Below are 125000 nucleotides of genomic sequence, written 5' to 3' on the forward strand. Positions count from 1 at the left end.
CAAGCACCAATTTTTAAATAAATTGTTTTACTATTATAGTATTTTAAATAAGTTTGATACTATTATGATTTTTACAAATATTCAAAATATATACATCGTGTATTGTATTTTATTGTTGTTATTGTTTCTGAAGAGCTTTTCACTTTGAAGTCCCATAATAATTTTAGTATATTTAATATATATATATAATTTTAGTTATTATTAGAATTTTAAGTTATTTATGATATATTTGACTGAAAAATCATATCTAATGCTTATATTATATTATGTTCATATAAATTTTTTATGTCAAATGTTTTATTTATTTTGTTGTATTTATTTATTTGTATTTATTTATTCATTTAAATGATTTTTTTTATTGTATTATCTCTTATTAAAGTTAGGGTTAGGGACGTTGTTGTTAATATGCAAAATGTTTTAATCCATTTTAATATTGCTATAAGTATTTATTGTGGCAACAAACAAGCAAAGAACATTATGTAACGTTTAGCTAGTGATAAAGTCTCCTGTGTTTTATTTCTCATATGTCTGTGTAATTGTCTAGGTGGCACCAGCCGAAGGTTTCTCAGACCTTGCTGTTCAGGTCATGACGTCTCCATCCAAGAATTACATCCTGTTGATGATTGCGCTGGCGATCTCCGTCCTCTTCCTCATTGGGCTTCTGTGCGGCCGAATCACCAAAAGAGTGACCAGAGAGCTGAAGGACAGGTAGAGCCCATAGAGAATCCACACCTCAGTTCCTGTCCTCTATTACCCGTAAGACTCTGGGATCCGTCAGTGGCGCTGTGGACCCTCTGAATCCCACATTAATCCAAACGGAAAACTCTATACGTTTCCTCGGACAGGTTCAAGATTGTTTTTGGGATATTATGCCTTGATTAATATGTTCTTTTTGTTTTGAGAGGGACAGCCTCACTTCTCAACTGTAAAACGGTAACGTGTCAATGCAGTATTTTTGTTGTTGGATCATTTTTTGCTGTCATTTTTATAAATGAGTGGTCATTGATGAAGATTTAAAGGGGTAGTTCACACAAAATGTACATTTTTACACTGTTTACTCACCCTCGAGATATTTTGCTTATGTTGAACATGATAGAAGACATTTTCACTCAATTACCTGTCAATGTTTCCAACATTCTTCAAAATATCTTCCTTTTTGTTTGTCAGAGAAAAGTAGGATTGTAAATGATGCATTTTTTGTGAACTATCCCCTTTATCGTTCACAATAATTTTTTTATTAGTTTTTTGAGTCATCAGTAGTATTTTTTATCTTAAATCACAAGGTGGAATCCACTTTGAATGAGATTTTTTTTTTCATGTGTCTTTGTGAATGTTTTGGCACTGGAAAGGTAAGATGGTTTTTCTAGTCCAGTCGGAGAGATCCTGACACATGAAATACATTTATCAGTCAGGTCAAAGACGTTTATCACGTCGAAAAACTTGCGAAGATTATGATTATTTAAAGACCTTTACCTGTGCTAAAAGGTTAAAGTTCAGGATGGTTTGATTACCAAACTTCTTTGAAGAAATGTTATAATAGTGTACACATCTTCAAGTCAATCTCATGAAAATCTGTCATGCACAAATATACACAATGTGTAGCTGTAATCCAGCAGAAAGTTGATTTATTTGCGTATATAACTAAAGTCTTGTCATGTTATTGTAATGGCAAATAAGATTTTCTGAGATTCACTTATTGATCCGTATTCTAAAATTGGTTTTGCACATTGAATAATTAAGCGATTAAAATAGAAAATTTGATCAGATGAGTTTTGATTGTCCAGGGCCAAGTTTCCAGCGGACCAATGTGTTTTTTGGAGGTACTTTGAATGTTCACAGGACGTTTGCACTTTTTTTGATGCTTTGATCTGTTTGGCTGAAGCCTTATTTATTGTTTACAACAAATGTGCTGATCTTGGGTTCATATTTGCGTGCCTGTGTATGTGTGTGTACAGAGATATAAATATGTTTCAGAACTTATTCATAGCTCGGATCTAATGTTGCCTTTTCTCTTTCTCTGTCATAGCAGTGACAGGAAACCTACAAACGTCCCCATCAAAGTGGCTCTCTAGGTTTTCAAAGCTGTTCCCACACTGTAAGAAGCGATTAGTTACTTTACTTTTAAAAATGGGTAAATCTGTTGTGGTGGCTCAGTGGTCGCCTCACAGCAAGAAGGTCACTGTTAAGCATTTTCTGCCTGTGTCGCATGGGTTTCCTCCGGGTGCTCCGGTGTCCCCCACAGTCCAAACACATGCGCTATGTGAAGTTTAACAAACTAATTTCGAGAGGAGCACGTGATATGACTGCAGCTGGTATCTCATCTACAATCACTAGTTAGCCAATCAGATTAATCCAAAGTCACTATAAGTAGCCCAGCTAAAAATTACTCCCTCATCTTCGTTTGCCAAAGGAACCCCCATCCACTCCTTCTCCCCCTTTCTTCCCTTACCTCAGGGAGCTCTCGAAAACTACCTGATCTCGTACTTCCCTTACATGCTCAATCAACCAGGCGGGAGCCCTGGGCTCAATTATCTCCAAGCTCAGGGTTCTCTCCTGGGACAGCATGCCACACCTGCTATAATTTGTCAAACAATATCTAAGTGTGAACTCTTGAAAGGTGAATTGGATGAACTAAATCGGCCATAGTGAATAAGTGTGTGAATGTGAAAGTGTATGGATGTTTCCCATTCCTGGATTGCGGCTGGAAGGGCTTCCGCTGCATAAAACATAAGTTGAAATAGTTGGCGGTTCATTCCGCTGTGGCGACCCCTGATAAATAAGCCAAAGCAAAATTAATGAGTGATTAAATCTGTTGCCTTAAAAGCAACAAGTTGACTTTACTTTAAACAGTGAGTAAATCTATAGTAACTTGGAACGGTTAAATTGACTTAAACTTCCGCTGTCGCCACTGCCTCGCATGGTTCAGGATTGGTAGAGCTACGCATCGATGAATTTGCTCTTCAGTGTTTAAACTCTCAGTAATGAATAAATCACACTGAACTGAGCTAAACTGAACTGAACTGAACTTAAACACTAAAACCTGAACCACACTGTTCCAGTTACTATGACCATTTATGTGAAGCTGCTTTGACACAATCTACATTGTAAAAGCGCTATACAAATAAAGCTGAATTGAATTGAATTTAATTAATTTTTTTAATTATGCACATAATTCATTTACTTAATAATTTTAAGACAAACAGGTTTACTCATGTTTTTATGTAAAGTCAACTTACCACTTTAAATCAATGGGTTTACTCAGATTTTCTTTTTAAGTAAACAAACCAAACGCTTTTTACAGTGCTCAAACATCTCAAGTATGAACAGGAGTGACACTTGTCTTAATTCATTACTAAGTTACTCTGACTAAAACTGTGACGATTGATTATATGCAGAACATTTACTGAACATGTTTTTTTCTAAAATATTCATGCATGCTCCTCTTAATACTCATTCTGTATATATACAGTGGGGAAATCATGTATTGAACATGTGACTCATTTTTCTCTAAAGGTTCTGTTGACTTGACATGAAGGCAGACAAAGCAAAACGAATCAGTTTACAGATTAAGTTATGCCTAATAAAATGAAATCAAGCAAAAGAAAAAGTATTGAACACATGAAGAAAGGGAGGTGTAGTTTGGCAGTGAAATCCCAGACAGCAGCTGAAATCTCTCAGCAGTTCTTCAGCAACCGTCTGTCCTTCATCAGTGTCAATTATTATCAGCTGTTTCAGTCCAACATCTACATTAGCAGGATGATGAAGATGAAACCAGAGTGGACTTTTCAGCAAGACAATGATCCAAAACACAGCCAAGGAAACTCTTAAATGGTTTCAGAGACAGAAAATCAAGCTGTAGAATCACCTGACTTTAATTCAATAGAAAACACAAAATAAAGCTCAGATTTGATAAACGAGACCCACAGAACCATCAAGATTTGTACACTCTGTTGACGTCTATGGAAAAACCCAGACCTGAGCAGTGCATGTGCCTTCATTCTTCATATGAGAGGCTCTAAGCTGCCAGCACCAATAAAGCCTTTTATATAAAGTTTTAAATACATTTCAGTAGTTGAGCACTTTCTCCTTCTGTCATTTTATTGTTATCACACACAACTCATTTTCAGATTTGTTGTATTTTTATGTTTGTATTGTTTGGGTCTTTTACCAAAATCTGATTCAATTCCATGTCAACAGCTCCTTTACAAATAATATTCCCAGGAAAAAACACAACGTGTTCAATACTTATTTTCCCCACTGTATATATGAAGAGTTCTGATGCACAAAGCTCTACATGCCATTTAAAAATCTCTTCAAAAATGAGCTTTTTTTCTCAGGCTGCTGTGTGTAAGTTCAGTAATTACCTTTTCATAGGTTATTTTCATTGCTTTGACATAACTGAACATTTGGATGGAAGGTTGAGAAAAATGATCATTTTTAGAAGGAATTGTCAGCATTTAGAGGCTTTACCATCTGAACTGTTCATTTATATGGCAAACATATAAATATATATATATTGTTTGTCATATAAATGAACATATATATATATATATATATATATATATATATATATATATATATATATATATATATATATATATATATATATATATACACACACAAACAAACACACACACACACACACACACACAATGATTGTGCTAAATTGCTCATTTCTACCAACTTCGGAGTAGATAATGTTGCCTATTTGCATGTAAACAGTATTTAATAGTGCAAATATTCACTTTTGTGCTATTACTTAAATGAATTTTCTGAGATTCACACTTTCATGTTTTAACAGGAGCTTTGTGTTTTTAGAGGTTTTTAACCTTTAATGGATAAAACAGTGTAGAGAATTAACAACTTCAAAGCTTCATGAAATAATTTTCATATTGTCCTGCATTAAAGGCATAGTTCATCCAAAAAGATTTAATGTTCAAACCTTTCCCTTATTTTGCAAACCAACAATCTAACCACTTTGCTTCTGCTGAAGAGCGTGGATAACTAGACACTTTTGATTTCCATTGACTTCAATTTAATTCACTTTTATTTCTATAACACTTTTACAATGTAGATTGTGTCAAAGCAGCTTAACATAGAAGTTCAAGTAATATAAAAACTGTGTCCGTCCAGTTTTCAGAGTTGAAGTCCAGTTCAGTGTGGGTTAATTTTCACAGCTGAGAATTCAAACATTGAAGACCAAATCCATCGATGCGCAGCTCCACATGTCCCAAACCAAGCAAGCCATTAGTGACAGTGGCGAGGACCAAACTTTTTTAATTGACGAAAGTCATAGAAAAAACTTTTAGAGAAACCAGGCTCGGTTGGGCACACCCATTACTCCTCTGGCCAAACTTCTTGTGCAGAGCTGCAGTCCAGGCAGCGTAGACTGGAGAACGCTGGACGTCCATTGTGGAGATGCTGCAGGTGTAAGAGGCCTTTGGCAAGTCTCCAGGCTGAACCAAGAGATCAATGCAGAGACTCTTCTTTCACTGGAGTCTTTCAGGAATCAGTCTCGTCCTCTCCACTCCTGCTCAGCATACGGCGTGGTCTAGGATTATGGAGACCTCAGGATAATGAAAAAGCAGACTAACTTAAGCTCAGATGCCGTTCAAATAATAACGTCTTTTGGGAAGTGTTCCCGAAAATGAATATACTTCTATTGTATGTTTTTGTCTATACAACTACAGTCGATGGAAAGCAAAAAGGTTTGGTTACCAGCATTCTTCTAAGTATTACAAACATACAAATATATATTAAAAATAGGTCTTGAACTGCATGAGGATGAGTATGATAAGGACTTTTGCCCCTTTAACACGTTCAACAATATCCTAGACTCCAAAATGTGGGAACAGATTTGTACATCAGACTTTTTTTCAAGCATTTCAGTGTTACTCTGTAAATAACAGATCTAATCTGCAAATCACACACACACTGTTCGAAATTTCTGGATGACTATAATTTGAACTGTAAAGTACTACTGATCATTTGATCATCATTGATTATATATTGTAGATAGGTAAATGTTCAGATTTATGTTATTTCAGATATATTTCATGTTTTTTAGACATCATGATTGGCCATTTGTTTCAATATATACTCTCTTGAGTTGTGGAGGTTGAGTTAATTTGGTTCTTGATCATTTCACAAACAACTGGATGCTTTTCTGTTTCATATTTTCTTTACTTTGGACACCACTGGACTGTAAAAACTCAGAAAGCCGACTGTGATGGGTCATCATTCACCCTTTTAAAACGTTCATCTCAATCTGGACCGTGTGGGAATCAAGTGATCCTTACATCGGAAAGTGCATGAAATAAGGAGTCCTTCCAACTCTTCAAACTTTTATGCTCGTTTCTCTTTGAGGAAAACTACAGTATATGTTTTTTAATGCATTTAATTGCATTGTGCGCACAAATCATATTGCCTGAGCAAATGTAGGACGTCCGGTTTATCCCTGCTGTTGAAACATCATCAAGGAGTCTCGTTTTGGAGACATTTCTGAAGCCAAAAGCACTAAATGAAAGGCGTTACTCTGAAAAGTGAGCGACTGCTATCAGTCATATACAGTGCAGAGCCAAAGATGATCCTGCATTGTTTGAAATGGCCTTTCTCTGCTCTTCTAGAAAACAAAACTACTTCTGCTGGACGCCTGTTTTCATCTTTCATCTTAACACTAATACTGACTAAACATTAGAAGACATTTTCTGTTTCTACATTTTTGCCTTGCATCATTAATGTGACAAATCAGACATGTTTTGTTCTCTAATTCTGTACAGATGATGAATTATCAGTTTAATAAAATGCTGTAGATTTTCGTACTCAGCTTTGTTTGCAGTTTTGTTGAAGTGTGTGATGCAGAAAACATGAATATATTGTTACTTTCAGACAAACTGAATATGGTAACATTTTCTGTGTGGAGTTTGCATGTTCTCCCCGTGTTGGTGTGGGTTTCCTCCGGGTGCTCCTGTTTCCCCCACAGTCCAAATACGTGCGCTATAGGTGAATTGGATTAACTAAATTGGCTGTAGTGTATGTGGGTGTGTGAATGTGAGAGTGTATGGGTGTTTCCCAGTACTGGATTGCGGCTGAAAGGGCATCTGCTGCATAAAACATATGCTTGAATAGTTTGTGGTTCATTCGACTGTGGCGACCCCTGATAAATAAGGGACTGAGCCAAAGGAGAATGAATGAATTTTACAAAAAGATTTCATGAATATTTAATAAATTTGTTTGTCTAATGAATAGTGTTTAGAGGTGGATCATTTATTTATTTTTTAAAGGATTTATTTATGCATACTAAAATGAACTTAAGCTGATATTCATGTGTGATGTCGTTACCTAAAACTTACAGCTAGCTCTCTACAAATCTGGCATGGTCACCCCCACTGAAGCTAAGCAGAGTTGCGCCTGGTCAGAACCTTGATTGGAGACCACAACTGAAAGCTAAGTTGCTGCTGGAATTGGTGTCAGTGTGACCAGCAGGGGGCGCTCAACCTGCGGTCTGTGTCGATCTTCATGCCGCAGTATATTGATGTCCAGTGTCGTCTTTTGGATGAGACGTAAAGAGTCGGGTGACTCTTATTTTTATTTTTTACTAGGGTAAACCGTGGAATGCTGGCTAAATTTGCCCACTGGCCTCTGTCCATCATGAGCCCCTTTCACACATACAGACCTTTCCGGAAAATTGCCGTCAATTTTCCGTAAAGGTTGTATGTGTGAACAGGTCCTTTTTGAAAATACCGGTAAATTCGTTCTGGCTATTTTCCGGAAAGAGAAGTTGTAACATTACCGGCAATTTGCCGGAATGCTTCGCTGTGTGAATGCAGAAGGAAGATTGCCGTAATAAGCGCGTGCACGTCTAGAACGTGCTGACGTGAGACGTCTGCTTTAGCCAATCACAACAGTCAGACGCATTCACGTCCGCGCGGTTTATGAGAATAAAAGCCTTTGAATATTTTTCCAGATACATTTAGCTGCTAGAAGTTAGTCAGATCACGTTTATATGTTCTTCTTAATGCTAACTGTGTAAATAATAATCGATGAGATGCTTATGATAAGCCGTTGTTTGTTTACCTTCAAGCTTTGCGTGTGCCTGTGAAACAGCCTGTGAGCGCCAGCACATGCACATATTATGAACATCTCGACATGCGAAAGTGATCCTGCGAAAGTTGTTCACAATAATGATCATCCACAGAGTTTGTAATTTAGTCAAATGTTTACAAACACAAGCGCAGCCGTTTAAAGCTCATTTGTGGTGAATGATGTCAGAATTTACCGGTATTTTGGAATGGATGTGTGAATGCTCTTTTCCGGAAAATTTCCGTAACGTCCTCGCCTGCGTGAACAGCGCTTTTTTGAATATACCGGTAAAGTCATTCCGGAAATTTTCCAGATATTTACCGGTATCACTGTGTGAAAAGGGCTATGGTCTCTTAACCATCCCCTTATCATTGGCTTACTCACCCAGCTTCAGCTGATGTGCGATCAGGCACAATATGGCTGCCGTCACGTCATCCAGGTTAATGCTGCACACTGGTGTTGAATGATGAGATTCCTTCCAATGTGTAAAGTGCTTTGAGTGTCCAGAAAAGCACTATATAAATGTAAGGAATTATTATTATTAAAACTAAAACCAGGGCTTAATTTGTGCCAGACCAAGCCAGACCCAGATCCGGCACGTCTGAAATCTGATCCAGCACCTCATTTTACCTATGTCCCTTCTTACACGGCTCTTTACTTTCCTCTGCAACTCCTCAACCGTCTTTAGTATTGTCTGCAAGATTCCTTTTAGACTAGTGATTTTCTCAGTATTTTGATATATTATTCATTTATTTTACCCTCAAATACAATTAAAAATATTTGAATTTGTTCAAACTACTTATTTAAAATGAGCTGATTGATTCTGACATTGATTTTGATTTTTGACCTATGATAGGTCTTGTAGTCCATGGTATAGACAATATTTCTCTTTTCCCCTAATTTTGATGTCACACCCAGTCTCCCTTGTGTGTTTGTTTTCGTCATGTGATCTCCACCATGTGTTCCTTTGTTCCCGCCATATCATTATGTTCATCACTTCCACCTGTGTCTCACCCCTGTATGTAATCAGTTCATCATCCTCTGTGTATTTACATCAGGGGTGGCCAACCCTGTTCCTGGAGAGCCACCTTCCTGCAGATTTCAGTTGCTGCCCATATCAAACACACCTAAACCAATTAATTAGGACCTGAACACCACGTGATAATAACAGGCAGGTGTGTTTGATATGGGTTGCAACTGAAATCTGCAGGAAGGTGGCTCTCCAGGAACAGGGTTGGCCACCCCTGATTTACATCATCATCCAGCCGGGACTCGAACCAGCGACCTTGCTGTTAGGCGACAGTGCTAACCGCTGAGCCACCATGCTGCCTTCATGTTAACATATGCAGCAAAAGACACATGAACACTATGAAAACATTTGCATGACCTTAAAAAAAGAAAAGATGAATCTCAGGGCGTCTCAGGGGAAGACACTTGCAGAGATGTTCAGTTAGTCCTGGAGGATCTTAAAAACACAACCTGCAGAAAGCCAAAACCATCTCATTTTAGTACTTAAACATGACCTGTTTCAGCTTCTTATTTTAAAAATAAAAGCTTCTATAGGACAATAATTAAGCACGTGATATGATCCTAAAACAACTGTTCAAGGCCTGAGGATTGCTGTCACTTGGGTCGCTGCCATCAGTAAAGATGATAATGAAATACTCTATGCATAAAATAATGAGGCACTTGTCTTAGTCAAAGCCAGTCTTCCTCTGCATTAAGAGGCTTATGTAACCCAGGAGGATCTGGATAATGAGAGTCCCGCTACTGAAAATGGCATAACATGAATATCAGAATGTTTCAGTGTGTGATTTGTCTTCTTCAGGTTTTGTTCACGAGGCTCCAGAAGATCACATTTACAAAATAATCTAATGTTCTGTCCATTTTTCCAACCTTGTCAGATTGTCCTACCTCCCATTCAAAAAGTAGTTCACACATTTTGAGGATGCAATATGCTACCTATCAGGTTTTGCTACTAGGGGAAATTTTAATGTGGAGTAGTGTGATGTGAAGCTGTAATATCGCCCTAACCTACCTAATCCATAACCCCAACCTCAGAACCATTCCAATACAGTGTTGGTAGCATAATCTGATGGGTAGAAGAAAATGTCAGGACATGTCACAAGTTGTACTTGAACGTTTGTGTCAATATCAAACCAACTTTACCCCAATTTAGTTCACCCAGAAATGAAAAAATCTGTTATTATTTACTCGTCCTTGCATCATTTCAGTCTCCTGAGACGTTTGTTCATCATCGGAACACAATTTCAGGTATTTTTAGAAGAAATCTGAGAGCTCTCCCACCCCCCAGACAGCAACAACTCCAATATGCTTTAAAGGTTCAATTTAATTGAGTTCAATTCAATTTATAGCGCTGAGAGAGTGTGTCTGAGCCTCGGACATTATCAAAAAGGGTTTTCCAGAGTTTAAGAGCCATAAATGAGAAGGCTCGACCTCCTTTACCTAACTTTGCTATTTTAGGTACTACCAGAGGCTCTGAGTTTTGAGATCTTAAAGAGCGCATTGGATTGTAGTAAGACAGAAAGTTGGTTAGATAAAAAGGAGCTAGATTATTTAAAGATTAATCGGTTATTGTTCAAATCAGTATGGTTTTGAGAAATATGGTAGAATAAGCTTAATTGTCAATTAGTAGGCTAACTGTATGTCTTTGTGATGCTGATTTAATGTATGTACCCATGTAGCAAAATCTCTCTGGCCCAGATCTAGCCCTGATATTCAGCTTTTGCTTGGCCCACATGTCACAATGAATTACGGTACATGATTGGACCAAGTCTGGCTTCCAGAGAAGGGCCAAACACAGACCATATCTGGACCAAGTCTCAGCTAAGTTAATAACCCATTACTGAAACTGAACTTGGCCAAATATATTGGTGTGTCACGACTGCAATTAAAATGAATAATCCCATGAATCATTGCGCTTTAGGCACGCTATGGGTGTGCTTTTTCTTGAAGTGTTTAGTAGATTTTATTTATTTATTTTTGACAATAATAACAAGGTATTTTAATTTTGGGTTAAGATGGGCTAAACTTACATGGTCCACATATCAATTACTAACATCTGGGCCAAATACTACAATAGGTTAATAGGTTAATCTAGTTTACGAATGGCTTGAATGAGCAGATTTTATGCTGTTGGCTGTGCACCTTACTGGAACCTGACGTTGCAAACGCTGCGTGTAAGACACGTTTTCTGCACAAACTCTGCAAATCGGTATCATCTTTTAAATGCTGTTTTATTAAGGCAGTTTTACACATTCACCGAACAACATCTTCCTGTCCAAATTATGGCAAAGTTGTCCGTGAGAAAGTCATCCGCTGTCCCGAGGCTGTCATGTCTCTGCGACTCCTAGCGAACCCGGAAATATCGATACACTGCTTCGAAGGGCGCTTCCGGTGTTCAATTCCGCTGTGAAAAAGGTCTATTTATCTCTGGCCCAAGTATCGAGAGTATCATGTGCCACCTTAAAGATGGTGTCACCTCTGCCAACCAGGGCCATGTTTGGCCCACCTGCAGTATGCCAGTGCCGGATGATTTATGCCAAATCTGGGCCAGAATTCTTTGCTACCTGGCTATGTTGTTTAAACGTCACTGCTGAAAAAAATGTATAAAAAACAGTATCTTTTGATATTGGTTTATGCTAGTTTTTTTGCTGGTTCTCCAGCATAAACAAGCATTAAAACAAACCTTTTCAGCCAATAATTAAGCTTTTATTATATTATTATTCACTCTTTATATTCTTAAATTTCAGCTAATAATTAAGCTTTTATTATATTATTATTCACTCTTTATATTCCTAAACACGTTTTTACATGCACAAGACGAATGTTTGAAATCTTTCATCAAGTGTTGCGTTTACTGCCACCTAGTGGACTTTGTAATGAAATGCGTTTATAAATGTGGTCAAGGATTGTGTGATGGACCAGCGGCCAAAGATTAATGACATCAATCCAGAAAGGCTTAGACATAAATAACTACAGGACAGCCATAAATGTCAACTAATTTATTACCTACTAGTCATCGGTCATCCATCCATCCAGAATTACCAGGAGGTCAATAATACTGTCTCTCCTGCTGGCATTCTGTACGCTGTTCAACATTTTTAAAAACATCTTCACAGCCAAACTAACATCATGAATCACAAATGTGTTTTTAGCTACAGAATAAATTAAGAAATTTAGTACACCGTCTATTTTTAAGGGGGTATTAAAAAAAGTCATTGTTTTGATATGGTTTAAGACTAAATAAGTTTTATTATTATTATTATTATTATTGTTGTTGTTGTTGTTATTTTTATTATTATTATTATCATCATTATAATTATTATGATTATCATCATCATCATCATCATTATCATAATAATAATAATAATTATTATTATTATTATAATTATTATCATTTTATCATTATTATTATTATTATCATTATTATCATTAGTTATTATTATCATTATTATTATCACTCTTAAGCTTAACTTATCCAGAATTATTTTATGAATATGTACAAACATTAGACTCTATCAATGCTTTATTAGAAACCATATACAGACAATTTAACACTATAATCTAATATACAGGTCCAAGTTTAATATACAAGTTTATGTTCAGCTAAACTTACAAAATTATGTTACTACGTTTCTATATCCTTCCAAATTATGTCGAGTAAAGCCTCTCCACATACATTTGTTTACAAGCGATAACCTTTCCTCTCTGAAGCCCCGCCTTCCTAGTCACGTAAGCCAATCAGATATCAGCACACCTGACTGTGTGACATGATTGACCATTAACAGACTGACTCCTTGTATTATTTTGGTCTGTTAGAGACAGTTGACATTTCTTAAAACAGCTTTTTTAGTGCTATGAGTCAGATAATATGTGTATTTTTTATGTAGTGTTAAAAAAATGAATTTAAGATACTGTTTTAAAATCTGGATTGATACATGAAGCAAGGCAGGTGTGTAGAGCTTTCTCTACACCTTGCATGGTGTCAGTTTAGCCAGTCAGTCAGTCTATCAAAATAAAGATTTGTCATTTACTGGTATTTGTGGTTAGCAGTTAGCCTGATAGCTCAACATGCTGTCAAATGATTACCTTCATAACTTGAGAGACTGCAGTATTTTGAGGAATACAGCACACCAGTCGTGTTTATTAGTTTTTTTTATTGCCCTTTTTTGGAGTTTCACATTCTTCATATTCCAATTCCTCATTGATTTTTGTTGTGCCTGTTGGAGGAAAGTAAAGACATGATGTGGTTGGAACAAAATGAGGGTGAGTAAATCAGTATAATCAGTATAATTCATGTTAAAAGTTTGCACTGGTTTATTTAAATGCTTTGTTTTGTGTTGATGTCTGCTTGTGGTAACATGATTGTGACATTTTGAGTAAATACTGTAAAAATATTGTATATAATTAACTTACAATTTACATTTGCTCAAATAATTGACTAAATATTATTATTGTTTTTATCATTTGTGTGAATTTGTGGTTAGCAGTTAGCCTGATAGCTCAACATGCTGTGAAATGATGACCTTTATAACTTGAGAGACGGAAGTGTTTTGAGGAATACAGCACACAGTCATGTATTTTAGTTTTTTTATTGACAATTTTGGAGTTTTACTGTCTTCATATTCCAATTCCTCATTGATTTTTGTTGAGCCTAGTGGAGAAAAGAAAAGACAGTATGTGGTTGAAACAAAATAAGGGTGAGTAAATCAGTATAATTCATGTTAAAGGTTTGCATTGGTTTATTTGAGTATTTTGTTTTATGTTGACAACAGTATGTTGCTTGTGGTAACACGATTGCGACATTTTTAGTAAAGATGTTACCTTAAAGAGGTATTTCTAAACATTTACATAAACATTCACAGTCACTGAAATATCTCTCTTTTTACCATATATGATCTACTTGCAAATGCTCATTTGATTCATTTTTCACTCAAACAGTTGATTGAAATTGATCATTTGTGGTCTATTTTCTTAATTCTGAGTATGTGTACATGTCTAAAGTAGCACCAAATTGAGCAACACCATTACATTTACAATCTAGATTGAGGTAAAGGTGGTTTTATATTCAAACATTTGTGCATTTTTTAAGATTGACAACATTGACAATGTCCCTATATTGGTTACCAAGCTACTTTGAGTATTCGGTCTAAAATAGCATGCAGGTATGACTTCAGAACAACATTAGCACTATTTAATTGACTGTGAACAATGTTGTACTTTGATAATCATTGGCTGCTAATGTGATTCCCCTATTTAGAATTTGCAATGGATGCTTTTCTGAAATTATATTAGTGAGGAGAAAGTCTGAATGTGCGAAATATAAAACCACCTTTACCTCAATTTTATAGCAGCTTTAAAATATTCAACAAAACAGTGAGTGGCAATGAAAAAATCTATTAAACATAGCAGAAGAATTGACATTGCAAAAAATATTATTAAATCCAGTCAATCTTTTTATTTTTAACATGAATGCTATAAGAAAGATACAGTTGAAACCAGAAGTTTACATACACTAAAAAAGGAGCATAACCATTTAAATAAAAAAAATGTCTGATGGTAAATCAAACTAAACGTTTGCTATTTTAGGTCCGTTAGGATTACCTAAATGATTTACATTTGCTAAATACCAGAATAGTTACAATTTTTTTTATTAATTTCTAGACAGTCAAAAGTGTACACACATTTCCTAGGTATTTTTTAACTTTGCTTTTAAACTGTATAACTTTGGTCAAGTGTTTTGAGTATCCTTCCACAAGCTTCTCACAATAGTTTGAAGGAATTTTGGCCCATTCCTTCTGACAGAATTGGTGTAACTAAGTCAGATTTGCAGATTTGTCTTACTCGCACAAGCTTTTTCAACTCTGCCCACAAATTGTTTATAGGATTGAGATCAGGGCTTTGTGATGGCCGCTTTTGAACATTCACTCTGTTGTCCTTAAAGCACATTTTAACTAATTTGGAAGACCCATTTGTGGCCAAGTTTTAATTTCCTGGCTGATGTCTTGAGATGTTACTTCAGTAATTCTACATAATGTTCTTTTTTCATGATGCCATCTGTGCTGTAAAGTGGACCAGTCCCTTCTGCAGCAAAACAGCCCCACAACATATTGCTGCCGCCCCCATACTTCACAGTTGGCATGGTGTTCCTAGGCTTGGCTTTCCCCTTTGTCCTCCAAATGTAACACTGGTCATTATAGCCAAACAGTTCAATCTTAGTTCAATCAGACCACAGGACATGTCTCCAAAAATGATTCTTTTCCCCAGTGTAATTCAGCAAATTTTAATCTGGCTCTTTTGTTGATTCTGGATCCTTGGTTTTCCCATGTTGTCACACAAGAAAGCAATGTGTTTGAGGTTTTCCTTAAAGACTATTCTACAGTCACGCCTCCATTAAAATCAAATGTTGTCAATTAGCCAATCAGAAACTTCCAAAATCTTGACATCATAATCTGAGCTTTTTCAGAGACATAATAATCGTATTGTATGTAAACTTGACTTTCAAGAGAAGTTATAACAGTTTCTAAACAAATATGCCTCTTATTATTCTGCTAAGCAGAACAGAAACAAATTTGATAATCATAACTTACCTTAACTGTCCCTTTTTATACAGTGTATGTAAACTTCTGGTTTCAACTGTATATATGCTTAGGTTTACAGTCTAAGACAAAACATCCCATTTTATTGTTTGCATTAAATGAAATTTACAGAAGTTAATTTAAATACTTGGAAAGCATATAAGCTCAATTTAAATCAGTATGTTTTTGCTCCGGCCACTTTAGTAGGTACACCTTACTAGTACCGGGTTGGAACCCCTTTTTGCCTTCAGAACTGCCTTAATCTTTCATGGCATAGATTCAACAAGATACTGGAAATATTCTTCAGAGATTTTGCTCCATATTGACATGATAGCATTACACAGTTGCTGCAGATTTGTCGGCTGCACATCCATGTTGCGAATCTCCCGTTCTACCACATCCAAAAGTTGCTCTATTGGATTGAGTCTGGTGACTGTGGAGGCCATTTGCGTACAGTGAACTCATTGACATGTTCAGGAAACCAGTCTGAGATGATTCACGCTTTATATGTGCAGTATCCTACTGGAAGTAGCCATCAGAAGATGGGTAGACTGTGGTTATAAAGTGATGAACATAGTCATTTATACATGCATGCATATTTTTTGTTTTTATCTAGCAGCTTTAAAATATTCAACAAAACATTGAGTGACAAAGGAAACCTACTAAACCTAGAAGAATGGTTTGACAATGCAGAAATTATTTTTATTAAATCCAGACAATATTTAAATTTTTACATTCATGTTTTCAGAAAATTTTATGAAGAGCCAAAAACCAAACTTTATTGAGGATAGAGGGCTGAAGGTAAATATAGCTGCCATGAATGATTTCCTAATTTATTTAATACTATTTAAAAATAACTAGAAAACAGTGCTTTATATGAATTAATACAGAGATATATTTTTATTATTCTAAAAATTATTATTATTATTATTATTATTATTATTACACTAGTTTTTGCCTTGATTTGTTGCTGATGTCTTCTGTACAGTCCTCTATCTGTCGTCACACTATTTACATTTTAAAAACTGAGGTTCATTTACAACATTTATTGAAACATTTAATTTCAGTTTGCTTTTTTGTAGCTTTGCAATAAAACAAACAAACAAACAAAAAGTTTACATCAAATTAGGAAAGTCGATGTTAAAGTCATTCACCCTAACCCTCTCCATCATTCTCACTCTTTTCTCAGATAGTGGGCCAAATCAAAGATGACAATGGGCCAACTCTTGCCCTAAGGCCATTTGGGCTTCTCTGGACTATGTGATTAGCCATATGCAGTATTCAACATTTAAAGTGGTTCACTTTTCATCAAAGTTGTCCTACAACTATTGAAAACACACCTTCAAAAACCTTTTTGATTCTCTTCAAATTTTGACTACTGTATGTATGGTCAAAGACAAAACTCCCTTTTAAGGGTTTGCATCAAATGAAATTTACAAAAGTTAATTAATAATTTATTTTATTTTATTTAGTATTATTAACGAAGTATACAGGCTGAAAAACAATATAATTAAATATGTTAATTTGTGTTTTTATTTAATTAAATTCAACTACCTTTTCCGTGCAATCTCTTTAAACCCGGCCATTCATTCGATAGACGTTAACAGAAAAACAAAAAATAAAAACAAAGTACAGTATCAAGTATCAATTATACAAAATAAAGCTATAATTCTGGATCCTGATTATTGTTTTATGCAATAAACATGGATATTTTGTCAGCATCTAAAGTGCAGATTTTTATTGTGTGCACATTTAAGTTCACACAAAAGTTAATTTATATAAGTACATTAAAAGCATATAAAATGCAAATAAAGTGTTTAATGTTGCAAATACTAGTGTGATCGAAATTTAAATCGGCATTACACTGGTCTTTTTGCTCCATGTATCTGTGATTAGGTTTTGATCCTCCTGCTGTTCTTCTGTGCTCCAGCAGATGGCGGTCTGTGTACAGATTTATTTCTGTCAGCTGGTATTTTAATATCAGTATTTTGATATGAAATAACGGCTCATGTGATTTCTCACTCGGTCCGCGAGCTTAAAAGACAAAATAATAAAAACCCAAATCCTAAAACAACACAGTCCGTGTTCAGAATTCAACATTACGAAGACTCAATTAATTCCAGAATAAATGGCTCCAATTTAAAAATCCCCGTCTGTGAATCGTATTTTGCGTCTGGTATTTCGTTTTTTTGGATTCGGATGAGTTTTTTTCTTTCCATTAAATAATATTATTATTATTTTATAGTTCTGGAGGGCTAAATGTAAACTAAACGTGTAGTTATCCGCCTGCATTAGAAATGTCAGCCTAAAATGAACACAATGCCTTTCTTTTAATATTTTTCGTTTGTTTCTTTTCATTTATGTTCTTTATTTCTTTATTAATTAAATAATTTGCTGTAAAATATTTTATTTATTCCTTCTTTCCCCTTTTGATATTATTTTTATTATTTTGGGCATGCATATCTTGTAGACGTTACTCACAGAACGTAACATTATTTAACAACAAACAATAATGTGCTTTTAAATATACTTCACGAAAACATTTAACTAATATTAAAACTGTGCATGATATTTGTGTGTGAGACAATAAATTATGCATGATTTCATGCGTAACGTTGACATGTTATGCTGTATAAAATGAAGGCAAAAATATAGCCAATGCAGGGGAACAGATTTGTGTGTGTGTGTGTGTGTCTGTCTCTGCGTGTGTGTGTGCGTGTACGTGTGATGGGCAGATAAACACACTGGGCTGCACTGGGCTTTTGTCCCGAGGTCATGCACTTGACCTTCCGTCTGAACCGGAGAACAGCTGCTGCATCACGGTCTCTTCAGCGTCTGCGCGAGAAATCACGGCCATTTACACAAATCACTGACCACGGCCTCTCACATGGCTAAAGTTCACACACTGTACACTTCATTACAAACTCGTTCAGATTAAATCGAATGGCACAGACACACTTCAATATTTTTATGTGACTCATGTTTTAAGGCTCCGTTTGTTTATCAAATAATGCCAGATTTTTAAATTGAGATTTTCTTTATTTCGTTGTAACGAAATTATTTTCTAATGATTATTTTGTAACGAATTTTTCGTGATAGAAATATAATATAATTTCTGTGTTAGTCCAATTGCGTGGACGCGGTGGATTAATCTGAGACGATGAAAATGTGAATTAATAAAATCATTTAGTTTAACTTGATTCGTCTGCATTTATAGCCTACGAATAATTAAATAGCATTTATTTCATCTAAATGGACATTGGCAAATTGTATTTTATTGTGGAGAATATGATGGCAAAAATTATTTAAAATCAAGCTACTAAAATATTGTTCAGCCTTTTTTTTCCAGAACTGGATTTCCGACATGATCTCTGTTATTCTGGAGAGACTCCGATTTTAAGCTCCTTAAAAACATTTTTGGCTACTTGCTGTCAATTTCTTGATTTATTTGATAAATATTAAACTCAAAAGCAATCCAATAACACCTCTGAGGTTTAAGTTTGATAACTTATATAGTTTTGATTGTATGTTCTGTGACTAAGATGTTGTTTTTTTCCCTTTTATATCGTTCTTTTTGTGTCTTCAGTACGAGCCAATGTTCTGGTTTGTGTATATAATCTATAGGCTATATAACTCGTATATAATGATAATTTATTATGACAATATATAATAGCTTATATATAATAATAACTTTAATGTGATAATAATAGCTTATATATAATGATAACTTAAAGTTTTAAGAGCTACTTAGCAGAGATCTTATGAAAAATGCAAAATTTCGGTTCGGTAAAGGTTTCTTATTTTATATTTGTATTTTGATTATAATTTTATTGTAATTTCATTTTAGATTATATTATTCTTATTATTTGTGAAAGAGAATGAAGTCTGATATGTGTTTTAAGAACGAATAGGTTTGTGTTAAACACAATAGGCTATTTACATTAAGGCGTATTTTCTCTGCTAAATTTGTAGCTGTAATAATATTAATATGCTAACATATAACTTATAGTTATAGCCAATAACAAATGTTGATAATATTTTGATTAATATTCGAAGCAAGAACAGCATCACGTGTTAAATATTTACTCAGGGATTTGCCTACTATTTGAATGCTAAAATGTTAATTGCTGAATCAAAGGCCCGATATTAAATTATAATATGGTATGAATCGTAATTATACGCTCTATTTTAATTCAGAAGAGTCTATATTATACTTCAGCTCGTGGCACAGAGGTTAAACAGCACGAACGTTTTTAAGAGATGAAATTTTCCAGGTAGAAAAAGATAAATCCCAGAGCCTGGCATTTAGGCTTTTCCTCATTCAGCGGTGTTTCCCGTTAATTAGAAATTAAAATACCAAGCAATTTTCTCAATGCTGATTTCCTAATTTATAATGAATGTGTACTATAATTAGATTTTGTATTTAAACAAACCAACAAAATGAACGCATTGCAGATGTATCTGTCGTCTTTTTTAAACACCGACAGGTAAACCAAACAACAAAAATCTGACATTTTGAATTGCGTAAAATATCGCGAAAGGTGTATGACATAAAATCTATCTATCTATCTATCTATCTATCTATCTATCTATCTATCTATCTATCTATCTATCTATCTATCTGTCTATCTGTCTATCTGTCTATCTGTCTGTCTGTCTGTCTGTCTGTCTGAAGATTATATTAAAGCTCCATGATTGACCTTTCTGATCTTCTCCGATCAATGCAACGTGATTTTAGGCCGGTGATTTCCAGTCAAGTTCATGTTCATCTTATCTTAGCATCTCATAAACATTTTACAGGCAAAAACGTAACAAATAACTAACAAAATTGACACAATAAATAGTATACTGTCATTAAAATGTTGAATTTGACAAATGCTTATGTTTTAGGCTACCATTTTAATATACAATTCCAAACGAATACAGGTCAGTGTATCCACTAAAGCAAGACATAAGGCCTTGACAAAAATATGAATTAATATAACATGATGCCAATCAGTAGTCTATAACACAAATCATATTAAGAAACAACAACACAGAGTCAAAGTGTATTTAGCTGTGCACAGCAAGCAACAAATGCACATATTAATAGAACAGAAGTATATTTGCGATGTGGACTCACCTACAGAAAGGCAGTGGAGAGAGCAGGGCTTGTGTTGGTGTTGTGTGCAGATTTTGGTGAGGTTTGAGCAGCAGACGCTGTGTGTGAGACGTGTGTGTGTGTGTGTGTAGCTGCTGGAGGTGAAGGTCACAGGTCAGCAGACAGACAGCAGTCACAGGCTTTAAACCGCAGAGCACATTGGTTGTCATATGGAGGGCAGAAATTGGGTGGGTTAAATAAGGATTTACAATTCCATGAATAGCATCAAGATGCCCCAATCTCTATTTGACATTTTGCACAGAGTCGTGAAGAGATTTTCATTCTAATACTTAAAAATTAAGATGTATTTTCTATATGTGTGCGTCTGGCAGCATTTCTGTCTTTATTTTTGCTACCTGCATTTATATGCAGAGATCAGTTAAATAATTTTGTTTTTGGCTGATACTTTTCATGTTATTCTTCATCATGACCTTTTGAAAAATAAACAGTAAAAATACAGTTCCTCAAAATCCATTTATATTGTCCCAACACAAATCAATTAAGTAAACAAATTTAAGTAGATTGAACATAAAACAATTAAGTTTTCCAAACAAATTTCAAGAATTGTCATTATTTGTTGTAAAGAAATGTGTAATTTAGAAACTAATAAACAGCAGAAGTCAATTATGTATTTGAATTATTTAGCTGGACATGTTTACTGTTTCAATATTTTATAAATGTTTCCTAAAATATAAGATATTGTGTTCAGTGGGGGTGAGAAAGTTGTTGTTTTTATCCAGACATTTAAAAAAAATTGATTGCTGTTTGTTCAAGCTACTTATTTAAAATGAGATGAAACGACACAATTCTTGAGTTTTTTTTGGGGGGACAACCTAATTGTTTTACGTTCAATCCACTTAAATTGAGTAAAAACGAATAAGTTAACTTAATTCCTTCATGTTGTTCCAACGCAAATCGAATCCAGCATTTTTACAGTGAGTATATTAATCACATTATCTGAGAAACTGTGGTATTATTTTTTCCAAGGTTATCATATCGTAAAAATGCATGGTTTCATAAGATTCATTTATGTTGTCTGAACTCTAATAAATTAAGTTAACTTAAAAAAGAAACATAAAACAATTAAGTTTTATTTTTACTTAAGCATTGTGTCGTTTTAAGTTCATTTTAAATAAGTGGTTTCAACAAGCAACTTAATTTATTTTTTTGAGTGCTCTTTCAAGCTTATAGAAAATAAATATTTTAATGCATGCAGGAAAAACCTTTCCTAAAACATGCCAAAAAGCATCTGTTAATAAGCAAAAACTGATAATTTTAAGATTAATTTGTAATCTGGTAAATTTTATATGCAGTCACAAGAAACTGTGTTTGTAATACATTCAATTTAAAAGTGATATAAATAAAAACTTAAAGAATAGTACATGGCATGCATATGCATAGGGATGCACAATATATCGTTTCAGCATCGATATCGCAATGTGACCATTCTCATTCCATTTTCTTTTGAATGAAGACAATCTAACATTATAAATTCTTTCCAAATAGAAATATTAAGTCATCTGGTGAAATTGCATTCATATCGCAATATATATATCGCAAAATAAAAATTCATGGATTTTTCCAATATCGTGCAGCCCTAGCACACACACACACACACACACACACACACACACACACACACACACACACACACACACACACACACACACACACACACACACACACACACACACACACACACACACACACACACACACACACACACACACACACGCACGCACGCAGCTCTATCAAATGTAACCTTTTTTAATGAAAAATATTTTAGGTTGAATAAAAATTCATATAATCAATTCACAAATGTTTTATTAAAGAAATCTTCATTTGCATGTGCGTTCTAGGTATGGGACGATAACAGGTTTTAAGGTATACTGTCGTTTGGAAAAATGTTCTGTTATACCATTCCTAAGGTATGTATAAGTTTTGTGTTGGTTTATTTTTTACTTGTTTTTCACAACTTATTTAGTTTTTTGGGGCAACAGTACAGAAAAAGAACAGAAAAGGAACCTCCAAATCAAAAGCTACTGGTCCAAAATATTGTAAATGTTTCTTAATATAGAATATTTTGTGTTCAATGTTGGAAAACAAGTTGTTGTTTTATACCCAGACGTTTTAAAAGAACCTATTTTGGAGCAGTAATCACAATACCGTGAAACCGTGATATTTTTATCCAAGGTTATTATATATGTCACAATCTCATACCGGCCCATGCCTAGTGCATACACTTAAAAATTCTCAGTTTCTCTGAAATTTTTTGTAAGTATTTGTTTGAGTGAAGCATAATTTAGTTTTATTGCGTAAACTAATGATGATATTTCCTGCTAATTAAAATTTTAATTGTTGCTATTTGTTTTAACCTCAGAAGAGTTAAGAAATCAGTGTTTGGTGCAGTAATGTTCATTTTAAATCACAACAAATGAAAACTTTTGTTATTCTGGCAACAGTGGAATGAATCTCCAACTATTCCAGCATATGTTTTACGCAGCGGATGCCCTTCTAGCTGCAACCCAGTATTGGGAAACACTCATACACTCTCACATTCACACTCATACATTACGGCCAATGTAGTTTATTCAATTCACCTATAGCGCATGTCTTGAGACTGTGGGGGAAACCGGAGCACCCAGAGGAAACCCACTTGAACACAGGGAGAACATGCAAACTTCACACAAAAATGTTAGCTGGCCTAGCCAGGACTCAAACCAGCAACCATCTTGCTGTGAGACGACAGTGCTAACCATGGTGCCACCATGTCGCCCTCATTCTGGTCAATTATCATTTTAAACGATGAAAAGATATAGATACAAATACTATAGATACAGTGCTCAGCATAATTAAGTACACTTTATTTTAAAAATGAACATTTTGATAAATTTCTCAGTGAATATGGGCAATGTATTGTGGTGCATTTAACCAAAACAGATTTATTTATTAATATAATATTTTATTTACAGAATATCTTTAGAAATTGAAAGATAATGCAACTAAATTCAAGCAAAATATTGCACAAATCAATTACAACCGGTGGTTCATTCCGCTGTGGCGACCCCAGATTAATAAAGGGACTGAGCCAATAAGAAAATGAATGAATGAATAAATAACAACCTGCAAAATTACAACTCTTTTAAATTTGGATTTAATATTTTTTTATAATTATTTTTTTTTCTAAAATAATATATTATTATTTTGTTAGATAAACTCTAGATTTGGCTTCAGTACTGACTAATCTAATTCATACGCACAAATATAATATTGTAAAGCTTCCTATTAAAAAATATGAATTTAAAAGATAGATTTGTGGGTGGTGTACTCATATATGCTGAGCACTGTATATGACACACAATCGTAAACTAAATAACTATATTGTGATGACAATTTTTGTTGTTATCCTTTCATATTCAGTCAAACCCCAGTCGTCCTCTCCCAAAACTCAAATAGAGGAGCATGGTTGCCATACCAACCGGCCACCTGACGTGTTACTGTGGCAACAGCAGTATTAGACAGAAAGCTCTTATTAGCGTCCCGTCTGAGGGTGAAGGTGGAGGGTGGAGGGACATCTAGATTAAAAAAGATGAAAACAAGGAATAATGCGGCCTACTAGTCAAGAGCAAAGGCTGATAACGGATGGTTTAAAAATTTGTGGTGGATATTCATCCCCTGTAAGACTGTTAACCCTTTCAGGGCAGTATACTGGAGTCAAGTACACTGAAAAAAATTGGATTTGCTCTTTTTTTTTAAGGGAAGTGATTGCAAACTATTTATATGGGCTGAAAGCCAACCAAACAAACCAATTAAGTTGAACTTTGCTAAATTTAATTTGTTTGTTTAAATTCAGCCCACATAAATTGTTTGCAAACACTTACCCTAAAAAAAAAAAAAAAAAAAAAAAAAAAAAAGTAAATCCAATGAATCAGTTTTTTTTTTTTTTTCGGTGGACAGACACATGACTGTGACGCTTGTGTTTATCGACAAGTGATAATGGCAGATGACCTACATGGCTCAAACAAAGACCTGTGTATTGGCTAATAGCATGTTGTCTTTCTAATACAAACAAATGTTTATAATCATTACAGTTTTTCTCAGTCGCTTTGGTGCAGTTCTCCCAACACTAGTGCATTTCTGCACAACAGATAATGCATTTCTCAAAACAATTAGTACAAACTGCAAAACCTAGTGGATAACCTGCAAAAGTGTGTCAAATGCTCAGAATGGATAGTTCATTCCTCAAAAGCAAGTATTGATGTCAATCAAAGTGTCAGTGTCATCGAGATGAAAAGTCCTGACAGCATTGTTTATGAACAAGATACTCATATGGCTTTGTCCTGTTTTCATTATGACAGTTTACTCTCTACATTTATTTCACTGCAAAAAAAAAAAGTCAGATTTTGGTCACACTTCCTGAAAATGCTCAAGAAAGCACTATATTTGCACAGCCAATTGAAAACTACAGTAAAGTTGGACATCACTGCATTTAGTAAGGTATCTGAGTACAAGACACTGAATATGTATGTTTCACATTTTGCATTTGCTCTTTACAATCCTAATTTATTCACAGCATTGTGCAAAAGACTACACCCTTATTTACAAAACACATATACTTTCTTTGGCTAGAGCTGTGCACAACTGTAAACAATATTGCAGTACATCTTGAAACTGAGCCTACAACACACAGGTCTGTAAATCATTCATCAAATTGTTCAATTTAAAAGACATTTTCAGAAAATAAAGATTTTTTTAATATAAAATTACAGATTTTGACAGTTACTTCAACTTTTTTGTATGTAAAGACTCAAGTAATGAAATGAGGACTATTAGTTTTATGGAATGACTATTCAGCATTCACAAGTTTAGTTCATTTTGACTGACATGACATAAGCAGATGATAATATAAATCAGCACAGAGTTGTATGAAAGCAATTGCTGCATGTCCAAAAGCATTTGAAATTTGTTGGAAGGAATGAGAAACTGCTATGATGTGCACAAATGACTAATTGTTTTGGAGAAATGCATTACCTGTTGTGCAAATGTAAATAGTGTTGTGAGAAATGCACCGAAGCCACTAAAAAACTGTAATATTAGTGAATAAAAACAGTCAAAATATGCACAGGATAACGATATTATGCACTGAAAAAATGATTCATTGGATTTACTAATTGTTTTATGGTAAGTGGCTGCAAACAGTTTATATGGGCTGAATTTAAACAAATTAAATTCATGGATGTTCAACTTAAGTTGTTTGTTTAAATTCAGCCCATATGAATTGTTTGCAACCACTTAGCCTAAATAAATTGAGTAAATTCAATGATTTATTTTAAGCGTACAGTGTCTTAAGACAGACAGAGGACTGTGATGTAGATAGGCATGAGATGATAACTAGTTTCAAGGTTTGCCGTGGTTTGGAAAAGTCAAGGTTTTAAAACCACAAAGATTTTCTGTTATACTGTTCGTACTGTTTATGTAAGATTTTTTTCATGTGCTTGTAAAGAAATCTGTGCTATTAAAACTAATGAAGACAGCAGAAGTCAATGATTTATTTGAATTATTTACCCGGACATGTTTACTGATCCAAAGTTACTGTTACTGTTACTGTTTCCTAAAATATATTGTGTTCAAAGGGGGAAACAATGTTTTTTTTTTACCCAGACATTTAAATAGAATATATTAATCACAATACCATGATACTATGGTATTTATTTTTATCCAAGGTTATCATACTGTCAGAAACTTATACCGTCCCATGGCTAGACGTGGAGAAGGTGATGATTATGTCCATATACACAAATGAAGTCAAGCAAAGACCTGTGTATTAATAGCACTTTGTCTTTCTCACACTAACAAATACTTATAATTATTAATAAGTCAAAATATGCACAGGGGAACAGTATTATGCACTGAAAAAAAAAGATTAATTAAATTTGCTAAATTCTTTTTGGGTAAGTGTTTGAAAACTATTTATATGAGCTGAATTTAAACAAATTAAATGTAGTGATGTTCAACTTAAGTTGTTTGTTTAAATTCAGCCCATATAAATTGTTTGCAACCACTTACCTTAAAAACATTAGTTCAATGATTTTTTTCACAATGTATGTCTTAAGACAGACAGAGAGCTGTGACTATTGGCTGTGACATATAGACCAATGATGATGGCAGATGACAGACGTGGCTCAAACAAAAACCTGTGTATTGGCTAATAGCATATTGTCTTTCTCACACTAACAAATGATTATAAATATTAATATTAGTAAACACAAACAGTCAAAATGGTCACAGGAGAACAGTATTATGCACTGAAAAAAAAGATTAATTGGATTTACAGTTTTTTTTTTAAGGTAAACTGTTGTAAACAATTTATATGGGTTGAATTAAAACAAACAAATCAAGTTGAACATCACTAAATTGAATTTGTTTTTTTATATATTCAGCCCATATAAGTTTGCAACCACTTACCTTAAAAATATTTTGTAAATTCAATGAATCTTTTTTTCAGTGTGGTTTGTTGTATTGCTCAGACATTGAGGTGAATGATCATCTTCTCTGATCTTCAACGTAAATGATTGAATTACTGATTTAAAAAAAAGACTAGATTAAGAAAAAAAAAATAAATGTCAAAAAATACAAGTGAAAAAGGTTTATACAGAGAAAAATTTAATTTAGTTTTTATAAAAGCAAATTAATCTTTGATAAAGTAAAAAACAATCATTTTATTAATTAGTTAAATAAATTAGTTAATGCATTGATATCTAGGATGGGTAGAAAGTATAATCCTTTAGAGCATTTTGAGGAATGTAAACAAAAACATTGGACCCAACGTATTTCCTGTTTTATGTTTTTAATTCCATTGGCTTACGAGAATCCAAAAAGAGCCACATATTGATAAGTAATGTTATGATGGCTGTTTTAACATGAAGTTATAGTCTCTTGTTACAGTTATGAAATAGTTTGATTACGAGCAGGAAATGTTCATGGGCCTTGACCACATTGAAAAGGGCCTATATGCTTATGAATATATAAAATAATAAATGAAAAATCTGTCTGTCGATCTGTCTACCTGTCTGTCTGTCAAAAATGCTAGGTTCCACACAGTGTTAAGACAGCATAAAGATATTAAATTACTGATCGGTTTTTACAAATTGAAGTGAATTGAACATAAAACAATTAAGTTGTCCCCCTAAAACAACTCAAAAATTGTGTTGTTTCAGCTCATTTTAAATGAGTACTTTGAACAAACAGCAAATGTCATTTTTTAATTGTATCTATGTGCTTTATAACATTGATAAAACAATGCATTAGAAAAGAAAATAAGCTGAAAACAAAATGATACACAAAAATATCATTTTAATAAACCCATAAAGGCAAGTTCATTTTTAGCAAGTTGCCAAAATAGCTCTTGATGTTTATATACAGGGGCTCTAGTAAGTATCAATTAGTATAGTTTTAGTCAGTAAAATCAAACACAGCTGGACTCAAATAAAGGTGCAGAACCATCTCAACGGGGAACAGAAGAAAATGAAAAAATAATAATGAGTAAAATATATGAGTGTCAGAACAGTGTCTAAATACTTAGAACCATTTGATATTTCAGTTTTGTTTTATTAATTAATTAATACATTTTATTTATTAATTAAGTTTATTAAAAATTTCAATAATTTTGTGTTTTTCCGTCAATATGGGGTACAATAATGAGTAGGCCCACCTGGAATATGCGCGCGCAGAATTCCGCAGATTTTAAGACCGTCATTAATTCTGTTTATTTACTTGAGTAAATGTGTGTAAATCTATATTTATTCAGTTTTTTAATTAATTTCAGTAACATTATTGACTAATGTAAAAATATTCATTTGATTTATGTGCAATGCAGTGTGTACAGTATTATTTTCTGTCTTTTACTAGATATATTATATGACAAAATTGCTTTATTTACCAAATAAAGTGAATCTAATTGGATTTGCATTTTAACATTAAATAGAAGTTAAAAATAGATTATTTTTTTATTTAATATATTAAGGTTTTAGTTATGATACTCTCAAAATAAATCCGCAGACTTTTACCAAAATTCTCTGCAGAAATAGCAAAAAGCGTTCGCAGATTCTGTCTGGCCCTAATGAGGAAAAAATGAGCTTAAATGATTTTAGCAAATGGCTGCAATGTAACAAAAAGTGAAAAATTTTAGGTTGTCTGAATACTTTCCATACTCACTGTATCTATCTAGTTTATCCAGTCGGACATTTTTATAAATATACATGCAGTTTCTGTCATTCATTAAATATGCATTGTGAAATCAAATGTAAATAGACTAATGCACATAAATAATGCTGCTAAAAAGCCAAGTAAAGAATTAACATCCAGCGCCCTGTGTGTATGTGTGTGTGTGTGTGTGTTTAGCATGTTGGGGTAATTAACCCACATTAGATTAATCTATGAGGGTGGCATTTGTATCACAATGAAAACAGTGACCCCCAGCATTGCCGAGGGGCACACAGACATATAGAGGTCTGGCAGCGGGCCAAAAACACACACATACACGCGCGCATAAATAAACACACACACACACACACACACATTGACACAAGCACACCAGATCCATGCGCTCATGCATGCTGATCCATCCATTAATGAAGCGAAGTCAGTGCAGGGTGATTTCAGCTCAAAAAATGTATGATTTTATTTATACACCCCTCACAAATCTCTCTTTTAAGTTTATATTTGTAATAGGAAGCTATACAATATTATATTTGTGCATATACAGTACATTAGATTAACCAGCATTAAAAAGGAAAAATCCAGAGAAGCAAAACAATAAAAAATGTTGTTGAAATAGTGTAGGTTGTAGTTTATCTTTGCAATATTTTGCTTGAATTTAATTAAATTATCTTTCAATTTCTAATTCTGTTTGGTGGCTAAAATATTACTTTAATTAATGTATCTGTTTAATAAATCTGTTTTGTGTAAATGCACCAAAATACATTATCTAATGTCTCTGAGAAATGGATAAAAATATTCATTTTTTCAAAATGGGGTGTACAAAGTGTATAATGTTAATCTCCTATACACAAATATTAATTAATTAATTCATTCATTTATTCGTTCAATTTCCTTCGGCTTAGTCAATTTATTCATCTGGGGTTGCCACAACAGAATGAACCACCAACTTATCCAGCATATATTTTACACAGGGGATGCCCTTCCAGCAGCAACCCAGTATTGGGAAACACCCATACACTCTCACATACAAACTCTCATACACTACTGCCAATTGAATTCACCTATACCATATGTTTTTGGTCCATAAACTCACACAGAAATGCCAACTGACCCAGCTGGGACTCGAACCAGAGACCTTCTTGTTGTGAGGCGACAGTGCTATCCACTGAAACACCATGCAGCCCACTATTTATCACCATAATCACCCCATTTATATTAAATGAAATTGTACTACAGCACTGTAAAAAATGCTGGGTTCCACACAATCGATTTGGGCTGGTGCAACATAAAGAATTTAAGTTGGCTTATTAGTGTTTTACGAATTTAAGTGGACATAAAACAATTAAGTTGTCCCCCTAAAAAAACAAGAATTGTTATGTTTCAACTCATTTTAAATAAGTTGGTGGAACAAACAGTAAATGTCCTTTTTGAGTGAGGTTTTCAAAAATTAACAATTGTTTATTTAAAATTGCTCTAATTTATGGCACAAAACATTGAACACTAGATTAAAGCGGGTCTAAAATTAATTTTCATTTCTTTTTTAATAGATACGAGTCAAATATTTCCATAATTCAGAAAATTCTATAATAATAATAAAATATCTATCTATCTATCTATCTATCTATCTATCTATCTATCTATCTATCTATCTATCTATCTATCTATCTATCTATCTATCTATCTATCTATCTATCTATCTATCTATCTATCTAACTGTCTGTCTGTCTGTCTGTCTGTCTGTCTGTCTACACACTGAAAAAAATTATATCTGCAAAACTGTTGCAAACAATTTATTTGGGTTGAATTTAAACAAACAAATTAAATTTTGTAAAGTTTACCTTAATTTGTTTATATAATTCAGTCCAAATAAATTGTTTACAACTGCTTAACTTAAAAAAAATTAGTAAATCCAAGGAATCATCTTTGAATCCTTTTTTTCAGTTCACTGTAAAAAAATCCACAGTCGATTTGTGTTGACACAACATGAAGATATTAAGTTACTTGTCAGTTTTTACAAATTTAAATGGATTGAAGTTTAACATAAAACAATTAAGTTGTCCCCCCCCAAAAAACGTGTTATCTATCTGGGATTGGTCTGCTTTATTATACGAGTTATAACATTGATAAAACAATGCATTAAAATAGAAAATAAGCTGTAAACAGAATGATATTAAAATATCAGTTTAATGAACTCATAAAGGCAAGTTCATTTTTAGAAAGTTGAAAAACCTTGCAACCTTTTATTTTGAGTGAGGTTTCCAAAAATAAACAATTGTTTATTCAAATATGCACTAATTTATGGCACATAAAAAACTAAACACTGATAAAATCCAATTTTATTTAGATATTAGAGTCAAAGATTCTTACATAATTATATAATTCAGAAAATATTGCAAACAGTAAAAAAACAATAATAAATTGTTGCAATTAGATATTAATAAAATGAATAAATAGGCTAATTGTGTATGAACAAATCTCTCTGTAACCTTCAGAATATTGAAATACATAAAACCTTTACATCTGGTGTATGTTAGAGATGCTGAATGTAGATTTGTGGCGAGTGCAGGAGAAAAAAAGGCAGCCTTTAAAATATATTGTAATTGTAAGTATAGTAATTGAAATACAAACACAAATTGATAACGTGCACTAAAAGAAACACTTGAGGTTTAATTTCCATTACACTGAAACAAACACTTTGACTCTGACTGTTTTTCCCAGCAGTGTATTGCCTTATGCCTTAAGTTGTCCCACCAAGAATTTTTCTTAACTCCTTAACTCTTGATGTCGCTAGTTAACACACTCAATGCAGTTTTTTTCTTTAACACATTCCATAATTTCTAAAATATCAGCCTCTACCAAATGGTAGATATGTCGGTTTATGGTAAGTAATACATATACTATGAAAAAATATGAAGTATAAGACCAATTTATTTAAAAACATCAAATCAAAAAATCTAAATGAAACATTTTTGAGTGCTAAATCATCTTTACTTTTTGATGTATGCCATGAAATATTTCAGATTCTTATTAAATTTTAAGTGTAGTAGTGCAACAGAATGAGGGCATATGTTTGTTTGATTATTTTTTTGTAAACCAACAATGCTGAGTGTGTAAATCATTATTTAAAACTTTACATTCTTTACATTTCTTCAACAGTCATATTTTAAAGCAGTCAAAATATGGTCAATCATTTGGTAGAGCAGGCAGTTAACGGAATAAAAATAAAGAAGCACCACTCGATGTTGTGCTGACTCCCAGGGCATCGTTCTGTAAGACAGAATCTGGCAAATCTGGGGTAAAGATCCCCAGTTTCCCACTTGAATTATCCTAATAATTTCCTTGCAAAAGATTCAAATGCACAGAAGGATTTAGCAGCTGTTGAAACTTTGCCCTGGATCAATAGCGACTGGATTTAGGGCTCTCGTGCTCTGTTATCCTCTTCTGAAGATCCTCCACACAGGTATCACGTAAATAGGATCTCCCAGCAGACTGTGTATTATTCCAATTCCTCTTTTTCTCCAGCTGAGAAATATGTGTTTATGCAAAGTGTCTCTCTCCATGTTGCTGAAAAATGCCTCCCAGAAATGCTGGATTGTTTTGCAAATAAATAAATATGTATACATATATATACCTAAAGTGAGTCGTGAGATTACACACATTTTTTTTTTCAACAAGAATAAGCCTTGCCGCAGCCACCCACGTTTATGGAAACCACCTTTGGCTTAACCATATAAATTTACACATCTCACAGACTAGCCGGTATGAATAATTTAGCTGAATTTTTGATTTACCTGTTCCATATAAAAGATTTACGCTAAGATGATTATTATACGACAGATCTCAGCATGTTGAACTCGAAGTCTAGGAGATCAATGATAAATAATAATTACATATACTTAAATTATGATTTTTTGCAGGTACATTTATATTATAATAAATAAGCTGAATATACATTGTTTTAATATGCATTACAATATTGCATTATTTAACAATCTGTGATTTGTAATATTTAAACAATGCTTCACTTGTCATATACAGAAGGACCATATAATAATAAACAAACTAAATGTGCGTTATTAGAATTTGCATTGTCATTCTAGCATATCTCTTACATATTTTTTGTTATATTTTAATAATACTTTATTTTGCAAGTACATTTATATAGTAATAAATAAGCTGAATATACAGTACATGGTTTTAATATGCATTAAAATATTGCATTATTTAACAATCTGTGATATGCAATATTTTAATAATGCTTCCTCTGGCATATACAGTGGGCCTAAATAATGATAAACAGACTATCTGCATTTGAATTTGCATTGTCATTCTAACAGATTTCTTACATATTTTTGTGTATATTTTAATAATGTTTTTTTTTGCAAGTACATTATATAATAATAAATAAGTTGAACATACATTGTTTTAATATTCATTCAAATATTGCAATATTATTAACAATCTGTGTAATATCTTAATAATGCATCTTTGGCATATACAGTAAGATTATATCAATATAATGATAAACAGACTAAATGAGCACAAATTTAATTTGCAATGTGATTCTAACAGATCTCTTATATATTTTTCATCATTCATTCATTCTTTTTCTTTTTCTTTTTGTTTGGGTCACCACAGTGGAATGAACCGCCACATTTTTTTTGTATATATTTTAATAATGCTTTATTTTGTAAATACATTTATATAATAGTAAAGCTGAAAATCCATTGTTTTAATATGCATTAAAATATTGCATTATTAACAATCTGTGCTATGCAATATTTTAATAATGCCTTCGGATTGTACATTACTATATCAATATAATAATAAACCGACTAAATGTGCATTATTTGAGTTGGCATTAAATTTGCATTGTCATTGTAATATATCTCTTACATATTTAACAGATAGATAGATAGATAGATAGATAGATAGATAGATAGATAGATAGATAGATAGATAGATAGATAGATAGATAGATAGATAGATAGATAGATAGATAGATAGATAGATAGATAGATAGATAGATAGATAGATATTTTAATAGTGGAATCCACTGTGTAAAACATATGCTGGATAAGTTGGTGGTTCATTACGCTGTGGCGACTCCTGATGAAGGGACAAAGGAAAATGAATGAATAAATATTTTAATTATGCTTCTACTTTTACACATGTGTTTGGCTTAAATCATCTGTATATATTGTTATATTGTCTGTATATTGTACATTTTTAACATTATGGATCAATAAAACTCTGTAAGAATATGAGAATCACAGAGATTGTTCATACACTGTTGTGTTCATATGGTTAATTATGATTCATTAATATGTTTGTTGTTTATTTTTAGACTATGTTTAAATGTTGGTCTTTAACAAGCCATTAATGTCATTACTTTGATATGTATGTAATTATAAGAGACTCATTTTAATACTTTTATTATTCAGGCTTTGTTTTAAACTTAGTAGGACTATATACTGATAAAAAGACTAAATGTCCATGATTTGAATTTGCATTGTCATTCCAACATATTTTTGTATATATTTTAATAATGCTTTTTTGCATGTACATTTATATAAATATAAATAAGCTGAACATACATTGTTTTAATTTGCATTAAAATATAGCAATCTGTGATATGCAATATTTTAATAATGCTTCCTTCGGCATATGCATTAGGACTATATAATGATAAACAGACTAAATATGTATTATTTGAGTTTGCATTAAATTTGCCACGTCATTCTATTATATCTATAACATATTATATATAATATATATATATATATATATATATATATATATATATATATATATATATATTAATAATGGCATCTGCTGTGTAAAACATATGCTGGATAAGTTAGTGTGGCGACCTTTGATAAATAAAGGGACTAAGCAAAAGGAAAATGAATGAAAAAATATCAATAAAGTCAACAAAACACTTACAATAGGAGAATCGCATAGATTGATCATACACTGTTGTGTTCATATGATTAATTATGATTTATTTACATGTTTGTTGTTTATTTTTAGACTATGTTTGAATGTTGGCCTTTAACAAGGCAATAATGTCATTACTTTTGTCACTACTATATACTTGCCCAATATATACTATTGTATTTATAAAAGACTCATTTTAATACTGTTATTATTCGGGCTTTGTTTTAAACTCTCTTAGATCACAATGCTGGTTTTGCGATTGACATTAAACGCTTTGTTTTTGAAAAATAAGAAATGATACCTAATCATTATTTTAATAGTGCTTCCTTTCGGCATATAAAGTACTATACAAATATAATGATAAACAGGCTAAATGTGCATTATTTCAATTTGCGTTGTCTAAAATATCTCCTACATATTTTTATATATATTTTAATAATGTTTTTTGCAAGAACATTAATATAAAAATAAATAGGATGAACACATTGTTTTAATATTTATTAAAATATTTCATTATTTAACAATCTGTGATATGCCATATTTTAATGATGCTTACTTCAGCATATACAGTAGGACTATATAATATCAAGACTAAATGTGCATTTTTTGAGTTTACTTTCAATTTGCATTGTCATTCTAACATATCTCTAACACACACACACACACACACACATATATATAACATATATATATATATATATATATATATATATATATATATATATATATATATATATATATATATATATATATATATATATATATAACACTGGTTTTGCTTGATAAGTTGTTGGTTTTAATCCGCTGTTACGACCCCTGATTAATAAAGTGACTAAGCCAAAAAGAAAATGAATGAATGAATTCTATCTCTAACACACACACACACACATATATATATATATATATATATATATATATATATATATATATATATATATATATATATATATATATATATATATTTTTTTTTTTTTTTTTTTTTTTTTTTTTAATGGCATCCGCTGTGTAAAACATATGCTGAATAAGTTGGCGGTTCATTCCTTTGTGGTGACCCCTGTTGAGTGGACTAAGCCGAAGAAAAATGAATGAATAAATGAATGAATGAATATTTTAATAATGCTTCCATTTTGCAGGACACATTTATTTGGCCTAAATCATCTGTGTATATTGTTAAATCGTCTGTATATTACATTTTTGACATAAGTCAAAAAACACTGTAAAAATAGGCGAATTGCCTAGATTGATTGCACTGTTCTATTCATATGATTCATTATGATTCATTAATATGTTTTGTTGTTTATTTTTAGACTATGTTTGAATTTTGGTCTCTTACAAGCCATTAATGTCATTACTTTGATATTCATGCATTTATAAAAGATTCATTTGAATACTTTTATTAATCAGGCTTTGCTTTAAACTCTTTTAGATCACAACACTGGTTTTGTGATTGACATTAAATGTGTTGTTTTATTAAAAGACAAACAAATTCAATTCATGTTTATTAGCGCTTTTTTACAGTGTAGATTGTACACTTGATAGATCAAAGCAGCTTAACATAGCAGTTATAGTGAAGTCCAGATTTCAGAGTTAAAGTTCTCCTGAAATAAAAGGCATGAAAAATACAAATAAGAGATTATACGTTTTATATATGCGCCTAAAAAATGAAAGCAGCCATAAGGAGGCGCTGCAGAAACACCTGCCTCTGTCATTACTTCACACACCGCTCATCTGGCCGTGCATCCAGCACGTTTGATTTAGATAAAGTGCTAGTAAAAAGTTACATTTGGACTGCATGACAAGTACAAAAGGGCGACCATTTAATTATATTTAGTATCGGCGAACACAATGCAAAAAAACATTTAGTTAATTGTTCTAAAGACAACGTTTCTTTTTGTAAAATCTACAAAATGCATTTGCTTATTTAAATAAGATGAATGTGTATTTGTTTTACAGGATGCATGCTAAATTTGCATCTTCATATTATTGATTAAAAAATTACGAATAAACAAAAAGAGGGCACAAAGCTAAAATCTGTGAGTGTGTTTCTGCAGATGGGTGCATGAATCAGAAGTTGTATTCAGCTGTTGGTCCATCTGTGACTGATGAATTCTGCTCTTTTGTTCCTATAAAGGCTTTTCAAAGAAACGTCATTATATATGGGCTTGAAAATGACCATGATTCTGCAGCCCTGTTGACGCACGCGTTTAAATAATCTGTCGTTTTTAAGACGCATAAATTGCACTGATATTTTGTGATGCACAAACACAAAGCTTATGTTGCATACAGATGTTTTTTGTCATGCAAATACAATGTTCACGCATTTGTGGCTATTTATATAACCATAACAAACTTAGCATTCGTCGAAGTGAAATCCATTTTTGGCTCTTCGTGAAAAACAATGCTAATAAATATATTCATTATCTTAATAAAATTTGTGAATATATATGTATATCAAAATGCATTTTCGTATTTACTCGATTGCTCAAGTTTTAAGAAGATTTTGCACATTTCGTAAAATCCCACACACTGTTTTTCGTGCACATGCATCGAGGTTGGATCAATTCTTCGGTTTTATGACAAAACGGAAACATTGACCATAACAGCTCAACAACCATTCAAGCACGCGCGTGCACGGACACACACACACACACATTTGCACACACACATTCACGAAGAACACAAAAGAATTATCATGACAAAAGGCACAAGTAGAGTGAAAAACACTTCAGCACTCGCTCCTTTCATGTAGAAGTTTTAATGGAAACAATTTTCTTCCAGCTCGTGCACAGATGAAACATATGCCATGTGCTACTGGTAAAATATTGATGCGATTATTATAGAGATGTCGTTGTGTGTGTGTGTGTGTGTGTGTGTGTGTGTGTGTGTGTGTGTGTGTGTGTGTGTGTGTGTGTGTGTGTGTGTGTGTGCTATTCTCCTTTAACTCTGCCTTTAAGAAGTTTTTTTTTTTATACATGTATAATTTAATATTTTGTGTTTTATGTTGCATTTGAACTCCTGGCTGGTTATTTACTTTTTAAAATGTAGTCAGTAATTTATGTTGTCATCATCATCATCATCATCATTATTACATTTTAGAATTGTTATTTTTATTAGTAATCATAATAATAATAATAGTAATAATAGTAATAGTTGTTTTAATTTAATAAATCTCGAATTAGCTACAATTTAAAACAGGATTAGATGTTTGTAATATTTGTATTTTTCAACGCAGCGGTTTGATGGAGATACGTAAAGTCAACAATAGCCTTTTTATTCATTATACCGTTTCATCATAAAAATATGAAATCTCATAAATGTAGGTCTGTTTATTTATCTATGTAATATTTATTAACAATTTATATATCTTTCTCCTAACAGCGAGAAGTGGTGGAATAGCCTAAACCGCTCGGTTGTGATGCTCAAATATTTCATGTTATTTACTATTTTGAATATCGCATCCAGCTGCAACATTATTCAATATTCAAGCAATAAATAGATGTATTTTAAGAGTAAATGCACTTATTAAATAGCGTTTCAAACTTTCCATCGGGCTCTATTGATTGACATTGTTTGTAAATCTGATTTTTAGAGCATGCGTTATTACACGAGTATAACAAAACAATGCGATCCTAATTCATTGGTGCGTACTTAACATAGGGGGTATCTATTGAATATTTCCATAAATATGATACACACACATATACATACACACAATCAACTGCCTTCTAATTTCATGCCAACTTTGTTATTTACCCCCCTCCTGTTTATTGTTTGTTGTTTATGTGCAAATGTAAAATAGTCCTATAGTCTAATTCCATCACTTCCCCCCCTTCTCTCCTCCCTGAATCTCCCTCCTCTCTCTCTCTCCCATCCTGGAATCTTATTGATCCAGGAGGAGCTAATTATCTCTTCCCCTCGTGACTGTGTAATCAGCACATGCGCAGTGTGTTAATTCCAGCCATTTTTTGCACGAAAGTAATTAGCAGGAATAAAGACCGGACTGATTTTTTTTCACTCTCTCCTCCTTCCTCGAACCGAAGCCAGGGCGCGTCTGTCGTCTGCAGTACAACCAAAAAACAAACCCTTTTAAATGCTTTAAGAAACACTGAAATACCTCGTTTAACTTCAGCGGCATGATGTGTGAACGCATGCATCTGCGCGAATGGGATCTATAAACGTGTTTACTGGAATACAAAGCGACGCGTCCAAATGTAAGTTTGTCTCCGATGACTGTTCTTCTCTAAAGCTCATTGTCTCCTCAGGATTGAAGTACGCGGCGTATTTACGTAGGTGTAAACAGTGTGAAGTACATAGCGCGTGCTTATGTGGCAGTCGTCGCTTGTTTTTGTTGTGTTTCTTATTAGTAAATCCTGTCGTGACATGTTTATGACACATTCGCGAATGTGTAGCGCTTCCTATTCACTTTCTTTGGTGTCTTTCTCGAGTTCGGGTTGAAGTTAGAAAAGCTCTTCAGTTCTCCTACCTGTTTTTTTCCCCAAGAGTTGTCGCCCTCTCGATAGTTGCGTAAGGAAAAGAGAGAAAAGCGTAAAGAAACGTCCTTTGTGCGCGTGCTTTTGCTTTGACGAGTGCTCATGTTGCTGTTGTTCATGTCAACACTAGTGCATCAGGCTCATTTTCAGCGAATGCATCTGTTTGTACTCGCAGATCCGTCCGTACAAACGATTTAAAGTATCCAAATCCTCAGCGCGTCCTCCGCGTCGCGGCACGCGTGCGCGCGCATTAGCTTAGTTTATTTATAAAGCTAAGCTTTCTTCTGTGTGTAACTTCTGCGTTTGCTTCTTAAGTGAAGCGTGGATGGCATAAGAAGAAGAATTAGGGTGGCCCTGATGTCCTGAGCATGCTTGGTCAAGCTTGGACTTATTCCTGTGTGTGTGTGTGTGTGTGTGTGTGTGTGTATGAGCGTGGGTGTGCTGTTACCTAGAAGTGACTATAAATGTTTAATCGCCTTCTAAAATGCAATCATATTACACTTTTATTTAATAACGTGTATTAATTGAGTATTTACAAACTAAAATTGTTGATAAATCACAAATGTGTTGATAAATTCTTTTTAAATACTTCCATATTGCTCAATATGTAGTCATTTTAATTGCTATTATCTATATAATACAATGCCACGTTCATCTTTTGATAGATTAAGGTGTTATTTGAGTGTGTGCGTGTATGTATGTGTGTAGATGTGCTTGTGTGTGACCGACTGACCGTGTGTTTGGGTATTGTTTTTCGGTCCTTTTGTGAATCTGTCACGCTGTGACAAATAGTTTCTTTTTTTATACTTTGTACAATAGTTTTCCACTCAATAGTTTGTTTTTGACCAGCTGGCCTCACAAAAGAAAGGACTGATTTTATACTTGATCAAAAAAAGTACAATTTCAGCTGTTAATTTAGCTAATTTACTGGTAAAATATTTAAGTCTGCAAATAAAATGCATACAACTCCACAGTTCTAGATATAAAGTCAACGTTTGACCCTTAATATAGTAATGATTACACTGAAGTACCCAGATCTGCAAAAATAAACACTGTGTACTTGAGCAGCAGATACAAATGAAGCAAACACTCTTTCTTCTGCGAATCCACACACACACACATGAGCACACAGGAGACGATGGTGTGGGGTGAAAGAGGATTGGCTCACAGGTCAGAGTTCACGGAGTTAGAGAACAGGGTGAAAGGAAGAAGATGGGATGAAAGGGCACAGCGAGAGAAGAGAAAAGTGGACTCTGCGGGCTAGCGGTGTCAAACAGATAGTGCTGAGCCAATGAGAGAGTCTGAGGGGAATTGTTCGCCACAGGGTTTCGTGGAGGCATCCATTTCTTTCGGTGCAATAACATAAATTTGTGCATGCGCTTTAAATATATGTGGAAAACGTTGTGTTGTGTAGGGATTGTATGTGTATGTAGGCCATTTTGTTTATTGCATGTGTTATTTTATTATAGAGTCCCAAAACCTCACAGGACAGAACTGTGCAGATGTTGTTTGATTTGTAAGTAGCGTTATAAATGTATTATTAGACAACTAGCTCAGTTTATAGCATGTATGTGGGTCTGTTTGTTTTAAATTTAGGGTTAGCATATTCTCCAAGCCTTTAGGACTTGGTAAGGATGTTGTGTAGTGTAATCAATGTTGCCTTTTATCATTCATATGCAAAGAAAATATTAGAGAAATTCACAAATAGCTCATTTTTGGGTGTGTATGTTGGCATTTTGGTTTATTTTAGTATTAATGTAGTCTCAAAGATTGCAAGGCAAGGCGAAATTATAGTAAATGTAGATGTTGTTGATATAATTAATTGCATAATAATACGATATTAATTAATTGCATAATTAAAATTGATTTTTGTTACTGATGTGCAATGAAAGAATGAGAAAAATACACTCATTCATGGTGTGTCTGTGTTTATTTGTAACCGTATTAAGGTAAAGGTTGTGTAGACGCAATTGTGTTTGTAAATAAGGTGTTGCAACGTCTGAATAATGAATTGTGTGCGTTGGTTTGTGAGTCTGTGTGCACACACTGCCTTCAGGGTTTGACTTTTTCTGTTTATCATAATAATAGCTGGGGTTGTGGAGAAGTGAGGCACATCGGCAGATCAGTCACTAAGGCCTCTTGAACACACACACATGGACACACACACATGGACACACACACACACACACACACTCAGCCAGAGAACAATGCATGGGGGCCCAGCCTGTCAGTTCAAATTCTGCTCTCCATCCACGCCTTAAACAGACTGTGTGTGTGTGTGTGTGTGTGTGTGTGTGTGTGTGTGCACGCAGAACGAGCGTGATCTGTGATTCTGCCTCACCTCCGCAATACTGTCAACTCTCACCAGAATTCACTGCAAATATTGAACTATATTACACCGGCTGCTGTAGCCCGGGCAGATTGTGAGGTGTGTGTGTGATGTTTGCCGTGGCCGTTGAATATATAGAATGAAGCTGTAGTTTATAAAAGGTGCATAAACCGCAGTCATGCAAAGGTCAGTGGGATTGTTGAACACCTTGGCTTGGAAATAGAGTGGGAATGGAGACGGACAGCGCCTGTAGTGAGCAGCAGTGATTTCGCCGAGTGTTTTGAAATATGGTGAAATGTGTTTCTGTAGGGGTCGGTGTTTGATTAGCATTTTTCTTGCATTTGTGGAAGAAGGATGGCATTTTATGAAAGAGACGAGGAAAACAGCTCTGCATGACAATTTTGGAGCCTTTACACACATTCTTAAACGGTAAAAACATGAGTGTTGTTACTGTTGTATTGTGTTTTCTGTAGTCATTTTATTTAATACACCCCATTTTGAAAATGAATATTTTAATCCATTTCTCAGTGAATTATATTTTGGTGCCTTTAAATGAAACAGATTTATTAAACAGATACATTTATTTAAATCATATTTTAGTCACAGAACATCTTTAGAAATGGAAAGATAATACATCTAAATTCATGCAAAATATTTATATTTCATATACAATATTTCAACTAAATTGTAGGTATTTTTTGTTTCTCTTGATTTTTCCTCTTTTTAAATTTAATTGAATATTTTCTCTAACATATGAATTTGGCCTACTAATTTTTGAAGCATTATTCTAAGTTGTTTTGTCTGATAAGCTCCAGATTTGCTTCAGTACTGACTAATATAATGTATATGCACAAATATAATATTTTAAAGTGTCCTATACAAGATATTAATCTAAATGAGAGATTTGTGGGGGGTGTATTGTATATGCTGAGTAGGCATGGGACGATAACCGTTTTCAAGGTATACCGCGGTTTGGAAAAGTCAAGGTGTTAAAACCACCCAGTTTTTTCTGCTATACTGTTTCTACTGTGTTTGTAAGATTTTTTTATTTACATTTTTTTGTTTTTGTTTTTTTAGGACAACAGTATCACCAGCAGAAAAGATGTCCAAAGATACTGTTTTATATTGTAAAGAAATCAGTGTTTTTGAAACAAATAAAGACAGCAGAAGTCGATGCTTCATTTGAATTATTTAGACTGACATGTTTACTGTCCCAAAATACTTTAAATGTTTCTCAAAGTGAAATATATTGTGTTCAAAGGAGGGAAATTTTGTTGTTGTCTACCCAGACAATTAAAAACAACTTATTTTAGAGCAGTAATCACAACACCAAGAAACCGTGATATTCTTACGTTAGGTTATCATACCGTCAGAATCATAGGCCCATGCCTAATGCTGAGCACTGTATCTATAGCATATATAGTTCACCCCTCACAGTCCAAAATCAGTACACACTCAAATTAATATGTTGGGGGGGAAATATTAAATACAATTTTATTAAGCATGAAAAATAAAGAGAAAAAAATATATATAATTTAGTTGAAAATTTGTAGTTTGTCATTTGTTTTACAATAATTTGAATTCAAATATATTATATTTTTATTGCTAAAGATATTAGATGACCTAGTTTCTATTTTAATGGGTACATGTCATGTGATTTTCCCAGTGATGGGTTGCGGCTGGAAGGGCATCCGCTGCATAAAACTTATGCTGGATAAGTTGGCGGTTCATTCCGCTGTGGTGACCCCAGATTAATTAAGGGACTAAGCCGAAAAGAAAATGAATGAATGCCATGTGATGGATGCTGACAACGGAGTGCGAATCCATATGCAGGTTTTATTTCCAGAATGGTCACGCAAATCCTTTAGATAGTATTTGGTTCCTCTCTAAATTGATTTAAAGTTCTTCAAGTTAATGAAGCAATGAAAGGATGAATTAGGTGATGATTGATCATAATATATAGAAACACAAAACTATAACTGACTTCAGTCACAACCTTGAAATCAGCTGAAATATAAGACATTCAATCTCTTAAAATCTTAGCGCCAGGATCTTTAAGCAACTCTGCAAACAGCAGCTTACTTGTTACCAACCTGTTTGGTAATAGGCACCAAATAATCTCTGAACTGTGAAATTTTTACTCTGAGGATTTTGCTGTGTGTATACAAACAAATCCAGAGTCATGGTCATAAACAGGCGGATGGTCAAAGGCAGGCAGCGGACAGGAATAAACAATAAAACAAAGCAAGGGTCAAACACAGCAAGACAAGGCAAAAGAATGTCCACAGTACAGTTTACAAGACTCAGCACTGAAGTGTGTGCGGTTTCTAAAGTCTATGTAATCAGTTCATGAGCGGCTCTCAGTCGTGAGTGTGTGAAATCAACAGAATCCGGAACAGGTGCATGTGAGCAGTGCATGACTGGATCTGTAGTCCATCTAATGCCATCTTTGTAGTCCTTAAGTGATCTGTGTTTACCAGTGATCTGCCAGGATTAGATCACTGGTGATTGTGACAGTAAACATGTTAAAACATGTTTATCAATGTTTTGTTTAAATGCACCAAACATTATTGTCTATTTTCACTGAGAAGTGAATAATAGAATAATAATATTAAATATTCATTTTAAATTGGGAGTACTTCTTTATGCTTAGTTCTATCTATCTATCTATCTATCTATCTATCTATCTATCTATCTATCTATCTATCTATCTATCTATCTATCTATCTATCTATCTATCTATCTATCTATCTATCTATCTATCTATCTATCTATCTATCTATCTATCTATCTATCTACCTATCTATCTATATGTGTGTGTGTGTGTATATATATATATATATATATATATATATATATATATATATATATACAGAGCAAGGAATTTTTCACAGTATGTCTGAAGATATTTTTTCTTCTGGAGAAAGTCTTATTTGTTTTATTTCAGCTAGAATAAAATCAGTTTTTAATAATAATAAAAAACATTCAAAGTGAATATTATTAGCCCCTTTAAGCACATTTTTTTTCCGATTGTCTACAGAACAAACCATCGTTATACAATAACTTGCCTAATTACCCTAACCTGCCTAGTTAATCTAATTAACCTAGTTAAGCCTTTAAATGTCACTTTAAGCTGTAAAGAAGTGTCTTGAAAAACATCTAGTCAAATATTATTTACTGTCATCATGGCAAGATAAAATAAATACATTTTTAGAAATGACTTATTAAAACTTTTATGCTTAGAAATGTGTTGAAAAAATCTTCTCCCTGTTAAACAGAAATTGGGTGACAAAATAAACAGTTGGGCTTAAACTGTAATTCTGGCTTAAACTGTATGTGTGTATGTGTGTGTGTGTGTGTGTGTGTGTGTATATATATAAAACAAAGTAACAAAGTATACAACAAAGGAAGCTTATTTATTCAATTTTCAGATATAAATCTTGCATACATGTCAATTTTTAAAAACATATATAATAAATTACACTTATGTCACACGTCACATAAAAGATTAAGTAATCAATTAATAATATTTTATTTATTTATTTTTTATAGTTTTTATATATTGTACAGTATAGATGTGAACATACAAAGTATGCCCCATTTACTTAACGGAAAGCCTAATAAATTTGTTTCTGTCTTAGCAAACATACAATTCAGCCGTCTTTTAACAATCCATTCGATTCCTAATAGATAAACTAATGTTATTAGTGAACTACCCATTCATTCATTCATTCATTCATTCATTCATTCATTCATTCATTCATTCATTCTTTCTTTCTTTCTTTCTTTGTTTCATTCATTTATTTATTTTTTTTTGGCTTAGTCTTTCTATTCATCAGGGTCACCCCAGTGGAATGAACCACCAACATATACAGCATGTTTTACACAGCGGATACCCTTCCAGCTGTAACCCAGTACTGGGATACACCCATACACACTCATTCACACACATACAATATGGCCAATTTAGTTTATTCAACTCACCTACATTACATCTTTAGACTGTGGGGGGAAACTGAAGCACCTGGACGAAACCCATGCGAACACTTGGAGAACATGCAAACTTCACACAGAAACGCTAACTGGTCCAGCAGTGACTTGAACCAGCAACCTTCTTGCTGTGAGGCGAAAGTGCTAACCACTAAGCCACCATGTCGCCTCATTTACCCCTTTTTCAACAGAATATATATATATATATAGTTTTGTGAGGTTGAATAAATCATTTAAAAATACCAATAATTCAAAACAACCTAGCAGTACCCCTGCTTTTCCAGTTAATCAATTTCATTGTTTTGTTTTGCATGTGTGGTTATAGATTTTGGATTATGATCTAGCTGCTAAAAGGTGTTAATCTTGCACAAATGCTTTCTTATGGTTCTCATTTCACACATACTTCGGTAATGAATGCAGAATGTTTACATGAATAGTCCTTACAGATAAATGCTTCAGTGCTGTATGTGTGTAACAAGTGCTGCAGTTCGACTGTGGCAGAGCAGTGTGTGCAAGCGTTTCCCATGCCTTGTCAGAAGCATAAGATCAAGTCAAATGAATAAGAACTCTTTCAGTGTTGCATTGATTTCATAATCCCGCCGGATCTTGCTGCAGTTTAGATCAATACGTTTACATCACACTCAGACTTTCGCACTAGAAACTGAAGCATGTGTGACTTACTGTAAGCACGCTGACGGAATGCATCACTGTAAAATATGCAATATTGTTGTTGAGTATTGCATATTTTCCCAGTATCATGAAGCACTAACTGTAAATTAAAATGCTATTTTTTATTAGCTATGTTTTAAATCATTTGTTTATCTGATTATATTAAAATAAGCAGATCTAATAAATTCTAATTCAGACACAAAAAAAACTGTGTCAAGGTGCAAACATTTAGTCTTTAAAACACTATGAATGAGGGTAAACCTAAGCAGATATTTTGACTCTGATTGGCTGTTGTTCCTTCATTTCTGTTAGTATTTATTTTCAGCTCTTGGTTTGGACTGCTATATCCAATAGCAGAACAGCAACTATACTGGGGAGGTGGCTATTGAGATTGTAAGGCCCCATTTGATTGGTCAAATGTAGATAAACAACCAATGCATAAAACAAATGTTATTTAAAATGTTTATTTATCATACAATAATGCTAAAATAAACATGCAATAGATATTTACCAATCTACAAAATGCTATTTTATTAGCATTTATTAGCATGTTATTTATGCTATTATGATTTTTAACATTGTTTATTTTTTAGCATATTATTTGGAGTTTATAAAAGCCCCATCTGAATCATCAAATTTAAACAAACAACCAATGCATTAAATAAATGTCATTTAAAATGTAATTGCATACACTATTATCACAATACTGGTAATTTTGCAATATATCGTGCAACCCTAATTGTGTTAACAACATTTCTTATGACCTAGCCAACATGCAAAATGCTATTTTATTAGCATATTATTTATTTATCTTACAAGAATACTAAAATAAACAGATAATAGATATCCTCTAACTTGCAAAATGCTATTTTATTAGCCTTTATTAGCATATTATTTATGCTATTATTATTATTAAAATTTTATTTGTTAGCATACTATTTGAGGGTTGCAAAGCCCCACCTGATTAGTCATATTTAGATAAACAACCAATGCATACAATAAATGTAATTTAAAATGTAATTGCTTATACTGTTATTGCAATACTTGTGATTTCGCAGTATATCATGCATCCCTAGTTGCAAGAATGGTATTTCTTACAATCGAAGGAACTTGCAAAAGGCTATTTTATTAGCATATTATTTATCTCTCGATCATGCAAAATTAAACTGGTAATAGATATTCACTAACTTGCAAAATTCTATTTTGTTAGCATTTATTAGGAAATTATTCATGCTATTATCATTATTAACATATTCTTTGTTTATTGGCTTATTATTATTATCATTATTATTATCATTATTATTATTATTATTATTAACATATTATTTATTTATTAGCATATTATTATTATTATTATTATCTTTATTATGATTATTTTCAACATATTCTTTATTAGCATATTATGATGAAGATGATGATGATGATTATTATTATTATTATTATTATTATCATTATTATTATTATTATTAACATATTATTTATTTATTAGCATATTATTATTATTATTATTATTATTATTATCTTTATTATGATTATTTTCAACATATTCTTTATTAGCATATTATGATGATGATTATTATTATTATTATTATTATTATTATCATTATCATTATTATTATTATTATTATTATTAACATATTTATTTATTATCATATTATTAATATTATTATTACTAGTATCATTATTATTAACATATTATTTATTTATTAGCATATTGTTATGATGATGATGATGATGATTATTATTATTATTATCATCATTATTATTATTAATATATTTATTTATTTATTAATAATATATTTATTTATAATAATATTATTATTACTATTATCCTTATTATTAACATATTATTTATTAATTAGCATATTTTTTGGAGGTTATAAATCCCCATCTGATTGGTCAAATGGTCAACAACCAATGCTTAAAATAAATGTCATTTAAACTGTAATTGCATATGCTTTTATCACAATACCGGTAATTTTATGATATATAATAAATATAATAACGATATTTCCTACGATCTAACAAACTTGCAAAATGCTATTTTATTAGCATTTATTAGCATATTATATATATTATTTCACAATCAGGCTAAAATAAACAGATAATAGATATTTTTTTAAGCTAATTAAATCTACAAAACAATGACTTTTGGCCAGCGGAGAAATTAAAATGGTCGTGCCCAACTGAGTCTGGTTCTCTCAAGGTTTTTTTTCTTCAGTCCCATCAGGTGAAGTTTTATTTCCCTGTCCGCTGTCGCCACTGCCTCGCATGGTTCTGGATTGGTAGAGCTACGCATCGATGAATTGGCTCTTCAGTGTTTGAACTCTCAGTAATGATTAAATCACACTGAACTGAGCTAAACTGAACTGAACTTAAACACTAAAACCTGAACCACACTGTTGCAGTTACTATGACCATTTATGTGAAGCTGCTTTGACACAATCTACATTGTAAAAGCGCTATACAAATAAAGCTGAATTGAATTGAATTGAATTGTCACGGTGCAAACATTTGCACTTTAAAACACCACGAATGACTGAAAATCAAAGCAGACCAAAACAAAGCTTCTCTGCCATATGGATATTACATATACTATTATCACAATAGCGATAATTTTCCAATATATTGTGCCGCCCTAATCACTGTGCATTTGTGAAACATATTTTCCTGCCTGCTGGAAACGGATAAATCTGTGTGTGTGCATGTGTGTGTGATATAAAGCTAATTTCAAAGAGGCAGCTGTCACAACACTACCATAGCCCTGTCACAACATCAGCTTTACCTTTTGACCTTTGACCCTTACATTTTAGCTCTGTCACTTCCTTTTTGCATGTCATACAGGAAGCTCATCAGCATTTTACTTCCTGCGAATGTATTTTGCTCTAACAGACTAAACCAAAGCAAACCTCGCTTTTCTAAATGATATAAGTCATGCATTTCCTCCCAGCGCTCTCTTTCGTCCACTCTTTCTTTTGCTCCGTCTTTTGAAGTTTGGCTCCTGAATGGACTAGTGTCTCTAATGGAAATGGGGCATTAAATCAAAGATCAAAGACAAGCACACAGCAGAGAGGACAGCTGTCTAAATACAGTGGGAGAAAATGTGTATGTGTTTGCGTGCCTGTGAAGAGGGAATGGGAGAGGCTGAGGGGTTAGCAGGTTTAACATTGGTTTGATACTGTCGTTATTCTGTTCAGCCCTCGCTACAGTTTTCATTTTTGTGCGCTCGTGCATTCATGCATGTAGCAAGAGCTTAAAAAGAGAAAAATCAGGCAAACGTTTGATCTGCACGGGTGTTTTTAAGGATAACTCGGCTACTCTGAAGTTTGTGTCATGTTGTTGAGAGTCATATCTGTGCAATAATATGTTTGATACCAAGCCGATGTTAGATTAGTGTTAAAACAAGAAGCCGAGTCCCTGAATCAGCAATCTGTGATGTGAATGTGAAATCACTCCTTTCAACAAAACAGTGGGGCTTTCCACATAGTATCACCTTGTTTTGCCAGGTTAAGCACTTTCTTTGAGTGGCCAGAAAATGTTAAGAGTCAGTCTAAGTAGATTAAACTTAAAGCTAAAGATATCATTTGGAGATTTATGTAACAGGAATTGTTTACAACACATTGGTCAGTTTTTATGTTAGAAAATAATTAATGAGATGTTGAAAAATTTACGTATAATGTCAGTTTTCAATAAAAGTAAATGTTTTTCCTTGTGTATATATGGTTTTTATTTATTTAGTGATTTTTATAATATGTTGTAGGGCTGCACGATTAATCTGAATAAGATCGAAATCTCGATTCGACCCCTCACATGATCAAAATCCAGCATTTCTACAATTCAGCCAATTAGATTTTCAAGTTCGGGAAAAGCATAAAGGGGGTTGTACAAGTCTTTACATTAGGGCTGTAACAACGAATCGATTAAATCGATAAAAGTTGAATTACTAAAAGCGTCGGCAACGACACGGAGACGTTTGATTATTAAAAAACACTTTAATTCAGCGCGGAGCGGAGTGAACACGGTCTCTCTTGCGCACTGTTACAGAGTTTGGCACCTCATAGACAGGGATGAGCAGAAAGAGAGTTCAACAACAGGGTAAAACCCCACAGAATTCTACTTTTGTTCCGTTCTGAAGTGAGGACCGTAAAGTCCCTGGTGATGATGTGATTTCTGCCGCTGAGCCGGAGAGAGCTCGCGCTGAGCAGAGCTCTCAATAAGGGACCGTCGGAAAAGTGCTTATTTTTTATTTTTTTTCGAAAACAAAGCCAACTTAACCCAGCTGAGAAAGACGTGTCATATTATCACAATTATGCAGCATTTTAACCGCATAATGCTTAATTTATGTTTTAGACATGAATATACACACAAGTACTAGTAAAACAAAACATTTCTAAGAGTTTGTAAAACACAAGGACTTCTAACAATCCATTCAAATTTAATTTGCTGATGTGTTTTATTCATATCAGATACACATACACATAGTTAAAGTAACTATAAAGTTGAATCTAATCTTTTCTAATTTCACAGAGTAACTGGTGAATTTACGTGTTGAGTTTCTGCATGTTCTGCTTTTTATGAATGAGGCAAACGTGCGGCCGCAAGTAAACATGGCGATGGCATCTCACGTTATAGATCACGATCACTTGCACGTTTATGTGAACTGGTAAAACATCTATTCGAGATTGTATCTCATTAAGATAATTTTTCTTGGCCAATTTGCAAATAATTAAACTTGTTTTAAGCAATTACTTAATTTTGAGGTGTTTTTTTTTTCAGAAAACAAGACATTATTTCTTATGCTATTTCATGTGTCTAGTATGTATCTTGATTTAAAAATATTTAGACATTTGGATTGAAAACAGGACAAAAATTCTTAGTTTTTAAACATTTTATTATTATTATTAATATTATTATTATTATTATTAATATTATTATTATAACAGCTCAGGGATGAGCTTTTTTGAATAAACAGTTGGAAATTTGTGCTTTTTTATTCGATTCATCAATTAACCGAAAAAATAATGGACAGATTAATCGATTATTAAAATAATCGTTAGTTGTAGCCCTACTTTACATTGTTTTATATACATTGCTCAGCAACATGATAACATCCAAGTAGTGATAAAAGTGTCACATAATGTATTTACAAGGTATATTTTACCTAAAAATGTCTTCTCTATCTTAACGTAGTGATGTATTCACGGCCGCGAAATCATACGTGAGCTGACGCACTGCTTGTTTAATACAGAGAGAACGTGCACACGCAAATGATGTCTACATTAGTGAACAGAAGCTGCATAGGCTCTGAATAGCAGGTAATAAGGTTGTAAATAACGTTCAGTTTGTGAAACAGAGTGACCGTTTGGAAGCTGTGCGGACAGTATGATTTGCATCTATGTTTTTTTTTTCTCAGAGTGACGGCAGCCATGACATGAGCACACATGACATCGGCAGTGAAAGTGAAACCAAAACCGCACACGTTTACATGTTCATATCGCACTGAGTTACGATTACGACAAGCATTTGATAGGTTTTTTTTTTTATAAAGAACACAAAGTGTTGTGCATGAAAACAAATGTTTATGGGGTCAGTATAACTACTCTAGCCTATATAATGTTCATTATAATGCAAGAGGGAATCTGATAGTGATAAATGTCTCATTTTACCATTGAAAAAATGGTCTAATAATGTTGTCAAAGACAATTGAGAAGCAAATATCTCAAACCTAATAATTCAATTTCAGAATTATGAATAGTTGTATTCTGATGTCGTCACTTTATTGGCATTAATGACCAGGATAAATTTAAAGTCTGTTCAAGTCCACCATTCCAAGTCTACAAAATTTAGCATTTTAACCAACAGTAGACCTACATATAGGAGGCCTGATATTATTATTATTATCATTATTATTATTTACCTTATGTTTTAGAAATAACAATAATAATAACCTACTCAAATGAACATTAATTTTACATCTATACATCTACAAAATCGTGAAAATCTTGATTTTTAGGAAAAAAAAAAATTGTGATTCTCATTTTTGCTAGAATCGTGCAGCTCTATTGTTGCCAGCATTACTATAAGAGTTAATATTAGCTATTTTGTGTAATTCTCATTCGACATCTTGGTCTTAATCCACACACACACTTGCATAGAGTAATTGGTTTAAGATGTGTCTTGATTCCAGCTGTGTGCCCCCTATCAGGTATCCCAGAGAGATGGGTAATTAACCTAGCAGCTAATGATATACTTCACTAATTACACCACACACACATGCACACACGGAGCAAATAAGACTGGATATTCATCGATCTGTACAGGAAGTCTAGTTTGTGTCAGCATGGCGGTCTGTTTATGAATATGTATCTCCGGCGCTCCATAAGCATTTGTGTTCATATAAATAAGTGGACTCCAACGTAGAAGAGCTGTTCATCATTGCTGAAACGTTGCATTTGACCATTTAAGCCTGTTGTTTTCGGTCAGGTTTGAGCTTAAATCAGTGAACACATCCTTTAGCCTTGTGTGCTAGCATCCTGCTCTTGCTTCCAGTAAGATGCTTAGCATTCATGCTATTGATTTTCCCATTAGCACTTTAGCCCCCTCCAGTAGAGAGGATCAGAGAGAGCTCAATATAACAGCTTGAATCTGAGTTCAAGAATCTGCACTCTTCAACCTAGAAACAGAGCAATTAGCCCCCCAACTGCAATCCACACACCATATACTCCCTTTAGACTCTTTCTCTGCATATACATATTGTTTTTTGACTATTTGTGTGGCTTAACTGTAGATAAATCTTGTAATAACTGTAAGTACATTTTAATTATTTAACTATAGCCCACGGTGTAACCACAAGGCAAGCTTAAGTGGCAACATCATTTATTTGCATTTGTAAAATGTGTACTGTAGGTACAATAAAAACGCCTATCCAGATGTTAACCTGCTTCTACTTGGCATTAATGCAAATTGCAATTATTATAGACAGCTAATATAAGGTGAACCCTGTTGTGAAAGGCTGCTTTAATATAATTTAATTTAATTCACTTCAGCTGCTTTACTGATCAAGGCCTGTGGGGGCTGAGTCTCTGGAGAAACCTGGGACTAGAGTCAATAGGGAACTTATTCCGGAGGCTCTGTCACGGGGCAATCCCCCGTAGACACGGCCCTATGTTCTGCTCAGTTGCCTAAAGGGAAATATAATGCAGATGGAGGGGGATGGGGGAGGCCGAGACAGACAGAGACATTTAATTGAGCAGATCTTGGTGATTCCTGGAATTGTCTCTCATGTAATATTCAGCTCTCAGTGATACAGCTTGGCAAAGAGCTATTGATCACAGTCTAGACCTCTTTCTGCCATGCTTCACCGTTGTTTCTCTATGAATAGCAGCACATAAGTTCGTTAGGTTGCTTAATTTTAAAATGGTGTATGGTGCAAAGCTATTTAGAAACGTTTAAAGTTTAAGTTCAAGTGGTTTGGATTTAAAATGTCACCCCTTTTCTTTCTCTCTTTTTCTAGGCCAGGGTGGGATGAATGTGCTCAGTAGCTCAGAGGATGGAGTGTTGTGACTCTGTCTCCAACAATGGAGCCGCTGGCCCCCACACACAACAGCCTCCTGGGCTCTGCAGATCACTGGCACCCAGTGCACTCCTACTGGCCAGAGATCAAGCCATTCATCGGAGCACAGCAACGCCGTCCAAGCAGGGTGGACAAGCAGAGGTGGCTGAGGTGGAGGGATTTGCAGGGAGGTATGAAGAAAAATTAAGGAAAAAACAGGTCAATGAATGTTCAACCGGAGAAGTGTTAAAAGATGCAGTGGAGAGGGAGACGGCTGATGAAGAGGAAGAAGGTGAGGATGTGGAGAGGCCTATTGGAGAGATATTGTACCAGCCTGATGGGTCCGCCTATGTGATGGACAGTAAACTTACAAGTGGTGCACCCTCCTCCTCATTAGGTGCCCCTACCTCCATTATAAGAACCTGTTTCATTTCTTTGTCTCAAAGCCCTACTCCACAGATTTTTCGTGTCTTCCAATTGCATAACCTTGGTGACAGTGATAGTCTAGCTCTGATGACCTGCCAATCCAAAGATAGTACTCCTGACGTGGCTGGATCATCAGAGACAGGGGTGATGTGGTCTGGTCCACCCAAACCCATCCTGATGTGCTTTTTGTGTCGGCTGTCTTTTGGCCGTTCACACTCATTTAGGGCTCATGCTTCTGTACAACACAACATCACCTTCAGTGATGAAGAACAACATCTGCTCTTGTTTAAGCACGCCTCTGCCATCTTACAGCCTGCCGGCCCAGGCAACCTCCCACTCCTCTGTTTCCTAAAACCAAAAAGGAATTGTGAGTCTGTGGTACCACTTAACCTGGCATCTTCAAACTCTGTGAACAGCACGGAGAACACAGCAAGACGGAAAGAGAACACAGAGCCTCTGACCTCTAAGCCAGGACTTTCTCTCCTGCCCTCTCCACCCAGAACCTCCCCTGCTACCTCAGTACCAAGCCCTGCCAAAGACCCTTCAACCCTGGGAAGAGAGGGCACTCAAAGAGGCAAGGTGGAAGAAATAAGGAAGGACGGAGAAAGTAGTGAGGAAGGAGAGAGGAGATTGTGTTTAGAGGTAGGCAGCACTGTAGATTGTAACAGTGCTCACAGTATTAGCAGCAGTAGCGGACAAGAGCACATTACTGAAGCTGCTCTGTCAAACCAAAGCATTTCAAAACCTCCAAACTCTGTAACAATAGCAACCAGCTTTATGAACAACACCAAAACCCTTACAGACTCTGAGTCAGAGTGTGGAACAAGCTTTAACTGCCACGACCCTGCACCTGCTTCCCTTGTTGTGGTAAACCCGTCCACTGTCACTACTACAGAACAACTTGCCAACCAAGAGAGTGCCACAGCGACCAAACCAAATGACCAGTTAGAGAATGGTAGCGCCATAGCAATTGAACCAACTGCTAGTTTGTCTGAAGATGACAGACGTGCTGTCACTCATTCTGACCTGCCCAATAATCATAGCCATTCCATGTCCCCTACACTTAGTCCTACCTTACCCCAGACTACTCAGCCTATTCTTGAAGAAGGGCACTCGGACACAGCATCCAGAGGAAGGTTGGTGGTGGCTAGTGATGGAGGCTTCGTTGCAGCTGGAGATGATGCCCAAGGATCGTCTTACTCTTTTAGTATTCAGGCCTCTTTGGCACACACCAGAAACTCCTGCAAGACATTGAAGTGTCCAAAATGCAACTGGCACTACAAGTACCAGCAAACTCTCGAGGCCCATATGAAGGAGAAGCACCCGGAGTCGGAGACTGAACAGTGCCCATACTGCAGCAGTGGGCAGAGTCACCCACGCCTAGCAAGGGGTGAGACTTATTCTTGTGGATACAAGCCGTTCCGCTGCCAGGTCTGCCAATATTCCACCACTACTAAGGGCAACTTGAGCATCCACATGCAGTCTGACAAACACCTCAACAACATGCAGAGCCTGCAGTCACAGCCACAGCCCCATGCACACAGCCCAGCACCCCAGCCCAATCCTTTAACTCATTCCCTTCCTACTCTCACTCACCCGACTCGAGCCAACTCCCCATCTCCATCTAAGCTCCGGGGACGTGCTTCGTGGCGGTGTGAAGTCTGCGACTATGAAACCAATGTGGCACGCAACCTCCGAATCCACATGACCAGTGAAAAGCACACACACAACGTGCTTCTACTGCAGCAGAACCTGGCACACATGCAACGTCAACGAAAGCACAATGCCTCCGAGCTTTTCCGCCACTGCCAACCTCAATCCCAACTTCCCGACGCCATCACTTCTCTGTCTTGCCATGAAACGTCTTCACAGAAACTCTTTGAATGCATACTATGTGGCCGCTTTTCCTGTGACACCCTGGAGGAACTTAGTCAACACCTGACCATGCAGAGGTCATTACCCAGTTCCTATTGGAGGAGTACAACCGGAGACACCCATCACTGTCGGCTTTGTCATTACGCCACGCCATTGCGAGCTAATTTCCAACTGCACTGCCAGACAGACAAACATGTTCAGCGTTACCAGCTAGCTGCACATCTTCGAGAGGCCAGCAGTCAACAAGGAAACATCGAGGAAGAGGAAGAAGAGTGGCGCCTCAGGTGTGTTGCTGCTGGAAGCCAGGTGCAGCTCAGGTGCAATGCTTGTGACTACAAGGCCAGCAGTTTGGAGAAGCTGAAGTTACACACCATGAACACCAGACATGAGACCAGCCTGAGACTATACAAGGTAAATCTTACAAAACCATAAAGTCAATGCACACAAAGTCTGGCGCCTAATATTCCTGTCAGTAAAATCCACAAAAGCCCAAGATGCCCTGACTGACGCCATTATTCCCAAGGCCTGCAAGGCCTCTTTGGTAATTGAGATGGATTGTATGTTATTTTTTCCCTCTTGCTAATGTGGTCCATTAACTCAGCACATCTCTAATCAGTTTAGAGTTCTGTAAAACAAGTGGACTGTTTTTTCTCACTGTGGTCGTGAGTATGTGTGTTTTTTGTCTCTGGGTGTGTTTTGTCAGATTAATTTACTTTAAATCTGTCAGCTCAGCTTTCACCAGACCACAGACAGATGGAGAGATTTGGTGTTTATTTAAGCAAACCATGATAAGTAACATCTACACAGTTGTTTTTACAGGGTTGTATTGATCCTGCATTGATCTATATTGTGCTGTCCACATTAGAGGAAGCCACATATTGATCATTTATGACTATATGGTCAATATAGGGCTTCCGCTAAACAACTTAAGTATGTTATTTACTGGTGTTGAAATGCAAGCTGGATGAGTGTTTTATTCATTTATGTAACTAATTTTACTTGTTCTATCTTTGCACTGTCCCGGATGTATTTAAGATTGATGTTTATCTCCACTTTCTCCCAGTATTTGCAGCAGCTGGATGGACTGGAGTCTGAAGATGTCTGGCTGCACTGCGTGCTGTGTGATTTCTCCACTCAGAGCAGCCTTTCTTTAGTGCAGCACTCCCATTCATTGAGCCACCAGCGCGGGGAGGGGCTCCTCAGACTACAGCGAATCCAGAAGGGCCTGCAGGATGAGGAGGAGCTTGGTGCCATCTTTACAATCCGAAAAAGCCCTGCTCAAGAAAATGGTATGAGGCACACATGCATGGTCTGTTCATAAATTGCAGATGACTTGGTTTGTGTAAAATGGTGGTTTTGCAATGCACCAAATTAGTGTTTTCAAAGCAGATAAAAGTCCGATTTCAGGAATAAGAGGATGCTCACGAGCAGAAAACCAGCGTTTGATGCCAGATTAACCTTAGAGAGAACGTCAGGGAGGATTCCTTAAAACCCAAATCAAAAGACTAACTGTCCCTTGTGTGTTGTGCTCATGACGCTGAAGGCTCTATAACACACAACAGAACAACAGAGGGGGAGGGGCTGACAGACATCCCGAAAAACCGAGAGAAAAGAGAAGGGAAGAGGGCAGATATTTACACTGGGGTAATTGAGAAAACCAGGTGGTGGAGGCAATTAGCATTGAGTTCTAACACAGAATAAGCTCAGCTAATGAGTTGAACAATAGCCGACCTTGGCACCCAGCCTGTTTTTTATGTGCATTTGCATCTACATATGCATTTGTGAGGAAGAATGAAGAAAGAAAAGAGGAAAGAGACAGAGAGTGTGCTTTCTGTACAGAATGGTAGCGATTGATTTTGTTAATTGACTTGCCAATAATCACATTTGTAACATCTTCACTAGCCAGAAAGGGGCTAAACTAGAGGGTTAGCCAGTCAATGCAGCCAATAAAGGCGTAACCCACTAATGAGGCATGAGTTAATTAACATGCTCAAATTAACATTTTAAAGCGAAGGCTTCTGAAAGACATTCCTAAAGACTGACAGGTGTTTGTTAATGTTGTTAGTGTTGTTTTTGTGTTGAGAAATGTTATGTATTAAAGGGATAGTTCACCCAAAACCCATTTACTCACTCAACATACAATACAATAATAATTTATAAAGCACATTTAAAAACAGGTATCACAGTGGCGCAGTGGGTAGCACGATCTCCTCACAGAAAGAAAGTCTCTGGTTTGAGCCTCGACTGGGTCTGTTGGCATTTCTGTGCGGAGTTTGCATGTTCTCCCCGAGTTCGCATTGGTTTCCTGCGTGTGCTCCAGTTAAGTTGTCCTTAGTGTGTATGTGTGGATGAGTGTGTATGGGTGTTTCCCAGTGATGGGTTGCAGCTGGAAGGGCATCCGCTGCGTAAAACATATGCTGAGTAAGTTAGCGGTTCGTTCCACTGTGGCGACTTCATATTAATAAAGGGATTAAGCCAAAAAAAAATGAATAAAAATAACAAAAATAGCTTCCAATTCATTTTACTTTACTTAAAAGGAGATGAGATGGTCAACAAGTAGCTCCAAAAACAGGTTGGAATCCAGCATGTCGTGTTCAATCAATGCTAAAGTCAGCGAGTGAGAGTGAGTAGCTATTTTAGTGTGAATTTGAACCTGTAGAAACATCGGATCAGCGCTGCTTCTGACCTGCTGGAGCGCCGCAGCTGAATGGCTGGTTATTGATCTCTTTAGGAACACCAGGGCATTGCCTAATTTATAATCAATACTGGATCAATGCTGCTGAGCATTTGTATATCGATCCCCGGGACGAGGAGGAAGTGCTGATGAAGTGTGTGTTGAGTGTGCGCCTGGAGTGTGTTAGCATGTGTGGGTGCATCTGATCACTTCATTACTGGCCGAAATGACCTCACCACGCTGAACCACGGCCATCTGTTTTGTTCAAGACGTGCATTGAGAGCGAAGCGCAGACTGAAGCGTCATGCCCATTCAGAGTGAATGCACATGCTTTATTCCATTTTTAAACTGGATTTTGAATGTGCTTTTGATAATTAGGATAAATGTAGGTAGAAGAGTCTTATGCGAGTCTTAAATTTGACTTATTATTACATAAAAAATGAACGGTGCATTTGGTAAATCAATCTTCATCGTCACAGTTTAAACATACATCACATTATGGTTTCATTGCCATTGATAATTAAGGTTATTGTAGGTAAAAGAGTCTAAAATGGTTAATTTTAGCTTATTTTGCTTTTATTTATTTTTTAAGAGCGTCTAATTTAGAGTAGTACAATTAAAGAGTTCATTAAAATTTGCATTAAAGTAAATCATCTGCCTTTTTGTCACAATGCTTTTTGTCTTTGATTATTTACATTATTTTATCTAAAATGGTGAAATTTGGCAATACATAACCATTTGCATTAAGTAAATCATTCGGCATTGTCACAGTTTGAACATACATCACTTTATGGTTTCATTGCCATTGATAATTAAGGTTATTGTAGGTAAAAGAGTCTAAAATGGTTCAATTTAGCTTATTTTGCTTTTAAAAAAATGTAGAACTGAAAACAGTGAGAAGTACAATTAAGCATTAAATATTTGCATAAAGTAAATCAGCCGTTTTGTCACATGTAACATTTTTGCCTTTGATAATATACTTTATTGTTTGTAAAAGTGTCTAAAATGGTGAAATTTGGCTTATTTTGCTTAAAAAATTAAACAGTACATTAACATTTGCATTAAGAAAATCATTCGCCATTGTCACAGTTTGAACATGCATCACATTATGATTTCATTGCCTTTGATAATTTAGGTGATTGTAGGTAAAAGCGTTTAAAATGGTTACGCTTAGCTTATTTTGGTGTTAATTTTTTAGAGCTACTAATTTAAAGTGCAATTAAAGTGCATTAAAACTTGCATAAAGTAAATCATCTGCCATTTTGTCACCATTTGAGCATGCCTTTGATAATATACATTATTATATGAAAAGGTGTCTAAGATGGTGAAATTTGGCTTGTTTTGCTTCAAAAATTTAACAGTACTTTAACATTTGCATTAACTCATTCGCCATTGTCACAGTTTGAATGTACATCACATTATGATTTCATTGCCTTCAATAATAGGTTATTGTAGGTAAAGGTGTTTCAAATGGTTAATTTTTTATATTTTTACTTTTACATTATTATATGTAAAAGTGTCTAAAATGGTGAAATTTGGCTTATTTTGCTTTAAAAATGAAACATTTGCTTTAACTCATTCGCCACTGTCACAGTTTGAACATGCATGACATTTTGATTGTATTGCCATTATTGCATGTTAAAGTGTCAATTTAAAACAGTGGGAAATAAAACTAAACCATACATTAACATTTACATAAAGTAAATCATCTGGCATTGTCACAATTTGAGCATGCAACACATGATTTTTTCCCTTTGATAATTTGTATTATTACGTAAAGGTATCTAAAACGGTTAAATTTAGCTTTATTTTGCTTTCAAAAAAATGTATAATTGAAAACAGTGAAAGTTTTGATAATGCATTAAATATTTGCTTAAAGTAAATCTGCCATTTTGTCACAATTTAAACATGGAAAATGCTTTTTTCCCTTTGATAATATACATTATTGTATTTAAAAGTGTCTAAAATAGTGACTTTTGCCAAAAGTAAATCATCTGCCATTTTCACAGTTTGAACATGCATCAGATTTTGATTTTATTGCTATTGTATGTTAAAGTGCCTAAATGTTTACATTTGACTTATTTTGCTTTAAAGATTCTTAGAATTGAAAACAGTGGGAAATAAAACTAAACCATACATTAACATTTACATAAAGTAACTCATCTGCTATTGTCATAATTTGAGAATAGAGTGCATTATGATTGTCTTTCATTGATAATTTGTATTATTGTAGGTAAATGTTTCTAAAAATGTCTAAATGTATAATTATAAATGCATAAAATTACTCTACCATTTTTTTCACAGGTTGAACATGCTTTTTGCCTTTGATAATATACATTATTGTATGTAAAAGTTGTAATGGTGGCCCTACCTTAAACCCCAAGTAGGTCATATTTTACTTTTGCTCGAGTGCCAGACGGAATACATCCGTCAATTTAACAAATTTAACCTTAGCCCAGATAGCTGTAAGCCACCGACTACAAACCCTTACTAAACATAACAAACAAAATAGACAAAAAATTGACACAAATTCATCAAATGAGTATGTATTGAAATTTTTATATTTTCCATCACTGAAATATCACCACCAATAGATGGCTCAAAACCAAAATTGAAAATAAACAGTTTTATAAAAATATCATGATCAATTTATACCGCACTCACAGAAAAATAAATCCACTGAAATAATAATCATAATCAGTATCTACTACATGAAAGACAGCAGAGAGCATTTCATCAAGATACAAAATCTAAAATGCCGATTTTGGCTTATTTTGCTTTAAAAATAAACAGTACATTAACATTGCATAAGGTAAATCGTTCACCATTGTCGCAGTTTGAACATGCATCACATTATGATTTTATTGCCTTTGATAATTTGGATTTATTGTGTGTAAAATGTCTAAAATTGTTACGTTTGGCTCATTTTGCTTTTAAAAAAAGTAGTAAATTAAACCATACATTACCATTTGCATACAGTAAATCATCTACTTTTTCTTTTGATAATTTGGATTATTGCAGGTTAACGTGTATAAAATGGTTCAATTTAGCATTATTTTGCCTCCAAAAAATATATAATTGAAAACATTTAGTAGTACATTGCATTAATATTTGCATAAAGATAATCATCTACCTTTTTTTTCATAATTCAAACATGCAACACATTATTTTTGCTGTTGATGATTAAAATAATTGTATGTAAAGTGTCTAAAATTGTCTAAAAAATTGCTTTAAAAATGATAATAACTACAAACAGTTAGCAGTAAAACTCAACAGTGCATAACGTAGATTATCTGCCATTTTGTAACAGTTTGAGCGTGCATTTTCCCAATTAATGAAAGTTTTTAATTGCTGTTGTGCAGTTTATTTATTAATTGTACTCCTCCAAGCTGTAATTTTTTTTTATCCCCCGTGAGAGCTGCTCAACAATAGACTCAGGTTTTTCGGTCAGGTTTAGTGCGGTGTGTGTGACTTTGAGAGAATGACTGAGCGAGAGGGCTCAATGGGGCGGTCGTAACTAGAGCGGATTTGACAGTTTCAGGTTATGTGTTCTGTGTTTATGGGTGTGTTGGTTTGATAGGAAATCAATAGCGTGTCTGTCAGGATAATTGGTGTTCAGATGGCCTTTCTCGCTCTCTCTCTCACCCTCTGTCATAATCACCTTCTCAAAGAACCACCAGAAGATACCTCGGCCTGCCTTTGATTGGTCTGTTATGACAAGCCTCATGCATTTCTTTTTTTGTTTCCACTTGCCCCCCTCTAATACCCCAACCACCCCCCTTCCCAAAACCCACCCAAATCAACTCTGTTCTTCTTTCCCTTCCCCCAACGTAGCAGAACAATTACTCTGCTAAGAAAGCAGAAAGGCAGAAAGCAAGAGAGAAGAGGATGAGGAGAGGGAGGGTGTTGAATGGGGGGGGGATATCTGGTTTAGTGTGTCCCGAGGCTGTGTGTTTTGTACCTACGGAGCTCAGCCGAAGCTTACAGACGCTGCAAAAGAACAACAGTGCATCACTGCGCTTTTTTGAATCAGTGCACGCTCTCTTTTTTTGATTTCAGAGTGTCTGCGCTCATCAGGAAGATTAAAAAACACATGTCAAAATATTGTCAGCCCACATGGTTTGGATTTGCACAGTCAGGGAGTGAGTGCATTTAAAAATGTCTCTTTTAACCAAAAAAACAAGTACAACGCGCTCAAAGCGAGCACAATACGCAGAGCTATTGTATAAAGATAATTTTTAAAGGCTGTCATGGCGGCATTGTTCCCCAATTTGTGCTTTGAAATGGACTCTTTGTGCGCGACCCTCCTGACCTCTGCTGCATTATCTTCCTCCTGTGACTTTTCAAATCCCCACAGGTCAAATGAAGCTCTGCTGACGCCGCTTGCTGATTTTCTTCCCTCATATCTCTCTGTGTATGTTAAACTATAGAGGATCGATATATATATTTCACTTCTGCGTGAATGTGTACATTACTAGCTACTGTTTTGTGTGGGTTTGTCTTTGTGTTTAGCGTTTGAGCAGGTTAGATAGGTGTAGTGTAGGAGCTAGTGTAGACTGACCCCTATAGGTTTGAATGTGATCCTGCCTTCAGGATTGTTTTGCTAAGGTACATTTATTCTGCAGTCAAATAACTGGAGTGCTGATTGAAATATCAATATGTTTAGGAAACAAATAAGATTCAGTGGCATACATGAAAACTGAGAAATTGTTGTTGTTTTTTTTCTCTTCAAGGAGATATGAATGGGATGGACTCTCCCACTGAGGTTTCGGCTAACCAAGAAGATGGAAACAAACATGGAGAATTAATGGGGAAAAAATCAGGTCTTGTATTAAATCTGTTTTACATTTAGTTTTATTGCTAAATTAACCCTTTAACTGCACTACCAAAATTTATATATATTTTTTGATTAACGTTAACATTTGCATGAAAACATCATTTGCCATTGTCACTTTTTAACATGCATCGCATTATGATTTTTTTCTTTGATAATTAGAATTATTGTATGTAAACGTGTAAAATTGTTAAATTTAACATATTTTTAATCAATTTCAGCTTTATTTTGCTTTGAAAAAAATGTATAATTGAAAACAGTTAGTAGTATGCTTACACAGCATTAATATTTGCATAAAGTAAATCATAAACTGGACTCTCCCACTGAGGTTTCAGCTAACCAAGAAGATGGAAACAAATATGGAGAATTTATGGGGATAAAAATCAGGTCTTGTATTAAATCCATTTTACAAAAACTGTTTTATTACAAAAATGAACCTTTTAACTGCACCACCAGTTGGATAAACATTACCATTTGCATAAAATAAATCATTTGGCATGGCCAAAATTTGAGCATGCAATGCATTATGATTTTTTTTCTTTGATAATTAGGAATATTGCATGTAAACGTGTCTAAAATAGTTAAATTTAACATATGTTAAAATGAATTTTAGCTTTATTTTGCTCCAAAAAAAATGTATAATTGAAAACAGCTAGTAGTATGTTTAAACAATGCATTAATATTTGCATAAAGTAAATCATACACTGGACCCTCCCACTGAGGTTTTAGTTAACCAAGAAGATGGAAACAACCATGGAGAATTAATGGGGAAAAATCAGGTCTTGTATTAAATCTATTTTACATTTATTTTTATAAATAAAATTAACATTTTAGCTGTCCCACTAAGAGTTTTTATTAATTGGATTAACATTAACATTTGCATAAAGTAAATCATTTGCCATTGTCAAAATTCGAGCATGCAACGCATTGATTTTTTTTCTTTGATCATTTTGAATATTGTATGTAAACATCACTAAAATTGTTCAATTTGGCATTCTTTTTAATCAATTTTTGCTTTATTTTGTTTACATTCTTGAAAAAAATGTTGGATTGCATTTCTTTATTCCTGATGTCACTAGTTAACACACTCAATGCATTTTTTTCAACACATCCCATTGTTTCTAAAATATCAACCTCAACCAAATGGTTTATATGTCGGTTTAAAAGGTAAAAGTTCTGGTAATAATACATATACTATAAAAATAATCTGAAAATATGAAGTGCAAGACCAATTTATTTAAAAACATAATGAAAATAAAACATTTTGAATACTAAATCATCTTGATTTTTGAAGTGTCCTATAAAATATTTCAGATTTTCATTTAACAAGTTTTCTTGTTCGTTTTTTTTTTTTTTTTTTTTACAATAAAACCAAAATCAAGTGTAGTGGTGCAACATGATGTTTTTTTTTATTTATTTATTTTATGTAAACCAAAAATGCTGTGTGTGCAAGCCATTATTTAAGACAGTCATTCTTTAAATTAATTTAACAGTCATTGTTTAAAACAGTCAACATATGGTCAACCGTTTAGTTGAGCAGGCAGTTAAAGGGTTAAAATTACTGAAACAGATAACCAACAGCTTCCTTGGTTGATTACAATAAATACGTATCCATTTAATTCCCTAAAAAACTGTGCTGAACAAAAACACTTGCTAGAGACCAACCATTTATATGGACCATTTCTTTTGGCTTAAAAATAACTATACATAACACAATGCATAATTTCCAAGGGCAGATAATTTCCTTAAAACAAGCAGAAAAACTCTTAATTTTCACTCATTTCTTCTGATGGTGAAAATTAAACAATATTTGTACTCGGTCTGAGAATTTTTTTTAGATATTTGAACTAAAAAAAAAGTAAAAAAAGCATTGTTTGCCTTGTGATTATTCAGTTAATATCTCTATTTATCAATCTCTATTTATCGCAGAAAAATAAATTATCACAATATCAGATTTTACCAATATCGTTCAGCCCTAGAACCACTGTTTTCAAAGTTTTCCTCACTTAAAAAAATAATCTTTCCTTTTCATATTTTGCTTGTAGAAGGAATTATTGAAACGGAGGCGGAGCAAAACGAATCATCTTCAAGTCCTAAACGTCCCTCATCTGGATCCGAGGAGTCAGATGAAGCTTCTCCCTGCAAACAGCCACGAATGCAAGAAGAGGTCTGTTGCGATATATTTTGCACACACACACATACACACAAACAGTGCAATGTTTGGACTAACTCTTAAAATAAACATGGCAATAGCAAAGGTGTGCAATAATAATATGTACATGAGATAAACAACATTGTCCTGTATAAAAACTCATGTACATCCGGCAGAAAAAAATAAAATGGATTGTTCATACATTCTTTAAAAAATGTGAAAGTGGTATGATGATGATATCAGATATGCATTAGTATTAAATTCATACCATTCATGCACTCTTAAAAATAAAGGTTCATTATTGGTATTGATGGTTGCATGAAGAAACTTCAACACCCACTGCACAGACAGGATCTCTACAGTGAAAAGGTTTCTTTAGATCTTTACAAATGTTCATATTAAAAAAAAAAAAAAAGGTTCTCTTAGAGCTTTTCACTAAATCATTAGATTGTCTTTGAGGATCCCAAAATGCTTCTTAAATGGCATGAAAGCCTCTTTTGGAAGCTTTTTTCACTGTAGAGAACCTGTCTGTGCTGTGGGTGTTAAAGTTTCTTCGTGGAAACAGCTATACCAATACATTCATTTATTTATTTTCTTTTTGGCTTAGTCCCTTTATAATTTGGGGTCGCCACAGCAGAATGAATCACTAACTTTTCCTGCTTATTTTTTACGCAGCGGATGCCCATCCAGCTGCAACCCATAACTGGGAAACATCCATACACTTCCATTCACACAAATACACTAAAGACAATTTAGCTTACCCAATTCGCCTATAGCGCATGTCTTTGGTCTTGTGGGGGAAACCGGAGCACCTTGAGGAAACCCACGCAAACACGGAGAGAACATGCAAACTCCACACAGAAATGCCAACTGACCCAGCTGATGCTTGAACCAAGCGACCTTCTTGCTGGGAGGCTGGATCGGTACCCACTTAAAAATGATTTAATACCACTGCATATCTGATATCATCATCATACCACTTTTACAATAAGAATCCAAACAAAGCCTGAAAAAGCATAACTACTGTACCTATATACAGTATTCACCCCTATAGGACACTTTTCAATAATATATATGTGCATATACATTAGATTAGTCAGTACCAAAGCCAAAACTGGAACTAATCTAACAAAAAACTTAACACCCAAATTAATATGTTGGTGAAAGATATTAAATGATAATAAGTTTAATAAACAGAAAAAAATCAAGAGAAACTATAAAAATATCAAATTAAGTTGCAATTTTGTATTTTGTAATTTATTAAAAAAACTTTATTTATCGATTTCGGGCGAAGCAGTGATGCAGTAGATAGTGCTGTCGCCTCACAGCAAGAAGGTCGCTGGTTTGAACCTCGGCTTAGTTGGCGTTTCTGTGTGGAGTTTGCATGTTCTCCCTGCGTTCGCGTGGGTTTCCTCCGGGTACTCCGGTTTCCCCCACAGTCCAAAGACATGCGGTGCAGATGAATAGGGTAGGCTGAATTGTCCGTAGTGTATGAGTGTGTGTGAATGAGTGTGTGGATGTTTCCCGGAGATGGGTTGCGGCTGGAAGGGCATCCGCTGCGTCAAAACTTGCTGGACAAGTTGGTGGTTCATTCTGCTGTGGCGGCCTCGGATTAATAAAAAGCTGACAAGAAAATGAATGAATAAATCTTATCGATTTCCTGACATGTCACTCTTATTTTAATTGATATAACTGTTTTGTTTAACCTCCTAAACTCTGTGACCTTCTTTAAATTTTAAAGGTTCTCTCATTAGTTGGAATAGAATAACTTTTGCAAAGATTATGATAGAGACACTTTTCCTTTTTCCTATAATTACTGACATGTGCAGGAACCACCAAAATTAATTACAGCAACCTAGACCACTTTTGAGTTTACAAAAGAAAAAGTGCCTTTTTTTTGGGTGTTTATTATAACACAGACCACATATGCAATTATTTTAATCACTTTTAACAGTGCTTTATGAAACTTCAAAGGGTTTTCTTTAAAATGATAACAAACGTTTGTATTTACACCTCTGCATGTGGATTTGGGAAGCTTTTTAATTTGGGTAAAATCCAGGCGGAAACCTCAAAATAGCACTTGACTTACTATATTGTCTATATTCACTGAGAAATGAATACAAATATTCATTTTTAAAAGCGGGTGTCCTCATTTATGCTGAGCACTGTATTTCTGTCTGTTTCTTCTCATTCAGATGCGGCAGTGCCCGTTCTGTAGGTTCCGTCATAATGATATTGAGCGTCTAAGGAGTCATGTGATGAACCAGCATGCTGTTCAGCCTTCTCTGCGCTGCCCACTGTGCCAGGACACACTGCACAGTATTGCCCTCTTGCGTACCCACCTCACACACCTGCACAGTGTCACAGCAGACTGCACTCAGAAGCTCATCAACACGGTGAGCAGACAAAAGACAGAGGACGTGTGTATGGTGCAGATTTAGTGTTTGTGTTGATGTAGTTTAGTACTTTTAAATAATAACATACAGTTGAAGTCAATTTTTTCTTTTTAAATTATTTCCCAAATGATGTTTAACAGAACAAGGAAATGTTCACAGTATGTCTGATAATATTTTTTCTTCTGGAGAAAGTCTTAATTGTTTTATTTTGGCTAGAATAAAAGCAGTTTTTAATTTTTTTAAACCATTTTAAGGTCAATATATATATATAGTGATTAAAAATCAGTAAAGTCATTAAAATAATCAATAAATTAATTAATAAATAAAACACAATGTATGTATATATATATATATATATATATATATATATATATATATATATATATATATATATATATATATATAGTAATTAAAAATCAGTAAAGTCATTAAAAAATTAATGAATTAATTAATAAATAAAATACAATATATATATATATATATATATATATATATATATATATATATATATATATATATATATATATATATATATAGTAATTAAAAATCAGTAAAAGTCATTAAAATAATTAATGAATTAATTAATAAATAAAATACAATGTATGTATATATATATATATATACATATATATATATATATATATATATATATATATAGTCATTAAAAATCAGTAAAGTCATTTAAAAATAATTAATGAATTAATTAATAAATAAAATACAAACAAGATACAAAAATCAAAATAATGAAATAAAGTTCTGCCGTGATTGAGTAAAGTCACACTTATTATGAAAATACATCTGTCGTGGTCAGAGAGTCAGAGGTTTATTAAAGGCATCCATATTTTTGGAAAGACATCCCCTTTGTTTCTTAAGTAGTTTGTATATTGTTACAAGAGCATTGTTTCATTCAAGAATTGTATGAACATTTTAAATGTTGAAGGTTGGTTCCAGTTAAGCAAATACATTTTTGCTAGATAGGAAATGATGCCAAGTCTCTTTGTAGAAATAGGATGAAGTGTCTTGTTCAGTACTGTACCAAAGAGGTATAGTGTTGGTGTGCTGTCCAATGGAGTTTGCAAAGCTTTGGCTGTGAAGTCCTGTGTTGCTTTCCAGAAAAATTTTAGCTTTTTGCATTGCCAAAAAATCTGCCTGATTGATCATGAATAGGTTTTACATCTGTGACACCTGGATGATTTTGCTTAAATGAAGTGGGGTCACATACAATCCTATGCATACGTTTATAATTTTGTTAAACTATTTTGTTATTGGAAAGGAGAATGAGAGTATTCTGGCATATAGTCTCCTATTGATCCTCATCAAAATTATATTCCAAATCTCTTAGCCAATGATTACAGGTTGCCATGTTTTCTTTAAAAATATCTTCATTTAAATATCTGCAAATTCGCCATTTGATAACTAGCCATGAAAAGAGAGGCCAACTATCCCTAGAGCTCTCCAATATAGAGGAAATTTTGGTGAATTCCGGGTCTTCAAAGAAATATTCTGCACTATTAGACTACTACAACTTTACTGGGATCACTTAAAACTATGTGGCAAAGTATTTTTTTGTCTACTATGGAATTCAACGGTAACAGGTTTTCAGCTTTATTCAAGATATTTTTTAGTGCTCGACAGGCGAAAGAAACTCATAAATATTTGTAACCACTTGGGAAATTTTTGGGTAAACTATTCCTTTAAAAACGAAACCGTATTGTCCCTTAAATAATGAGTAGGGCCAGACGGAATCTGCGGACATTTTTTGCTATTTTTGCACAGAATTTTATAAAAAATCTGCAGATTTATGTGGAATGATTTGTGGGAGTATCATAACTAAATCCTTAATATATGAAATAAAAAGTAGCACCTTTTTTCCATTTATTTAATGTTTACAATGCAAATCGAATTAGATCCAATTTATTCGGTAAACAAAGCAAGTCTCTCATATAATATATTAACTAAAAGACAGAAAAGATTACTTTACAAACTGTATTGTAAATAAATCATATGCATATTTCCATATTAGTCAATAATATTACTGAAATCAATTTAAAAACTGAATAAATATAAATTTACACACATTTACACCAGTAAATAAACTGTATCAATGATGGGCTAAAATCGCACACGCAGATTCTGTGTGAGCCTACTTATAAGTACAAAACAATCATACAAAATAGTTTGTAAATGTATGTTGTTTTAAGGATTTTTATAATTACGAATAAAATATTTGTGCTAGTAAATATTGCACAGTGCTCATTTAAATTCTGCCATTTTGTGTAGCGACATCTTAATTTCAGCAATTACTTTTGCCATTTTAACTGTCAGTCCTGCTCTTATTCTAGATATAATTAAAAAAGAGCAATCCGCCGCTATATATATGTGGTGTAAAATTGTATTCATGCAATGTGCGTGTGTGGAGGGGTGTTTAGACCCTCGGTGACTCCAGCGCGAGCGAGCGGAGACAAGTAACGACATTGAGTGGGGGGAGGGGAGAGGTAGCTGCCTCAGATCCAATGAATATTAAAATGAGCTTTTTTATCTGCAGAATATAAATTGATACTAATGCACCCAGAGCTTGTCTGAACCCCAAGCAGACATGCCTCAGTGTTTCTGAAAGGTTGGACATTTTTTGCCAATTCAGTCAGCTAGTGCTTTTTCTTGCGTAAAAGCCTTTTCTTTCCATTCATGTGTTCTCTCCTCTGCTATCTTTCTCGGTCTTCCTTGCCCTCTGTTCTCTCATCTCTCTTGATTTCTCTCCTCGGCACTTTGCGTTGCTCGTCTCCTCCCTTTCCCCCCCCCAGCCGAACTGAAATACAGTAATGAAAATAATTGTGCTTCATTAGTTCTGAGCCAGTGCTAGGTGATTTTCGTTATGAACCGTGCCTGGTAATTATGTTCTAAATTAAATGTGACCTTGAAGAGGACTTGTGTGCCTGCCTCGTGTCCCTTTAATACAGCACTTTCCTGAAATGATGTTCTTTGTGATGGAAATAGCAGCCATTTTGTTTGGTTGCTCTCCCTCCCTCTCCCCCCTTTAAAGTTGCATTGATTTACACATTTTAAACTTGAGTGGGTACAGAAGGAGAGAAGATAAATAAAGTGGCTTTTTTTTACATCCAAAGTTGGCTAATTGTGTTGTCATGGACCAAAGAGGGCTTCCATTCAAACTTAACCTTTGAACTGCTTTAAGTGTTGGCTCATGACTGCGATTCCATTTTGCCATCTGAAGTTAAGGGTCTATTCTCTCGCACAATGCGTCGTTAATGCATGCATGTAGCAGGAGCACAGCATAATGACCAATCATTTTCAGAGATAACAATCAAATGACTTAATAATGAGATTTGGTGGATTAATTAATCCACAAAATGGATTTATCAAACCTATTATGATTTCTTTTCTCCCTTGTGATCAGGTGATTGCTTCAGACGTGCTGCCGGAGAAGATGTTTCTGCCAGTGCATAACTCGGATACCCAGCCAATAAATGCTAATGAAGCAAAAAGACTGGATGATGGTTAGTATAAATATCACTCTTTTATTTGTTTATTTTTAGCCTAAGTCGAGTAATTGTCATAGTTTTAAATAAGGAAACATCTGACTCAATTAGTCTGAAGGTGATTTATGAATATTTGTGCTTGGTTTAATTACCAAATTAATTATTTAATTAATGGCTTCATTATACATGCACAACAACAGTGTGGAACCACTGGTGTCTTAAGGCTGATTTATACTTCTGCGTCAAACTTCGCCGTGGCCATCGGCGTCACTGACGTGCACCTCTCAAAAATTGTAACTACACGTCGCAACAACGTCTAGCGCAAGCTCTGTGATTGGTCGGCTTGGTATCGCTGACGAGTCTGGGGAGGACCGAGAGCCGCGCGAATGGCGTGAGCCCGACGTAGCGATTGTTTACAAGTGTGGAGTCCCGTGAAGGAGCTCCGGATGGAAATTTTTGTTTTGTGTTTATCTCATATTTAAAGTTGTTGCACGTCCGCCGGTTCCTGCCTCAAAATGAGCGAGTTTGAGCCACTTGTACATCCAGGAAGTGTTCAGGTAAAGCAAAACAGCAGAGAAGAAACTGGACACAGAGGAACATTAACACCTCACTGCCAACTAGCGTTTCGGAAGTGTTAATGCAGACCAACAGAGACAGCGCACAGAAGTATAAATGCACAGCTTAGCGCGTTGCATGCGCCGTGGGTCACGCCGGTCACTTGACGCAGAAGTATAAACCAGGCTTTAGTCTTCATGTAAATATGTGGAATTATTCATTTTGTTTTGTCTTTTTATTGTTTGTGTGTGTCCATAATAAAGTAATTAAACAATGTTTTTTTTCTGTCGATTCTTTAGAAATTACAGCTGATGCTGAACCTGAAAGAGGAACTACACCTCACTTGGAGGCATCGAAAATTTATAAGCAACCATCAGAAGATGCAGAATCCACAAAAGAGAACAACGCGGCTTTTCCATGTTGGCATAAAGGCTGTAACAAAGTCTTTACATCCTCAAGTGCACTCCAGACACACTTCAACCAGATCCACAGCCAGAAATCTCAAACCGCAATATCTGATCGCCACATTTACAAGTACCGCTGCAATCAGTGCAGTCTGGCGTTCAAAACCCCCGAGAAGTTACAGCTCCATTCTCAGTACCACGCTATAAGAGCGGCGACCATGTGCTGCCTCTGTCAACGCAGTTTTCGGACAATGCAGGCCCTTCGAAAACACCTGGAAACAAGCCACCTGGAGCTAAGCGAAGCCCAGATACAACAGCTGTATGGTGGTTTAATGATGAATGGTGAGAGCCTCATCTCTGGAGATCAAACTTTTGGTGAAGAGGAGGGATCTTCAGAAGAAGGCGGGTTGAAAGATGAGGAAGAATGTGATTTAGAGGAAAAACTAAGTCCTACAGACAATGATTCAATTGTGGTTAAAGATAACGTTGAATGTGACTCCAAACAGCCCGTTTTGCCACTTCGAAAGGGCCCAAATATAACCATGGAGAAATTTCTGGACCCATCCAGGCCTTTCAAATGCACCGTTTGCAAGGAATCTTTCACACAGAAGAACATTCTCTTGGTTCACTACAACTCAGTATCACACTTGCACAAACTTAAACGGTCTCTGCAGGACACTCCAACTGGCTTGCAGGAGCCTGTAACCAATACAGATAACAAACCGTTTAAATGTAGCATTTGCAATGTAGCATATAGTCAAAGTTCAACCTTAGAGATTCACATGCGCTCTGTCTTGCACCAGACAAAAGCCCGGGCATCCAAGGTCGATTCATCCACTAGCTCTGAATCTGTTGGCCCTCCCCCAGGCAAAGCATTGTCCAGCACCCCTGTGTCCATGAAGTCTGCTACTCCCATGAACAATGGTGGACTAAGCCACCAACAAAACACGGATCTCAATGGCACACCTGCAAACCCAGACACAAGCCATCCTTCGACATCTGATGTGAGAAAGAAGTTGGTAACCATGATTGATTCAGCTAGCAAGCAGCAACAGGTGTCATTACAACAACAACAACAACAATCATTACAACAGCAACAGCAGCAGTTAGCCCAGGCTCAAGCCCATCTCCAGCAAGAGCTCCAAAAGAAGGCTGCTCTTCTTCAGTCTCATTTATTCAATCCCGCACTCCTACACCCTTTTCCTATGGCAACAGAGGCTCTTCTTCCAGTCCAACAGCAGCAACAATTGCTTCTTCCTTTTCTTATTCCAGGAGGAGAGTTCCGCATGAATCCAGAGGTAAGCCTTAAAGGCTCTGGGCTAAACTTAAGCACAATAATGCCTACTGTTAATCAGGATATTACTGAGGCTTCCAAAAACGATGGCGCAAAATATACTTCTAAACAGAAACAAAACGAAGATCTTGCTATTCATCCTGAAATTACTGAACAGAAACTGAGAAGTGATTCCCAGTGTGAAAATGACAAAGATGGACAAAAAAGTAACGAACGATCAACAGAAATTGACAATGTGGGCGCAAATGAAAAGCCCCCTCCCAAAACGAATGAAAATGAAGACCTAAATAAAAACAAGTCAACCAGTTCTGATGAGTTTCTTCCACCCAGAATCTCTCACGATGCACCTGGCAATGCTTCAAAGGCTTTGCTTGAAAATTTTGGTTTTGAAATAGTCATGCAGTTCAATGAAAATAGGCAGCGATATCAGAAGAATCTTACTGAGCCAATACCAAATGTTGGGGATGTGCCCGACACCAAAGAAGTGGATCATTCAGAAGACGTGGAGAAGCTAGAGTGTAAATCTTGCAGGAAGCTTTTCTCAAATGCACTGATATTGAAGAGTCATAAAGAGCAGATCCATCATTCCATATTCCCTATTAAGTCATTGGAGAAATTTGCCAAAGACTACAGGGAGCAATATGACAAACTCTTTCCACTGAGACCTACAACTCCAGAGGATTCTCCTGTCACGTCTCCTTCCCCTTCCCCTCCTGTGATTCCTAACCCTTCAGTACAGCAGCCACAGCAACCAGTGCAACCAATTATTGCTCCCTCTACACTCAGTGCTACTCCAACTACTGTCTCCATTCCTCAAGTTAAAACACCATTAGCTCAAATTTCCATACCCATGGAACTGCCCCTTTTCCCCCCACTGCTAATGCCTCCCATACCTTTGCAAGCTTTAACTCCTCCGGTACCTGTGCATTTGCCCCCAGTGGATGCTGGATTAACTCCTGATTTGACACAGCTTTATCAACAACAGTTAACTCCAGCCATGTTACAGCAACAAAGTAAGAGACCTCGAACCAGAATCACAGATGACCAACTGAGAGTCCTCCGTCAATATTTTGATATCAACAATTCTCCAAATGAGGACCAAATTCATGAGATGGCCAACAAATCTGGTTTGCCACATAAGGTCATTAAGCACTGGTTTCGGAACACTCTATTCAAAGAACGCCAGCGCAACAAGGATTCTCCGTATAACTTTAGTAATCCTCCTATCACAACATTGGATGATGTAAAGGTGGATTCTAGACCACCTTCTCCTGAACTACCAAGACAAGAGTTTTATGGGGGTAAAAGGTCCTCAAGAACCAGGTTTAATGACTACCAGTTAAGAGTGCTGCAGGATTTTTTTGATGCCAATGCATACCCCAAAGATGATGAGTTTGAGCAACTGTCCAACCTTCTTAATCTTTCTACTCGTGTGATTGTGGTATGGTTTCAAAATGCCCGGCAAAAAGCTCGAAAAAACTATGAAAACCAAGGAGAGGGAGGGAAGGAAAGTGAACGCAGAGACCTTTCCAATGACCGCTACTTTCGTACTTCCAACAACAATTTCCAGTGTAAGAAATGCAACATTGTCTTTCAACGCATTTTTGATCTCATAAATCACCAGAAAAAGCAGTGTTACAAAGATGATGATGAGGAGTTGCAAAATAGTCTGAATGAAACTGCAGGGGAATATCAGGAGTCTCTTAGTCCAATATCTGGACCCTCTTGTTTAACACAAGCAACTTCTTGCTCAAGCCCCTCCAGCTCATCTGTGTCTAGTACTAATGTGAAGGCCACTGATTCTGAGCATAAGAACACAACAAGTGTCTACGGAGAGCTTAAACAAACAAATGAAACATCTTCTGAACCTAAACAGGCTGTTAGTATCAATTGTGAGTTTAAGGACACAGAAAACCGAATGCAGCAGCCAAAGCCTCTCTGTGAGGAGAACCAAAGCATAAGCACAGAGATTCAATCTCACTCATCTCCTAAACAACAAAAGATTTCCTGCACAGCATCTGAAACAAACCCAGCTCCATCACAGAGCTCACAAAAGATTTTTAGCCCTTTAGAGACTCCTGTATCTGAGCAACAACAACAACAGAAACTATCCCAGGATATGAGCCCTTACAACTGCATTCAGTGTAAACTGAGCTTTCCCTCTTTTGAACACTGGCAGGAGCACCAGCAAATGCACTTCCTTACCCAAAGTTACTTTCCCACCCCACCATTCCTAGATCGTTCTGTAGACATGCCTCTTATGCTGTTTGATCCAGCTAACCCCCTACTTGCAAGGCATCTACTTTCAGGAACACTTTCCCAGATGGTAGCCAATCCCCCTGCAGTAACTTCTATTACTGATTCAACCATAAACTCACTGAAGAGGAAGCTTGAAGAGAAAGCAGGATCTAGTTCAGTGGAAAATGATTGGGAAAATAATGGGGACGAACCCCACCGCGACAAACGTATGAGGACCACCATAACACCAGAGCAGTTAGAGGTGTTATATCAGAAATATCTTTTGGACTCCAATCCTACACGCAAGATGCTTGACCACATCTCCAATGAGGTTGGTCTGAAGAAAAGAGTGGTTCAAGTCTGGTTCCAGAACACCCGAGCTCGTGAGAGGAAAGGACAGTTTCGGGCATTGGGACCATCTCAAATCCATCGTCGCTGCCCATTCTGTCGAGCTCTCTTTAAAGCACAGACAGCTCTTGCAGCTCACATACGCTCACGTCACTGGCATGAAGCAAGGAATGCAGGCTACAGTATGGCAATGTCTAGTATGGGTCATGAGCAGGAAGGTTCTCCAGTCAAATCCGATCTCTTTGACTTTGCCACTTATTCTCAGTATTTGAACTCTACTGATGATGCAGATTCTTTAGCATGCAAGAGCATTGACCTGTCTTCACATCAGCAGCGCTTGAGTCCAAAACCTATCAAGGGTGAATGTATGGAGGAATTTGAGATGCCTTCCATGTCAGTTTATCAGACTTTTGAACAGAGCAAGCTCAATAGCCATGAGGCTAACACAAATACAACCCATGACCATACAAACGATGAAGGAAATGACTCTCTAGAAGCTCAACATGGCAGTATTGAGCACATGTCTCCCAGCACCGAAAGGGAGGCTTCTTCTGAAAGTGATGAAAAGATGTCTTCTGGATTGGTTAGTCCTGCAATGAGTTTTAATGCTAAAGATCTTGATAATGAGTTATTCTTGGATTACAGTGAGAATTCCAGTCTAGCTGATCCAGCTTCACCATGCCCTGGTAGCTCCAACAGTCAGAACTTTGATTATGACAGACATAACCAAAAACGCTACCGTACTCAAATGAGCAATCTGCAGGTAAAAGTGCTCAAAGCCTGCTTTAGTGACTATAAAACCCCAACAATGCTTGAGTGTGAAGCCTTGGGCAATGACATCGGACTTGCCAAAAGGGTGGTTCAGGTGTGGTTTCAGAATGCTCGTGCCAAGGAGAAAAAGGCCAAGCTTAGCCTAGCAAAGCAGTTTGGTACAGAAAGTACTTCAATTGACAGACCGAAGACAGAGTGTACTCTGTGCTCTGTTAAATACAGCAGCTCCTTGTCTATTCGTGACCATGTCTTCTCCCAGCAACATCTTGCTAAAGTTAAAGAAGCCCTAGGTGGCCAGATGGAGAGGGACAGGGAATATTTGGGTTCAGTATCTACGCGTCAGCTGATGGCTCAGCAAGAGTTGGAGCAACTGAAAAAGACAAGTGATGTTTTGGGACATGTCCAACCACAAGCTATACTGGGCCTTAACCAAACTGCCCTTCATTGTCTGAGCCAGTCTTCAATGTATTCAGGTCTGCAGGCCCAGTGCATTGCAAACACACCAAGTGGTAGCAGCACAATGACTGCGGGGGTTTCTTCCATAAAAACAGGTATGTGGCTACTTTTTGTTTTTAAATGAGTTTACTTAATCTTCACATTTTTTTATAATCCATGCTTTTTAAAAACATATTTATGCATATTTATTTGTTATTATAGAAGGTGCCAGTGACCCTCCTGTAAAAGAAGCAACCCACAAGCCAACCACAGCCGCCACTTCTGCCATATCAGCTCTGGATGACAAAGATGTAGTGAGCACAACCAACCCTGTCTTGACCCCAAAGACCAAGGAACAAGAACTCCAGTTACCCAAAGAAAATGACAAAGAGAGTAACAGGATTCCCACAAACAAGACTGATAGTACTCCATTGGGAAATGCTACCCATTCGAGTAAAGAGAAGTCAGACTCTTCCAGGACAACAGTATCTACTCCAAACCCAGGAAGGGAATATGCCATGGACCCAGCTCAGCTACAAGCTCTTCATGCAGCAATGAAAACTGACCAAGCTTCTTTACTAACTAGTCCCCTTTTGCCTTGTCTGATGCCTGGCTTCCCTCCACTGTTCTCCCCCCATATTCCTACGCCTATGCCTGGAGGCCTCTTGCAGCCCATGTTTGGCATGGATAGCATGTTCCCATATGGTCCAGTCTTGCCACAGGCTCTTATGGGGCTGAACCCAAGCACCATTCTCCAGCAATATCAACAAAATCTGCAGGGTGCACTGATGCAACAAAGACTGCAGCTGCAGCAGAAACAGATAGTGCAGCTACCAGAGAAACCAAAACCTAGCCAAATCTCCGCTCGACCCCATGCGGAGGACACAGTTTCATCCAAACGTGACAAAAAGCAAGGTACATCCAATGGCACAGATTCCCTCTTCATGAACTCGGTCATCTCCAAGCAGCCGGATTTGGATAATAACGTTCTTCTAAGCCACTGTATTGTCTCCAAAACAGAGTGTAGAACAGAAGGCAAGGATGGCCATCTTTATGACTGTCTCGCCTGTGAGGTGTCTCTCACTGGGAATGCAGAGCTCATCAAACATCTTGAGTTCCCTCAGCATCGACAAAGAGTGGCAGAGAGACTAAATGCCAAAGAGCATGCTTCTCCTCGATTACCTCACATCAGTCCCTCATCTACCTCTCAGCCAAACCCATCCAGTAAACAGAGATCCTCTTCAACCGCCCAGTCTTCTTTAGCAACTCCCCCTGAAACCTCCATCCCTACCCCGACCAGTTCTGACCAGACCGTTAGACTTCTCCAAAGCTCACCCCTGACTTCAGCTTTACCCGAGGCTTCCCAAAGCTCCCCGGCTCATGTTGTTTCGCCTTCAAATGTTACCTCAAGCCTGACGAGCCTCGCAAAGACTTGTCATATGAAACCAATAGACTCTGTGGATGGGCATTGTGATGGCAACGAGTCAGAGAAGGGACAAGACTCGACATAATTTATTGGAGCAAGAGGTTTAATGCTTTCCGTAAGAGTTGTTTTTATGGATTGAACAGCCACAGAATTGACTCCATGAAATAAAAGACTGGAGGAAAGCGATACAAAACGTCTCCACTGTAGATTACACTGGGGAAAGGATATGACCCAGAGCTAGTTTGGCAGACTGTTTTAAAAGGACTGAATCCTGTAGGATCTAACTTGCATTACCAGTGCTTGTAACCAAAAACAAGTGTCAGTAGAATGTTTTTTTCCATTTCAATATGCTGGTTTCTAACTAAAACTTGAGTATATGTAAACTGTTTGAAAACTAAAGGGTGCACAGCTAAAGACTGGTGAAGAACCTAAGATGGTTTCATGATTATCTAACTAACCAAAAGTCTGTTAATAACGTGTACGTTTTAACAGACACTCATAAAACACCCACACTATTTTTTGCCCTGTCGAGTGTTAAGATATTATATTATTGGCTTAATGAAGTGATGTAATGTATTTTGATGTTGTCTTCTCTCAGGTCAACAGCTCTCAATTTTGTTCTGTTACAAGACATACCAATAGAAAATATATGAAGCCCAAAAGAAACGTGTACTGAATGAAAACCAAGCCAATTCTGAGTTGAAATTGCAATTAAGCTAGTAGATGTTCCTTTTTTTTTTTTTTTTATTCGTGGACATGTATTTGTCCAGACACAAAGCGTATTGCAGACCGTTGTAAATTGTGGAAAACTATTATTTAGCTTCTTTCTTTGGGAAAACGACAAAAAAACATTCTGTGTTAATGATAGATACATGTATGAACATTTTGGTGTTGCGTAGATTGTTGAATTCAAATGACTTTAATTGTATGGTAGGTTTAAAACAAATGACTTGTATATTTAACTTTTGTATTGTCCCAGTCAAAGACACCTGAGGCTGTTCAGCCGTGCTCATGTTAAAACATAGCATTGAACTTCGAATGCTGTCGAAAATTGTCACTGTACAACCAACTTCCTCTCCTGCACTGAGCCAAGTTGAAAGACCCTATCTGTGTATGAATTAGATCGATGCACATCTATGAGATATTTTCTATTTTTGTTGTCTTTTAAACAGAACATTTCGATTGTGCACTTATTTTTTTTTTTGCGCCTTCAATACTTAAGGCAATTCTTGATTTCTCCTTCACTTTTGCGGCATTTAGTTTCCTAACGTTTCTGCACTTGCCATGACTAACAATAACAATGACGATATTATGAAACAATAATAACTTACAGTATTGCTTTAATGGAAAATCCAAAGATAACGTAGTCTTACCATTGGTGCATACAAAGGATGGAAAAAAAAAACTTTATACTTTAGAAAATATTACTGTTTTTAAATGGAATGGAAATCTTTTTAGATGATGGAGCCAGCTATGAGAATACTGTTTTAGCTAACTTATTAGAACATTTGTGACCTCATATATGAAACAACCAGAGAACCAAAAATAAAAACAAAACACACACAAAAAAAAAGCTTACTCTGAGGAAATGGGACAGCACTTCCGTGCAGCCATTGTAGTTTGTATTATAGAGGCGGAGTTCACACAGTTTGCTTCTCTGTGTCTGGCCTTTCTTTCTTTTTTCGTCTGGTTATTATCTCTTGATTTCGTTACTTCTCGTTCGTTTGTTCTACTAAATGTACTGGGTCTAATTGTTGAGGAAATAGAGTGTGCTGCTAATGTAGGTTTGTACTAAGATGCATGCTTGATTTTGCTTTTTGCTGAAGCTTTAATGACGACTGTCAGTAGCCACAAACCCCATCCCCGCTCCACTGCAGTTCTGTCCACACATGACTGTGAAGACTGTGACTCTCCATGAACTACATCACGTTCTTCTCTTAGCCAACCAATGTTGAAAACCAATGATGTTATATTTATACAAAGTTTGCATTCCAAATATCACATTTGTCATTTCAATTGATTTCTTTTTTTTGTTCTTGTATTCTGCTTCTAAAGGGGACTGTAACGTATGCTCTCACTCCCGAGCCTGGACCTGCTGTGAGAGACTGTTTACTCTGCGTGTTCCTGGAAATGTTATTACTGTAGCGATCGCCAAATAATGTATGTTCATGATGCACTTGTGTTTATTCATGTGACTCACTGGGCTAATGTCTCCTGTCCTCTTATATACAAGCATTCAAAGTGAATAAAATCTGTTTCCTTTTAATAACTCGCCATGTCTCTGTGGTCTTCAGAATAAGGCGGCCCGTCTTTCATGCTTTTTTTTTTTTTTTTTGACTCGCTTGTCTGACAGATTGAAGGTTGCAAGTAACATATTTTCACCGAAAATGCACACCAAATTTGTAGTGATCGAAGTTCTGTGATTTGATCAAGTGCGTTTCTGCTATGTCCTTAATCTGATTGTATGCACCCTACTCTGCTGAGGCAGTGTAAAGGAGACGGGCAATCAGCCAAAGCACTAGAAATCAATGGAGGTTAAACGAGACAAAATCAATGCAGCTAAAGTTCAAACTGGGATTCAAGTTCATGTGTATTAGCTAGAGTCGGCATTGATATCATTGTTGGCTTGTCCTCTATATATATATATATATATATATATATATATATATATATATATATATATATATATAATGCACTGGGTTTTTCCACTGCACTGGGTATTTGGTCAGTAATGCATTATTTACTGTCAGTTTTAGGATATGATATTCTCACTATTGATATTAAATAGCCTATATGTGTGTGAAATATTTCACATATTGGTTAAGGGATATTTCAGTGATCATAAACAGAAACCTGGTCATTATAATAATAAATGACAACACAGGGCTTGGATTATCAACCTTAGGCTAATTTGGCTATATGGACTATTCAGTGACCGTATGTTTGCTCTATAAAATGAATGTAAAAAAATTGGTATGAATGAAATTGTTCTGTTAGTTTTCTTACAGAGACTAGAAACTGTCCTGTGTCCTGTTCCGAAATGTTTGACTTACAATTTGCTGAACAATCAGGATCAAGGTGTTCAGTAGTCTATGGGTGAGTAAAACCAGTCTTGGATAAGTTTACATGACAATGATGTACACAAATGGGTACAAAATAGGTGACAACATTGTCTTGGATCTGCAAAAACCACTGAAAACTTGTCATATCTGCCATGCAGTGTTATGGGAGGTCACTTTAGGGGGGAAAAAATATGCGCATGCGCACGTTGAGGTAATTTATGGCCACTCTTGTTGGACAAACCCAACTTGCTTACTTGAGCAGCTCCATGTCTCCTCTTTCTTCTTGTCTTGTTTAATGGTGAGTTACATTCTTAGCGCATTTAGCCGTCTGATTGGTAGTTAAATTTTTTTATTAAATATCGTCGTTTTTATATACAATATGCATTAAGTTTTGTTATTGCTGTAATGCTACATTGTTTTCTTGATGTTAATTGGAATTGAGAAAGAATAAAATGAAAAATGGATTAAAAATAGCAGACTTGTAAGATAAATTTATTTTAAAACGGTTTAAGTAATTTTGCTTCCACAATTAAATCCGTCTTATTCCATTTAGGAAGAAAATGATCATTTCAAATCCACAATTCGAGAAAAGAATAAGCTAAAAATGTAAAAAGTAAATCACAAACATACAAACAAACTTTGCTGTAGGCTATTTTGTAATGATTTATTAAGCAATTAAGAAGCAGACCAATAATATCTGGATGCAGCCTTTATGATGCAAGCTGAGATTGCATCACTCAGCGATGCATTGTCAGATACAATGCACTCAATGGAGTGAGTGATGTCACTGTGACGGGTAGGGTTAGGTGAGCACATTAAAAAGCATTGGATGCAGCTCAGATTGCACTGCACCAAGTCTGCAGCCAGACCCCTCTCAAGCAGACACATATGTTGTGTCTGACATGAAATGGTTATTCGGTCAAGATATGTCTAGAGCCAGGCTTACAGTGGCCAAGAGAGCTTAACGTGCTGCAATTTCAGAAAACATGCAATTACAAAAATTGAGAAGATCTTCATCAGTTTAACGACAAACATGCTGCGTATCCTCACAACACAGACACATTTTTAATAAAATGCACTGCATTTTCTCACAACACAAACAATTAATAAAACACACTGCATTTTCATACAACACAAACAATTAATAAAGCGCGCTGCATTTTCATACAACACAAACAATTAATAAAACGCGCTGCATTTTCATACAACACAAACAATTAGTAAAACCCGCTGCATTTTCTCACAACACAAGCAATAAAATGTGCTGCATATTCATACAACACAAACAATTAATAAAATGTGCTGCATTTTCTCACAGCCCAAGCAATTTACGAAAAACACGCTGCATTTTCTCACAATGGAAAGTTTCAAGGAGACCCTAAAATGTGATAGACCCAGCTATTTACAGCAGGTTATGGTTATTAAGGCTGATAAATACTAAAAACATTGGAATCTGGATATTAAAATAATATTAAAACAAAACCCACCTTTCAAAGATCACCTACAACTTCACTGAGCAATAGCCACGGCACAATGACGTCCGTCACAGTTTTGGGTCCCCTTGAAACATTTCAGTCGTGTTCCGTTTTTTCTGCAAGTGCTGTGTGAAAATGCTGAGCGTTTTCGTAAAATGTTTGCGTTGTGAGAAAATGCAGCGTGTTTCACAAATTGTTTGCGCTGTGAGAAAATGCAGTGTGTTTTTTTTTATTTAAATGTGTTTGCGTTGTGAGGATTTGCAGCATGTGTGCTGACAAACTGATGAAGATTTTATCTTCAATTTGCTGCCGTTTACTGTAATTACATGTGTTTACTTTAATTGCAGCATGTAAGATCTCTTGGCCAACGTAGACGACGTTGTTTTAACAATTCCCTCTCACAGACCTGCGAAAACAACTGAAAACTCATCATGTCTGCCATGCAGTGGTTGGTCACTTTAGGAAAACACTACACGAACTACACAATATTATGCAGATGCGTACATTGGGGTTAATTTATGGTCACTCTTGTTTGACAAACGCAACCGAATAGCACCATGTCTCCTCTTTCTTCTTGTTTTGTTTAAGGTGAGTTACATTCTTATCACATTTCACCCTCTATTGGTTGTTACATTTTTAAATTAAATCTTGTATTTTAAAATAAAATCTCTTTAGTTTTATGTATTGCTGTGAACAAGAATTGACGTTACAATGTTTGCTTGATGTTAATTAGAAATGAGAATCAAACCGAAAATGAAATAAAGTAAAACAGCAGTCTTGCAAGATAAAGGTTTTTTTAAAACAAGATGCGAGAGCAGAATAAAATAACAATTATGTAAATCACAAAAAACATTGCTTTAGGCTATTTTGTATTGGTTTATTAAGAAATTAAGAAGCAGACGCATAGGTCGTGTCTGAAATTCAGTCAAGATCTGTCGAGAGCTAGCCTTCTTTCCCTGAAAATAACTGCACACCTTAAATGCTCATCGGCCAATCAAAATCATTCATCAACTTCTGTCATTTTCCATAAGCATTCTTGTGTGTGTGTGTGTGTGTGTGTGTGTGTGTGTGTGTGTGTGTGTAGGCCTATGTCCTGTTAATGAAAAATATATCAGTCAATTTGTCGCAAGTAAATTTAACATAGGCTGAAAGACAAACAAACCGCAATGCTCCCGTCACAACCATCAAACTATTCCACAGTGCACGGACCCATGTTGATTCGTTGATTATAACCGGGCCTTAGTTATAGTCGCATCACGTTATTCAGTCGCAGTCAGGAGAGTCCGAGCGCCTCTGTGATTGTATGTCATGCTGGGAGATGAGGACTAAATTACATCACGTCCTGAATGATTTCTGCACATCTCATTAAAAGAGATACAGGAGGGTGATGGGCACAACTATAAGCCGCATATCTGAAAAAGCATGCTTCAAATGGTTCATTTTAGACCATTATGTCCACCCTTCTTTTGTTAATTAGGATTTGTTGTACATTTAAAGCTATAAAAAGGAACCAGTTTCCTCCAGAGGTATTTCAAACCTCTTACTCAAAGAACTTGCACGGCCATAGCACTTACCCACACCGTGCATCATAATCCTGTCTGAGCTGAGGTAAATCACGGCATAAACGAATCAATACGCACTAATTGTTTTTTATTGTACAATTAGTCCGTGGCTTTGCGGAAAACAGAAACCATTTCCCACTAATGAGTCATGCATCTGCGTATCCCTTCATCAGGGCGGCGCGCTCCCGACGATTCTATAGAATGACGCCGGGTCGCACGTCATTGGCTGCCGAGGAAGGTTAATTAACTTTGCGTTTAACATGCTAAATTATTCCAGTTTGCCTGCATGGCATTAGGGGCCGCAAGACCCCCCCTTCCCACCCCTTCTCAGCCGAGGTCAGCCCGGACCAGTCATTAATTAAACTTGTGACATTTAGCCAGATGAGTTTCCTCTGAGTGAGGATGATATTATTAATATTAACGGCCCTGTGTGAATAGAAGCTCAAACCGACCGTGTTTTTTATGGCATCAGAGAGATTGAATCTTTCTCAAGCAGCAGATTTTAAAATGAAAAAAGCAGGATGGGATATGGAGATCCTGGCTCGTGCATGGTTGGTGTCAAAGCTAAATGTAATGCGTCAGGCGTTTTGTGCTTGCTTTTTGCTTTAAAGTGTTTTTCGTTTAATGCTTTAGGAAACTACTTTCCTGTCTTGTGTGTTTTAACTAATTTCACCCCAAATTCCATTATTTACCATAGCTCTGTGTCACTGTGAGTACGTGTATAGCTATAAAAGGGATGTACTTGGTTGGCTAACCCACCAGTCATAAAAAATAATAATAAAATAACCCACCAGTCACCATTTTTGTGAATATTTATACACATTATATTAAATATATTTTATATTAAACTAGACACCTTAAAGATAAAAGCCTATGGACCAAAAATCTTTATCATAGCTTCATGTTAACATACTTTGCTAACCTTTTGTTGATGAAGCCATCATCTTCTCATGGTGCTATCAGAAACTTTATATTTTTAAATTAAGACACCTTAAAGATAATATGCACCAAAAGTCTTCATCATACCTTTAGCGTACTTTGCTAACCTTTTGTTTTGATGAAGCCATCATCTACTCATGGTGCTATCAGAAAATATTCATGTTAAAACTAGACCTCTTAAAAATAATATGGACCAAAAGTCTTTAGCATACCTTGCGCATACTTTGCTAACCTTTTGTTTTGATGTAGCTATCGCCGTCTCATCTCGCAAAAAAAAAAGTATTCATATTTTAAAACTACACATTAAAGATACCAAAAGTCTTTATCACAGCTTTATGTTAGCATACTTTGCTAACTTTTTGTTTTGATGATGAAATCATCTCATAATGGTGCTATCAGAAAAAGTATTTATATTTTAAATTTAGAAACCTTAAAGATAATATGCACCAGAAGTCTTCATTATACTTTGCTAACCTTTTGTTTTGATGAAGCCATCATCTTCTCATGGCTCTATCAGAAAATGTATTTATATTTTTAAACTGATACTCCTTAAAGATGATATGCACCCAAACCTTTATTATACCTTTAGCAGACTTTAATAACAATTTGTTATGATGAAATCATCATCTTCTCATGGCGCTATCAGAAAATGTATACATGTTTAGACACCTTAAAGATAATAGCCATATGGACCAAAAGTCTTTATCATATCTTTAACATACTTTGCCAACCTTTTGTTTTGATGAAGAAATCATCTTCTCATGGTGCTATCAGAAAATGTAATTATATTTTAAAACTACACCTTAAAGATAATATGTACCAAAAATCTTTATCATAGCTTTATGTTAGCATACTTTTTGATGAAGCCATCGTCTTCTCATGGTGCTATCAGAAAAATTTATTTTTATATCTAGACACCTTAATGATAATATGCACCAAAAGTCTTTAGCATACCTTTAGCATACTTTGCTAACCTTTTGTTTTGATGAAGCCATCATCTTCTCGTGGCTCTATCAGAAAATGTATTTAAATTTTTAAATTGAGACACCTTAAAGATGATATGCACCAAAAATCTTCATCATACCTTTAGCAGACTTTGATAACAATTTGTTATGATGAAACCATCATTTTCTCATGGCGCTATCAGAAAACGTATACATGTTTAGACACCTTAAAGATAATAGCCATATGGAACAAAAGTCTTTATCATATCTTTAGCTTTCGTTGCTAACCTTTTGTTTTGATGAAGCCATCATCTCCTCATGGTGCTATCAGAAAATATTCATGTTAAAACTAGATCTCTTAAAGATAACATACAGCAAAAGTCTTTATCATACCATTAGCATACTTTGCTAACCTTTTGTTTTGATGAAGCCATCATCTCCTCATGGTGCTATCAGAAAATATTCATGTTAAAACTAGATCTCTTAAAGATAACATACAGCAAAAGTCTTTATCATACCATTAGCATACTTTGCTAACCTTTTGTTTTGATGAAGCCATCATCTCCTCATGGTGCCATCAGAAAATGTATTTATATTTTTAAATCGAGACACCTTAAAGATAATATGCAAAAGTCTTTATCCTACTATTAGCATACTTTGCTAGCAATTTGTTATGATGAAACCATCATCTTCTCATATGGAGCTGTCAGTAAATATTCACGTTAAAACTAGACACCTTAAAGATAATTTGGACCAAAAGTCTATTTCATACCTTTAGCATTCTTTGCTAACATTTTGTTCTAATCAGAAATTAGATTGCTCTAGTCACGTGACACTGCACATATTTAATTGAGACTCTAAATGCACTAAAACAGCAGTTAGTAACATTTTTACATTTACTATCAAGAACGGTGGGATTAAGCGGGTTAAATTCCATAATGCAGCATACAATGTATTCACGTGCTTAATAGCAAATCATTTCAGTAATTGCATTGACTTAATAGATGGAAAATGCAATAGCATCATTGGTTTTGCATGTCAACATATTAACATGGAGATCATTTATAAAAAAATTGCATTAAACGCCAAGCCCACCCGTGCTATTTCGAAACAAAGTGGATTGTGGTATCTTCAGCGAGCCCCTTCCCCCATCTCATTGGTTTTAATACTGGGCAGCGCAGGGCCGTTATGAGCATTTCAGCTCCTCTTGTGTTCTGATAGATGGGCCCTGCTGATACATGATCTATGATGTATGCGGAGAAAGGCCAGCTCATCTTTATTCATGAGCTCGGAGCTGTGATTTCCTCTTAAAGAGACAGTGCGCCGCATTGGCTCCAGTTGCAGCTGCATTGTAGCTAAAGTGCTACCGGTGTTGTTGTTGTGATTTTAAAATATCACCAAGGCTCTTTAAGTGCGCCGACCATAATGAATTTTCATCCAAACAGATATTGTTTGCTTCAGATTTCATGAATGTTTTTCACAGAAGATTAGCCTGTAGCGGCATTATCATTATTTTTCAGTTGAGTCATTAAGAGATTCACGGACTGTGTGTCATGTTGTCCCTCTCCACTGAAGCAGGTCCAGGCTGCTATAATGATCTCCCAGAATCAGAGAAAGCACTGGCCAGCTCTCGCTCTTTTCCACTCATTAAAAACACTATACGCCGTTCCTTAAGACAATTTGCTTCCTTAGCATGCGAGCGCTGAGAGATTGGAGCAGCGGATACATGCCATCTTCTATCTGTATTTCATTTAAGAACCCCATTAGATGCAAAAACCGCAGGACGTCACCTGTTATCTTTCTATTTCTGGAAATAGGCTATATTGTTTCTGTTTTCTCTGGCGCGCCATTAGAGTATGCTTCCCGCTGTAGACATTTAGAGGGGGACCTGCTAGCTATCTGTCTCTGAAATGACTTTTTAATGGCCGACTAGATTTGCTCATCTATCACGGGTCCGCGGCGCTCTTGATTCTCCGATAAACTCAAATAGATTCGGTTACTAATGTTCATGCAGCCGCCATCGCACTCTTCCATATGCAGTCCTTTACATGCTGTGGCAGAGAAATTCATCTGAGTGGGTTTTTCTCTTACTGAATCGTTCGCTCATGGAGTCGGGTTGCGGAGGTAGCTATAAATCGCTGTAAAACCAGGGCAGGCTCATGGGGAAATGTGGCGGTAGCAGGTTTTATTAAAAAATATGCTTTGGTGACGTTCTGTCAAAGCTTCAGCAGTATTATTACTAAAATGACTCAAAACATAATTGTATTTATGGACATACAAGTCATTTTTTGACTGTTCTTCAGTTATATTCATGCCCATTTATAGAGTGTATTTATACCTATCCACTATATCAATAGCACTGGTTCTTAAACTTAATCTTGGTGTCCAATTCATTTTGTTTACCATTCAAAGTCTTTGTTAAAGCTTAATAAGCCATGAACCAAACCAGACACAAGGTGAATCAGACCATTGCATTTGGAGCAAAGTATATGAAAACAGGACAAAAATATAAGACATGAGGGAAAGAACTACGATCCCTTGAAGCACTGAGTTTGACACAGTTAAATGAAAGTTCATTCATTCATTTTTTATTCGGCTTAATCCAGGCATGTCCAAACTCGGTCCTGGAGGGCCAGTGTCCTGCAAAGTTTAGTTCCAACCCCAATCAGACTCACCTAAGCTAGCTAATCAAGCTCTTACTAGGCATTCTAGAAACATCTTTGCAAGTGTGTTGAGGCAAGTTGAAGCTAAAATCTGCAGGACACCATCCCTCCAGGACCAACTTTAAACACCCCTGGCTTAGTCCCTTTATTAATCTGGGGTCGCCACAGCGGAAAGAACCGGCAACTTATCCAGCATTTGTTTTATGCAGCGAATGCCCACTCAATTGCAACCCATCACTGGGAAAAACCCATACACTCTCATTCACACACATTTAGTTTATTCAATTCACCTATAGGGCATGTCTTTGGACTGTGAGGGAAACCGGAGCACCCAGAGGAAACTCACACAAACTCACAGAAACACCAACTGACCCAGCCAAGGCTCGAACCAGTAACCCTCTTGCTGTGAGGCAATTGTGCTACCCACTGCGCCACCATGTCACCCTAAATGAAAGTTGCTGGTTTTTATAACCAATATAGTTTATAAATGTAAATAATACTAGTATTTAAATCTCTTGAGAGCATATGGAGTCAATTTGTGGTTATTAATATAAGGGGGTGGAGCTAAAGATCCATTTTGATTGGTCGATTCTTCATAAAGCATGATGGGTAATATAGTTTATTTGTAAAACATTTTTATTTTTTTAGTTATTTAACCAGGAATGTTCCATAGAGATACAATATCTCTTCTACCAAGGAGAGGCAGCATAGGACAGTTACAAAAAAAACATATCCCAACATAGACACACAAAATAGTATAAACCATTGTTAAAACATGTGCACTATGCTAAATTTACAGACTTTAAAATATTTTTAAATATAACGATAGATGGTATGGATTTCAGGGCGGTGAGGTGGCGCAGTGGGTAGTGCTGTAGCCTTAAAGCAAGATTTTTGTCCATGTGTTGGCGTGGGTTTTCTCCTGGTGCTCCGGTTTACCCCACAGTCCAAACACATGCGATATAGGTGAATTGCGTAAGCTAAGTTGTTCGTAGTGTCTGTGAATGCAAGAATGTATGGGTGTTTTCCAGTGATAGGTTGTGGCTGGAAGCCAAACATGCTGCGTAAAACATATGCTGGATAAGATGGCTGTCCATTCTGCTGTGGTGACCCTTGATTAATAAAGACTAAGCCGAATAGAAAATGAATGAATAAATGGTTCTGATTCCAGATGTAGTATATCTTAAAGCTCATTCCATACATATGAAGCATAATTGGAGGTCAGATGCAGATCAGCCAAACTCTGTGTGAAAGAATGGCATCTCAAGTAAGAGTATATCAGTTATTCTTAAAATCAAATTCCCTATGAAGACAATTAGTTATTATCATTAAGACATTTATTAAAAAAAGATGCTTTAAATTGATCAACAAAGTGAAAATGTTTATATATATATATACATATATATATATATATATATATATATATATATATATATATATAGATATAGATATATAGATATATAGATATATAAATAATTCTTTATTTAATTTATTTGTAAAATAATTATTTCATTAAATTTAATTAATTATATATTTGGCGAAGCATTGGTGCAGTAGGTAGTTCTGTCACCTCACAGCAAGAAGGTCACTGGTTTGAGCCTCGGCTGGGTCAGCTGGCGTTTCTGTGTGGAGTTTGCATGTTCTCCCTGCGTTCGCGTGGGTTTCCTCTGGGTGATCGTGTTTCCCCCACAGTCCAAAGACATGTGGTACAGGTGAATTGGGTAGGCTAAATTGTCAGTAGTGTATGAGTGTGAGTGAGTGTGTATAGAGATTTCCCAGAGATGGGTTGTGGCTGGGAGGGCATCCGCTGCGTAAAAACGTCCTGGATAAGTTGGTGGTTCATTCCGCTGTGGTGACCCCGGATTACTAAAGGGACTAAGCCGAAAAGAAAATGAATGAATTAATAATTATATATTGAAATAATCGGAAATTTAAATAAATTGATTCGGGGTGGTTTGTTCTGTTATGGCGACTACTTATAAAGCAGGGAATAAGCTGAAGGAATTGGGTGAAATTGATTCAAACAGTTAAATAATTATGAGTTATAATTAATTACAAAATAATACAAAGTGTTAATTTAAAAACAAAAAATGTAAAAAAAAATAAATACAAAATACAAGAATTATAAAATTAAATTTTAATATTAACAGTTGAAAAATAAACAATAAATTAGAGTATATACGATTACAATGAAATCAGATTAAATCTAAAGTGGAAATTAATAAATACAATATTATACTGAGTAGGTAAAAAGTAACAATTTAACTTAGACTCCCAAATATTGTCAAAATCATCCAAAATCAAATAAAAAGTGCTTCAGGGGTTCATGTTCATGCTCTTTAGATAAGCGATTCATAAAGATAAACAAGGACATCATGAAAATAATTAAAAGCCTTTATTACCATGTAAATAAAGCCTTTTTAATTATTTTACTCGCTTTTCAAGTGCCTTGGACATATGATTTCACTGTTTATCTTTACCCAAAAAACATTTAATTTTATAATAATATGAGTTAGCATGGGGGTGGCGCAGTGGGTAGCGCTGCCGCCTCACAGCAAGAAGGTCGCTTGTTTGAGCCTCGGCTGGGTCAGTTGGCGTTTCTGTATGGAGTTTGCATGTTCTCCCTGTGTTTGTGTAGGTTTCCTCCGGGTGCTCCGGTTTTCCCTCACAAGTCCAAAGACATGCGGTATAGGTGAATTGGGTAAGCTAAATTGGCCGTAGTGTATGTGTGAATGAGAGTGTATGGGTGTTTTCCAGTGATGGGATGCAGCTGGAAGGCAATCCGCTGTGGCATGTTCCAAGAAAATAAATGAATGAATGAGTTAGCATGAACAAAATTGGTTGTATAATATTGAATTCAGCTTTATGCATCTTAATCTCCTGTTACACTTCATTAGACAGAATTGTATTGGTAATCAATACTTAAAACACACATCAAATTTGGTAACATATAAAACAAAACAACTTTTGAAAACACCATTGCAAAAACAGCTGTTAGTAGCATTTCTTTAACGTCGTAGCATGCAGCGCAAACGCAATCCAAACATTTGCTGACTAAGACACGCAGTTTTCCCCCCTCTTTTGTGCTTTGCGCTGTCAGTTTGACACGGTCGCCGTATAATATTTCGGTCGAGCATCTGTTTCTACAGGGCAGGAACTGAGCCATCATGTTAGTAGAGGGGGGCTTTTTAAAAATCAAGCCTGTGAAATGAGATGCTAATCAGAGGCAGCAGGAGCATGAACAGGCTACGCGTGGCTGCCGTGAATATCTCGCACTGATATGATAAATTATGCTAAATCTCTGACCCTTTGACCTGGGGGGAGTCTGGCGTATGAAGGTTGGTTATACGGTTTGGAGACCCGACACCCTGCGTAAAAATAAGTGAAGATGCTTATTTTAAGAGTGTGTACAGGTGGGCATGATCCGGGAAAAGGTGGGCAGGATGGAAAGGAGGAGGGCTTTAGCATTTAGTCATTAGCATAAGAAAAGTGCGCAGTGTAGTGGTTCGAGCTGTGCGTACTTGATAACGGCATGAAGCGTGCCAGACAAACACACACTTAATCGTACATGACATCACACCAGGTGGTGGCCAACACCACATGTCTTTCCCTCTTTCTATTTTGCCCCCTTTTCTTTTGGTTTCTTAAAGGAGAATAAATCCTTGACGCACAGTTTGTCCCTCAGCAATGCTTTGTGACTCAGACCGTATACAAAAGCGATGGATTAGGGCTTATTCTGGCGTCTTTTGTTTACCATGTCATCAAAGAAAAAAAAAAAAAAAAGCACCAGGCTATGCCATAGCAGAGCTAATATGAGGAATATTTTGTACAATTTTTATATTAGAGCCCCCTGCATACACACTGTGTCACTTCTTCATTATATATGATGGATAGCCCAATTTAAAAAGCTGCTGAGGGAGTCTAATTTAGGCATGAGATTTTTAACGAGATTAAACATTTCACATTCATAGCGGGTAATCGATGCAGACATTTCTATCATACGTGGACCTGGCTGCTCCAGTGTTTACATACAGATTTAAATATATCCGTCAGAGAGTAATTACATTAAAGTCACAGCGGAGGACGGCCTTTCTTGGGTCTGAAGGTTTTTGCACTTTATTTACAGAATATGTAAGCGCTGAACGCGAATGTGAAGAGCAAACTGTTACCCGTTTACTTTCATGTTCGCGTCCTCCGCTTTCCATTCAACTGTGTTTGTCATTATATTTCAGTAATGGGAAATTTTCTAATTTTCCCTAATCTCTCCTCGACTCGGCGTGCAGTCGTCTCTTTTCTTTTATGGAAAATATTGCGGAGGTCCTCTGGTGGCCCGTTGGTTGGGGCATGATTTATTTGAGTTATGTGTGGATGTCCAGTGCAGAATAGGCCATTGTGCGAAACACAAAAGAGAAAGGCCAGTCTCTGCAGCCGGGCAGATGGCACATCCTGAAATCAGAGACAATAGTCTTCACCCGGACTTCTATTAGAGAACGCAGAGAGCTGCATACTAATCATGCATACATTAAACTGGTGGCCGGTGCTGGACTTTAGATACTGTGTTTAATGCCTCAGAATCATCAAATCTCAGATTTATCATCCACGAGTGTTTTTTACAATTACAGTTTAAAGAGAATTAGCATGAGTCTGATAAGGCATTATGTTATAAGAGAGAGAATAATAGAATGTATCTTTAAAATTAATGTACAACAATGGCACATTGTTCCATTTAAAAACAAACAAAAAATATACATAATTACATGTTCAGGACAACTGAGAACACTCCATTTTGAAAATAAATGTTTTGATTCATTTCTCAGTCAATATAGGCAATGTATTTGGTGCATTTAAACAAAACAGATTTATTAAACAGATATATTTATTAAAAAAATATTTCAGTCACCAAACATATTTAGAAATTGAGAGATAATACAATTAAATTCAAGCAAAATATTGCAAAATAAATTACAACCTACACAATTTCAGCTAAATCATTTAGGTTTTTTTGCTTCTCTTGACTTTTCCTTGATTTTTCCGTTTTTTGGACCGTTATCATAAGTTATTTTGTTAGATAAGCTCCAGATTTGGCTTCAGTACTGCACTGTGAAACCCAACAGTCAACTTTATCAAAAGAATGGAGTGTAGTTAATTCAAAATTGAATGAAAGGTAATTCTACTCATTTAAAAAGAGTTTTGAACTCAGTGTTAAAGGTAATTAGTAAACTAAATGCCTCATTACTTCAACTTGAAGTAAGTTCACAGTACTCATATAGATTCATTTTTAACTCAAATGGTTTGTAGCTGTCAGTTTCCTCAAACGGTTTGAGTTGCCTTGACTTATTGTGTTTTACAGTACTCGGTTGGTTTGAGTTCTCTTCATTTATTGGGTTTAACTGGGCTCAAATTGCTTTGTTTACTCAGATGGATTAAGTTCACAGTACTCATAAGGATTAGTTTTTGTACCCAAATGGTTTGTTGCAATTGGTTTCCTCAAAAGGTTTGAGTGACCTTAACTTACTGGGTTTTACAGTGTGACTAATCTATATGTACAAATATAATATTTTACAGCTTCCTAATTAAAATATGAATTTAAAAGATAGATTTGTGTGGGGTGTACTTATATATGCTCAGCACTGTATATATATAATTATTTATTTAATAAATATAAAAAAAAAATTTTTTACATAAAAATAAATAAAATAGCATAAAATGAAACCCTGTTTAAAAAAATATTCATTTTATAAGAATGATAATGTCAAATATTGATATTAAATAGTGCAAAAAAAATATTGCATATTTAAAATTACAACCCTATAAACAGCCCGTTTAAGGTTTAGTGTTTTGTTATATTTAAAAAACAAACATATATATATATATATATATATATATATATATATATATATATATATATATATATATATATATATATATATATATATATATATATATATATATATATATATATATATACAGTTGAAGTCAGAAATATTTGCCTCTCTCAATTATTAGCCCCATTTGTTTTTTCCCCTATTTCGGTTTAACAGAGCAAAGATTTTTTAAACACATTTCTATACATAATAGTTTTAATAACTCATTTCTGATAACTGATTTACTTTATCTTTGCCATATAACGATGGTTTGTTCTGTAGACAATTAAAAAAAAAAGCTTAAAGGGGCTTTTAATTTTGACCCTAAAATGGTGTTTAAAAAATAAAAACAGTTTTTATTCTAGCAAAAATAAATCAAATAAGACTTTCTCCAGAAGAAAAAATATAATCAGACATACTATGAAAATGTCCTTGCTCTGTTAAACATCATTTAGGAAATATTAAAAAATAAAAAATAAAAATTAAAAGCTGGGCCAATAATTCTGACTTCAACTGTATATATTCATTCATACTAAATACATTAATATTAAATATTAATATTAAATACAATAGAATAATGAAATGCATCATCAATACTGCACTGTGTTATAAAATGTATTTTTTTTTCTTCAAAAGATCAAGATGAATTTAAGTTACTGCTTAAGAAACTATTTGCATTTGGAAACAACACCCTCATTTCTCGTTATGCCGTCTACTGCCCCTCTCCCCTCTCTCTGCAGGTGCACCAGCAATTTAATGAGATGCAAATGAGATATGCATACAGCCAATCTCATGTGCCATGATTAAGCGCAGGATATTAACCATTCTCTCGCTCTCTCTCTCTCTCTCCTTCTAGCAAATCCCATCTTCAACTCTGTCACTCCATTGCAAATCTGCAGAAATATCTAAAAGAATGAATTGAAACGCTGAAAATTCAACACAATTGTCCTTCATCTTTTGGTGCATCGATGAGAAATATCCTTTCAGATTTCTCTGCAGTTTCTTGCGTTTTGATGCGGTGAGGGAGCGCTTCCTCCATTTTCTGTCACTCCCCCCCACTGTTTTGCCTTCCTTTGACGCACCCCTTTTGTGTATGTGTGTGTGCATTTTTGGCATAATCCATTTACATAATAAAGATGAGGTAAAATTAAGATCCCCACAGGAGTAAAGGCGAGAATCCCAGCGATACAAACCTCATTAATACAGTGCGATTAGCATATCCGTACATAATTGTCCGCAATCGTTACAAAGAAAGACGTAAAGGCAATGAAAAAACAACAGGAACCCAAATTAAGTGGCCCATTTCGCGAGGTTGTTAACGTCTAATTTAAACTAGTTTATTGAAGGTCACGCTAAAAAACAATGCCCAAATCCTCCGTCATATAACGAGAGCGATGCCACTGAAACATTCAAAGCGCAAAGGTGGATAAATCTACTCCTTCGGAAAGCAGAAGAAGGAAGAGGAGGAGAGAAAATCTGCATTATTTATACTCCTCCACAATGTCAAATGCATCCAGTGAGGGAACGATTTCTCTCACTCACTTTCAGAGCCCCATCGTCTTCTGACTCAACAACTCCTTTAAGGAGTAGTTTACTGTACATTCAAACACAAAGTTACTCAAAAGCCACTTATATGAAGATTTCAGGTGCTCTCCTTGCACTTGGAATACACTAGAAGGTTGGTTAATTTCTCTGATTAACTTTGTTATGGTAATATCCATCAGTTGTGGTGACCCCGACGTGCCACATTCACTCATATCTGTATTTATGCAACCATTGCTCAGCAGATGCAAGTCATATTCCGTAAGGATAGCTGTGATTTGTTGAGTCACTGTGCAAGTCAAGGCCTTGGATTTGCATTAGCTCCTCCCTGTTTGCTTGTATCCGTAGTTGTTCTTGCATCCTGCCCATCTCTGATGTCCAACAAGCCTTCAATATCCTTCCGTTTCCCTCTGTTCATCCCTTACAAAACCCTGTTGAACATCCGCTTGCGTTGGCACTGCTGGCATGCAGATCGCTGGCATCCGCTGACATTCCTTCAGTCTGGGTTGCCCATCACTTTTGTTCTCACAAGTGTTCGTCTTCACCAAATCTGTCACACTAATTAACCCAACAAACTCTGTGAGTGTTAATTAAGCTGTCGGATCATTGTGTTTTTCAATCTTGTTTTGTATTTCGTCCCTAGGGCTCTTTGTCTTTGCCAAGTGGCACGCGTCTGGTTACCGCAGGAACATGTTGGCACTCTGCCATTCCCGAGCCACCGCCAACTTCCCAGCGGCATACGGTGGCGCACAGATCCTGGCACCCTGCCGAAGGTTTGTGCATGCCAGCGAGAATAACAAGACAAGTTGCATATCTCCATTATGGCAAAGCAGATGCCGCCGTACCCACGTCGAGTGGCACCGACTTCAGGGCATGAGCTGGCAGCTCTCCGGGGATCGAGCCTGGCACCGTCGCAGGGTTCAGTTGCGGCGAAGAGATCCATGCATTTCTGAAACAATACGAAGATAAAAGATTCGTTAAAAAGACACCAGTTAATGGCAATGCATTGTGCAAATACTCACACAGTTGCCATGCTGACGGGCTGGCGGACAGATCTTCAAAGAGCTACAACTTTTGAAAGCATCTCATTTGGAGAATTGGCAGCAGGATGATGCCTCTCTTTCTCTGGTTATCTGTCTCTCCTCCTCTCTCCTCTGTAATGCCACCCTGCCTACACGCCCTCTTTGGCACCGGCGCTGAGTGGATGGCACTGTGCCAACCTCGCAAAACCACCGTGTTCATTCGCCACTCTGCGTCGTGCCCTTCCCCCCCCGCACACCCTCCCAACTCTTCACCCTTTTCCTCCTTCAATCCCTCACTCTGTCGCTCTACTTCGGATCCCTGCGCTCTCTTTGATGACTGGCTAGATTTCTGACGTGTTTACTTCGCCATACGGCGTGCCACACTAACTTTCTATAGCGTTTTTTTCTTGTCGCTGCTCTTCAGCTCTGATGTGCCTTTTATTTGGTGCCATTCAAAGATCACAAGTGTGCTTTTATGATACTCCACTTCCAGGGACACCCAAGCCTGTTCGCTGGGCCCCAACAAGTTGTTCTCCCTTCTGTTCTGCTTTTTATTCTTTCATTCGGCGAATCTAAGCATGAAGCACTTCGCAACAGGAGGTCACTGCGATGCAAATCAAGAGGATTAGCATATCATTTAGTAGCATGCATATGCAAATTAGTTTGTGAGTTTTCAGCTTTGAATGATGCATAAGTTTCTTGTGTGTGTCTTGATGCCTCTTGCCTTTTACATTCTCTAATCTCTTCTGTCTCATTGCTTTTGCTCGTTTACTCTTCACCTTTCTGTCTCTGAGGGTTTGTATAGGGGAAATGCTATTTCTTTAGGATTATCAAGGGGTGTTGAGAGTATATGAGGGTAAAATATAGTCTGCCCTGTGGGCATGTCTACCCAGCTGGGCATCAACTCCCAGTACACAGAAGAAAATCAGGGATGTGTAGCACTCAAACCGGTGGACAGTGTTGCGTAAGTTACTTAAAAAAGTAATAGATTACAAGTTACTGATTACTACTGGAAAACTGGGTAACACTTTATAATAACTACACACTATGACTCATTTGTTAAGCATTAGCAAATAGGAAATTAATTATCTGTTAAGCATTAACTCTACATTTAATAGACAGTAGTACGCAGTTTATAATTACAGATACAAATGCTGTATTCTAGACTTAAAAGAACATAATGTGCTTAATGTTTGCATTTTCATACTTTAATTGTTATTTTTTCATTACTACATTAAGTATTGCATCATTTACAAACCAGTTATTTAGGAGTACTTGCTGGTTTTTAAAGATCATTCAGAATGTGTGAGTAAATGATTAATAAACTATTCAAATTAGCATTTGTATATATTATTATTCAGGCATATAGCAATAGTTCATTTGTATATGTTAATAAATGCTTTTTTAACTCAACTTCATCTAGTTTTGTGACCTAATCTAAAGCGAGGACTATTTATGCTTTATAAATCCCTTATATATGACATTTAAGGGATCAGTTATATTCTGAACAAGAAAAAAAGAAAAATTAATTTCTTTATTAATTTCTATTTATTTGAAGATACACAAATAAAACTGTATTTTTGCAATAAATCTATATTCAATAAATTTAAATATTGATGTTTTATCCAGTTTTATGTTATACAAATTTCAGTTTTATGTTATACAAATAAAAAACATAATTTGTTAGATTAATGCGTTCCACAAAAATTTATTAGAATACAGTAATTTGTTACTCTGGAATGCATTACACCCAACTCTGCTGGTGGAGGAAACACATGATTTATTTTTGAATACAGAATGTACTTTTATATTTAGGAATTAAATTGCCCTGCAATTCCAAGTAAGCAGCTTAAAATTACCGACAGCTGCAACAATAATGAACCAACCAATTTTTGGTTGCAACATTTGTGCAGAGGTACATATTTTTCTCTCTCTTTTTTATTAGAAATATTTATTCAATTTTCTCTCTGTGATTTATTTTTATTTTTATAAATCAGTTTTTTTATTTTTATCATTTTAAAAAATATATTTTAATATCAACCTTTATCAATTAACCTTCATTTATATACCACCCTACTACAACCAATGTTGACCAAAGTGTTTTACACCAGTAAAACAAATTATACAAGACAACAAAAGCAGACAATGCAAAACGATATAAGACAAATCAATAAAATACAACAAACATTAAAACAGAGAGAAGTTTCAGTGCTATGCATTATTAAACGCCAGTTTGAACAAGTGTCTTGGCTTTAAAAACTGGCAGGTCAGTGATTGTACGAAGCTCAGTAGGAAGGATATTCCAAAGTTTAGGACCTGCCACTGCAAAAGAGCGATCGCCCCACTGCTTGTATCTTGATGAGGGACTTCAAGCATAAGTTGGTCACCAGATCACGAAGCTCTGCTGGGTTTGTGTATGTGCAAAATTTCGCATAAATAAGAAGGTGCAAAGCCATTGACAGCATTAAAAACAAACATCATAAGTTTAAAATCAATTCTAAACTGAACATTGAGGCAGTAGAGAATTGGTTTAAGCTAAATACTAGTATCTTGAACAAATAACTAATCAAATATTATGTACTGTCATCATGCAAAGAAAAAAGAAACAAGTTATCAAAAATGTGTTATCAAAACTGTTATGTTTAGAAATGTGTTGAATAAAATCTCTGGTAAACAACACTTAGGAAATATCTAAAAAAGAATAAAAATTCACAGGAGGGTGAATTTCTACCGCATAAGCTAATGAAAATGACAAGAACACACAAATACTCTAAAATTGTCATTATAATGAAAACAAAAAATCAGAAACTAACTAATTCTATTTTACAATACAGTTCCTTTATGTTGGTTTTTATTAAAGTTTTTATTTCTTTTTAATAAAAACCCAGTTTGTGTTATTTGTCTTAAGGGAATCACACACCAGAAGCCACGCAGCACCATGCATTTTAGAATTCTAAAAATAGGTTTCCATCAGGGTACACACACCAGCGCCGCAAAACGGTGCGGCATCCAGCCACGACTCAGGACACTTTTCATATTTCTGCTGCACCACAGAGCGCCATCTGATTAGTTTCATTTTAAATAGCGTGCGAATGTGCGTGTCTGGTGTGCGATACTTTCAACTCTCATGTGCACGCAGTGTTGCGTCTCTGAGCGGTGCATCTGGTGTGTGACGCCCTTTAGATTCATTCATTCATTCCTTCATTCATTTTCTCTTTGGCTTAGTCCTTATTATTCAGGCGTTGCCACAGCGGAATGAACCGCCAAATTGTCTTTCTATATATCACAAAAAACAAGAATTTGTTACAAGAATCTAAACGCTGGATGAAGCCTGGTTCAAAAGGGTTTGAGTTTTTTGGCATATTAAAAATAAAAGGATTTTACAGCGGGGATTTGAGGAATCTTTTTTGTATCACTCCATAAGTGTGGTGTATGTAAGAGCTGATGATGTGGAGATTTATGGAGAGAATGCAGAAGAAATGCAGCTGTCAATTTTCACTCATGTTTTACTTTTCAGTTGCTTGTTCAAACTACTTTTTTTTTTAATAAGCTGAAACAACACAGGGTGACATGGTGGCTCAGTGGTTAGCACTGATGCCTTAGTAAGAAGGTCACTGATTTGAGCCCCGGCTGGGTCAGTTGGCATTTCTGTGTGGAGTTTGCATGTTCTCCCTGTGTTGGTGTGGATTTTCTCCGGGTGCTCTGGTTTCCCCCACAAATCCAAAGACATGCTATAGGTGAATTGAATAAACTAAATTGCCCATAGTCTATGTGTGTGAATGAGTGTGTATGGATGTTTTTCCAGTACTGGGTTGCCGCTGGAAGGGCATTCACTGTTTAAAACACATGCCGAATAAGTTAGTAGTTCATTCCGCTGTGGCGACCCCTGGATAATCAGCTACTAAGCTGAAGGAAAAAGATTGAATGAATGAATGAAACAACACAATTCTTGAGATTTCGTTGGGACAACCTATTTGTTTTATGTTCAATCCACTTAAATTTGTAAAAACTAATAAGTTAACCTAATTCCTTCATGTTGCCCTTACACAAATGGATTGTGTGGAACCCAGCATGTTTTGCAGTGCTGGGCTTTTTATAAATTATTTTTTTCAGTTTGTAGACAGAAAACTTTCAAAATACACCTTTAAATGTTTCTTTTATTGAACTTTTTTTCATATACAATACATTCTTAAAGACTCTTTTCTTAATGAGCACCTATGATGAAAATCATCATTTGGAAACTACTTGGACAGAACTGTGCATAGGTTTAGTGAGTCCACAGTCAGGGTGATATAAACACAATGAGTCCCTTTTTAAAAGTTTCCTGATGTTAAAATAGCAGGTCACACTTTACAATAAGGTTCAATAGTTAATGTTAATTAATGCATTTACTAACATGAACAAACATTGAACAATACAATACAATTAGTATTTATTCATGTTAATTAACGTTAGTTAATGAAAACACAGTTGTTCATTGTTAGTTCATGTTAACTCATGATGCATTACCTAATGTTAACAAGCATGGACTTAATTAATAATGCATTAGTAAATGTTCAATTATGATTAATAAATGCTTCACAAATGTTGATTATCATGATTAGTTCATGTTAGTAAATGCATTAACTAATGAACCTTATTGTAAAGTGTTACAAAATAGCATCCAAATCCCTCTCATTTTGAGGTCCACCACAACATGTCGTAGGAGTGGGGTTTTCCTCACCACCTAATTGATTGACAGCCGTGTATTAACATGTCTCCATATAGAAACACGTGTAATCATATCAACAAGACAGGACGTGCGCAAAACTACCGAGATTTAAAGATCTGTTCAGCTCTCTGTGATCATCAATCATCATCAAATATGATCAAGAGTGAGTTTCACAAGTTTAAAACGTTTTTAAAAACGTGCATGTTAATGAATTACAGCGATTTACTTCAGCTTTGCTTCATCACCACAGCCACATGTTAGTATTATAAAAGAAGACGCTTTAATCCCAGATTGTGGACGTTAAATTAGGTTTATTTTGTACATTAACGGATATCCATACAGCAGTGGATATCAGGTCACATTTGCATGCAAAAATAGTGCAAAGCAGGGCCGGAGTGGGACTCTTTTTCAGCCCTGGAGTTTCAAGCATTAGACCGGCCCACCTCAGTTCACGACTGACTATATTAAAATAACGTCAGTTCCTATTCAGTTTCTAATGACACGATCACGTCTTTTTCAAGAAGACAGCTGCTTTAGAACTTCAAATGTTTGACAACCTTACAGTTTTATATGTCTTAACAATAAAAATGAAAAATAAATAAATAAATAAATAAAAATACTCAGGTGAGGAACGAACACAGATCGACGATGCCGTAACGCAACGTGCTGACCACTGGACCACAATGTCGCTGTTATGCTTGTGTGGCCGGAATGATAGTTACATTATCGTTACCCTGCAGGCTGCATTTTGCTCATGGGACTGCGGGACAACAAATAAGAAGAGCGGAGCTGTGGCAAAATAATGAATAAAAAGAGTGAGGCTATGGTCAAATAAATAAATAAATAAATAAATAAAAAAGTGTGACTGCTGAGAGTGCAAACAGTTAGAAACACCGGCCCTTGTGGCCAAAAAACGGACCAGCCCACCGGGAACTCTCCTGGTCCTCTCGACTGGCCAATCCGGGCCTGGTGCATAGTTAAACGTGTGCACTGTGTGTATGTTTGTGTGTGTATGTTTGTGTGTGTGTGTTTGTGTGTGTGTGTGTGTGCGCGTGAACTTTGTAACGACATTGTGAGCGACTCATCATTCTCATTAACTCCTCAACAAATACATCAAATAATCATTTGGGAAAATTCTTGCTGTAGTATTTCTTAGGGCTTCCTTCATATCTGTCACTGTGCTGTTTATCTGACGCAGCCGAGGCGGAGATTAAGGCACACTCAGACAGGCATGAGGGAACGGTGGGCGAGAACTAGCATTAAAGGCACAGGAAACAAAAACAGCTACAGTGTGTTCGGAGCAGCAAATTCTGATATTCTGAAAGGTATAATAAATAATCTGATGGGTGTTTTGAACTGAAACTTTACAGACACGTAGGGAGACACAAAGGACTTATCTTAGATCTTGAAAAAGGGGTAAAATAGGTGCTCTTTAAATTGTGTTTTTTTTTCAATGCACTGAGCTGTAAATCTCCACGTCAGCAGCTCTCATATACACCACACTCATGAAGTGATACAAAAAAAGATTCCCAAAGCACTCTCTGTAAAATACTTTAACTCTAATATGTCTTCATCCAGCGTTCAGATTCTTGTACCTTTTTTTTTTTTTAATATGGAAGATAAATAACACTATAGCTGAGTTATTTATCACTGTGATGCAAATCGGCTCGCCTTAAACCTCACTTTTACTATCATAATAGACACTGAAATGAAAAAAATATATTTTGACACAATTAGAAAAATGAGGGCCATCCAAAATCGTGAATATGAATGAGCCGATGAGAGTATTAAGCACAATTTACAATTCCCGGCATGATTTATAGTGCCAGTTTAATTGCTTCAAATTGATGATTTATACCCAGTGATTGAGGACGCAATATCTTTAAAAATGGCTAATGAGGTCATTACATTGCATGCTCATTTCTGAAATATTTTGGGTAATATGATAATGCACAATGTAGCATTCTCAGTCCCGTTTCACATATTCGGGAATAATTACAATCCACACAGACAATGCAATAAAGTACAAAATGCAATAATACATACATGATGATAACAATATAAATTTGTAATGTTTAATATGAAAACAATGTGCTTTTGTTATACATGTAACACATTATTCATTTTCCCCAAAAATGTACATGAAAGCCATGATATTCTGATGATTGTGTAGTGTTTAATATGAAAACTTAATGAAAATGCTTATGTTATACATTATGTTAAGAAAATCATGTGTTTATTTTGGTAACTTCCTGTCAAGTGTACACTTAATTTCTCTGCCTTTTTTAGTGTCCTTCAGACTGAGCGGATGCATTTCCTGTGATTCTGGCTGGAAATGAGATGTTTGCTTTTGCAGGATACTGTTAAGAGAATGGAGCACATCCAAATTTTGCGTAAGTCCCTTAATGCCACACTCACACTAATGTTTTGTCTGAAAGATACACTATGCACTTCTACACAACACAATTGTATTTTTATTTAGTTTTTTTGGAATTTCAGTTTAAACACACTGATATTAATTATTTTTATACAAAAAAAAAATTAACAAAATAGTGCTTGAAATGGGGAAAAAATGCAGGTATAACACTTTTTATCCACCTGTCAGTTTGGTAATTTTGGGCTTGTCAGAAAAAAAGGATTTTTTTAAAGTTTGGTAGACAGAAAACTTTCAAAAACATTTTTAAATGTTGCTTTTACCAAACTTTATCATTTTGGCTCTGTAGATTTCAATTACAGTACGTTTTTTTAAAGGCTTAAATTGCATTTTTCTCCTGCACTGAGCAATAAATCTCCGAGTCAGCAGCTCTTACATACACCACACTTATGGAGTGATGCAAAAAGATTCCCCAAATCCTTCCTTTAAAATACTTTTACTCTAAAATTTCCAAAAATGAAACAATTTTAAATCAGGCTTCATTCAGTTTTGTACCAGAGATGTATAAAAATTTGCCTCATTTGCATATTCAAACATGCATTAGAAAACCTAATAAAATTAAATGAAAAATCTTCACAATACTTATTTTAATCAACCAACTGAGAAAGTAAGCTGATAACTATTTTTTAACCCTATTCATCTGCAGTGTTTCGCCTTAAGTACACACATTGGGAGGTTTTGTTGTATTAAAAAATGTGGGAGATGTGTTATAAATATATAGTAACCAAACAAGGGAGATCCTTCACACGTGCTCAATGCACAACTGCAAAAACCTGCTTATAAACGCAATATATAATTATAATTAAATATTAGCAGATGATCTAAAATACCAATAGAATAGAATGGAATAAGGAAATAGATCTGAATAAAATTCATTCATTAATTTTTCTTCAGCTTAGTCCCTTTATTCATCAGGTGTTGCCACAGCGGAACGAACCACCAACTTATCCAGCATATGTTTTACACAGCGGATGCCCTTCCAGCTGCAACCCAGCACTGAGAAACACCCATACACACTCATTTACACTCATACACTACGGACAGTTTAGTTTATTCAATATAGGGCATATAGCACTTAAAGGACGTCTTTGGACTGTGGGGGAAACCAGAGCACCTAGAGGAAACCAAGACGAACACGGGGAGAACATGCAAAGTTGATAACTTCACACAAAAATGCCAACTGGCCTAGCAGGGACTCAAACCAGCAACCTTCTTGCTGTGAGGTGATAGAGCTAACCACTGAGCCACCGTGTCACCTCGCCTGAATAAAATACTTTACAATAAGAAAGTGTCAAATATCCAATAGTAGAAAAGAATAGAATAAAAATAGACCCTAAAAAGTACTTTACAATAAATAAATAAACTGTATGCAATAGTGGAATAGAGCAAAATAGAACAGAATAAGAAAATAGACCTGAAATAAATACTTCTGTATAACAAGTAATACATGAAATAATAGAAAAGAGCAGAATAGAATAGAATGTAGAAACAGACCTAAATAAAATATTTTACAATAAGTAAATAGAATAGTAGAATAGAGCAGAATAGATTATAGCAGAGTAGAATAGAATAGAGAAGCATAGAATAGAGCAGAATAGAGCTGAATAGAAAATAATAATTTAAAATGGAATAGAAGAGAATGGAATAGAGCAGAATAGGGCAGAATAGAACTGAATAGAATGGAGCAGAATAGAATAGAGCAGAATATAGAATAGAATTGAATATAAGTGAACATAATTGAATAGAATAGAGCAATAGAATAGAGCAGAATAATATTAAATAGAATAGAACTGAATATAAGAGAACAGAATAGAATTGAATAGAATAGAACAGAATATAGCAGAATATAATAGAATAGAATAGAGCAGAATACAATTGAATAGAGCATTAGGACAGACTAGAATAAGATTAGAGCAGAATATAATAGAGTAGAATAATATACAATAGAATTGAATAGAATAAAAGAGAGCAGAGTTGAATAGAAAATAATAGAAGAGAGTAGAATAGAACAGAATAAAATAGAGCAGAATAGAATAGAGCAGCATATAATAGAGCAGAATAGAATATAATAGGAGTGAATAGAATAGAATATAGCAGAATAGAATAGAGTAGAATATAAAAGAATAGAAGAGAGTAGAGTAGAATAGAATAGAATAGAATAGAGTAGAAAAGAATTGAGTAGAATAATATAAAACAGAATTCATTAGAATAGACTAGAGCTAAATAGAATAGAGCCGAATATAATTGATTAGAATAGAGTAGAATAGAATAGAGCAGAATAGAATAGAGTAGAATAATATAAAATAGAATAAGGCAGAATAGACTATAGCAGAATAGAATAGAGCAGAAGAGAATATAATTTGAACAGAGCAGAATACAATATAACAGAACAGAACAGAATAGAGCAGAATAGAATAGAAATGTAATTAAATATATGTATTTTCGCATTTTGGAATTGTGCTTAAGTATGACATTTTTATGCACCTTTTACAATGAAACAAAATGTGTGTTTTAAATATGACGAGAGTCTCAAACTCCTCCGCATTCTCTTAGTGCATGCACATTTTAGTGAGTAACAGTAATGGGGAGGCCGCTTGGCTACCTCGGAATATAAATCACATTTCCCATCAGCCTCTGCTCTGACCTCCGACCTCCGCTCTGATATGGTGTTCAAGAAAACGTATATGTGTGAGTGTGTGTGCGTGCGAGTGTCTCCTGGTCGATAGCTGCAGGATCTCTGCTCTTCTACACTACATTATTCTCACATCTGTCCATTAGCAGGGCCGCAGAGAGTAAATCTCCTCACCTACACACACACACACACACACACACAAACGCATGCGAGAGGGAGAGAGAGATGTAGAGGTGTGATATTACTGTAAGATCACCATGAAATGAAACTTACCATGCTTGTCACGTGGCTGTCAGGTGGAGAAGCAGCGGGCATCTTTATTATGGGGCGCCATCATGTTTGTCAGGCTCTTGCATGCGTGTGTGTTGCATGTTCACACTCTCGTGCACAAATAGGCATCTCTCAGATTCTATTTTGAGCACAGGACAAGCAAACCTCTCACGTTTTTTAAAATGTATTACTTAATTTTTTTTCTGAATTAGAATCAAGTGTATCATTTTAGACCTGTTTCTCATTTTAATTCATTCTCTTTCCTTATAAAATACACAAATGACGTGTAATGTAATATAATAGAATTATGTACGCTGAGGACATGAAATTTATGCAATTATAGAATTGAATAGAGTGGAATAGAACACTGAGGAAATAAAATGTATGTAATTGAAGAAAAGGATAGGATACAATAAAATACAACAAGACAATAAAAAGTAAATTGAATAAAGTACAATATGAAAATAGAATTTATGCAATTACAGAATAGAGTAGAATTTATACAAGAGAGTTTCTTATTTTAGTTTATTTTCTTTCATTATAAAGGAAATTTAAAGTAATAAAAACAGACTGATGTATGCTGGGAAATGTAATTCATGCAACAATAGAATAGAATAGAATAGAATATAGTAGAATAGAATAGAATAAAATAGAATAGTATAGTACATTCAGTAAAGATAATGAATGTAACTGTAGAATTGGATAGGATACTTAGAAAAAATAACATAAATAAATAAGGTATGCTAAGGAGATAAAAATTTTAAGTTCATGCAATTATAGAATTGAATAGAATTATATACTTTAGAGGAGAGTATAAAAATAAAGTACACTAAGGAAATATATATTATTTTATAACAGGATAGGATTGGATAAAATGCACTAAGAAAATCTAATAAAATTTTAATAAAGTACACTAAGATAATATAATTATGCAGTAATTTAATAGTTTATATAGTAGGGTTTCTCTGTTTATTAAAAATTTTTCCCTTATAAAATAGACAAAGAAAATTTCATATAATAATAGAATAGAATAGAATAGAATAGAATGGAATGGAATGGAATGGAATAGAATAGAATAGAATAGAATAGAATAGAATAGAATAGAATAGAATAGAGGGATATAGTGCTCTAAGGAAATATATTTAATGTAATTGAATAATTGGATAGAATACTAAGGAAAATAATAAAATTGAATAAAGTATGCTAAGGAATATCTACATTTAATTCATGCCATTATAGAACTGAATATAATAATATACAATAGAGGAGAATTAGAGGTGGAGTACTCTAAGGAAATATAATGAATGTGATTTTAGAAAAATATTGGATACATTAAAATTAACCAAAAGAAAATATAATAAAATATGAATGAACTACACTAAAAAAATATAATCATGCAGAAATACAATAGAATTTATATAATTACAGTTTCTCGTTTTTATTTCATCTCTTTTCTTATAAAAAAGAGAAGGGAAGCATAATGTAAAAAAATAGAATGATGTTAGCTGAGGAAATGTAAGTTATGTAATTATAGAATAGAATAGAATATATATAGTACACTAAGGAAATATATTGAATGTAATTGTAGAATTGGATAGAAATAATAAGATAAGGAAAAGTAATAAAATTGAATAAAGTATGATAAGAATATTTTAAATTTTAGTTCATGCAATTATAGAATCAAATAGAATTATATGCAATCATAAAATAGAATAGAATTTAAACATACTATAGAGTATGCTAAGAGATTAGTGTAGATTAGAGAACACTAAGAAAATATATAATAGAATAAATAGAATTAAAATAGAACAAAGGATTCCAAGGAATTGTTTGCATATTAGAATAGAATAGAATAGAATAGAATAGAATAGAATAGAATAGAATAGAATAGAATAGAATTGTATACAATAGGTTATGCTGAGGGCAAAAAAATAGATTAAAGTACACCAAGGACATAAAATGAATAAAGTTTTCATTTTAATTAAAGATACCATAGATTACTCTAAGGAAATAAATAGAATATAAATAGAATAAAGTATGATAAGAAAACTTAGCTTAAGCAATAATAGAATAGAATTTCTACTTACGATAAAGTTTGCTAGGGGAATAGTGTAGACTTAAGTTCACTAAGGAGATATAATGAATGTTGTTGGCGAAATGGAATAGAATTATATACAATGAAGGAGGCTAAGATGGGCGGCATGGTGGCTTAGTGGTTAGCACTGTCACCTCGAAGCAAGAAGGTTGCTGGTTCAAGTCCCGGCTGCCCCAGTTGGCATTTCTGCATTGAGTTCTCCCCATGTTGGCGTGAGTTTCCTCTGAGTGCTCCAGTTTCTTCCACAGTCCAAGTACATGTGCTATTGTGAATTGGATCAACTAAAATTGACCGTAGTGTATGAGTGTGTGTGAATGTAAGAGTGTACGGGTGTTTCCCAGTACTGGGTTGCAGCTGGAAGAGTATCCGCTGTGTAAAACATATGTTGGAGTAGTTGGCGATTCATTCCTCTGTGTTGACACCTGATAAATAAGGGACAAAACCGAAGGAAAATGAATGAAGTATGCTAAGGGAAAGACCAGATTAGAGTACAGTAAGGAAATGTATTGAAGGTTGTGTAATAGGATAGAATAAAATAGAGAAATAGAATAGTATAAAGACAGCAGGTGTGTTTATTATGCTTGTCTGGATCTTGCATGCATGTGTGTTACATGTACACTCAGTCATGCACAAATTGTCATCTGAGATTCTATTTTGAACACGGGACAAGCAAACCTCTCGTGTTTATTTATTTATTATTTCATATTCCTTCAGAAACAAATGTATAATTTTGAAGCCATCTTGCCATTTTATTTCATTCTCCTTTCATTTGCGGTGGGAATACTTCAGGGCACTTTTGTTTATTGAAGCTAATGGCTGAATATTAGGAGCTTCCTTCTTTCAAAATGCATTGCGCTCCAAGCTATAGAGTGTGTGAAGTCAAGCTAAACTCAAATGAATATCATTAAATCGGTCTTAGCACTGTGAAACAACACCAACAAAAAACACTCTTGGAGAAAAAATGAAATAGCATTGCTTATTCATCAGCCATTATCTATCATGCTGATGTTTGCTGATGGTGGAGTCGAGATGAAGCATGCAATATTAATACATAATCTAAAAAGCCAAAATATTATAAATCCACCTGGCACAAATAGAATACATTAAGGAAATGCGATGTAATTGTATTCAAATACCTAATAAGTGTGGAATTTCATCAGTCATTTCTCGGTTGTACTGATGATTTTTTTTTTCTGGTGGAGGGGAGAAATGTTAATTAATGCAATATTAACACATGATATAAAACACCAGAATCTATATCGCCTGGTCCAGAGTAGAATACAAACCAATACAATACAAACCAATACAATACAATACAATACAATACAATACAATACAATACAATACAATACAATACAATACAATACAATACAATACAATATACAATACAATACAATACAATACAATACAATACAATACAATATACAATACAAAACAATACTCTACAATACAATAAAATATAATAGAATATTAGAAGTAATCTAAAATAACAAAACATCACAAATACACTTAAAATAGAATAGAATAGAATAGAATAGAATAGAATAGAATAGAATAGAATAGAATAGAATAGAACAGAAAAATAATAGAATATTAGAGGTAATCTAAAGTAACAAAATATCACAAATCCACTTCTGTGTAGAATAGAATAGAATAGAATAGAAAAGAAAAGAAAAGAAAATAATAGAATAGAATAGAATAGAATAGAATTGAATAGAATAGAAAAGAAAATAATGGAATAGAATAGAATAGAATATGATAGAATAGAATAGAATAGAAAATTATTAATAATTAAAGGTAATCAAAAATAACAAAACATCACAAATCCACTTCCAAATAGAATAGACTAGACTAGACTAGACTAGACTAGAATAGAATAGAATAGAATAGAATATTAGAGGTAATCTAAAGTAACAAAATATCACAAATCCACTTCTGTGTAGAAAAGAATAGAGGAGAATAGAACAGAAAATAATAGAATAGAATAGAATAGAATAGAATAGAATAGAATAGAACAGAATAGAATAGAACAGAATAGAATAGAATAGAGTAGATAATAATTAAAAATTAGGTAATATTAAATAGCAAAACATCACAAATCTCTTTCCAAACAGAATAGAATAGAATGGAATACAATACAATAAAATTAAATAGAATATAATATTAATATATCTAAAATAACATACAATACAACAGAGTAGAGTAGGTTACAATAGAATAGAATATTAGAGGTAATCAAAATAACAAAGTATCACAAATACACTTCAGAATAGAATAGAATAGGATAGAAAAATAAAATATAAAAAATATAATGTAATATAAAAATATAAAATAATATAATATAAAATACAAATATAAAAAATAGAAAAGAACAGAATAGAAAATAATAGATTAAAGGTAATCTAAAATAACAAAATATTACAAATCCACTTCTGAATAGAAAAGAATAGAATAGAATAGAATAGTAGAGGTAATCTAAAATAACAAAACATCACAAATCCACTTCCAAATAAAATAGAATAGAGCAGAGGACAATAAAATACAATACAATAAAATACAATCGACGAATAGAATAGAATAGAATAGAATAAAAAAGAATCAAATAGAATATTATAGGTAATCAAAAATAACAAAATATCACAAATCCACTTCCAAATAGAATAGAATAGAGCAGAGGACAATAAAATACAATACAATAAAATACAATCGACGAATAGAATAGAATAGAATAGAATAGAATAGAATAGAATAGAATAGAATAAAAAAGAATCAAATAGAATATTATAGGTAATCAAAAATAACAAAATATCACAAATCCACTTCCAAATAGAATAGGTTAGAATAGAATAGAATATTAGAGGTAATATAAAACAACAAAGTATCACAAATACACTTCAGAATAGAATAGAATAGTTTAGAATAGAATAGAATAAAAAATAGTAGATTAGAGGTAATCTAAAATAGAATCTGAATAGAACTAGAAAAGAATAGAATAGAATAGAATAGAATAGAAAATAATTAAATATTAGAGGTAATCTAAAATTTAAATATATCACAAATGCACTTCCAAATAAAATAGATTAGAGCAGAGGACAATAAAATACAATAGATAAGAATAGAGTAGAATAGAATCGAATAGAGTATTATAGGTAACCAAAATATCACAAATCCATTTCAGAATAGAATATTAGAGGTCATCTAAAATAACTAAATATCCCAAATCCACTTTCTTTTTTAGAATAGAAAAGAATATAATATAATAGAATAAAATAAAATAGAATAGAATAGAGTAGAATAGAATATAAGAGACAATATAAAATAACAAAATATCAGAAATCCACTTCCAAATATAATAGAATAGATTACAACAAAATAGAAAAGAGTAGAATAGAATATTAGAGGTAATCTAAAACAAAAAAAATTTCTTAAATCCACTTCCAAATAGAATAGAAAAGATTACAATAGAATAAAAGATTAGAGATAATCTAAAATAACAAAATATCAAATATCCACTTCCGAATAGAACAAAATAAAATACACTAAGGAAGCAATAGAACATAATAGAAAAGAAAAGAACACACTAATGAAATCTAATGTATGAAACTGTAATAAGAATATGAATAATAGGATACAATAGACACAAATGCACCAGAGGAATAGAATTGAATAGAAACAGTGCAGAATTTTATCAGCCATTTTTTAGAGGTTACCAGTTGTTTAGTGAAATTAAGAGGAAACATTTAATAATAATGTCAATCTAAAGCACCAAAATATAAATCCATCCAGTCTGAAGAGAACAGAACAGAACGGAATAAAACAGAACAGAAAGAACCAGGAACAGAACAGAACAGAACAGAACAGAACAGAACAGAACAGAACAGAACAGAACAGAACAGAACAAAATTCTATGAAAATAAAGTTCATGTAGTTGTGCTCAGGCCTAACACACTGTTAACACGCATTCCAGAATTTTTGTAAGGTAAATGTATTCAGAAATGAACGTGCACATATATGGAATGTTGTCCTGCATTATGACATGACCTGTTTCAGAGAGTTTTGAGCAGTGTTTTGCTAATTCTTTTTTAATCGTCACGCATGCAGCGTTTATGTCCTCATGCTAATTGAGAACCCACATGAAGTATTTGTACTTTTAAAAATTAATTTGTCACACCACAGGATTATTTAAATGTAGCTGGTGGAGGCAGAGAGGTGATTAAAAATGGTGAGACAAATAAACATTTACTGCACCTAAAAATAAACAAGTTCTTAATGATTCGCCAAATACAATTCGTGATTGTGGAGAAGGAAAACAAATGTATATATATTTCCATCAATGCTACATTTAATCCTACAGAATTCTATTTCATTTATACTTGTAATTCATTCAAAGCAACTTGCAATGTACACAATCTTTGCATTTTTTATTTTCCCAACAGGCCCTTTGCCAGGGGGCGTTAGATAGCTCGGAAGACCCACCGCTCACCAGTGGTGTAAAGTAACTAATTACAAATACTCAAACTGCTGAAAAATTAGTATTTTTCCAGAAATTGTAATTTACTAAGAATGTAATTTAAAAATGTGTACTTCTACTTTCCCTTGAATACATTTTTAGTGCTGTATGGCTACTTTTACTCCACTACTTTCCTTCAATCTGCAGTCACTACTTTATTTTTTCTTGTTTATGGGAATTAGGAAAATCAGTCCTGTAATTCCTGTCCAGTCAAATCACACATAGAAGGTAAATTGCATAATGAACTACTTCAATACATGTACACTTTACATTGCAGCAAACTGTTTGGATGCATTAAAAGAGTCCAAGAAGATGCTTAAAACCTTTACACGCATTGACCCAGAGACTGTTTAGATCAGCGATGTCCAAACACAGTCCTGGAGGGCCGATGTTCTGCAGATTTTAACTCCAACTTGCCTCAACGCACCTGCACGGATGTTTCTAGAAAGCCTAGTACGAGCTTGATTAGCTAGCCCCGGTGCGTCTAACTGGGATTGGAACTAAACTTTGCAGGACACCGGCCCTCCAGGACCGAGTATAGGCACCCCTGGTTTAGATGCATGTCACTGATGAGAAGATGATGGATATTTACTCTATGATGACCGAAATGGCCTTAAACACCCAGCAGGCACAAGACGTCAACCTGCCGTCAGATTGAAATTGTACCCTATCGCTGTTGGGACACTGCATTTTGTTTGGAAATTAAAATCGGGTTTACATCAGAATTCAACGTCAGCCCGATGTCAATGTCCACCGTCCAACCTAAAACCAACCAAATATCAACGTCTAATGATGTTACAGCTTGACGGTGTGTCGACGTTACCACTATGACGTCTATCAGACGTTGAATTTTGGTTGCCATACCTGATAAATAAATGTCACTATTTGACGTCAATAGGATGTTGGATTAAGATGTTGGCCCGACATTGCATTTTGGTCACTTTCTAACAACCTAAAATCAACATCATTATTGGACCTCAAAATAATGTTGTCCTTAGGCGCTGGCTAGACATTGAATTTTGGTCACCTGACATCACAACCTAAATCTAACCTTACGTCTTATGATATTGTGTACCTGCTGGGCAATAACTAAATGTACTAAAGAATGTTACGTTTACACACACATCCACAAATTACATGTGAATGCATCAACTTTTAATCGCATAATACTCACTACTCACTACTCATGAGTACTTTTAAAAGGGCTACTTTTTACTCCTACTTTGAGTAATATTTACAACAGGTACTTTTACTCATACTACATTTTAGGCAAGTAATGGTATTTTTACTTAAGTATGCTTTTTCAGTACTCTTTCCACCACTGCCGCTCACTTTGAGCTTATTTGTCCTATTGTGACTGCTATAAATTGTGAAAATAAGCCATTGAAAAAGGCTTTAATACCAAGCAGAATCCTTCGTTGGCTGTTGCTTCAGTGTGACTTCAGCTAATCGGTTTTGGCCAATGAAAAAAAAAATTTACAGGTAATGTTTATTCTAAATCTTGGACCTTATTCCTTAAACAGAAAAATGAGCAATGAAAGTGTGGGAAGCAACAAAGGTGGCCCATATTGAAATTGATTTGATTACTATTTTGGCTTTTGTTGTTATCCATGGATTTTCAATGGATGGATGTACTTTTTTACAAGAGAGGCTAGAAAAAAAGTGAAGCTCTACATTATTATTATTATTATTATTATTATTATTATTATTATTATATTACTATTATTATTATTTATTATTATTATTTTATTTATTTAATTAATTAATTAATTTATTTATTTATTTATTTATTTTTCAAATAGCCAAATCGTGACTGTGTAAAGTTGAATGTGCTGGCCAGTTTGTTATTTGCCTAAATGATACACACTCAGAAATAAAGATAGGAGAGCTGTCTCTGGGGCTGTACCATTTCAAAAGGTACATATTTGTACCTGAAGAGTCCTTAGTTTTACCTCAAAGATACATATCAGTACCCAAATGCACCTAAAATTTACCTGAGATACCAATATGGACTCTTCAGATACAAATATGTACCTTTTAGAAAGGTACTGCACCAGTGGCAGCCCTTGTACCTTTATTTCTGAGAGAGTAATATACTTTAGTTTTTACAGTTTTTTCTCACTGCTTACACACAAAATCTTTTCGTCACACGATTTCTGAAACATCTCGCTCAAAATGCAAAACTACACCTCATATCTTCAAAACCATAAACTATTTCTCAGCATTTAACACACGCTCCTCATATGTGCAAACACTAATTTTTAACTGATAACTAGCCAATCACTGCTGTAGTCTACTATAGGCCAAATATGATGGGACACTGGGCTGTTCTACTCCAAAAGAAAACTGGTTTTCCACGCATCCACAAGTTTCATACCGACTCCATTTTCACCTTTTCTAAATCCTAAATTCATCTGAAAAACTACAAGAGTTTTTCTGAGCCTATTGCTGTAAAGTGTATGATGACCAACCCTATGTCCACACGACGCTTCTGCAGGTAATGGACACAACTCCCCCACCCCACCCCACCCCAAGACTCTTTACCATATTTGAAAAATATACTTTTGCTTTACATATGTTGATTTTTTATTTTTACATACAGTATGTTTATGATTTTTTAACAAATGTTAGGCCTAATACATATGTTTACAGTGTACCTGTGACTCTTCTCAGCAGATAACTGTCACTGTATACTGTTGTATTGAAATGTAGATATAAGCCTAAAGAGCTTTAGATTTAGAACAACAGTGTTGACATGCTACAGTATATCCAAGAGTGTTATATTTTGTGTTTGCTATTTGATGCAAATGCTTCATTCTGATGTGTGTTTATAGCATTGTGAATGCAGTGTTGCATTGTAAAGGAGATGTGAGGTATTTTGCATTTTGTGTGTGCAGTTTTAAGAATTAGTGTTTTAAAAAATATCTCTTAAAAAATATAACTAATAATAATAAAAAAGAATACCAATTCAGCTAAAAATAGTGCTTACAGATTGTCAATAAAATGCAGTATTTAATCTCAAAATTCAATAGAAAATAAGGCATATTATTGCATATAATAATATTTAAATTAAATAAAAATTTAATTTATAAAAATAAAAATCTATAAAAATCTCAATTTAGGACAATGAACCTACTACACTAAAACATGCTCTTCTTACTTAGATTTGTTTGTTTCGTTTCAAGCCCAAACATTTAAAAATCCTTAAGTTAAGAAGTATTTTTAGACAAAAAAAATGTTTTAATACATAAGATGCCATAGATTATCTGCCAAAGGAGTACCCTTGTTTTACCTTTTTATATAATATTATTTTACTGACCCCATTGGCAGATTATTTTGCTTGTTTTAAGGTAAAACTCACTTAATTCTTAGCATAGCATATTACAGTAAGTCTGAAAGCAAGGCAATGTTTTTTGCTTCTTAATTTAAGAATGTTTAGCTATTTACTAGAAGCCAGACAAAAAAATTGTCTACTGCTGTGTATTATAAATATTACAAGCTATTATCATATTATTTATGTTCATGATTACAAATCAAGCATTTCCTAATATTTATTTTTAACTCGTGACTAGCTATCAATGTCAATTACTCATTATTTTTTGCAAATTAAGCTTTAATCTTTTCGATTGCTCTCCGATTCTGACTTAAATCCATACAGAAGCAAATGCAATTCATGTCTAATTCTGATCTTTTAGTGAAAACCAATCAAGTCAACAATATCAATGAATTCTAGTGTCGAACATTGTTATTATTCATGCTGGCATGCGTAAAAATGAAAGAAAGGAAAACAATATTACTTGTATCACAAGGAAAGCCCCCGAAAATAAACTTAAGGGGGTCTTTCGCCTCCACACTTCATCTGAAAAACACAGGCAGAAAGACACAAAAATGATAGTGTCCCTGGAGGGCAAATTACATGGTGTGTGTGTGCGTGTGTGTGTGTGTGTTAGATGCTGCAAAATGAAATTCTGCCTATAGGGAGTCAGACACGCGCTCCCAGTGAATAGAGGAGAACAAAGGATGGCGCTTTCCTTGATTCCTCTTGTTCTGTCTACTGTTCTTGCTCCGTTCATATCAGGTTTTTTGTTGTTGTTATTGTTGCTTCTTCTGAGTATTATCCATTTGTCCTGCATTTCTAGCATTTCTTTCCCTCTTGAAAAAAAAAACGCAACTGAGAAATGAGCACATAAACACGTATTGCTATAGCAGAAAGTCACAAATAATGTGTGACATTTTCTCTCTCTCTCTCTCTCTCTGTGTGTGTGTGTGTGTGTGTGTGTGTGTGTGTGTGTGTGTGTGTGTGTTGTCGTCTCTGGTCCTGCGCTGCGGTGATTCAGACGCTATTCTGCGGACGCCGCTCTCTCTGTCAAACAGTGACCTCCAGAGGACACTTGAAGAACTGCAGTCTGCGCTATTGCTGCAAAGTGCAAACTCGTTATTTGAGGCATTGTAGGCGTTAAACTAATGCTCTGTGACTATTGTGAGGATAAATGCGCAGAATGATTTGTGTGTGTCATAAAAGGCAATGTGTGGATGTTTTTTTCTTCCCATCTGTCCGGTAGAAAGGTTGTATTTGGTCACATGACTAGCTCCAGAATGAAAAATGTATGAATCTTAAAAAAGTCTGTATCACACAAAAATAAATAAAGGAATAAAAATGAGATATTTATGTATTTATAATTATATTTAATTAGACTTGGCATTTTAAATCAGGGATTCTTTTTATGAATAAGCATGAGAGCAGATATATTTTTATTAAATATATGTTAAACATGCTGTAATCATCAAATAACGACTACAGTAATCAGTAAATGACTAAAAGTATAATAAAAGCATGAGTAGCCTACTATTTTAGTATTACAAGTTGGTTTATTAGTTTTATTTAGTTATGTATAGAATATATAATATTCATCATTCAGTTTCCTTGGGCTTAGTGCCTTGTTTATCAGGAGTCGCCACAGCGGAATGAATCGCCGACTATGTGGGTGTGTGTGTGTGTGAGTGTGTGAATATATATATATATATATATATATATATATATATATATATATATATATATATATATATATATACAAGCAGTCAACTAAGCAGTTCTGTTTTTTTTTTTTATTATTTCATTTTCAATAAAATTATATTTAAATAAATGAAAAATTTTATTCATTGCAATTAAATACAACTAAATCTAATTATATAATAGCAATATTTAAAATAAAAACAATAATACATATTTAAATAATAATAGTAAAACGTGTTGTTATTATTATTATTATTATTATTATTATTATTATTATTATTATTATTATTATTATTATTAGCAGTCTACTTGGCAGTTCTGTTTAAATTTAAATAAATCTAGTAATATATTGAATACAATCATTTAAATAAAATCAATAATTTGTATTTTAAAAATAATAAAAATAATAATTACATTAATAATAATGCTTATTATTATTATTATTAATATTATTAGCAGTCTACTAAGCAGCTCTGGTTTTATTTCAAAATATTATTTAATATTTGGAGGAATATTTAGAATAATAATAGTAAGTTCTGTTCTGTTTTTATTATGATTGCATATACAGACTGCAACTCATTATTATTATTATTATTAGTATTATTGTTGTTGTTGTTATTGGTATTATTATTATTATTATTATTATTGTTATTATTATTATTATTATTATCATTATTATTATTATTATTATTATTATTATTATTATTATTATTTGTTGTTGTAGTGTTTGCAGTCTAAATAAGCAGTTCTGTTATATTTTTTGTTAGATTTTTTATTTAAAAGCATGTCAAAATACAACCAAATATAATAAATGCAACATCTATGAATTGTTATTGTTAATATCAGTAATTATAATAATAATAATAATAATTGCTGTTGTTAGAAGTATTTTGCAATTTTTACAGCCGTAAAAATTATATATATAATTTTCCTGTCAGCTTAGTCCCTTTATTAATACAGGGTCGCCACAGCGGAATGAACCACCAACTTACCCCGCAAGTTTTTACACAGCGGATGCCTTTCCAGCCACAACCCATCTCTGAAAATCATCCACACACACACATTCACACACACTCATACACTACGGACAATTTAGCATACCCAATTCACCTGTACCACATGTCTTTGGACATATAATATTATAATAATAATAAAAAAAAAAATATATATATATATATATATATATATATATATATATATATATATATATATATATATATATATATATATATATATATTTTTTTTTTTTTTTTATAACTATCATACTATATATACTCTATATATTATATAATATATAGACTATATATATATATTAGTCTGTTGCAGTGGATATGGTCTACTTAAGCAGTTTTGTTATTGTTAGTATTATTATTATGTTGCAGTCTATATGCAAGCGTTTGGATACAGAATCCTGTTTTCTCTCCTGCAGTTCTATCACTTTGATGCCTCATCTAATATAACTCTCTCTCTCTCTGTCACCTTCTCTCTCTTTTCCCCTTCGCGCGTCCTTCCTGAAAGGCAGCAGTAATGTGATTTCAGTAATGTAATTTGTCTGTGTGTGTGTGTGTGTGTGTGTGTGTGTGTGTGTGTGTGTGTGTGTGTGTGTGTGTGTGTGTGTGTGTGTGTGTGTGTCAGTGTGCGGACAGTGAGGAGGAACCTGATCCCGCCTGGATGATTTATGATGTTCGTTCCAGCGTTTTTCTAAAACACGTTTCTCTTCATTTATTTTTAATCTTCAGAGCGATTAGTTCTCGCTGTCACCTGCTGTACGGCGTCTGAGAGCAGCGTTAATGAGAGTCTGAGAGAGGCTTTAAGAGAGACTGATGCTCACACATAAACTAACAGCACAACCAAAACATGCACAACTCCAATAAACAGCAAACGCTGCATGTGCACATTATAGATTCTGTCCTGGATTTTGGGTTTGAGGGATTTGTGACGTCAGACGGCTGTGAATGTGCAAAAATCAGAGGTCAGATGCACTGAAATCACAACAGCAACACACACACTCCATACATATGACTCCATTTATACGCCTTGATAGCTTGATTTCCATTACGCATCTTTTTATTCCGGTTGCATTTTTCCATTTGCTCTGCTTTTACTGCAGAACCACTCCAAAGCATTTTTATCTGCATAAATTAGTACATTTTCTGAACCCAAATGTGGTGTTTTATTTAACCTCATAGAAAAATAAACCTCATAGATTGTGTGAAAGCAGCTTTGTAGTGATACACAGAAGGAGATAATGCTATTAGATTTTTAATGCTATTAGATTTTTGCTATATAATGCTGCACAGTAGTGCCATTATTCAGCTCAATTGATTCAAGTTTTCACATACAGTAGTGTTAGTCCAGTCCAATTGATAATACACACAGGTGAGGCACGCTATAAGGAACTCTAAATACAATTACATTTCTCTAAATAAATAAAATAAATGAATAAATAATATTTTATGGGCGACACGGTGGCTCAGTGGTCGCCTCACAGCAAGAAGGTTTGCTGGTTTGAGTCCTGGCTTGGCCAGTTGGCATTTCTGTGTGGATTTCTGTTTGCATGTTCTCCCCATGTTGGCCTGGGTTTTCCTCCGGGGGCTCCGGTTTCCCTCACAGTCCAAACATGCACTATAGGGAATTGAATAAACTAAATTGGTGGTAGTGTATGTGTGTGCATGTGAGGGTTTATGGGTGTTTCTCAGTGCTGGGTTGCAGCTGGAAGGGCATCCGCTGCATCAAACATATGCTGGATAAGTTGGCGGATAAGTCCGCTGTGGCGACCCCTGATAGATAAGGGACTAAACCGAAGGAAAATGAATAAAGGAATTTACTGTAAAAATATTGACATTTTTGTATGAAATTAATGATAAAGAATACTGCAGAATTGATATGAGTCAATGGCATATGTCTAGCAAAGTTTTTTTTTCCCCCCAAAGTTTAAGTTAATATCATAAAAACTGAGAATCTTTTGAGATATTGTTGTGACATTGCAAAAATTAATCATAAATAATTTAATTCAATCATGTATTGATTAATTAGGACATAAGATTGATGTTTAAATGATATTCATCACATTTTCTAAATTGTAAAGAAAATATTTAATTTGAAATGAAATAAATATTAATATTTAAATATTCAGTTGAAGTCAGAATTAGTTTAAAGGGGTTAATAATTAAAAAAAAAAAGCTTAAAGAGGTTAATAATTTTGACCTTAAAATGATGTTTAAAAAAATAAAAACTGCTTTTATTCTAGCCAAAATAAAACAAATAAGACTTTCTCCAGAAGAAAAAATATTATCAGACACACTGTGAAAATTAGCTTTCTCTGTTAAACATCATTTGGGAAATATTTGAAAAAGAAAAAACTATTTAAAGTTATGTTTACAATCATGCACTGCGTTATTTAAAAAAAAAAAAAAAAAAAATATATATATATATATAATTCTGGAATAAGTTAACGTTTACTGTAAAGAAAATGCACTACAAAATGTTGATAAATAAATATAATAATAAATAATAATAAATAAATATAAATAAATACTTTACAATCATGTGCTGAAGTAATAATTAGGATAAATATATATATACATATATACACACACACACACACACACACACACACATATATATATATATATATATATATATATATATATATATATATATATATATATATATATATATATATATATTTTTTTTTTTTTTTTATTTATTTTTTTTTTTTTAGGCGTCACAATGGTGCAGTGGGTAGCACAATTGCCTAACAGCAAGAAGGTTGCTGGTTCGAGCTCTGGCTGGGCCAGTTGGACCAGCTCTTATGGGATTACACTGGCAATCCTAATGTATTCTAAATAACATTTGACCATTAAATACAGTCAATCAAATCATGGCAGTGTTTTTTTATGGCTGATACAGTAAGATCCAAAATTATAAAAAGCTGTTTTTATGTGGTTTTATGTGGCGTTCAGATATGCAGATATACAGTTGAAGTCAGAATTATTAGCCCGTATGTACCAAAATCTCTGAGGAATATTTCCAGTACCTTGTTTAATCCATGCCACAAAGGGTTAAGGCAGTTCTGAAGGATGTCCAACCCCGTACGAGTAAGGTGTACCCAATAAATTGACCGATGAGTGTATATACATACAGAAAAAAAACCCACACACAATTGCATTTTTATAAATACATTCACAAATAAGACATAAAACAAAATATAAGTATAAAAAAATAAGAGAAAAAAATATATAATTATTATTCAAATTTAACTAAATTAACTCATTTAGATGGTTTGTAATGATGCTCTCTCTCTCTCTCTCTCTCTCTCTCTCTCTCTCTCTCTCTCCCTCTCTCTCTCTCTCTCTCTCTCTCTCTCTCTCTCTCTCTCTCTCTCCCTCTCTCTCTCTCTCTCTCTCTCTCCTGTAATCGGCCTTCAGTGAGCTTTAAATAAAGACCTGATCAGATCATTGGATGAGGTCAGTGGGACGAGGGGGAGGGAGGGGGGGGGGGGGGTATTTCTCCTCGTATTGATCTGCTGTCTGTTAGACTTGTTCTACCGTCTAAACATTATTGATTACACTGTCCTCAAACACAAGCTCCCTGTTCAATTTTCATTTTAAAGCTATTTGTTCCTCTTTAGAAAGGCTTTAGTCTACTTGTAAGTCAATACACATGAAAGAAAAAGATAGTAACACATTGTTTTACAGCATGTGCTGTGTGTGTGTGTGTGTGTGTGTGTGCGTTTGAACTTCAAAGAGACTAAATAGATACGCTTTAAAGGCACACTTCAGATACTACAGAATTTAATTTTGATTATTATTATTATTATTTTTACATTTTTAAATGTGAAAAATATCCATTTATTATTATTTGTTTTTATGATTTTAGGTATTATTACAGTAGGATACATCAAACCAACACCCCTTGTTGGTA

At 34.8% G+C, this 125000-nt stretch overlaps 1 protein-coding gene and 2 long non-coding RNA genes across 3 annotated transcripts; 2 read left to right on the top strand and 1 right to left on the bottom strand.

Annotated features, from left to right (window-relative positions):
- Positions 1 to 13681: 13681 nt before the first annotated feature.
- On the bottom strand, positions 13682 to 39875 carry LOC137488251 (uncharacterized). Its single transcript, XR_012394274.1, has 2 exons — positions 39467 to 39875; positions 13682 to 16234 (listed from the first exon to the last, which is right to left on the bottom strand). It is a non-coding gene; the product is annotated as an uncharacterized lncRNA (long non-coding RNA).
- Positions 24207 to 30260, top strand: LOC141378803 (uncharacterized). The gene is made up of 3 exons (XR_012394273.1): positions 24207 to 25788; positions 26010 to 27552; positions 29868 to 30260. It is a non-coding gene; the product is annotated as an uncharacterized lncRNA (long non-coding RNA).
- On the top strand, positions 38997 to 81605 carry zfhx3a (zinc finger homeobox 3a). Its single transcript, XM_687130.8, has 9 exons — positions 38997 to 39194; positions 53975 to 56725; positions 57378 to 57603; positions 63722 to 63811; positions 65868 to 65989; positions 68170 to 68370; positions 71783 to 71882; positions 72719 to 78025; positions 78132 to 81605. Exons 2-9 carry the CDS (start codon positions 53990 to 53992, stop codon positions 79418 to 79420), a joined length of 10071 nt encoding a protein of 3356 aa, XP_692222.4. The 5' UTR covers positions 38997 to 39194; positions 53975 to 53989; the 3' UTR covers positions 79421 to 81605.
- Positions 81606 to 125000: the final 43395 nt, after the last annotated feature.

The sequence above is a fragment of the Danio rerio genome, chromosome 18 (genome assembly GCF_049306965.1).
Source record: "Danio rerio strain Tuebingen ecotype United States chromosome 18, GRCz12tu, whole genome shotgun sequence".
In the NCBI taxonomy this organism is placed as follows: domain Eukaryota; kingdom Metazoa; phylum Chordata; class Actinopteri; order Cypriniformes; family Danionidae; genus Danio; species Danio rerio.

Excerpts from the sequence above, each read along its gene's own strand:
- zfhx3a (XM_687130.8), top strand. The coding sequence starts at position 53,990 with ATGTGCTCAGTAGCTCAGAGGATGGAGTGTTGTGACTCTGTCTCCAAC. Across the intron at positions 71,883-72,718 it reads AGCAAAAAGACTGGATGATG|AAATTACAGCTGATGCTGAA; the intron begins GTTAGTATAAAT and ends TCGATTCTTTAG. Across the intron at positions 78,026-78,131 it reads GGTTTCTTCCATAAAAACAG|AAGGTGCCAGTGACCCTCCT; the intron begins GTATGTGGCTAC and ends TTGTTATTATAG.